A 134,519-nucleotide genomic window follows, 5' to 3' on the forward strand; every position below is an offset into this window, starting at 1 on the left:
CACCGAGGCTTCTTGGTTTCCAGAAAATACAGGTTTCGGTGGCTGGCTCAGCTATAGACACCAGGCTGCAGCTGCCCTAGAGCCACCTTGACCTACCCTCTCACATCCTTGTCTCCCGCCTACACAAGGGCTGGGGGGTTGGAATAGGGTGGAAGGTTCCTCTTCTCTTATCCCACAGCCCCCACCTGGGCAGGGGGAGCACTAGGCTCTGAGAGAAGGGAGGATCTACCTAGAGGCTACCGTGGAAGCCATGTTCCCGGTCTGCCCATGAATCCCAGCCAGCCAGAGGTGGGACACACCTAAGATCCTCTTTGGTGGCACCTCCCCAACAGGGCCTATCTCCCTGGGATCCAGGGAGTTTGAAGAAAGGATCTTGCCTTTCAAATACTAACTGGCTATGAACTGGCAGCATGTTCCAGCCCCCACCTGCCAGGCGGCCAAAGTAGACTTCTCCTTTAATGGGACCACACATCTGGCCTAAATTGTTACTCCCCCAAGACAAGTTTACTGAACAGTTAGACAATGCTTCCACGCACAGCCACTGCAGAGAAGCTTAAAATATATTTTAATACATTTAAAGCACCATCCTGGAGACCGGCTTTCTCATGATAAAGATGCGACCGAGCGACACTCATTGGGCTTTAAAATGTCAAGTTATTGCAATCCAGCAGGGAGCCTGACAAGCCATTAAATCTGAAGCTGTGTTCGGCTGATTCCTTTCCTCCCATTTCCCATTCCTCCCCCCCAAAATTGATCTGGGCTCCTGAAGCCGACATTTTGGTAGGACTTTCTGAACCGTAACAAGGTATGGTCTCTATCCCTGCTTCTTCCATGGAAATGCCCTGGGGAGTGGGGTGGGAGGGCCCAGAGAAGTTGGGAGGGGGGCAGGGAGTGAAAGAGGACACATCTCACCCTTGGTGTCCTCTAAGTGCCAAGGAGGGTGAAACTTGGAAAAGAAGTCCACGGATGGTTTCCATTAGAAGGTGACCCTGAAGTCCCCTCCACACCCCTGCAACGTTCCACCAGCTGGGCTGGAGAGGAGAGGCACGGGACAGGCAGGGGATTATCTTAGACCTGGTTCCCAAGATAGATGGTGATGGCATGGTGGCAGGCAGTCTCCCACACCACATTCGGGAGTTCTAAGCGCTGAGCCCAGCGCAACAAGTCTAAAAATATGTCCTTCCTTTGATCTGTTTAACTTTCCCAAGGTCAGAAATAGGATGCAGATGGGTTACTGAGAAACAGTAGGATAGGAAAATAAAGAGGGGGGAGCGGGGGGAAGGACCCAAATGTTAGGAAATTGGGGAGGATGGTAAAGGCCAGGAGGAAAGTAAACCCTAGGAGTGTAATTCACAAGTTGGTTTCTGCATGTGCAAATGGTTCTTCATCCTGGGGCCGGGAGGACAGGATACAAAGCAGGACAGGTGCAGCCTGAGGGGCTGGTTAGGATCTAAGAGGCTTCTTCCCCAACCCCTGAAGCTCTGGTAGGTCACCTTCTTCACTACACAGTGTACAACTCAAGCCTGTGAAGTGTATGTCAACCTGCCCTCCACAAGCATATGAATACAAATGACGGGTGTGCTGAGGTAGGTGTGGGAATATATCAGTCAATACAGATGTGTTCTGTGAACCAGTTGATGGTGCATGTTTGTACTTGAAAGCCACAAGCAAAATCCAGGCAAGAGCTAGGGGTGGTACTCTTGCACAATGTTGGTGGGGGTGTGGCTGTGGAGGTGTGATTAACAGTTTCTAGGCTGTATATAAGTGTGCGTGGATGTCTGCGTGTGTGCAAATTAAAATGGAAATGTGTGTCGGAGCATGATACAAGAGCGGGAAGGTCCGTGGGCTTTGAAGTCAGTCTGACTTGGCTTTGCATCCTGGCTCTGTCATTAATCAGGTGTGTAACCTTGGTCCAGCCACTGAGCCTCAATTTCCTCAACTCTGAAATGAGGACAATAAGTACCTTCCAAGATGGCTAGGAGTATTGGAAACAATGCCATGTGCTTTAGCCCACACATAGCAGGGCTGAAAAGAGGACAGCTGTTATCAGTGCACTGTGGATGGGCCTCTGGTCGTCACAGAGGCAAGAGGGAGCAAAATATGACCCAGGATTGTGTGTGCGAAGTCTGGGTGAGGAGATGTGTGCTAAGATTTATGGGTAAGCAAAGCTGTGTACCTGTGTGCATCCAAGGCGATTCCTTCTCCTCCAGGGAGCCCCCTTTTCTGCAAGGGTTCGGAGCAGGGCGGCGGGTGGCACAATTTCCGCAGACACCTTGGGCTTCTGGGTTCTGGGTCTGAGTGAGTTAAGAGGTTGAGAGGCCCGGTAGGAGCTGCAGGAAGCCAACCGCCAGCAGAGGCTTCCTTTTTTCCCTCCACCCAGCAACGGTTGAATACCGCCACCCACATCCACTTCCCACCTCCAACCCCCCACCCTTACTTTCCTTCCCACAAGTGACATCAAGGGCAGGGTGGAAACCCGAGAGAGGATTTCTCTCCCTCCATTTCGCCATTCCCCCTTAAGACAAACCAGGAAGCAGCTGCGGCTCCAAATCGGGCCACCTTAACAGTAGAGTAATGGTCTGGCCTCCGGCCAAGCCCCACCTCCGTTCCAGCTCTCGCTCCTCCCCCTTCTCCTCCCGCACTGCTCCGGGAGAGCTGGTGAGCCGGAGTCTGGCCCGAGTTGGCTGGAGCTGTTGCCATGACAAGCATTTTCTTAAGAAAGCTCTGCTGTTGAGACCGTCCAAAGCTGGGGGTTGAGGAGGGGAGCACGAACTTCCTGGGAAACGATCCCTCCGAAGAGAGCTAGGCCGGAGACACCCGTCCAGCTCCCCTGCACCCATTTTCTTCCAGGAACCTGAGAGGTCCTTCCCTTTGGGAGGGCTGGGGGAGGAGACCCAGCCCACTCCCCGGCCGTAGCTGGAAAGGCAAGAGAGCAAAGCCAGCATCTCTAGCGTGGTTGCCACACTGGGGAGACCGGTGGGTGGTCACCCCCACCCCACCCCGTCCATGGAAACCCGGAGGGAGAGTCCCGCTTGGAGAAGCCCGGATCTTTGCTAGAAAGAGAGGTAGGCTTGCAGAGAATGAATTGAGTCGCGATTTGCAAACTTTGTTTCTTTCTTTGCTCTCAATGGCTTCTAAAAACTCCCTGAATTTCCTCTTCCTAGGCATGTTTTTTGCGACTGGGTTTGGAGTGTGTGTGTGTGTGTGCGCGCGCGCACAGATTTGTCAAATACTGTGTTTCCTAGATTCCGTTCTGAGACACCATATAATCAAACAAGTGATTTCTTTCTCTTTTCCTAGTTTTTGTCATTCCTGGGCTGTGGGGGTAAGGAAATGGAGGGACTGTCTTTTTCACACCCAAACTGAGCTTTTGGAAAAAGCATTTATTTTCCCCCATCCGTTCCTGCCCTCCCCCTCCCCCTTGGCTTGGGAATGAGACGCAGAATGGAAAACTGTTGCAAAAATATTTTCCGCGTCTGTTCCCTTTCTCCGAAGCCCCAAAGAGAGATGGAAAAAAAAAAAAAAAAAAAAAAAAGAAAAGAAAGAACCGAGTAAGAAATCTTCAACAGGAAGGAGGGGCTGCCGTGGGGACCGGCCGAGGGGCTCACTGGGGGGTGGGCGGAGGTCCGAGAAGGAGGGGAATGGGGAAGGGGAGTGCACAAATTAAATTTCTTTAGCTTTGCAGAGAAACCTCAGCAGTTTCTCTGCCGCTTGCAAAACATCCTCAGACTTTCACGTCTATAATTAGCTGTGGAAAAAGCTGGGAGTTCCCTCGCCCCGCTGTTGTTGAGTGTGTGCCGAGCGTCAAGAACCAACTGTATGAGTGTCTCTGAGGGCACCGCCCCACACATCTCGGGTCCCGGAGGAGAGGAAAGAGCAGAGGGTGAAGTTGGAAAGTTTGCAGATCCAAGGCCGGTGCCTGTGGGGCCGGTGAGCGTTGGGCGGCTGGGGGTTGGTCACCGGCGTCCTTGGGAGGGTCCCTCAGCGTCCTGGGCCACTGCGCCCTTGCAGAAGAGCTGGAAATGAAGGCTGGGCTGGTCGTTCCTGCTCTCCTGCAACCCGCTCGCTCCCTCGCATACTTGGCTGGCTCTTGGGGTGGAGGAGGCCGGCTGGCACCCTCCCCAAGGCGAGGCCCGCCTCACCACTCCCCCAGGTCTGCGAAGGACCCACCGCTCCTCTCCAGCAGCGGGGGCGGGAGGGGGGAACGCGGGAGTGGCCTGCGCATCCTGGGAGCGAGTGGGCACTCGGCTGGCCAGAGGCGCCTCCCCCGGGCATTCCTTCCGGACTTACAACAACTTGCAGACGCGGTGTCGGCGCCGGCTGGCCTGGTAGGGGGGATGTCAGATGGAGAAATCGCGGGCACGCAACTGACGCGGCGGGGGAGGGGAAGTGAATCCCAGGCTACAGCGCCATCTCCTCCTCTGGGTGGGGTGTCTGGCAGGAGGCTGCAGATCCTCTCCCTCCTGGAGCTCCTCCTCAGAGATGCCCCTTCTCGCCCTTCCTATACCGAGCCCCGCTTCAGCCCCCTCAGCGCCGGGCCCTCTTTCTCTGGAAGAAAGGGAAGAGAGGGTCATCCAAGGCAGGGACAGGCCGTGGAGAGGGGCCTAGGGGTCCGGACGGACCGGCTGGGAGAAGGTGGAGGAGGAGCAGGACAGGAGGCGGTGGTGGCTCCGATGGCTTAGTGAGCCTGGTTCCCTGTTGGCTAGGGGTGGTGACATGGGGGGCGGGCTCCGGGAGGTGGGTCCTGGACCCCACAGATCAGTGGGGTCAGTCTGGGGTGGGGAGGGAGAGGAAGCACCTGCCCTCTGCCCCAGCTGGTTTGGTTGGAGGGGTGGTAAAGGTGGGAGCTTAGAAACTGGGAAGAAGGAAGCAAAGGACTCTTGGAGGAGAGCTTAAGTGGGGGCCCAGGAAACAACAGGAATCAATTTTCATTTTGAGGCGTTGGATGATTGATCTGACTGCACCCCAAGGGCACCCTTGTCTTCTGATCCAGAAGGGAATGAGGCCTTCCCCAGGGGCCGAGGACCCAAGACAAGATCCATGCCCTTGTTCTGTAGGCAAGGGGGGGCGGAGGAGGGGAGTCCTTTTTTTTTTTTTTTCTCCTGCTGGGGAGCCCTATCCTCCCTGCCACCATCTTGCCGAGGTACAACCTCGAAATCACCAACGCCCCCCCCCCCCCCCCCCCCGCGCGCGCGCCCTTCCATGGCGGGGGCCCATAATCCCACCCTCCCAGCAGTTGGCCTTCCTATTTTCAGTTTTCTGACTAGGGTCAGATTCTGGTGGGCTCGGGGAGGGCTTCTCGCTGAGGAGCAGGTCCCTATTTAGCGCACACCGAGGCGCCTGCCTACCCCTCCCCCCACCCGCTGTGGCCTTGAGTCGCGGGGCGGGGGCGGCTGGGGGCACCTTCTCTCCCTTCCCGCCTTGGCCGCACCAAACCCGCGGCCCCGGGGCCCGAAGCTGCCGGCGGCCCCGCCCCGTCGCGGCCCCTCCTGCAGCTCGGCCCCGCCCCCTCGGCTCCGCGCTCCGGAGAGTACTTTGCTCGGGAGGCGCTCCGAGCCGCCACGGAGCTCAGGTTTGCTGCCTCCCGGCCTCCCCGAGCCTCCGTCCCCTCCCCGTCCGGCTGCCTCCTCCGCGTCCCTGGCCGGATTCAAGGGCAAGTCGACGGAGGCACGGGCTTAGCCCCGGGGCTCCCAGCACCTAGCGCGGTGCCTGGCACGTTCTAAGGTGCTTGGGCAATGTTTGGTGAAAGAAGGAAGTGACATTTGGGGAGATCCTGGGACCGATTGCCTAGCTTGCCCTGTGGGCTTCAGTTCCCCGCCGCACGATGGAAAGCCCGCACCCACTATAATGGTGGGAGGGCGTGGCTGAGTCAGATTTGTCCGATTTCTGTGATCTTGGGTGTCTGAAGAGAAGTCAGAATGGGAACGCCCAGTTAGTTTGCCCGAGGTATGAGTGCTGGAAGACGAAAGCGGTGAGGAGGAGGGCGTGGAGGTCCCTGAGCCATGATAACTGGAGAGCTTCACTCTTCCCCAGCATCGTTGGCTGGAGGGTCTTCAGAGGAAGAGGGGCACTGGGGGCTGCTTGGCTCTGACTCAGCTGCCCCTTGTGGCAACTCAACCCTCCACGGGAAACTGCCACCCTTTAGCTTCTCCCGGTAATCCTCATGGACCCTTTTTCTCTTTTTTGCCTGTGTTCTCTGTCTTGGACCCAGCACCCAAAGACATGGATAAGCCCTGCCCTTGTGGGGCCTTCCAGATCCAGGAAGCTTTGGAAGGAGGAAAGGAAGATGTTCGTTCTGGCTCCCCAGGACCTAAGAGTCGTGTTTGGCTTAGGTTGACCCAGGTGTTCGGTTTGACCTTGAAGAAAAATGCTCTACCCTGGGCCTCATTGCCTTCGTGGAGGAATTCTTCCAGCCCTTTGATGTCTTTCCCCCAGCCTAGCCCTCAGACAGTACTCTTGCCAGCCTGGTTCCCTGCGCCTCGGACTTGCGTTCATTCCTATCATCCGCAAATGGTACTCGGTCAGACGGGGTGATATCCTTTCCCCACTCATTTCCCCTTTCTGTAGAGTGGGTCATAGAAATGAAGCAGGCCCTTGAGCTGGAGTCCCCAAGGCTTGTGTGGAATGTTTGGTGCTTCCTCTTCCAACATCCCTTTGTCTCCTCTTTCCTCTTTCCCTTGTATGAGCCAGTCTTGTTCCACTGGCTTATTTCCTCTGCACATATTAAAAGAGAAATGACAGGGACTTTTGAATTCTGCCTCCACCTGAAGCAAGTTCTCTGTGTTCAGCCCACAGGAATGTGGGTTGAAGAGGGAAACCAAGCAGGATCAAGTTAGGACCAGAGCCAAGGGCTCCCCAGGAGCAACACAGGAGGGGTTCGAACCAATTTGTGTTGGGGAGTGGTGGGTGGGATGGTGCAGAGGCCAAAGGAGAGAAAAGGGAGGTGAGGACTCAGGCGACCAAAGGCCAAGGATCCCTCCTTTCTTCTCCACTCTAGCTCCTCTCTGGCTGAAGTTTTCAGCCCCATCACTTCTCTGTGCTCTGGTTTCCCAAGTATAGAAATCTCTGGGACCATTCACATATGGGGCACCTGGGTGGCTCAGTCAGGTAAACGTCCGACTTCCGCCCAAGTCATGATCTCACTGTTAGTGGGTTCGAGGCCCACATCTGGCTCTGTGTTGACAGCTCGGAGCCTGGAGCCTGCTTTGGATTCTGTGTCTCCCTCGCTCTCCACCCCTCCTCCACTCACATTCTCTCTCTCTCTCTCTCTCTCTCTCTCTCAAAAAATAAACACTAAAAAAAAAAAAAAAGAAATCTCTGGGACCGTTCAGAATGATGAACTGGAATGGAATCAGTGAGACCCCTTTGCTCTTGCCTTTCTGCCAGGTCACTAGGACCAGAGGATCTCGAGGCAGTGTGTTTACTGGTGGGACCAAGGACTCTCAGACTCAGGGAAACTCTCAGCTCAGAACACCTCTAGCAAGATCCACCTAGGTTGCAAAATCAGTGCTCAAAGTGCAAACCGGTACAACTCCTACAGAGGGCAAGCTAGCACTATCTAACAAAACAACATATGCATTTACCCAGCCATCCTACTTCTAGGAATTTATCCAGAAAGTGCACATTCACAGATACAAAAAGACATATGCACAAGGTGATTCTTTAAGGCATATTTGCAACAGGAAAGGAAATCACTGGAAACCACCCAATGCCCGTCTTTAACAGACTGGCTGAATGAACAGGAGTACGGCCACACAGTGGAGTACTATGCAGCCAAAAAAAAGAGTAGGAGCCCTGTGAACTTACATGCTGTGATTTCTAGGATATATATATTTTTAAATATTTACTTACTTATTTTAAGAGAGAGAGGCAGAGAGAATCCCAAGCAGGCCCCACGCTGTCAGCACAGAACCTGACACAGGGCTTGAGCCCACAAACCGCGAGATCATGACCTGAGTGGAAATCAGGAGTCAGACACTTAACTGACTGAGCCGCTCAGGCATCCTGTAGGATATGTTGTTAAATGCAAAATGCAAGATGCAAAAGAGTGCGTGTATAGAGCATGGCACTCTTGTTGACAAAACAGGAGAAATCAGAATACTTTTTGCAAACACACACACACACACACACACACACACACACACACACACACACACAGGATAAACCAGAAATTAATATAAATGGTTCCCTGTAGGGTGAATAGGAACAAGATAGAGAAGATAGAGACGGCAATGAAACTTTACTAATGCTACTATTTTAGACAGTTTTGACTTCTGAACCAGGTAAATAGTTTACCTGGTTACATAGATCCAAAAGAAAGAAAAAAGCAAACCCTACAGCCAACCACAACAGAAACAATGAACCTGAGTATCAGTTTGATTCCTCTACAAAGAAAATGATTAATTCGAGTAATCTTTTTGTTTAATGCCTTGACTCTTAGTGGAATGTATATTCTCAGGGTAAAAAGCACTACCAAAAAAAAATCTTGAACTTTACTCTCTAATTGTGTTATCGGTCATGGTGTTGGCATCATAGATTGGAAACGGTTTTTTGTTTGTTGTAGGATAGATCAGATGAGTATATTGACATCTCTGGAAGTCAGGGTTTTGATCTGGAAGAAGGGAGTCAAAAATACGGAATGGGGGAAGGTGAGGCAGAACCCTGTGATTTTTTATGTATCTCCTAGGTCTGTTCGCTGGAAGGGTCTAGAAGTACTGCTACCCGGTAGCACAGAACACACCTCACGCCCAGATGTTTATTTCTAAATACCACTTGCCCCTAAGAGGAAGCAGTGCTCCATGGAGAAATGGCTGATTCTAAATCTGGGACTGAGAAAGTACACCTCAATCATGTTATGCCAGAAAGCTAGCATGTGCTCATGGCAAAAAGACTCAGGAGTTGGTTTCAAGGGGCTCCCACAGGGCAATTTTGGGACACACGGAACGTTGAAGAGAATAACAGTAATAGATTATAAGACGCTGAATAAAAGATGTCCATTCTGACAGCGAAAGTGGAGCAGGGAGGGAACACTCTTCACACAGGGATGCCAGCTAATGAAAGGTGGAGGCAATAACTTTAAATGTACTAGTTTGCAGCCCCTCATATAGTCACTGGTTCAGGCTGGGCTTGCTAATGAATGACAAAAATCATTAGATGAAAGGTTGATCTCAATGTATCACCTGGTGGATTACTTACTCCTTGCAAAAAGAAAGACCTGTCTTTGCAACGGGGACATCCGGCACTGACTGTCTTTTTTTTTTTTTTTTTTTTTAATTTTTTTTTAACCTTTATTTATTTTTGAGACAGAGAGAGACAGAGCATGAACGGGGGAGGGTCAGAGAGAGAGAGAGACACAGAATCTGAAACAGGCTCCAGGCTCTGAGCTGGCAGCACAGAGCCCAACGCGGGGCTCGAACTCACGGACCACGAGATCATGACCTGAGCTGAAGTCGGCCACTTAACCGACTGAGCCACCCAGGCGCCCGCCGGCACTGACCGTCTTAACCAAGCGACCAAACATCAGCAGTAGTGGGACCACCTGGCGTGAGTTCTTCCTGATGTGCTCTATGTGCAGCCACATCAGCTATAGTCTCGCCAAACATGTGTCTGTGGAGCCTAATGACGAGGAGACCAAAGCCAAATCTAGAATGTGAGCGATTCCACAGGACAACTGATTGAGACTTCAAAAAAGTGAAGGTCATTAAAAGAAGCCCTGAAATGATATGCTTGGGGAGAAGGGCAGGAAGACAGAAACCAGTCTAGATGTAAAGAAGCTAAAGAAACATCATAGCCAGGGGCGCCTGGGGGGCTCAGTCGGTTAGGCGTCCGACTTCGGCTCAGGTCACGATCTCGCGTTTCCTGGGTTCGGGCCCCCGCGTCGGGCTCTGTGCCGAGAGCTCGGAGCCTGGAGCCCGCTTCAGATTCTGTGTCTCCCTCTCTTTCTCTCTGCCCTCCCCTGCTCGCACTCTCTCTCTCAAAAATAATAACATTAAAAAAAAAAGAAACGTAATAGCCAATTGCAATATGTAAACTTTAACTGGACCTTGGGTTAAAAAAAAAAAAAAGACTGTAAGAGACATCCTGGGGACAATTGGACAACTTTTAATACAGATATGAGATGATATATAATTATTGTTAATTGTGGAATATGTCATAGCGGTAATGATAATGGTTTTATAGGAGCATATCCTCGTGCTTAGAGATTATGCAAAAGTATTTAGGGGCAAAGGGGTTTGCAAGTGACTCAGCTCCTCCAGCCCCACACAGCACATGGAGGGACCTTCTTTTTTTTTTTTTTTTTTTAATTTTTTTTTAACGTTTTATTTATTTTTGAGACAGAGAGAGACAGAGCATGAACGGGGGAGGGGCAGAGAGAGAGGGAGACACAGAATCGGAAGCAGGCTCCAGGCTCTGAGCTGTCAGCCCAGAGCCCGACGCGGGGCTCGAACTCACGGACCGCAAGATGGTGACCTGAGCCGAAGTCGGACGCTTAACCGACTGAGCCACCCAGGCGCCCCTGGAGGGACCTTCTTGATGACGTAGTTGCCCCTGGGAGGCTTCCTTCTCTCCCTGCTGCTGTCAGCATTGGGCTTTCCCTTTCCTGGTGGGGGCAGCTGGGGCACAATGGGTCAGCCAGCTGGACCAGGGGCAACAGGTGGGAGCAGGACTTTCCTCACCAGGCCACGGGCCAGCTGAGGAAGCCTAAGAGCTGCAGGCTTCCAGAATCACCCACCTACTTTTCGAGGGGATGCCCCGGGCTGTAAGAGGAGGAATCCACCAATCGCCCTGAGGCTGTTTCTGACCAAGCTTTCGCATCCCTTCTGAATTCTGTAATTTGGTGATTCTGAAAGAACTCGGCAGTCCCTGCCCCAAGCCTTCATGCTTGGGCTAAGCAAGGCCTTCTGGCCCCCCTTCTTGGCAAGGACCGTGTACCAGCTGTACTGTCAGTGACCCAGATCACCATACTCTCCACCCCCGCCTTTCCAGCCTGGTCCCAGCTCTGGAGAGAGATCAGGTTTACAGGACTGCCATTCTCTCTCTCTCTCTCTCTCTCTCTCTCTCTCTCTTTCTGTCTGTCTCTCTCCCCTCCCTGGAAACCCTGGCATGACTCAGGGCTCTTTTCACGCAGGAGGGGGCTATTGATACCTTCATCAATTCCCCTTCTGTCTTGCTAGGGAGCCTGTAAGAGCGCGAGACAGGAAGTTGAAAGGGGGCAGACAGGGCAGAGTTTGTTCTCATGTGCTGCCACCCCTGCCAGAAGAGCATGGGACTGGGAGTCAGAAAACTGGTGACCTGGACTCTTGCCTACTATATGACCTTGACTAAGGTGGTGATGTCTCTGGGCCTTTGTCTCCCCCACTGTAAAATGAAGCCAAGCTTGGACAAAGGCATTTCCGATTCAAGACTCCTTTCCCACAAAGGCGTAAAATTCTCAATGCTCAAACCAAACTCTTTACCTTAGAGTCTAGCACAAGGTAGTAGCCTGTGGCCAAGTTCCATCCCTCTATCCAGGATGACCAGAGGTGGGGAGTCATAAAGGAACCTGTCCTGTAGACAACCACTTTTAAGGTTTCGGAGTAGGACGGGTCCTCAGATTCCCCACCTTACCTGCCTTGGATGTTCAATTAAGAAGTTCTTGCTCAGTATCTCCCGAAGCTAAGATTCTGCTATGTCCTAGGCCAGAAACTAAGAAAGACTGGCTAGAGAGAGATACAGAGGTCCAAGCCTTCGGGGAGTTTACCATCTCCTAGAGAACATGATTTTCCCAGAGTGATTAGACTGCACCACGAACCATACGAAATTGCCAATATGCAACCACTTTTGACCTACAGATGGCTTTTCACATGGTTCAGCCTCGTATTAATATTAGGAAATACTGGAAATCAGTGACTACAGTCAGCGCCGTGGGATAGAGAGACGAGGTCTTCATCCGAACTATGGGTTGGGTTTGGAGAAATGTGGCCAGCTGCTGGGCCAGCCTGTCCTCCCTCTCCATCCAGACTTTTGGCCTTGGAGGTAGACACATTGGCCAAACCCTTGTCCAGACTCTGGGTGAGTTTCTAGCGCTAGCATTTCTGGTAACTGGCCAGGTCAGCTGCCCCTGGGGAGAGAGGAGAGTGCTGTCCATCCGTAGTGCCCTATTCCTGTGCCCTGACTGCCCTGCCTCATATTTTAAGAGCTGAGGATGGAGGGTTGTCAGAAAGGAGGAATTCAGAAATATCCACTCTATTCTTACCCCCCCCCCCCAATCTGGGGGCAGACTAGAGCAGGATGGCACACAGGAAGCCTCATCCGGCACAGGGACACATGACCTGGTGATGCTGGGGTCTGAAGGATGTGAGTAGGAATGTGGAGGCCAGAATTTGGCAGGGATCACCTGGATTTGTTCTTGGAGGAGGTGATTGCCAAACAGGATCTGAAGGAGGAGAGAGGCTAGGTGGAGGAGAGCTTGGGGGAGGGGAGGCGGGTTGGGACGAAGAGCTGAGATGCTGCATCCGGCAGACGGCAGAGGACACTGAGCGTCCTGGAGAGTCAGATGCTCTGGCAGGTGAGGGAGGCCGTCTGCTGCCCCCCACTGGAATGGCTCCGGCCTGTGTCTGAGCCAGCACCCGTGTGGCAGCAGGATGGCGTCTGGCCTCAGCAGCAGCCTGCTGCCTGCCTGCTCTCCTGGTGCTTGTGGACCATTAGGATGCTTTTTTGATGTTTCCTGCCTGCCGTCTGTACCACAGCCTTCTTTGTGGGATGCACTCAGATGACATCTGTCAGCATCTCTAGGACAGACACAGCTGGCATCCACACTTCCAGGGGCTTTCTGACCTTGGTGCAGGGGAGGTCAGTTACCAGGCTTTGGCTGGGGGGCGGGGTGGGTGTTCGTGCTATTGAGCCAGAGCATTTGAGATGGACAGAGTTGGAAAAATGGTCCAATGTATCCTCTTTGGCAAGTGAGAAACCTGAAACCCGGAGACTTACTTGCCCAAGGACGCCAGGCGAGTTTGATAGTTTGATGCTGAGCCAGCGTCAGACCCCACTTCTCCCCACTCCAAGTCAGTGGCTGAGCCTCTGACCCCATCCGTGCAGCACTCGTGACCCAGCTCAACACCCAGCCTCCCCACTGCCCAGTCTCTCTACCCAAGTAACAGGCAGAAGCACCCCAGCCGCTCCAGGGATGACGTGTGGCGTGGTGAGGTCGTGTGATAGAAGCACTTTGGAAGATGCCGGAAACCATAAAAGTGCTGTGCCACGATTGTAACTGCTGCTACCCTTCTTACCAATCTGGGTCATTAGCAGTGAGGAAAATGCAAAGGAGGAGCGCTCCTGCACCGCCCTGATCGCCGTGTAGCTCCTAATGGAGCTGGGTCTCTTCTCCTGGTACTTTCCGCAGCTCCTCCCAGAGAGTGGGCCTGGAGCTGGGAGAAGCTGGGTGATTGAGAGCGGAAGCAGAAGTCCTGGAAAGGGGTGGGCAGAACCTTCCTCCTGCCTGGGTGTCCCCGGCCCTGCCCTTTCACACAGGGTGTGACTCCTCCGAAAGGTCGGAGGAAGTTTGAATGGGAAGCGCTCTGCCCTGTACATCTTCCTCCACCTTCCTCTGGGCCGGGTTGGCTGCCGAGCTCTGATTTGGGAGCGAAGAGGCAGCATGGTGGGGCCGCTGTAATGTGACAGCACAGGCTGGTTTTATTGCTGATGTTATTGCCGGAGCCAATCTGTCATTCATTTGCTTGTTCGTGTATTCGTTTGTTCATCCAACAAACATGAAGTGAGCACAAACCGTATGCCGGGCACTGTGTGAGGATCTGGGGAGAAGTCATGTCTCCAGGATGCAGAGTGGCTAAGAATCACTCCTTTCAGCTCAAAGACAAGTGTCCTGAGCCTGGGGGCCCACGGCAAGCCCTGAATGGCACAGTGTCCCAGAGAACTTGAATCTGTGTCCTTGGAGAACAGGGAAAGGTAACTCCTGACTTTAGAGACATAAGGCCTAGACTCCATACACAATTGAGCTGAGAGGGGCCTTGGGGACCATTGTAGGGCAGCACCGTGTTACCAATGGCTCTATGGCCAGATGGTGAAGGACATGCCCTGGTCCTTTGCCAGAAGAAGCCTTCTCCTGGGCCAAGGCCTGATGCTGAAGCTGGGCAGTCATCTAGCCTGTATATCCGGTCCTTAGGCTGGCATCCCCGTGTTGTCTGACTTTGCAGTCCTCTGTTTACATCCTAGAGCCTCTGAGCCTGATGGGGCAGAGCTGTCCCATTGCTGGGATGCCCAGAAAGGATCTGAATGAAACCCTGGAATGAAAAAGCAAACCTTCCAGAGAAACTGTCCAATTTCTCCTCCCATGCTTCTTCTCATCTCAGCCCCTCCACCCTACTTTCCAGAGGCAGCCTGGTGTCACAGGATAAAAGAGTAGATTTAGAGTTGGGTGGCACATAGGACACAGATCTCTGTTGACCTTCAACTTTCCCGTCCATAACCTGTATATGTTGTCACCTGTCCTGATCTACCCGATGGAGCGTTTTGATGGGCAAACGAAATAGGGTAGGGAGAGCATTGCATCAACACTAAAGTTGCTAGGGCTACAGAAGTGCTAGGTAAGTGTAAGGCTTCTCATTCTAGGGCTTCTGCTCGTCCCCCACTGTTCCTTCTCTCTGCTGCCCAGCCCCTTGACCCCACTACGGAGCCCATCCTTCTCTGTTCTCTCACTGCCCACTCCAGAGGCTGCTCTTCCCTAGGCTCTTCCCTTGCCTAGATCAAGACCCAACACAACGCATCTTAAATAATAATGACAACAGTAGAAGTGATCGTCTGACGTACCATCCATCATGTGCTACATACTAAACTTGGATGATCGCATTTAATATTTCCAGCAGGCAATAAAGTCAACAGCGTCTTCATTTTACAGCTTAATGAAGACATTCGTATAACATAAGGCTGAGGTCCAACCCTAGGCTAGAACGTCTATAGATTTCTTCTCTCCATTGCCAAGTGACGGACTGACAAGAACACGGAGAGATTCGACAGCCTTTATTGAATGTCAACTAAATGCCAGCTGCTTTCACATTATGTCACAACAACCACCTTCTGAGACAGGTGCAGGATTCGTCTTCGACATCATCTGGTTGCAGGAGCAGAAACCCACTCAAAGCAGCAAAAAAGAGTGAAAGGGGGCCTTACTAGAAGTTGACAGAGAAATATCACAAAACTTGGTGGGGGCAAGTGTGGCCCCTGGGGGGACCGTGCTTTCTCTCCGGGGCTGCACGCATTCCCTTCTCTGCTCCCGTGTCCGTGTGCTCAGCACCCATCGTGGTTAACCCGAGCAGTGGGTTCAGCCTCCAGATCCATATGAGCTTCCCTCTTAGCTCTCCAAGTAGATTAACCCAGTCTCTCAGTCCAAAGAGACATCAGGAGATACAGATTCCAGCTTAGGTCCTGTGTGTCCACCCTTGCTCCAATTACCTGTGACCTGCTTGAGGGAAGCGGGGACTAATCAAACATGATGACCCAGGCCTCGCCCTTCCACAGGGGCTACGGGTAGGAGCAGATGTTTCTAGAGGGGACATTCCTTGACCTCAGGTGGTAGGTTCAAACCCAACTGTGCTCTTCACCAAACCAAACTGTCTCCAGGACATTGTGGAGATGATGCCCTGCTTTCGAACTCTGCGAGTTTTCCCGGAATCTGTGGGTTCAGGTGGGCCTGGAAAAATAAGATTGCCATTTGTGAACTCTGTGACGTGCCAGGCATTGAATGTACATTATTTTTAATCCTTACAGCATTACTGCAACATGTTATTGTCCCGATTTTACAGATAAGAAAGCTAACACCCAGTGAGTTAAGTAGCTTGCTCCCAGATCATCATCCAGAGATCATCCAGGCTTGGATCATCCAGGGTTGGGCTAATCTTTGACCCAGGCCTGTCAGACACCAAGACTCATGCCTTCTCTACAATGCAACCCTTACCAAGAAAAAGAACTGTTTTACTTTGATTCAGCTGGAAAGTAGACTCTAAGAGGGCAACAAGGTTCTTCATCTCTTTGTTCTCTGATGTTTCTCAAGCAGCTAGAGTAGTACCTGGCCCGTGGTAAGTTCTCAGTAAAAGATTGTTGAGTGAATTTTACCTTGGTATCTTCTATACTCCTGGGCTCCCCATGTTTAGAGGGGGAAAAAGGGCACATTCTAATCCTTGGAGAATTGTCCACTGAAACACACTGGGGTGACCAACTGAGTGTGCCTCTGATCTCCACTCAACTCTCATAGTCCGCTTCGATGGGGGACATTAGGAACAGTCCCTCGATGTGGAGGAGTCCAAAGGAAAGTATGGTCCTTGACCCATCTGTGTTTCCTGTCTGGTACATCTGACCTAAGATATTTGGTCCAGTGAGGGCAGGAGGAGATTTCCCTGACACTGGAAAATCTGTTTCCTGGGACTAGGAAATGGAATGCTAAGGTGCTCCATCGCTAGAGAAAAGAATGCTAATTTCTGTTGGGTTTTCAGCCCCAGGGGTTGGAGTTTACCAAATCCTGGATCTCTTCCCATGCCTTTCTTGGTAGCCATGCCCTGTGTCCTCAGCCATCCGGTCAGCATTCACAAGCCCAGCAGCATGGTATTCTATAAGAGTGAGGATTTGGGGGAGTCCGGTGGAACTGGATACAAGTCTGCCTGGGCAACCGTGTGACCGTGGACAAATTATTTGACTTTCTGGACTCAATTTTCTCACGTTGTACGCCCCTGACACATAGTAGGCGTTTGCTGAATTTAAATTCTTCCTCTTCCATTCCTTCATTTCTCTTTCGTCTCCGTGGATGCCGCCATGAGCCTGCCTACCTGCTCCCTGCTAACCCTTGGGCTCAGTACATTTATAAAAGGATCAGAGCCCATTATCCTCCAGTAACTGAAAGGCCCGGAGGCCCCAACCTCCCGCAACTCTCCACCAAGGGGCCCCCAGGGGCCAACTGTGGGTTCCATCATTTCCTGTGACCGGTTACCCTCTGGATGCCAGTTCCCAGATTGTGCTTCCTATTTGCGCAACAAGAGTCCTAGAAAAGAAGGCAGAATGGCAGCGACCATGTTACCTTGTTTGCTCCTGCCCTGTAGTCCTCCCCCCCGGAAGTAGGTGCTATGAGAGCCAACGCTGGGAAGTCTCTTGTTGATGGAGGGGGGCAGACTAGGCCACGATACTCTCTTTGCTTGTGGAAGCTGTGACCCGAGGATGCCATTACTCTTCAGTCACCCAGGTCAGCTGCCCACTGCCATTAGAATTGAGCAGGCCCCTTGATAAACAGGCAGGAGAGTCCCGGTCTGGGAGCTCCTCCTCTCTCCCCAGCACACACCCACACAGACACTTTAGCTGGGATGAGATATCCGCTTGGCCAAGGTAATGCATAAAGAACATACCTTCCCTGAGCCCGAAGGGGCTTGGCACTGAGTGACTGGGTTGGGTCCTGGTCCTTGCTCCTGCTGCTGCCTATGGAACCCATAAGGGCTCCAGGCCCTCTGGGAATGGGGGGACCTTCTCCAGTCCCCTCCCAGTTTCTCGAGGATGGCATCTTGTAAGAGGAGTGCTTTCAGAGGAAGTGAAGATGTGAATATTAGCTAAGAGTCGATGCGAGCGGGCCTATGACAGCATGGTTGCCAGGCTCCCATCAGTTGGCTGGTTCTGTTCAGCGTCAGCCAAGCCCACTCACAGCCTGGGAGCTACTCAGAAAGAGGGGTGCTGCCTTAGTCATCTCTGAACACCCAGTGTTTAGCACAGCCCTTGGTTCATGGAATGATCATCACTAAATGTTGGATGGATGGATGAATAACTGAATAAACAAATAGAAATTTTTCATTAGACTAGAGTCGAGATCATAGCCAAGTTTACTCTCTTCCTTCCCGGGGTCGCCATCTCTGTTCAACACTTCATCATCTCGCGCCTGAATACTTGCAAAGGCCTCCTCGTGACAAGCAGGGGCATTTAGGGGAATGAATTCTAGATTAGAAGTTGGGAGACCTGGGATTGGAACCATCAGGCCGGTCTCTTGCTTTTGGGAAATCACTGAACCTTTCCGGGCTTTGATTCGTTCGTGTGTCACATGAGCAGTTTGACCTAAAGGCACTTCAGGGACATTTCAACTCTCCAATTCTCTGTCTCCTCCTACCAAACAGCCCTGCAGATTAATTGTGATTGGTTACGAAAATTTTTAAAATCAGGAGATTTCAAGTAGAAATCCACGTTGCTTGCTTTGTCTCAAAAGTCAGAAGCGCTGACGACACTGGCCAACCTACTCCTCATGGCAACACTTAGCAGGAGCTGAGGAACTCCTGCCCCATTCAGACAAGTGTTTGCCGGTTTCCTTAACCACCACCACCACCCCCCCATCACCTAAGCCTGCTTTGCTTATTTTTATGCCTGCCTGGTCCCTTAGGCATTTGAATTTGCAAACCTAGAGTAGGAAAAATAAAGCTTCTCAGTGCGGAGGCAAGGGCACCCAGGATGGGGTGACAGCCCCAGGAAGCAGCTCGTGCTTAGCTGGGTTCAGGTGGCAGAGACTGGGGGTGGGAGCTTCCTGGGAAGCTGGGTGACTGGCGTGTGAAAAGAAACAGTAGCCAGTGCCCCAGGAGACTCTGCTTGCCCCCCCCCCCAGAATTGTTGAGCCTCGCTGTTCCCCACTCCATTACCTCTCTCCCCCTCAGACCCAGGACCCATGCCAGGAGGATAACACTGTATAACTCTATGTAACTATATGGCCATGGCTCAGAGGTGGGAGGAGGGCCGGGGCTTCATTTTAGACTCTTGACAATGGTGATAATTCCCATTCCACTCCTTTCTGCTGTCCAGCCTCCACTAGTCTCTTTGGCACAAAGCGGGGCAGGGCGCATGAGGCAGTCCGGGATGGCCAATCTATTTGGAGGGGTGGAGTGAACATTCTCACTTGTCTCCTGTACCATTTCTGTGAACAGCTGCACCTCAGAGCTCCCCGGGACTCGCCCCGTCCGTGGTCCCGAACCCAAAGTCCCATGTCTGATCGGGAGCGAACTTGTGACCCACGTGAAGTCAGGGCCATGTCCCAACTCCTTAGTCATCCTGCCCGAGCCCCAGGCAGCCCTGCCTCTCTGTTACCTTCTGCAGGGAGAACATCCCCTGCTTCCTCACTCACAGAATCTTTTCTTCAGACTTTCTAGTTTGTATGCTTTTCTTCAGCTGTTACCTTTAGTTTGATCAGTTATTCTGCGGTCTGATCTAGTCTTGTGTGTGTGTGTGTGTGTGTGTGTGTGTGTGTGTGTGTGTGTGTGTTGTTCTAAAAAAACATCTCTACTTCCTTTCCCCAGCCATGAATTACTCATCATTCCTCATTTGGCACCTTTCCCTTTTCATACGGACACGACATACCTAAACTCTGGTTTACATGGCGATTATGTTGTCACTTGCAGTGAGACTGTATGTTCTGGAAGGCTTTTGTGGTTTTCCCAATGTCCTTTAATCCAAATGGTGGATTTTGAGCAAAGTGGTTTTTTAATATTTTTACAGACTCCCCCCCCCCTTCCCGATTATAAAAGGAATGCATAAAAATCTGTAACTTTTACTGAGCATTTACTATGTCGGGCACCACACCAAATGCTGAAATCGCATGACCTCCTTCCCTCCTCAGGACAACCCTGTGAGCAGTGTGTCATTCCTATTCTCTTTTCCAAAGAAGAAACTGAGGCTCAGAGAGATAAAATAGTTTATCTGAGGTCTCACAGCTACGAAGTGGGGGATGTGGAATTGAAACCATGCTTCTGAGATTCTAGACACCTGAGCTCTGTACTGCTTCCACACAAGATCATTCTAGAAAGTTTGGAAAATTCAGAAAAGCATAAAGGAAAAAATAAGATGTCTGTAAGTCCAGAGATAGCTGTTAACATTTTGATATATTCTCTGTATTCTTTTATATATGTAGGTAAGTATATACCCTTTTAAAACTGGGGACACATTAACTATTGAAGTTTTTTTAAAGATTTTCTTTTTAAGACTTCATTTTTAAATTATTTTTTAATGTTTAGTTATTTTTGAGAGAGAGAAAGAGACAGAGCATGAGCAGGAGAGGTTCAAGAGAGAGAGACACACACACACACAGAATCTGAAGCAGGCTCCAGGCTCTAAGCTATCAGCACAGAGCCTGATGTGGGGCTCGAACTCACAAACAGTGAGATCAGACCTGAGCCGAAGTCAGACGCTTAACCAACTGAGCCACCCAGGTGCCCCATTTAAGATTTCATTTTTGAGTAATCTCTACATCCAACGTGGGGCTTGAACCCACAACCCTAAGATCGAGAGTCACATGCTCCACTGACTGAGCCAACCAGCCACCAAAAAAATTTGATTCCAATTTTTTCCTACCCAATCCTAACTGTATTGTGACCATTTTCCTACGTTATAAGGAACTGACCACAACTCAGTCTCAAATATGGTCCAGGGAATCCAATAATAGCAGGCAACGAGAAGCAAAAGGTTGGTGTGATTTTAGAAGAGAAAGAAAGATACGAATGCCTGAGGCCTTTTCCTTGAAAGTGGACAGTCTGGAGCCAGCCTGGGTGGGGCGCAGAGGTCCGAACCTGGGATGAAGAGATCAGAGAGAGGGCAGAAAGCTTACAACTCTTGAATTGCCTTTGAGAAGTTCTCTCCCTCCCTCTGTGTGTCTGGATCCCACGTGGAGGTGCGGGCCAACTTGTGTTTGAAGTGAGAGTTACAAACGCAAGGTGGCTTTTACAACAGGCTCAGCTGAGGGCCAGGCATTCTGGAAGAAGATATTGAACACCCTAATTCAAGCCCCCTATAAACCTGAGTGGAATTACTCCCTAATGGCCGAGAGGCTGGCTCCGCCTGCTGGGTTGATGCTCTCATACTGGCCTCTGGTTGGAAAGAACTGTGAGGCTTTCCTGCCTTCGTTCTCTTAAATGTGTGTGTAAAAGAGGCTGGGTAGATTTTATCTGTGGCTATATATATATAGATATATATATATCCACAGATATATAGATATATATATATCCACAGATATATAGATATATATATATCCACAGATATATAGATATATATATATATATCCATAGATATATATATATATATATATTTTTTAAAGAAACTTTATGGTTAATCATCCAAGAATAGAGAGCAGCGAGGAGCACAGAGGAAGGAGGTAAGAAGAACAGAAGGCTGCCACCAGCCTTAAGATAATTAGCAAATGCAGGGCTGGGGGCAAAGACAGCATCTAGTGTATATGGCAGGACAGAGTGACGCTTGTGGTAGGTGACTCCTCTTTGGAATGACAGCCTGGATTGTCAGCCTTTTAAAGGTTGCACCAGCTGCCTATTATGAATTCAAGAGTGACAGAGTCCTGGCGGTCTCCATGACAGATACAGTCTTAGCCAAAGAATACTGGCATGTGTTCAGTGCAGGCTCCAGGGCTGAGGTACGAAGTCTTGGGTTCATCCATGTGCCCGTACCACCTCACTGTGTGACTCTGGGGAAGGCTCCCACCACTGTGCCCCTAGTCTGTCCCCTGGCATACAGGGAGATATCTATCCATGCACCTTTCTCCCTCCTAGGCCATCTTGGGAAGATAGATGAGAAAAATGGAGGGAGATGCTTTGGGTTTCCATGATGAATGTAGAGGGATCTTCATTCTTACACTGGTTGCTCCAGAATCTTCTGCAGCAACACAGGAAGAGAACAGGGTGCTACCATGACACATGTCACTTAACTGCTAAACTTGAGCCTTTTCATTCTACTTAATGTGTCAGATAATACAGTCCTGAATACCTCATAGGGTTATTACAAGAATCACATGGGATAATGGATGTGGAAGTGCTTTGTACACCATAGAGTGCCTACAAGTATGTGGGTTACAATTTATGAAGATTCTTGAATGAGGAAGCCCCTCCTCATTCGCCTGACTCCTCTGAGGTCGGGAAGGCTGTTTCTCCAGCTCATATAAAATTTGAGCCCTCTTTCTTGGGTGCAGTGGATTCTCGCTATGCTGTAGATGGAGGGTGGGTCCCAGCAAGTATGAATGAGTCTCTCAACGTAGGTGAAAAATCTGGGGCTCTCAAGGGATTTAAAAGAGTCCCTTAGCTGAGGGGCCACCTGGGTAGCTCAGTCGGTTGAGTATCAGACTATTGGTTTCGGTTCAGGTCATGATCTCACAGCTTGTGAATTCGAGCTCCTAGTCGGGTTCTGTGCTGGCAGTGTGGGGCCTCTTGGGATTCTCTCTCTCTCTCTCTCTCTCTCTCTCTCTCTCTCTTTCTCTCTCCCTTCCTCCCTCAAAATAAACTTGAAAAAAATTTTTTTAAAGAGCCCCTTAGCTGAATTTCACTCTTGACCATGCCACCAGCCAACAGTGTGACCTTGAACAAGCCCCTTAACCTCTGAGCAGCAGTTTCCTCATTTGTTGTTGGTTTCTAATCACAAAGGACCGTTATGATAATCTAAGGGGAGAGTATGGAATCTATATACAAGTGTTTGAGAAGTTGAAAGCACTATCCACGTGTGAAAGTACACTGTTAGAGCTCAGAGGTGTTCCTGAGGATGCGGAGATAAGCCAGTATTCCATTAAGACTAGAAGTCCTAGAATCCTGCTATTACGTCAGTACTGGAAGGAGCCATAACTCGAGCCCCTCAATTATACTGACCAGAAGAAGTGAAGCCAAGGAAAGCCTGTGGTTCCCGCAAGTACCCTGACCAGGTCAGGCTCTACTCTAGGGCCCAGGCTCCCCACATGGTCAGTGGGGCACCCTCCAGTTTACCTCTCCCTCATCCTACCACCGAGGAGTGAGGACTGAGACTATTCACTCTGTATATACTGTAATATATCCTGTGTTAGAGCATCTGGGATTTACCTCTGCCTTCCCTTCAAGCGGGATGTGAACGGTGCCTTTCATGCTAACATCCCAGAATCACCCCAGTTTTTGTCCCTGCCCTCGGACATCATGCACGTCTTGATAGACAACATTTAGGACGCCTGCCTGCAGGGCAAAGTGTGGAGCTGGGTCCTGTTCCTGGCGGGCCCGTGGCAGCTCAGGAACAGGGCTCTCCCGGAGAAACCGTGCCGAATCATCGCCTGAGCCACTGAAACCACAGGGCGTTGCTCTTGGGGTGTTAGGGAGGCCAAGGGAAGGGAAGGGCGGGGTGAGAACTGGCCGGCTCCCCAGTGGCGTCCTGAGGCTGGAAGGTGGAGATTCCTCCCCGGGGTGTGGCGCGAGGGAGGACGTGGGTCCCCGAGGGAGGGAGTGGGGCTGCCCGGCCTGCGGTGAGTCACTGCCCCCCCCTGTGAGCAATCGCTAGCTGGCCGGGGCGGAGCCGCCCGCCTTCTTGGGGGGCTTTGGTGCAGAGCCAGACTTGGAAAGGGTGGAGGCGTCAGTTACCCCAGCTGCTCCCGGGGCCGGGGCCGGGGCCGGGCTGGGAGCCGCGCCGGAGCGGAGCTGGCGGACACGTCGGAACCCGCAGGCCCAGGGCGAGGGCGAGCGCGGGGCCCGGTGGCCCGGCTAGCGGAAGGGGAGGCCGCCGCGCGCACACCGGCTGCAGGGCCGCCACCCTGGGCACGCAGTTGCCGGGCTCCTCCTGCCCGCCTACCCGGCCCGAGGTCACCGCGTGGGGGGCAGACCGGGACGCGGTGCCAGGAGGAGGCTCGGCGGCTCTTCCTCCTTCCGAGCCCTGGGCCCAGAGCCCCCTGTCCGGCTGGGGTTGGCTCCAGCTTTAGGACCCAGGAAGTCTCAGCGGGAAGGGGTTTGGGCTCTTCCCTAGCTGTTTCACTTTGCATCCAAGAGGAGACGGGGCACATGGGCCTGAGCCCCCAGTTGCTAATTCCCTGAGTCTCCCTCCCTTATGAAATGATGTCTCTCTGGGCGCCTGGGGGGCTCAGTGGGTTGAGCGACCGACTTGAGCTCAGGTCATGATCTCACAGCTCTTGAGTTGGAGCCCCGTGTTGGGCTCTGTGCTGACAGCTCAGAGCCTGGAGCCTGCTTCGGATTCTGTATCTCCCTCTTTCTCTGCCCCTAACCCACTCGCATTCTGTCTTTGTCTCTTTCAAAAATAAATAAACATTAAGAACAATTTTTTTTTTTTTTTAAATGATGCCTCTCTTCCACCTCTAGCCACCACCAAAGCAGGACACCAGGTCACTGCCGCCTTCTCCCTCCCACTTTCCTTCCGTGTGGCTTCTCACTTCCGGCTCTCTGGTCCCTACAGGAATATCAGCCACTGTGCCCTGTTTCCCTTTTCTCCCACCCCCACCTGCACCCACAACCCCAGAATCAGAATTTCTAAGTTGACTGATACTGGCCTGTTAGGATAATATGGTCAAATGCAGTATACTGACTGTGTTGTTCAATGACCATTTTAGACCATGAAATTGACAATAGAAGTTCTCATCTAAAACAGGCTGTTTGTAGATCCATGACTATCTTTGATCTTGCAGATTAAAAAATGTTGCTGGCAGAAAGAGTGGAAACCTATTTTTCTTTTCCCCTCATCTCCAGCTTTCTTTATTTCTCAGATGCACAAAATTGAATGAATCAAAACCCATAGTTCATGATCCATTTTCTTCACTGGTTAATGCATGTCTCTCTTCACTACTTATTTATATAGGTTATTTACTAATAACCTAACAAAGACACCTGAAACCACCACCCAAGCCAAAAATAAGATCACTACCATAATTTGCATCCACCTATGTGCCCTTTCGATCCCATGCCCTCGCCTCCTCACCCAGTCCAACCACTATCCTGAATTTTGTGCTCATCATACTCTTGATAAATTTATGTGCACCTACGCAAATATATTACTTAGTTTTGCTTTATATTCTTTATTAAAAATATATACTATGTAGGGTCTGTTGGGGCTTGTTTATTTTCACTCAATATTAGGATACTAAGACTTATCCCTGTTGGGTGTGGCTGTAGTTTATTCATTTTCACTGCTACATAATATTCTATTGGTGAAGTTCTCACCCTGTTCCACCATTATGAATGGTACTGCCGCAAACATTCCTATTCATGTCCCCTGGTGTGTATGTGCAAATCTCTCCTGGGTATAGATCTCAGTAGGGAATTGCTAGGTCTTGGTATATGAATATTCAACCTTACAAGATAATGACAGGCTGTTTCCCAATATATTTGTAGTAGTTTTGCCCCTACCAGTGAGGTGTAAGATACTGTTGTTCCATGTCTTCTTAAGTACTGGGTACCCTCAGATTTTTAAATTTTGGCAACTGAGTGTAAATATAGTATCTCTTAATGGTCTTGATTTGCATTTCCCCGATCACCAGTGAAGCCCAGCAATGGAAATAACACTGCATAGATCAGACCTACAAAAATTGCAGATATAGGAGTTATACTGGGGCGCCTGGGTGGCTCAGTCGGTTAAGCGTCCGACTTCAGCTCAGGTCATGATCTCGCGGTCCGCGAGTTCGAGCCCTGCGTCGGGCTCTGGGCTGATGGCTCAGAGCCTGGAGCCTGCTTCCGATTCTGTGTCTCCCTCTCTCTCTGCCCCTCCCCCGTTCATGCTGTGTCTCTGTCTCAAAAATAAATAAACGTTAAAAAAAATTATATATGTATGCATACATATATACATATATATATATATATATCTTAATATGTTATAAGAAATAAGAGGGTATTGAAAGAATGATGGACAAAAAACTCAATTCAGCAGATACCCAAATGGGACTCCCAGAAATGAAAAAATATAGTAAAGGAAATTTAGATTTCAATGAATAGTTTAAAAAAGAATAGATCACAGCTGAAGATAATATTAGTGAACTGGAAGGGATTTCTTTTTTTTTTTTTTTACTGTTTATTTACTTTTGAAGGAGAGAGAGAGCGTGGGCGGGGGAGGGGCAGAGAGAGAGGGAGGCACAGAATCCAAAGCAGGCTCCAGGCTCCAAGCTGTCAGCACAGAGCCCGACGTTGGGCTCGAACTCACAGACTGCGAGATCATGACCCGAGCCGAAGTCGGACGCTCCACCAACTGAGCCACCCAGGCACCCCAGAAGATATATCTGAAGAAATTACATAGATGATGAAAAAGACGATGGAAAATGTGGAAAAGGTATAGAGGCAGGAAAATAGAGCAGGGGTTGGCAAACCTTTTCTTCAAAGGGCCAGAGAGTACATTATTCTTTACAAAAACGGGCAGCAGGCCCGGTGTGGCTCATGTGTTATGGTCCACCCATCCCCGGAGCAGACTAAAAAAGATCCCAGTATACATTTAATTAATGTTTCAGGAGGAGATAATAGAGACAATAGGAATGTGACAATATTTGAAGAAGCAATGGTCAGTAATTGACACAATACCATCGTTACATTTATGATACCTAATGAATCCCAAGAGCGATAAATAAAAATGACCCTTAGATACATCAGAATGAAACTACGGAACACCAAGGATAAATTCCTTTAGAGTAAACCCAGAAGGTAAATTCCTTTTCAGGGCCTGACATTTAGACCAACAACTGATTTCTCAACTTCAACATAAAAGCCAGAAGACAGTGGAGTAATATCTCCAAAGCACTGAGAAAAGAAGTGCTAACACGGAATTTTAGCATCAGTGACAATCTTCCAAGAATGTCTTGCAAAAGCCTTTGCAGACACACAAAAACGTGTTTCTACCAATAGGCCCTTCACTAAAGTGACTTCTGAAGAAAATAGTTCAGAAAGAAGAAAAATTACCTAAAAGGCAGTCTAAAATTCAGGAAGGATACTGAAACACCAGGAATAATGTAACTTCAAAGTAAAATTTCTAGGCTTACACTGAAAAACTAGGAATAATATAAATTCAAACTAGGGAAGTTGATGGGAAGAAAGAAAAGGAAACGTGAATGAAGACAATGGAAAATGTGGCCATTACAATCTTTTTTGTTGTTTGAGTTGTAATCTAGATAGAAAAAAGAATGACTATCGCCATTTATTGAGTGGCTACCCTGGAATCATTTTGATTTGTTAACATTCTTAATTTCACGTAATATGTGTAAGAGTGCCAGGCCAAAAGAAGGCGTAAAAATTGTAGTTTCTGTTATCACTGTATCTTTGTGCTCAGAACAAGGTCTGGAACTCAGTAGGCTCATTTACTGAAGAATGAATGAAATGGGAGTGAGTATTGATTCTATTTAAAAAATTTTTTTTTAAGTTTATTTATTTTTGAGACAGAGAGAGACAGAGCATGAACGGGGGAGGGTCAGAGAGAGGGAGACACAGAATCCGAAGTAGGCTCCAGGCTCTGAGCCGTCAGCCCAGAGCCCGACGCGGGGCTCGAACTCACGGATCGCGAGATCGTGACCTGAGCCGAAGTCGGATGCTTAACCGACTGAGCCACCCAGGCGCCCCTGATTCTATTTAAAGATGAGTCAACTGAGGTTCTGAGAAAGAGCATGGTAAGAGGAAAAGCATCAACATGAGTATGAAATTCGCCTTTCTTACTTAGGATTATGGTATTGAACATATTAATGGCCCTCAGTCGTCTTCTCTGTAAAAATAAGTCATGGAGTCCTTGACGCAAAATAATGCCCATTAAATGCTAGGTGCTCCTTTAAATGGTAGATTTGGAATTTGACCACAGCTACTTTCCCCTCTACCATGGAGTAGATGTTTTTTCTCTCTTCTCTAACGCAAAAGTATCATGTAATAGCTGAGAATATGAGCTTTGGAATCAGGCAGGCCTGTGTTCATGGCCCAGCTTGAGCGCTAGTTAACTGTAGGACTCTGGGCCTCAGTTTCTTCAACTGTTGAGAGGGGATAATAGGAGCTATCACAAAAGGAGTTGTAAGACAGAGAATGGGTGCCAACCATTGTGCTGGAGATGACAAATTAGAGCCCAATTTAATGTAAGAGGGAGTAAGAGCTAATGAGTTGGCTCCAAAGGATGAGTAGGAAGAGAATGGCCTCTAAGACCGGGCAAAAGATTAGTCCAAATGACCTTGAGTCCCTTCCAACCATCTTCCACAGTCACCTTCTGACCGGTGAGCAGGCCCTAGTGGCCCCACACCCAACAGGTCAAATGGGCTGATAGACAGCATGACATAATAACCACAATTATTGTATTTGAGGGCTCACTATGAGGCAGCACTGTGCGTCTTTATGTGGATTATTCACTTATCTCAAAATCTGGCCACCCATTTTACACCAGGTTACTATTATCCCCCATTTATCACTGCCCCAACCGAAGAACAGAGACACGAACTAACTTTCTCAAGGTCAAACAGGTAGTGACGGTGGATCTGGGATTTGGGTCAGCCTGCTCACAGAGCCTGGGCTCTTGATCGCTGCACTGTACTCTAAGAGACAACAAGCCCTCATGTCCGGAAAGCACCCTCAAGGCAATATTGTGGAAGAAGTGTAGCCTTTGCCAAACTCTGATTCTGGCTCTGCTTTATTATGTGGCCCTAGAGAAGGTACTTAGCCAGCTTTCTTCTCTGTAAAATGGGGGCCGTATTACCCACCTCCCAAGTTTGTCGGGAGGATCAAATGAGATAATATAGGAGGTCCTCGAAAAGACTGGAGATCCTGTATTTCCACTGCGAGTCAGGAAGGCCTTCGCTGTACCAGCTCTAAGCCGATGCCTGTGTGCTCTGAGCCAGTGATGGGGTGACCTTGGGAGAGTGAGTAGGTGAAAGCTGACATTTTCCCTTCTGCTTGGAAAAAGAACTGGTCCATGGCCCTGAACACCCTTCCACCACCACCTGTACCCACCCCGCCACACACATACACACAGAGCCTCGTCTATTTCCCCTCCCCTTGGCCTTGACCCTCTGCCTTGCCACGCCACCTGTTCAGTGATGTGATGTTGTTCCAGGCCCTCCGTGGGCTGCCAGCCCTGGATGCGTCAGAGGCCGCTGTCTGGACTAACTGACCGCTGTGCCACTCGGCCCCCACCTCCGTTACCAAGGTGGGGCTGAGCTCCTGATGGCAGCAGCAACTGGGCTCCACGGTCCTGAGCCTCCCTCTGTTCTTGCCTTCTGCCTGTCTCACCTGTCTGCACCAGCACTGTGCCATTGGCTTTCCTGTCTTCCTTAAAAAACAAACAAACAGGGGCGCCTGGGTGGCTCAGTCGGTTAAACGTCTGACTTCGGCTCAGGTCACGATCTCGCGGTCCGTGAGTTTGAGCCCCGCGTCGGGCTCTGGGCTGACGGCTCAGAGCCTGGAGCCTGTTTCGGATTCTGTGTCTCCCTCTCTCTGCCCCTCCCCCACTTGCACTCTGTCTCTCCGTGTCTCAAAAATAAATAAAAAACATTAAAAAAAAAAAAAACCCAAAACAAACAAACAAAAACTGCGGTAAAATAGAACACAAAATTTAACCTTTTAACCAATTTGGAGTGTACTGTTCAGTGGCGTTAATTACGCACACACTGTTGTGCAGCTGTCACCACCATCCATCTCCAGACTTTGTCATCATCCCAGACAGAAACTCTGTATCCGGTAAACAATAGCACCCCACCTTCTTCCCCTGGCCCCCGGCCCCCTCTGCTCTACTTCCTGCCTCTGAATTTGGGCCTAGAGTAGACACTTCATCTAAGCAGAATCATACAGTATTTGTCCTTTCGGGTCTGGCTTCTGTCACTGAGCGTAATATCCTCAGGGTCCAGGAATGTTGTGGCAGGTATCAGAATTTCGTTCCTCTTTAAGGCTGAATAATGGTCCCTTGTATGGATAGACCACATTTTGTTCATCCATCCATCCATCTGTTGGTGGATGCTCTCTTTAATCAAACTCCCTTGGGTCTATCATAATTTGCAGTAATATGGAGAGAACAGTCTCTTTCCTGGCAGCAGGAAACTGAGGGGGGTCAGTGTCCCAGGCGGTGGGGGAGGGTGCAGCCCAGGGTGCTGGGTTTTTTTTATTTTATTTTTTTTTAACGTTTTTTTTTTTTAATTTATTTTTGAGACAGGGAGAGACAGAGCATGAACAGGGGAGGGTCAGAGAGAGGGAGACACAGAATCTGAAACAGGCTCCAGGCTCTGAGCTGTCAGCACAGAGCCCGACGCGGGCTCGAACTCACGGACCGCGAGATCATGACCTGAGCCGAAGTCGGCCGCTTAACTGACAGAGCCACCCAGGCGTCCCCCAGGGTGCTGTTTGTAAACTCTGCTGTGGAGCCTCTTCTGAGGTTTCGCCCTTCTAGAGGTCTCTCTTCTGAACAGATACTTGACGTGAGCAACAAACCCCGGAACCTAGATGTGCTGGTTGGAAAGGAGAGCAGGGATTATCTGGGGCCACAACCTTGCCTTATCCTGCAGACCCAGCCTGCTGTGGCCCCAGGCGTGCTCCGTTGCCAGTACTGGAGACAAAGGGGCTGGGGGCTCCGGAACAACTTTTGTTTAACGTGCATATGTTTTTGAGGTTTTTGTTTTTGTTTTGTGGATTTCTTCTCATCCATCTCTGTCATTTCTGGTCTTCTGCTTGGCTCGATGCACTTGGGGATTTCTGTGTGCTCTGTGCTAGAAGTCGGGGGCTTCTTCTTTTTTTTTTTTTTTAACATTAATTTATTTTTTTGAAAGAGAGAGACAGAGTGCAAGTGGGGGAGGGGCTGAGAGAGAGGGAGACACAGAATCCGAAGCAGGCTCCAGGCTCTGAGCTGTCAGCACAGAGCCCGACGCGGGGCTCGAACTCACGGACCGTGAGATCGTGACTTGAGCCGAAGCCGGACACTTAACTGACGGAGCCACCCAGGCGCCCCTGGGGGCTTCTTGATACAGGCATGTCTGTCTTTATTTAGGCTTCTCTGGGAGTTTCCCTCAGGAAGGGCCCCCTTCCTTCCTTTCCCTGAATCTTCCTCGCCCTTTTCTGTTCTCCTTTCTCTGTTTCTCTCCCTCCTACACCCCTTCAGTGCACCAGCAGCTGCGCTGTCTCTGTCTGGACCACAATCTGTACCCTCAAGGTGTCCACAGGCTAAGAGGGTGACACATACCGACATCACACCTACCCTCAGCATGTCTCACAGGTACCTCTGGGAGGAAGTGGGAGAGCCTATATTAATCCTCTGAGGTCATCAGGACAGGAATCCCCAGCTCCAGAGTCCTGGGTGGGGCCTAACAATGATCGGACTGTTTTATATGGGCTCCTCTCTTGGTCCCTTTTCCTGTCTCGCCACCTGCCTTATAGGACCTGGTAGCATGTGGTGTGCCTCAGCTTCTTGCTGGCTCTTCCTGCGGTTGCCTGGCCTTCACTGAGTCATGTACCTTTCAGATCATGTTTTATAAAATTGGTAGAAGGAGGGGCGCCTGGGTGGCTCAGTCGGTTGAGCGTCCGACTTCAGCTCAGGGCACGATCTCGCGGTCCGTGAGTTCGAGCCCCGCGTCAGGCTCTGGGCTGATGGCTCGGAGCCTGGAGCCTGTTTCCGATTCTGTGTCTCCCTCTCTCTCTGCCCCTCCCCCGTTCATGCTCTGTCTCTCTCTGTCCCAAAAATAAATAAACGTTAAAAAAAAAAATTTTTTTTTAAATTGGTAGAAGGAGTATTATCATCAGTCCTGTCTACCTTAAAAGCCCGTCCCTAAGATCACACATCAGAGTGCTTTGAAATGGTGAGGCATTGCCCGGATGTGAGTTCTTACCACAATCTTCTTTGATTCTCATGAACTTTACTGCCTTTCTGCTCAGTCTTGCTGATACCACTTACAAGGAACTTCGGGCAGGCCGTTCCCCGGATACAGCTTGCAAACGTTGGAGATTCTAGAGAAGTCCGTGAATGGGGAGTACCACTATCTTCCTGGTACATAGAGCCAGGGCCCAGGGCTAGGAAGCATGGGAACAAGGTGGCCGGAGGCACTGGGGGCCTCTGACAGAGAAGCAGCCTCGTCACTTTGTTTTCATTGTTGAGTAGCTTCTTTTTTTTTTTTTTTTTAATATTTATTATTTTTGAGAGAGAGAGACAGAGCACAAGCGGGGAAGGGGCAGAGAGAGAGAGGGAGACACAGAATCCCAAGCAGGTTCCAGGATCTGAGCTGTCAGCACAGAGCCCAACGCAAGGCTCGAACTCACGAGCTGTGAGCTCATGACCTGAGCCGAAGTCGGATGCTTAACAGACTGAGCCACCCAGGCGCCCCTGTTCGATAGTAAGGCAATTCATCTACATCCAAGAGCGGTGGGCCTTTGTACTCTAAAGAAGTGATGATCCTCTCAACTTCTGTCTGAGGTTGGCTATTCTCATTATCTCTACTTTTCAGATGAGGATACGAAGGCCCAGGAAGAATGGATTTGGAGGAAGGGTGTGCTGAGGCAGAGGCAAGCCTAGGGCTGCTTGGGAAGAGCTGTCACGGGAGAGCCTGTGGGCTGAGAGGGGCAGGAGCCTGGCCGACTCAGGGCTCGAACTCACGAACTATGAGATCATGACTTGAGCCGAAGTCGGACACTTAACCGACAGAGCCACCCAGGCGCCCCAGGCAGAGCTCCAGGAGGGACGGGCCCCGTGAGACTGGCTGCCGTGGTGCCCTGAGCCCTTCTGGTCAAACTGGATTCCCTTCTGGGTTTCTTAGATATTTCTTAGGGCCTAGTGACCCGGGGCCATGTGCCAGGCTGACAGCTAAGTGCCCATAAGCCACCTTTATGAAGATGTTCGACACATGCCCCCTTCGGATGAATACGGCCCGTGGGCGCATGACCTACCCAGCAAAACTTAGGGTGTTTCATGTCCCAACCACCTTTTCACTTGATACCCATGTTTAGGGGCAGCTCTGGAAAGCCTCGAGAAAGCTCCCCTCCCCTCATGGTGTGGGCCGAGCCCAGCAGGGAAAGGCCAGGCTGTGAGGGAGCTCTCCCTGGCGGCAGCTGGCAAGCCGGCCTGCAGGGCGGATCCTGGCGGTGTGGGATACACACAGGCGAACAGGTAAAGGAGGTATTTCCACCCTTCATTGGACACCGAATACGGATTTCTTTGTATCGTGTGCCTCTCCCTGTACCCTGCTTTTCCGCCGAGACTGCATAGCCTTTTTGTCCCAGGGCCCAGCCCCGTGTTTGACTCAGACGTGCTTCACTGTAAAATGAAGGGGTTTGTCTTATATTGTCCCTCAAGTTCCCTTCACGACTGTGATTCTGGAATTCTGTGAGATGTCTGATACAGTTGGTAGGAAAAGCGGAGGGTCTCCTCCCCGAAAAGGCCGGGAAATTGGCTAGTGCGGTTGCCAGGGATGATGAAATTGGGATTGGGTCCGGCCCGCCTCCCAGCTTGTGATCAGTCAGGACCTGGCCCCGCGCGGCTCTGAGAAGGTAGCAGGGCGTACATGGGACTTACCTACAGAGGTGCAGTCATTGCCGCTTCTGGGTGTAGCAGAGTCCTGTGCGGCTCTGTCTCCTTTCCGTCTCTCCAGTGTGAGCCACGCTGGCACCAGCTCTGGAGGAGGCATCCAAGGGGGTTCTCACACGATGCAGAGAGCTGCCCATGAGTCTGAAAGGGAATTCCTTGGCCAGGTGGCCCTGTTCAGCAGACAGCTCCTGCTAGGAGGACGTGGCAGGATTTTGGCACTTGGCAGTCCTCTGCCCCATCTGGCTCCTTTGGAAAGAGTCCTGACCCGGGGGCCTGGGAAGGCGGTGCGCTAATGTTGGCATTGAGGGTGGGCAGGGGGGTGGGCCTCAGTCCTGGGGAGCAGCCCCTCTACATATCACTGCGGGGGCCTAGTCCTCTCCCTGCCCTCCTTGCAAAGCAAAACTCAGAGTCTTTGGAAGTCTTCGCCCTTCCCAAAGCAGCTCAACTTCTGCTGTGTTCTCCCTGCCTCCTACGGTTGGGTTGGCTGGGCATTTTATCTTCCGATTTCCTTCCTAGGTTTGGCTCACCGCCTGAGCAGTGTCTTATCATCCTATTAGTGGGGCCTTCCACCCTAGTCTCCCCGGGAAGAATGGGGACCGTCAAGATTGTCCATTGTCGGGGCGCCTGGGTGGCTCAGTCAGTTGAGCGTCTGACTGCGGCTCAGGTCACGATCTCGCTGTTCGTGGGTTCGAGCCCCGCATCGGGCTCCATGCCGACAGCTCAGAGCCTGGAGCCTGTTTCGGATTCCGTGTCTCCCTCTCTCTCTGCCCCACCCTCCCTCGCTCACGCCGTCTCTCTCTGTCTCAAAAATAAATAAACATTAAAAAAAAAATTAGAAAAAAAAAAAAAGACTGTCCATTGTCTGTCCCCTAGAACCTTTCTGTAACCGTCTCGGTGTGTTTCACCATATGCCCCTCCTGCCTTAGCCCTTGAAACTATTCCCATGGGGAGAAAAAGGCAGTTCACCCTCCTACCCCTCTGTAGAGCCAAACCTCTGTTTGTTCTCATGGAAACCATGGCAACCTGGCCAAGAGGCCACTTCGTCAATCTTGGAAATTCATGTCCCAAAGCCTTGCACTCACACCTGTGAGCCCTCTGGCTCTCTTTTTTCCAAAGGGGGACAAGAGCCTCCGATTTTTCAGATCTGCTAAGAGGAGAAAGTTTCAAACCAACCAAGCCCTAGGTGATCGTTGCACAAGCAGGTTAGGGTCTGGAGTGCGAAAAAAGGCAACATGAGCTGGGAACCCTGAAGAGTGTTCTGGGGTGTGGTCGACACTTCTTTTCCTTCTGCTCTTTTCTTCTCCCCCCCACCCCCCACACGTACTCAGTCACTCAGAAGACGAACGTCGGAGGCGGTTATCTGTGAGCTGCCACCAACTGCTGTTTTTTCTTTTTCTTCTCCTCAACATGTTTGGCCTTCTCGCTCTGGTGCTACCTTTTAAAGCCCAAATCGGGAATCCAGGGAGCCATAGTGATGAACTGCAGGAGCCCGGTAGGAGAATTCCACAGCCTTAGACGGCAAAGTTTCCAGGCCTCACCGCCCTGGGACTTCCCCCACGGAGGAGTTCTCTTTCTGGCCCTGCCTGTTGGAGGAGGTGGGGGGAGGGAGAGCCTTGGCGGTATGTCCTCAGCTTCTCTTTCTCGACTTGGCTGCCTGCAGAGGGAGGGTTCAGTGGCTGAGACCCTGAAGGGAGAGCATGGACCCCTCCCTCCAACCTTCCAACCGAAGAGGATTGTTCTCTGGTGATGGAGAGCTTACAGATTTGGAACAGCTGGCCAGGGTGTGTGAGCCTTGGGGGGGGGGGGGGGGGGTGGACAAGGGGACTTTTGCAGAAGCAAGTGTTGGGCAAATAGTGTGAGACTGCCTGCAGAGGTCTGGCTCTGCTGGGCCTGGGTCCCTCTGTGAATCCTCGAAACCTCGCACAGTGGCGGGGCAGAAGGCAGCCATGTGGCCAAGAAGCTGGACTCCAGCCTCTACTCCCTACCCACGTTCTCTAGGCTCAGAGTGGAGGCGAGGTGGGACAGTGGAATATCTTGCAGCTTGTGGTTGGGTAGGACTAGCTTATTGTGTTCAGTTCTGGACTTTTCCGTTTCTGTGGACCCTTTGAAAGGAGCCAGAGTCAGACTGTAGTCCTGGGTGCCTTTCAGTCTGTCCAGGCTCCCAGCCCCTTCCTCCATCGGGCCGCTCCCTTATTTGTGCCACATTGGGAACTTGGCTGAGCGTACCAAATCCCGACTCTAGCTTTTAGTCCGTGGAATAGTCTCCTATCCTTTCTCTTCCCCCATCTCGTTAGAGCTCCTCACTTCTGGGGCCTTGGTGTTAGCCCTTTGCCTATACCTCAGGCACAGTTAGATGCTACATATTTGGCTTGGCCGGGCAAGCTCCAGAAGGCTGTGGGAGGGGGCAGGTAGACTCACAGAGTTCATCCTGTGTGCCCTCGGTCCACCATCTGTGACCCCAGTGACATGGATTGGCGCTGTGTTGGTGGTCGCCGTGAGAGCCCCGGAAGTGCCCAGCCTGCTTCTCAGCACATCTGTACCTGCCCCTGCTTGAGCCAGTGGGCGCTGGACAGGGCTGATGGGTTCCAGAAACTACTACATAAAGAGAATGGAACTCCATCCAATCAGGCTGTTGCTAAAGTTGTGAAAAAGAGAAGGAGAGGGATTTTGAGATTGAGACAGATAGATGAGGGGGGCGGTGCTAGGGGGGGTGATAGAGAAGGAGAGAGCGAAGGAAGGAGGGAGACAGGGAGACAGGGAGAGATGGGGAAAGTGATATACACAGATAGAAAAAAAAAATAAAGTGAGAACCTTGGAAATGAGGTATAGGGAAGAAAATGAGATGGAAAGAGTTTGGAACGAGGTATTTTTCCTATGATTTCTGGCAGCACAGTGCCTCAGATAGAATCCAGAAAGAAGCCTTTTTTGTCACTTCCTCCAGGCCTCCCCCCTACCACCGTCACCATATTCTCCCAGACTTTTCCTTGGAGGTACTGCAGTGGTGTTTAAAATGCTGTGTGTGGGAGTTTGGGATCGAATGGGTGTTGGGAGAACTGAAATTCTTTGTGTTTACCTTTGCCTCCTCCCTAGAGAGTGGGGGACCCCTGCAATGACGGCTGGTCTCCCTCTACCTGCACCAGAAGAGCCCTGGGATGGTGTCCTGGAGAACAAGTGAGATGTGCCAATCCGTTCGGTCTACCAGGGCCCCAGGAGGGAGGAGGGGGAGATGAGACAAATGGCGAAGGAGTGGTTCTTGGGACTTACAGGTACCTGGTTCTCTCTGGAGATTGGGTCCCCTTCTGGGAATCCCGTGCTTCTCCTTCCCTTGGAAATGGAAGCACAGTGGAACAGAGAAGGGTGATTCATTCATCAAGTCCACATGTTAGGTCAGGCACTAGGGCAGGGGTTGGGATAGAGAGATGAGACAACCTTTCTGCTCACTTGGAGGAAGAATACGCCGTACCCTCCACTCTCTCTCCTCTTCCAGCTACAGTGACCAGCTGAGGCTGAATCACCTCTTCGCCTGCCCTTTGTCTCTTTCAACAATGGGCCCTGTGTCCATCACCACGGATCTGAGCTCTCTTGAACAGATGTTCTTTCTAGTCCATGACTTTTGGGAAGCTTCCTCTACCTTGGGGGTGTCTGCTTCTCTTTGACTTTCTGTGTATTCCTAAGTAATGGCCACTCTGCTTGAATTAATACCCTGAGACTTAGGAACAGAGACGCTAACGTCTGGGACACCAGCCTTCCCCTCAGCCTACTCTCAACCGTCCGGGATAGTGCCCCATACTGGACCCTTTCCTCACCTCCTCCCTCCTCCCTTTGTACCCTACAGGAACAATGGGATGCTGATGACAGTTGCTTTGACAGGCTTAGCAACCATGACTACTCTGCTCTTTTGACCCCAAGGTATTGCCAGGACTGATTTCCGTCCCAGGTTCTGATTTTCCCAGCAAGACTTTGTCGGCTAACCCAGGCTGTCAGTTAGGCCTTCGACCTCTCCTGGGGCAGCCGAGGATGCTTCCCTGGTGGAAAAGCTGCAGCTGCCCCCTTCTGCCCTCTGTCCTCCTCATGGGGTTGTTTTCCTCAATACCCTTTCAGAGCTATGGTGGCAGCTGGAAACATTCAGTTATAATCTGAGATGGAAGAAATGGGAACAGTTCGTGGGATTTGCTCTTAGCACTGCCCCAACTTCACTTTTATCTGATTCACACGCCCATCAGCGGGAAGGTTTTTTTTTTTGTTTTTTTTTTTTTCCCTCCTCCTAAGGATATACCAAATCCGAAAGGAGCTGGAATAAGGTGGAAAAAGAGGGCTGATAAAATTCTACAGCATCATTTGTATTCCAACCAGCTGTTTCTGGAAGGTGACTCTCTTACTTAGATGCTATTTAGTAATTGTCAACCTATTGCTTGTTTATCAAAATTGGTACACATTTTGTGTGTGTGTGTGTGTGTGTGTGTGTGTGTGAGAGAGAGAGAGAGAGAGAGAGAGAGAGAGAGGGGGGAGATTACCACATGGGCTAGTTCCTTCCACTCTCTTGCCCTTCTTGAGATGCCTATGACCCACAGCCCATTTCGTTTTTCTTTTTTGTTACTTTATTTGGGGTTGGACGAGTGGAGAAGGCAGGGGGCAATAGTGCCCCATCTAGGGGCTCATCTCTGGTCACTCCCTACCTCTTCTGCCAAAAACCTTTCTTCCCCATGTGCCTGGCGCCTTGAAGACATGGGTGTCCAAGGAGGAATCAATCTGACTCCTAATCATCCTTCAGCATCTGAGCCTTCATTGCCAACTCCTTGGTGCCAGCTCGGGGCCCTCGCCACGTTGACTACAACTCTAAATCTTGTGCAGGATACCCCTTCACCCCAGAGCTCCCTGAGGGGTGAGAATTGGATGAAAGTTCTCTGTGTAAATGGGGAAACACGGGTCCCCTTCAGAGGTACCTCTAGAGGCCATTCCCTGCAGACCTGCAGCCAGGGGGACGCCGTGGGGCTGGGCTCCATTCCCGTGACTCCTGGTGGAATCTCCCGTGTCCTCGCCCTGATGACATTGGTGGCCAATGGGGGCCGATGGCGGGGGGGGGCGGGGGGTGCGAGGGGGATGTGAGGAACGTTGCTGGCTGGAGCCTGCCTTTGAAAGGAAGCTAGAAGATGAAGTGGCTTTGCCTCCGCTTAATAATGTAAGTGGTACAGAGGTGGGGGACACCGAGTTTGGCCTTTGTCCTTGCGGGGCTGGGGTGCCTACACACCTGGATGAGCAGGAAGCCACACATTCCCTTCTTGAAAGGAACGGGCCATATCCCCCACTTCAGGTTTCCCTTTCCTGGCTCAAGTCCCAAGCAAGCTCTGTTTTACAGCTGCACACTCTTTTTGTTCCTGAGAAAGTCGCGGTGGCTCTTTTTGTTGTGTTTTTTTTTTTTTTAAGCCATACTAGGGGGTTGGGAAAGGAAAGCTTGAAAAGTAAAATAATAAAAAACAGACCACTCTGCCGTTACAGGCACATAAATAGCTTCACTGTAGCCAGGCTGCACCCTCGTTTCGCCATAGCAACCTGGAGCGGGTGTTTATAGCAGCGTGTCACCCCGACTGGAAAGCAGCTGCTGCCCCCGCCCCCCCGCCAGCCGCACCCCAGAGCAGCGGGCAGGTGCCCCCGAGGGGGTGCGGGGGGTGGCGGGGGAAGGCAGCCTGGGGTCCGGATGGGCCAGCGGCGGGAACGCTGGGGGAGCCCAAGGCGAGGGTTGGGTGTCCTTGGTTCCCAGGCTTCCCGTCACCTGCAGGCGGCCCCCTCTGTCTCTCACCTGGGGTCAGTCATAGGAAACAGGAGCGCAGAGGGCACTTAGCTCCAGCTGGACCCAGGAGAGGCCTGGGTGTCCTCTCGAGCTGACGAGGTGGCTTGTTTCAACTTACCGAATAAACCTTGGCTCCTGTGGCAAGTTCTGGGGAGTCCTCTCGAGTCCGTTTTCTCAAGGACTGACAGGAGAGGGGTTTCCCTGGGGAAGATCACGGGTGTCTGGGAAAGGGGGTGCCCTGAGATGCACGGAAGCAGAGATCAGCACCCTGGGAGAGGGAAAGGCAGGAAGGGATGTGTGACGTGACCCTCCTGTGCCTGCCCTGTCAGCCTAGGTCAGCGAGCACCTTCCAGACCGGGCCCCTATTCGAGGCCCCCAAAGTGCATTAACCTGGGATTGTGAGAGGGGTTCCTGACGTTCCTTGCAGAGATGCCTCGTAACCTGTGCGGTGTCCTCTATGTGGGCCCCAGACCCGCAGCTGCGGCACCCTTGTTAGGGAGCGTGTTAGATATGCACATTCCCAGGCCTCCCCTCCCCCCTCCGGAATCAGAAACTCTGGCCACAGCAGCAGCAGGGCCCAGCCATAGGTTGTCATCAGCCCTCCCGGGGCTCCTGATGCCCACTTGAGTTTGAGAACCACTGCTCCAGACCGGGCTGCGAGGGCAGAGGAGAATGGCCAGTTCGCTTTCTACGGCCGGGGGTTGCCGTGGTGGCCGCTGTGTGTGCAGTTTGTGGACAAGGACGGACAAAGCCGGGCGAATGGGACGACATGTTATCAGGGAGTGCCCCGGCCCTCTTTCCTGATGCACGTCATCTTCTCAGCGTGGGGTCCTTGCCTGGGACTTCCAGGAAACAGCTGGGCTGGGAGAAGGGCTGGGGGGTGGAGGGCATTCTCTGTGCTCTGTCCAGGGGACGCTGTCATGGAGCGGAGGGAGGAGATGGGACGGTCTTCCAGGCACGATGTCCAGCATACTCTGACTAGGGTCACACAGGAATGTTACGGGGGACAGAGCAGCTCTGTGACACTCCCTTCTGGTGGCTGAGCTGTGGCCTTCTCAGGCCGAGGCCAGGGCCTTCCCCCCTCCCCTCTGGGGGCCCCCGCCAGAATCTGAGGCCTAGGAGCTAGCTACGAGGTCCTGCTCCAGCAGCCAAGGGAGACTGACCCTCCTCTCCCTCTCCACCAGCCTGGCATGACTCTGCTGAAATTCGTTTCTAAAAATAACCCAAGATCCAATCCAGCTGCTAAAAAGCCCCTTTGTTCCCTTGGAACCAAAATGTGGAAAAACCACGGAAAGCAGCCCCAAGAAAGGCAATGTGTGTTGTCCGAGAGAGTATACATACTGGACATTTGCGTGTGACCGGCCAAGGTCTGCGTCCTGTCCCAGTTCTGAAGAGCTGCTCCCTGCTTAGGAGTGAGAAGCAGACACCCTCGCTGCCCCATATCCTGAGCATTTCCCATGAGCAAGTGGGAGGGCCTGGGGGAGGCTGCCAGCTCCCCTTCCATTAAACAACAGGCCTTCTTCCACGCGGCACCGTCACTCCCGCCTGCAATCGGCTCTCGTCGTCCTTAGTCGACTGAAGGGAATGGTCAGCGTTGTTTCGTCCTCCACATTGTTTTGAGCTCTGGCTTGCTGCGAACACTCCCCCACAGCCCTTGGGTCACAGGAGGCCACGGAGGTGACCTGGGCCAGTATGACTCAGATTATGTGGAAGCGGGTACATTCCCCATGGCTCCGAGCCTGAGGGACTGCCCTTTTTCATCCTGATCTATTGATGCTATTTTAGGAGAATACCGGAGGGGTGACATTGCCCTCTCAGGCACAGTCTGCTTTAGTGTCCCGACCCAGGCCACGAAGCCTCCTGTCTCCATCTTGATGGTTCCTGGAGTCTCTGACGTGAGCTGACTCTCAACAAGCCAGATGATTAGGAACGGGCTACCAACCGTGGGTCAATTCTTGGTATCGCTGTGTAGAGGAAGTTTGTGCTGTCGATGGGCCCTACCTTTTCCTGCGCCCTGAAGGCATCAGGCCCGAACCGATAAGTTTGGTCACCGTTGCCTTAGTGTCTCTTAGACAGTATAGCCCCTCGAGGACTGCACGGTCTCAGGATCACCATGTGTTTTGGTTTTATTTGTTAGGGCGTCAGGTGCAGAGTATGATTTTATCACTGGTCCATGAGGGGCCCTTTGTGTGTTCACCGTTACCCCATATTCCACCTCTATCCCTGTCCTCACCCATTTCAATGGACTAATATGTATCTTTTGTTTAAATATGTCCCTTAAAGGGGCGCCTGGGTGGCTCAGTCAGTTAAGCATCTGACTTTGGCTCAGGTCATGATCTCACGTGAGATATAAGCCCTAAATCAGGTGAGCTCGAGCCCCGCTTTGGGCTCTGCATTGACAGTGCGGAAGCTGCAGGGGATTCTCTCTCTCCCTCTCTCTGCCCCTCCCTCACTCGTGCTCTCTCCCTCTCTCTCTCTCAAAAAGAGACTTAATAAAAAAAGACTTTGCAAACTCTTCATCAAAAAATAAATATGTCCCTTAAAATATAGAGCATTGCTTTAGATGATGTGTTTTCAATTTGTGTAAAAACTATTAAAGCATTTTCCCCACCCCCCAACACTGTTTCTAAGATCACAAGTGTCCTTGCGTGTATATCTGATCTGTGCCTCACTGTTGGATTATATCCCCTGTTGTCTAGCACACGTATTTTGCCTGTCCATCATTGGGACAGGGAATCCCAGGTTGCCTACCACTTCCTGTCACCACCAGTAATGTCCCTGTGAACATCTTCACTCATGCCGCCTCCTGAACCTATATGATTATTTCTTTGGGAGATGCACCCAGTAGTACATGACTAGGCCCAGGGTATACATAGACTCAGTTGGTTTGTTTGTTTTTTTAATGAAGTCCCGAGTTTCATTTATTTATTTTTTAAGGTTATTTACTTATTTTGAGGGAGCACGCATGCGCGCACACACGAGAGAGAAAGAGAGAGAGAGAGAGAGTGAGCAGGGGAGGGGCAGAAAGAGAGGAAGAGAGAGAGAGAGAGTCCCAAGCAGGCTCTGCACTGTCAGCGTGTAGCCCCACACAGAGCCCAAACTCACAAACCATGAGATCCTGACCTGAGCTGAAATCAAGGGTCAGATACTTAACCAACTGAGACACCCAGGCACGCTGCATAGACTTAGCTTTGACTTAGAAGTACCAGGCGACCGTGGAAAAGAAGGAAGAATTCTGGATTCCTGAGGCTTAGGGGTCAAAGGTGACGTATTTTCTCCAGAAAGATCCTTTGATGCTAGCACTGCGTTTCTGCTACTGAATTGAAGACTCCTCAGCGTGGCCAACTTGGGGAGGAAAAGGGCGGGCACGAGAGCCTCATGTGTCCCTGCTTCCTCACCGGGAAGTGATGCTGTCTCTTCAGGAAGGGCGTAGCCTCTAGAACCCTGGTCCTAGTAGCTGGCTGAGAATTAGCATCAGGTTCCAGGACCTCGACCAGGACCACGGGTCACATTGTGCCATCCTGTGGTCAGTGCGGAGGCCTGGTTTTGGTTCCCCAGCCCTCACTTGGCTTCCTGGCATGGGCACGGCTGTTGGGTGACGGTGACAGGTGGTGATCCCCACCACCTGAACTTTAGCCAATGTACTTTCTTCCCACATGCCTCCAAAGGGCCTTAGTAGACGGAAGGAGGGTGTGTGCCCAGGTCTGCTTCTGCAAGCCAGGAGGCACTGGAGAAGCAATAGGGCAGGGCAGGCATGGCGGGGGTGGGGAGGAATAGCCTGGCACCATGATGGGCATGGCTGCCAGACCCAAGAGGCAAGAACTGGCAAGAGTGAGCTAGGATCTGGGTCATGGAAATAAGGGACCTGTAATGAGGAGGGAGCAGAGAGACCTCTGTGTGGGGTTTAGACCTTCAGAGAGAAGGGCCAGCCAGGGATGTTTCACACCAGCCAGGCAGCCTGCCATGTTCAAGCGCTTGCCAGCTTCCTTGACAGGGCATGGCCCTCTTAGAAGCATGGGAAATGCCTGAGAGAAGAAGTCAAACCTCAGAAACTGTGGGTGATGGCAAAGGAAGTGCCCCTGCCGGAGACAGCAGAGAAGAGAATGTCGAGCAGGACCTCTCGGTCTCATCACTACTGAGGAGGTGTTCCCCTGACCTGTTTCGGAGCCTTTAGGGCTCGTGGGCAAGGGACAGAAAGGTTCACGTGGACCTTCTCATCAGGCTTTAGGAAGTAAAGCCACGGTTGGTTTTTTGGGGTTTTTTTTTTTGTTTGTTTTTTCCATTTTGTAACAGCAATGTCCTTGTACTTGAGACAAGGTGGCTTGAATTCAACTAGAGCACAAACCCTAGCTCTCTGAATCTTGATTTCCCTGCTATAAAATGCTGGTGCCCTCCCCGTGGGACAGTTGGTGAGGATTCAGTGAGACAATGTACGTAGCGATGACCAGCCGGTCCGTATCAGCCGCCACCTAGGCACTAAATATCGTACGTGTGTGATGTCTCTCTCATTTCCCCACGAAGTGCCTCCTAAGGTACCCGGCAAACCTTCTTTCCCTCCCTTCCAACCCCTCTCCCTCACTCCATCCCTCCCCTTGCAGATAGGGTGAAAAATAGAGCCTCACTTGGGAGAGGGAGCCTCCGGATCAGAGAGAAGGGCACAGGTTTGGGGAGAAGAGGCGACTGGAGCAGGTTTCGTATCTCAGTTTGGTGCTTCCTGAGGAGGACCGGCCTGTCCCTCCACCCCCCTCGAAGTCTTCCCTCTTTCACGCCTTATGTCCTGCGTGGCAGTGACGCTGACACTCCAACCACAGCATCTCTGAGTGCTCCCGACTCGCTCCCGAGCAGAGGCTCTCAGCCTGGTGAAGAGGTCAACCCAGGGTAGAGCAGGGAACCAGAGGCGGCTCTACGAGGCAGCCCTCGCTTGCAGCCTGGAGGCCAGAGCTGAGCGTAGCCCTTATTATTCTAGGCAGGTCCGGCTGCAGTGCTGAGCCAGCCTGGTTCCCTGGGCCCTGGCCCCTCCTGTTCCCTTTCTCCTGTTTCCATTCATACTTCATTTCCCATGCATCGTGCCAGATTCAATAGGAGCTTCTGGCAGGGAAGAGTCAGGGTGTGGGCTCACTTTCAGGTCCTCAAAAGACCCTACTCTATCCCTACACGGGAGCTGCCCTTTCTCCTCGTAGCCTGGGGATGTATCGCTTCTTTAGCGCCCGGGAAGGTTTCCAAGAGTAAGGGATTCCGTGGACAAAATTGGAGGAAACAGAATGTCTGACTATTGTTTATGGTTTGGTGGCTTAGGGCATGAGGTCCTTGTCTCTGGCAGCTGCCTGTTTCAGAACTTCCTAGCAAGTCTCGCTGCAGACTGAGTTATCTGGAAGCGTGGGGTGGTTTGTTTGTTTCTCAGGTATGTACAGGAGCAGGAAAAGGTCTGTTTCAGCCCCTGTGATGTGATGTAGTTGTGATGCGATGTGGTTGATTGTGAAGGAGAAAGAGCTGGTGAAGAGTCAACCTTTCCTCTAAGTGGAAATGGTTGTTTTCTCCACTCCAGAGATTCCTGCATTTCTGATGTGTGTCAGAAAATAAGGAAGTCCAGGGGTGCCCGGGAGGCTCAGTCAGTTGAGCAATTGACTTGATTATGGCTCCGGTCAGGATCCCAAGGTCGTGGGATCAAGCCCCAAGTCTGGCTCCGCACTCAGCATGGAGCCTGCTTGAGATTGTCCCTCTCCCTCTCTCTCTGCTCCTCCCCTGTTCATGCATGCTCTCTCTCTCTCTGTAAAATAAAAGATGAAAAGGGGTGCCTGGGTGGCTCAGTCAGTTGAGCGATTGACTCTTGATTTCACCTCAGGTCATGATCTCACGGGTCTTGAGCTCGAGCCCCATGTAAGGCTCTGCACTGCCAGTGCAGAGCCTGCTTCGGATTCTCTCTCTCTCTCTCTCTCTCTCTCTCTCTCTCTCTACGCCCCTCCCCCGCTTGCTCTCCCTCTCTCTCTCTCTCAAAATAAATAAATAAACTTTAAAAAGGGGGCACCTGGGTGGCTCAGTCAGTTAAGCATCTGACTTTGGCTCAGGTCATGATCTCGCGTTCCGTGAGTTCGAGCCCCACGTCGGGCTTTGTGCTGACAGCTCGGAGCCTGGAGCCTGCTTCAGATTCTGTGTCTCCCTCTCTCTCTTGCCCCTCCCCTGTTTGCGCTCTGTCTCTCTCTCTCTCAAAAATAAGTAAATATTAAAAATTTTTAAATAAGTAAATGAAATTAAATATAAAAAAGAAGAAGGAGGAGGAGGAGAAGGAGGAAGAAAATGAGGAGGTCCAGACTCGAGGGAGGGAGTAAGGTATAACAAAAGGAGCACCAGATGGTCAAGGGTGCTGACTTGCCAAAGACTAAATCACTTTTTTTCTCATTGGACCTCAGTGGCTTCATCTGTAAAGGGGGGGGGGGGGGGGTGGGGGTCAAAGCTGTCGTACGTAGAGTTGATCAAAGACAAAGTTTTCACCGTCATTACCAATTGTACAATGGATGTTACAAGACTTTGGGCCGAAGAACATTGAAATGGTTCAATGATCATGTACAATAATAGGATTTCTTGCCCCTGTAGGAAGTGATGGTAGTGTTTGCTTTTCCGTCCTATCGTCCTTTAAGTTGGCAAAATGCTAGAAACTGGGAGTGAGCACATACCTTACCCAGAATGCCCCAGGCTGCGTGACTAATCCTGACCTGACAAGAGGTGGTACCTCCCAGGCGTCTGAGCATTGCGTCTGAGGCTGAGGCTGTGGCCGAGGGGGGTGTGAGAGCACTTACAGATTATTCTTTGCCAGTTGCCTAATAAGGGTAGGGGCTAGGCAGACTCAGCAGCTGTGGAACGCTCACATTCTGAGAGCTCAGAGAGGCGTATGGGTGCCTGCTAGGCCTCCGAATTCCGGAAGAACGTCCTTAGAGATCCCACCTTAAGCTGGGGCCCCCAGCTGCCAACTGCCCCCTTGACTCCGTGTCAACGGCTTAGTGCGTGACCTCCTCTGTAAGCGTCTCTAGAGCAACCCGAAGCAGACAGACCTCATTCTCTGCCACATGGCCCCACGTGCTCTAATCTCAAGTGACCTTTTCTCACTGGTCGCCTCCGTGAGTGAAAAATTTCTCCCCTTTCATACCTTGAGGAGAGGTTCAAAGTAAGGAACTCTGACTCAGACGGTCCCTTCTTCTTTTCTAGAAATCGAAGGCTGCATAGCCTAGTGGTGTTGCCAGTGGTTATAACGTAGCTAATGGCTATTGCTAATGGAGCTGCCTTGGAATTTTCCATTCTTTCTGAGGGCTGGGCATTCCCTTTGGCAAGGAGAGATGGAGGGGGACGTGGAGCTTATTGTCCTTCTGCTTAAAGGGCTAGATACCAAAAGTTCATTAAGATCAAATTAAGCCTTCTCCCATCACTTGAGAGTGGACATACTGGACACTGGTCATCTTTCATCTAAGATTTCCAAGCACTAGGGGCTCAGCCAGTTAAGTATCCGACTTCGGCTCAGGTCATGATCTTGCGGTCCGTGAGTTCGAGCCCCGTGTTGGGCTCTGTGCCGACAGCTCAGAGCCTGGAGCCTGCTTCGTTTTCTGTGTCTCCCTCTCTCTCTCTCTGCCCCTCCCCTGCTCTCACTCTGTCTCTCTCTCTCTCTCTCTCTCAAAAATAAACATTAGAAAAAAAAAAAAAAAGGTTTCCAGCACTATTTCTATCTCTTATTCTAGTCCTTTGTCACTTTCTTGAGATGGTGTGAAGAGGTAGGGCTGATTTTTTTCCCCCAGGTGAAGGTGGGAGGAACTGAGCCCTAAGAAGGCCAAGTGACATGCCCAAGGGTGCCTGGGAAGATGGTAAATTGGTTCTGAATCTGCTACCAGTTATTCAACAACAACAACCACGACAACAAAATGAGCTGAATGCCCATGTGTTCAGGCGCCCTTATGGCACTGGGGATAAAGCCGTGAACGCGACAAGTGCAAAGCTTAGCCTTCATGGGACAGACACTATAGTGGGTGGAGATAGAAAAAGTAAAGTCTGATTTCCAGTTTAGCACTCTGTCAGCACTGTTGTCAACATCCTCTTGAAAGGTTAAGGAGCTCTACTTAAGGGTCAAGATGGGCTCCTTACTGCTGTAGCCCTTCCCACTGCTTCCAGGCTTCGACGAGAAGCTGAACTGGAGGGAAATTCTGTCGTACGTACCGCCTATCATTGGGCCAGTCTGAACGAAGGGAGTTTGACACGCCGCCTCAGGTTCTCTCCAGACCTCTGTTCCCCAGGCTACTCTGATGACATCTAAAAAAGAAAAAAAGGAGGGGGCGCCTGGGGGGCTCAGTCGGTTAAGCGTCCAACTCTTGGTTTCGGCTCAGGTCATGATCTCACGGTTTCGGGAGTTCGAGCCTCGCATCGGGATCTGTGCTGACAGCATGGAGCCTGCTGGGGATTCTCTCTCTCCCTCCCTCTCTCTGCCCCTCCCTCCTCTCTCTCTCTCTCTCCCTCTCTCTCAGATAAATAAATAAACTTTAAAAAAATTCTTTAAAAGAGAAAAAGCAAAAGGCAGTGTGATGTTTGAAAAACAATAGCAACAATAAAGCAAAGCCATGCTTGCTTAGCCCTCTGTAGGTCAGAGTAGTTCTAAAAATCTCTGATAAAAGGAGGAGACAGAGTGAACACTGGGGGAGGGAGGAGTACCCAACTCCATCCCAGGGGACCCGCCGGGAACAGGATTGGTAGGAAACTTTGGCCACACATGATTTGGGGAAAAGTAACCGGTAAAAGAGCCCAGCCCTTTTCTGATGGTTCTTGTGCCTCTTTGCTCGCCTTCTACAAGTGAGGATGTCATCTATGTATTAGAGGGGGGCTGTCCCGAGATCCTTGCCACTCCCTGGTTACTGAACTCCAGTCACTGGGGACTGTTTAACCAGGGCTGGGCCCCCATGTTCTGGTGCCGTGTTCAGAAAGAGCCGCTTCACATTTAAACGGCTGCTGTGTGACGATGGGTCCCCCACGACACACGGGAGCTGCTCTCTAAAGCTAAGAACAGGGCCGGGGTGGGGGGCAGGGGGAGCCTGGCCACCTTCAGCCCTTTAGATCCTCACCTGCACGTAGCTCCGCCCTTCCTCCCACTCAGAGGGGGCGCACATGCCTTTCTGAGGGGAGAAATGCTGACCTGAGACCCTCCGATGCGGACTCACACGCGTGCTAACCCTGCTTTCCTGCTGACCTTGCCATGGCCCTGGGCTCTATCTGAACTGATAGCTGCCTTATCCCCGCCACCCCAAGTAACGCTGAAACCATACGCTGCAAACCTCCTTCTCCGATGTCCTTCTGTCCCGTTTACGTAGAAAGGCTGCACCCTGGATTGCCAACTGCCAGAGCATTTTACTCTCCCCTTTTGGAGACGGCGAAAGCTTTTTGGAGGGATGGGGCTTATTAGCTCCAAGACCTGAACGTAGTCCCCAACCTGCTCACAGCTGCAGCGGGCTAGAGGCTGAGTATTCGGAGGGGCCCCGGAGCATCTGGGCATCTTCTATCAGGTTGCCCTCCTGGTTTGTCAATGTGGGTGTTGGGTACAGGGCGCAGGGTTCAGGGGCGCGGGGGGCAGACTGGCAGGCCACCCTCCAGGCCACTCTGGTCTGGACTCCTCTTCTGACCTCTTCTCCCCAGTTAGAGTTAAGATCAGACTAAAGGAGTTCATAGTGGGGCCCTCATGTGGATAGACGTGGAGAGCGTGAGAGCCATTAGGGGTTACAAACCTTTTATTTCCAAGTTCCTGAAGTCGCCAGATTGTCACTTGGCTTGAGAATGGTGTGATGTGAAGACTGGGGTATATCGGAAATTACTCCTCTCCATGGGGGTGTACAGGCTGCTGGGGCCTCCTAGGGAGAGGCGGGCCCCTCCTGAGTCCGAGCCCTCAGCTCAGGCCTCGGCGATCGGTTCACCTGAGGCACCCGCTGTCATCTAAGCCCTAAAATGAGTACCTCTTGCCTCGCAGGTGCCGGATCCTCATGGCTGCTCTAATTGTTTTTGTCTGTCTTCGAATCTTTATTCCAGAGATCCAGTTGTCAGCGGTATCCAGGGAGCCCTCCTCTTCCTCCTCCTCCTCCTGCCGCCTCTCTACCACCGCAGTTGCCGGTTGTTGCTAAGGTAGCCTCCATGGTAACATGCACATCCTGTTTACACCTCCATCTGGGCAAGCTGGTCTAAGCTAGGAACCTACCTACCCTGGACAACGGCTTCCATTACCACCTGGGGACACCAATCGTCGTGACACGTGGTCCGGCTTCCACTCGGCTCCCCCATCCCCTTCCTCCCCTCGCTGCCGAGCTTCATACACAAAAAAGGATCTGGGCTAGAGGCTGCTACCCTGAAGCTCACTGCACAGGATATAGCCCAACTATTTCCTACCCAGGCTCCCAGAGAAGCAAGAAGTAAGAAGTGAGGCAGAAGGGCAGGAGTTCCTGACCAGTTGAAGGGAAGCCACATTTTCTCTGGTTGAGGGGCTTGGTAACAGCAGGCAGAATGACGAACCCAACAGAACGTACCTTGCCGGCCAACTCGATGGTTGAGAGCCACGAGCGGGAGTTTGGCTGCACAGTAATGGACCTGCGGAAGCTCATGGAGCTACGTTCGACCGACGCAATCAACCAGATCAACGTCCACTACGGGGGTGTAACGAATCTCTGCAGTAGACTGAAAACCAACCCCGTGGAAGGTAAAAACCACACCAGGGGTGGGGAATCAGAGGAAGGTGGCTAGTGTTCAAAACTATGGTTTCCCGGCTTCTCGAGAGGGCAGTAAGAGACCTCACTGGTGTATCGGGGTCGTTTGAGAAAAACATGGCCTCTGAAAGGAGGTGAGACCACGGAGAGCCATCTCTTTCCCAGCGACGGTGTTCGCTGACGGTCGGACTTTCTTCCTTTTTCTGTGTCAGTGTACAGCAAGGAGAGGATTTGGCTCTGCTTTACAAGTGTTTGTGTTAGAGACGCTTTTATCAGTAAGTGATCAAGTCTCTTATTCAATATCGGTCTTTGATTACAGAAGAACTTAACTACAGTTCTGCCCCACACCGATCTCACAGTGTAACTGGGGAGAACGGGCACAAAAAAAGTGACCCAGTGCATCCGCCCAACGTGGCATCTCTCTATCGTGTACAGTTAGAAATAGGGGGGGCAAATCACAGGGGAGTACCTACCGTACCTTTGGATTATTCACTTTGCTTCGTGTCAGGGAATTATTGATGACTTTTTTCAACCCTGCCTGGCACACTTTAATATAGTTCTTCTTAATGTGCTTTTAAAAGAGAACGGAAAACCTGGCTTCGTGCTTGCCTGGCTCACTTCAGTTGCCCAATAAGCCATGGTAATATAAAATTTTGCCTCATCAGAATGGAGACAGAATCAAAGGAACCTTCCTTTCTCACTTATGCAGGGTTATAGCATCTGTGTTACGGGGTCTTACTTGGCCCCATCAGTGAGGCAGGACATGGCTGAGTAGCATTAGGTAAATCAAAAATCTTGTCCTTCAGAGCGCCTGGGTGGCTCAGTCGGTTGAGCATCCGACTGGTTGAGCATCCGACTTTGGCCCAGGTCGTGATCTCGCGGTTCCTGAGTTTGAGCCCCGTGTCGGGCTCTGTGCTAACAGCTTGGAGCCTGGAGCCTGCTTCGGATTCTGTGTCTCCCTCCCTCTCTGCCCCTCTCCCACTCGCAGTCTGTCTCTGTCTCTGTCTCCCTCTCTCTCAAAAATAAAAATAAATATTAAAAAAATATTAAGAAAAAAAAAAAGATCTTGTCCTTCAGATGCCTTTAGCCTCTTGAAATAGACTATTTCTAGCCTTCCTTGGAACCTACATCATATTTTTTGCCAAGTCTAAGAAGTTTTGACCCCCAGCCAGTGCTGTAAGTTTGGACTTGGACTTGGACAAGAGTCCAAGTCTCTCTTCCAGACTCTTTAGGATTGAGAGAGAGCAAGAGCGAACGAGCGAGAGATTTTTATCTAGATATCTGTACATTAACATGTCTTGTTTTCTTCGCAATCTGAGGGAGCTTCCTTCCGTGTTCTCTTGACTGCTAGAATCCAGTTTCCTACCTCGCATGAGTTCAAACACTAGCTCCCCCATTTACTGAGTATCATTGAACAGTTTACTTAACCGCCCTGAGTCTCTTCCTTCTTTGAAAATGATGTTAATACCTAGCCCATTCAGTTATCGGGATTAAAATATTGGGATTCCACGTACATATCATGTGCATCCAGCGCTCAAGCTTATGATGGGTATTCAATTAATGAGCTGTCTCAGATTAAAATGGAGCCCACATGTCTGAAGGTATCTGCCAGAGTATGAGCGCCCGTGGAGTGCGATGTATTATTTCCTCTGGAGAGGTTCCTGCTTGTATGACTGCAACCAATGGCCATTGCGTCCTTTCACCTCTGGATGTCAAAGAGATCTGGTTCAGAAGGCAGGGCTTGGTCGCTCTCCCACGGCTCAGTCTTTGCCCTCTGGCTAGAATCTAACGACTGCCCTTTGGGCACTGCTTCTTGTCAGCTAGATTTCTTTATTCTGCCACTTTCGTAGTAGTGTTGACCTTAAACAGAGGCTATTCGCATTCTATTTTCACTGAGCAATGCAGGCGTTTAGAGACACCCATCAGAATGCAGGCAGGATCTTCCTTTTTCCCCTTCCTATACCACTCTTGATGGCTTTGGCCAGTCGTTTCTCTCACAAAGCAAAGCTCAGGAGTCCAAATCAGTTGGAACCTGGGACGCTCCTGATAGAAGGATCCAGACTCTCCTCCCAGTTTTCCTAATCCATTTCTCATAGCTGCTACTGTCTCCTCCCTGATTCCCAGACAGCTTCGATTCCCAAAGGCCATCATATATGCCACTTTAATCTCACCATCAGACAGCAAATGTTGTCGATGTAACTAATGCCCTTAGATTCCTCCCAACTCCTAGTTTCCGACCTGTGGTGGAAAGCCATGGCTTCTGATGGCAGGTGCTTCTGTTGCTACGGGCCCCGGCCATGCCCCAACGCCAGTCCCCCTACCAGTGGGGCGGCTGTCTGCTGCCATTCTCCTGCTTCCTTAGATCACAAGTCTGTATCCTGATTTGTTTCCGTGTAAGACTTAATCATAGGGCCGGTCCTGGAGCTGTGGAGGCAGGGAGTCCGAAAACAACTTTTCCATGAGTAATGTTTATTCCCCCGTGCCAACAATGACCTCCTCGCGTGTGCGAGGAATACGAGCATAGAAAAGGAGGCACAGAGGAGCTGTGACACAGAAGTCTCTCCCCAGACAAAGGCGATGCTGAGCTGTTTTGTGCGGCAGGGCCGAGAAAAGAGCTTCACTCTCCAGGTGCCTCAAAGAGCTGATGCTGTAAAAAGCCAGCCTGGTCACAAGAGACCGCACTGAGGTGCCTGACAACCTACTGTAGTCCTGTCCCCTGTGGGAGGCCCCTGCAGACTAAGAAAAAAGAGGGGTGCCAGGGTGGCTCAGTCGGTTAAGCGTCCAACTTCGGCTCAGGTCGTGATCTCACGGTTCGTGGGTTCAAGCCCCGCATCGGGCTCTGTGCTGACAGCTCAGAGCCTGGAGGCTGCTTCGGATTCTGTGTCTCCCTCTCTACCCCTCCCCCACTTGCCCTCAGCGTCTTTCTCTCTCTCTCTCAAAAATCAATAAACATTAAAAAAAAAAAAGAATAAAGAAATTCACCTGGTACTTGAATTCTGGTAGTTGGTAACCTGGTGAAGTAAGGCTGGGGAAATTGGTTCCTAGAGTATGACCCTTCCTTTTTATTATCTGTTGGGTTGATAGCATCACCTATATAGATCTGACAGATTTTTTTTTTTTAAACCATAGCTTTAAGGGGCCTTATGGAACTGGGAGTTTATAATATTTATGACACGAGCATGGTTTTATTATACTGGATTTACACAATTCTAGAGGCAGGTGGGATTTAATTTTATTCATCCCCCTCCCCTCCTTCCAGGTCCAAAGGCTTAAATGCCTCCCCTAAATTCTTACGACTGGGTAGAACAGAATAGACTATTCTTAGGCTAGAGCAGGAACACAGAGAGTCTCAGAAGCACAGGTAATTCAAAACTTTGCTCTGTATTTCAATGCCTGATAGAATGTCTAATTGTGACCCAGTGCTAACATTAAACCGTGGCTTCTGCCCCGTCAGTGGGCGTGGCTAGTTGGGAGCATGGACCGCTGTACCTCTGATTGCCTGGGGAAGCTGAGGCCTGGCGGTGCTCGATGGCAGCTGCTAGCACTCGCGGAATGTTCCTGACAGAAAATGGCGGCATCTTCGCCCTGCATAGTTACTGGACAGCCACTAAGTTTGGGAAGCTGAGATTCTTTGGGGAGTAAAAAGCAAGAGGGGAAAGAATCTGTTTTAAGACAGTCCCGCCTGAATTACCATCCTGGTTCATTAACGGCAACGTTTAGGGTAATATTTCCTGCCATGTTAAGATCTCTGGGGTTTAACTGTGTTCCTGTCCCCAAGCCTTCTGAGGTCAGTGGCGTGTCCCACCAAGCATCGTCCATTTTCCACGAGCTGGGACACGCTAGGATGGGCTCTTCCTCCATGTGCAGACTGAAATTTCCAGTAGCATTTTCTCTGTTTGCTTTTTTTATTTGAGAGGGAGAGCGAGTTGGAGAGAGGGGCAGAGAGAGAGAGAGAGAGAGAGAGAGAGAATCTTAAGCAGACTCCACAGTCAACACAGAGCCCCATGCGGGGCTTGATCTCATGACCCTGGGGTCATGACCTGAGCCGAAATCAAAAGTCGGACACTCAACTGACTGAGCCACCCAGGCGCCCTTCCGGTAGCATTTTCAATCTGGAAAAAAGCTGAGGACATGATAAATAATACATGCTTACCCACAACTCTACTATATTACTATTAATGCTTCTAACACTAGTATTATTTACATCGTAAGAGATGCAAGAAATCGAAGTGGATGAAGTCATATAAAAAGTTCTGGTGCTTCTCCCACGCTCCAGCAGATGGTTCGTGCCCCCTACTTAGAGGCCGCTGCTTTAGAGAATGTTAGCGGAGGGCTGGGGAGGGGTACAGAACCAGGGGAGTGGATATGAGATACAACGGACGTAAGAGGAAGACGGTAACTGGCCTCTGATATCTTCCTCCCTGTCTTTAGGGCGGATCTCGTGTTTTCGGAGTACCTGCTTCTAGGGCACCTGAGTGGCCCAATCGGCTAATTGGCCGACTCTTGGTGTCAGCTCAAGTCACGGTCTCACGGTTTGTGAGTTCGAGCCCCCTGTTGGGCTCTGCACTGACAGTGCAGGGCCCGCTGGGGATTCTCTCTCTCCCTCTCTCTCTGCCCCCTCCCTGCTCTCTCTGACTCCCCCCTCAAAATAAACTAAAAAAAAAAAAAAAAAAAAAAAAAAAGACCACCTGTTCTTAGGAGCTCGTCAATTCCAGAAGAGAAGCATAGCCGAGCCACCTCTCTTTCCTCTGGCCCTCTGCCCCACAGCCATCACCTTCAACTCTTGTCCAGACACTCAACCGACTGGCTACCAAAGAGGCCAGATAAGTGATCCTGAAAGCAATGCACGTGGGCACGGCTGCAGAGGCTGACAGTCTGGCCCTCTCTGCCCATCGTGCTTCGGGGACATCTATTAGCGCTACTTTAAGATGTGAGAGAGGGGGCGCCTGGGTGGCTCAGTCGGTTAAGCGTCCGACTTCAGCTCAGGTCACTATCTCGCGGTCCGTGAGTTCGAGCCCCGCATCGGGCTCTGGGCTGACGGCTCAGAGCCTGGAGCCTGCTTCCGATTCTGTGTCTCCCTCTCTCTCTGCCCCTCCCCCGTTCATGCTCTGTCTCTCTCTGTCTCAAAAATAAATAAACATTAAAAAAAAAAAAATTTAATAAAAAAAAAAAAAAGATGTGAGAGAGACTCAAGCCGGAAGAACATCTTGGAGGGAAGGGAAGAGAAGGTGGGCAGGCCAGCGCAAACAGCCAGAAAGCAGCTATGCTGTGATGTGAGAAGCTGAGGCAAGTCTAGTAACTTCTTCAAAGAAATACTGAGTAGTTTACGGAGGGGTGGGAAAGGTTTCCAGCAAACCCCAGGGGAAGCAGTCTCAACAGCTGGAATGAGGAAAATAGGTGATTGAGAAAGAGAGTGAAAGCGCCCTCCCTCGGAGCCTCCCCCCCTCCTCCACCCCCTGCAGGGGATTCCATGTTGCATCCTGGGAGTCCCCTGTGTGATTTGTGCGCCCAGGGCTGAGTGAGGCCAACAGTGCGTGACAGCTTTGGACCTTCCCTCCCCAGCCCAACCCCAGGCTCTGTGAATTCTTTTCTGTTCAGCGCCTCCTTGCCCAGAGCTGGGCTTCTGGGATGGCTGGCATAATGCTGCCAGGCAGGGGACAGGGCAGTCTTGATGGGGAGAGGGGATGAGTCTTCCTGAGCCTGAGAACCACCCCCTCCCCCCACTGCTTTGCCCCCCCTTCCAGGCCGGGAACCCTTTGTGCCGCATTCCTTTCGCAGCTCAGCAGAAAAGCTTGCAAGTTCTGTTTCGTTCTGGACCTTCTTGTTGCCTTGCATGGAACATCAGCTAGGGGCGGGGGGAGAGAGATAGCACTCCCTCCTGGGCCGAGGCAGATGTCGCATCCACCCTTGGAAGTAGGGCTTTCACTCTTTTTATTTAGCTCTGACGTGCGAGCACCGGGGAGCGTGACACTGGAGGGAAGCACACGCGTGCGGTGTGGGAGCAGGTGGCCGAGCAGAGGGCTGCGGAGGGCAGACCAGGGAGCTTTCTTGCTCTGCGCCAGCTTTGGGGTGTTCAGAAAAGGCGTGGAGAGGAGGGCCAGACGCTGCTGACGCTGCCAGGCTGTGTGCACTGAGCATCAGGAAGGGGCCATTCTTCCCCAAGTCTGGCATCCTCTTGCGGTGACCCTGAGGCGATGGCTTTATCTCTAGGGGCTGGAAGTCCAGCAGCCAGAGAGCACATCTCCGAGCTGTGGGTGTGCTAAGCTGGAGATGCTGAGGTCGTGGCATTTGCCGAAAGCCTGCGGTCCCTGTGCTGATGTCAAGCTCCCCCTCCCCTCAGCCCCCCCAACGCAAGGTTTTTTTTTTTTTTTTTCAACTTTTTTTTTTTTTTATTTTTTTTTTTTTATTTATTTTTGGGACAGAGAGAGACAGAGCATGAACGGGGGAGGGGCAGAGAGAGAGGGAGACACAGAATCGGAAACAGGCTCCAGGCTCCGAGCCATCAGCCCAGAGCCTGACGCGGGGCTCGAACTCACGGACCGCGAGATCGTGACCTGGCTGAAGTCGGACGCTTAACCGACTGCGCCACCCAGGCGCCCCTCGCAAGGTTTTTAAGGTAGGGCTTGAAAGGTATTCTGCTGCCTGTTCTCCTGTACCAAAGAGGGCTGCCTTCCACCCCACCCAGGGCAACCTGTCCCTGGTACTATGTGTGTGGGAGATGAGTCTGCTTCTCCTTGGCAAGGTGTCATAACTCAGCCAGCTGGGAAGTCCCTCGTGATGTCTGACCCAGCCCCACCCTTTCTGGGGCTGAGCTGGTTCTCGTGAGGGGTGCCGCTGCCGACAGCGCTTGGCATCCCAGGGAGGCTGGCCCTGGCCCTTCCCTGCTGGAGCCAGGCCACTGAGGGCCGGGCTGCCGCCTCTCCTCCCAAGCCCTGGTTCCCCGCACAGACCCACAGCAGACACAGATTTTCCACTGCTGCATATTCCGTCTCCTGCCAGCCTGGGCAGGGGCCATGAAACTCCCCAACACAGGGTAGGGGCGATGACTTCAGAGCCTGACATTCTTTGTCGCCTCTCCCAGCTCATGTGTTCAGTCTGGTTCTTAGAGCCAAAAGCACTCCTGATTTGGGTGGGGCTTTCTCTCTCCCATGTTCTTGGGGACAAAGATTCCTCTCTCTCTCTCTCTTTTTTTTTTTTGATGTATTTCTAAGGGAAATCCTTTTCCTGTGTTTCCAGCATTCTCTCCCTGCCAAGCTTCTCTCCAGGAAGCTGCATATTTGAGAAGCCACTGCAGAGATCAGGGTCTAATACCCTGTCCTCGGCTAGACAAGGATTTATGCGAAGTTACCTCTGTGGAGAGCAGGGCCTGAGAGCCTCTGGGGGCAGGAAGAATGGAATGAAAAGCCCAAAATTGGGGATTGGCTGAGCTCCCAGGCCCGCAGGCTTTCCCGTGCCCTGCCACAAGTCGGAGTGAGGATTCCCAAGGCTACTTTGCTAACAGTCCCCACAGGCCCCTCCCTGCCTCAGGGCACACTGGGAACTGGGACGGCCACTTGACTTCTTAAGATAGCTACTGCAACAGCTTAGGGTGACTTAAGGTGGAGCAGAGAGATGAGAGAAAATGGCAAACAGGAAGTTCGTGTGTGACTTCGAGGCCATCGAGGCAAGAGCAAGGCCTGACCTTTCTGTTTTCCGTAATGTGTGTCGTTTGGTTTGCTTGGATCCAAAAAAGGCCATAATGAACCTTGTATCGAGTGCGAGATTCATAGGTTGGACTCTGATAGACCTGGTGGCACCATCCCTGAGGACAGGAAGGAGACACTAACTCGGCCCGGTTGTAAACCGTGGGATCAGGGCTGATTGGCGTAGAGGCGCAGAGAAAAGCGGCACGCGGGCCACCAGCCATGGGACCCAGGGGGTGCCGGGTGGTTTCCAGGAGGTGGGAGCTTCGGGACCCAAACCTGGGAAGTCCCGGGCCAAGCGGGACCAGTTAGTCACCCTGGAACAAAGCCGCTTCCACACCCCAGCCCCCTCTGCGTGTAGGTGGGCGTGCAGCTGCTTCCTGGGGAGTGGAATAGACTGTGTCACGTACGAGCCCGAGTAGTTACATAACCTCTCCAGGCCTCAGTCTGCTGATATGTAAAATGGGGTTAACAGTAACTGTCTCATAGGGGTTTGCGGCGTCTGAACGAGAAGGCACCAATGTGCCTCGTGAAGCATCTGGCACCTAGTAATCACTTAAACGTTAGCAACCTGATTTATTACTCATCCATTCAGTTCATTCAGCACATTTGTATGCGTACAATGCTGGGCACTGTTGTAGACCTAAGGAAGAAAGACAAAGCTCCCGCCCTCGTGGAGGGGGGCGGGGTGGACGGACATAATGAATACATCATATAACATATTAGGGGAGAAGACCTGTGGAAGGAAACAGTGACACAGGATAAGGGGATCGAGAGTGCGGGAGCGGAGAAGCCATGTTATTAAATCAGTGAGGTCAGGGTCGGTGTACAAACACCGGAAAGAGGTAAGAGAATGAGCTAGTGAACAGCAAGCTGAGCCAAGGAGGAGCTACTGCAGGGCTGAAATAGAAGCTTCTCGAACGCGTTCAGGGCACGGCAGGAAGGCTCGCTGGGCAAGGAGCAAATAGTAGGAGTTGAGGGGTGGGAGGCCGGGGGCTCTTGAGGGGCCTTACGGGCCATCATAAAGGCCCCGGTGCCCGCTTTCACTCCAAGTAAAAGCCACCAGTAGGTGAGTGCCAGGGGTTGGGTTTGAAAAAGATCGTTCTGGCTACTGTGTTGGGAGGAGACGGGGCACGGGACAGCAGGGGTGGGAGCAAGGTTACCAGTTAGAGGACAGTCGTCATCACCCAGGCAAGAGAGGGTGCCAGCTCACACCAGGATGGTGACAGTGGAAAGTGAGAAGGGAATAGACCTTGGGTATATTTTGAAGATAAAGCTGCCAGGATGTGCTGGCTGAATGGATAGAGCACAAGAGAGAGAGGGAGGTCACAGGGTATTAATCTGAGAACAGAGAGGGCAGGATGACCTCAGATGGGTGCTTTCAGCTAGATTGTTGTTGCTGCTGTGGCTTTGGCCTCCGTTGGGGTCTTGGGATGTCCCTTAAGATGACCTCTAGTATCTGATATCTGGTTTGCCCTCACAGTCATCTACTCACCTTGGTAAGGGGGCAGTGGCATCTCCTCGCTGCTTCCTTGAGAAACGTCGCCGGGGAGATGAACAAATGATCAGAACTCCTGTTTCCCTCGAGCAAACCTGGCCCTCCAGTAGAGCGGTCCCAAACTGGCACAGCCTCGCTCTCTCAGGTCCTCGGGGAGAAAGAACCGGCCAGGATCCGCCGACTGCTCCGCCTCTGCCTGCCTGGGGGTCACGATGCCCTGCCCAGAAACACTCCTTTCCCAGGCCCTTGCTTTCCCTTCCCACTGGGAACCCGACTTTGCAGTGCGGTGGAGGCAGGGAGCCTCTGGGAAGCAGCCCAACTTGCTTCTAGTGCTTTGGCCAAACCCACTCCCCCACAGAGTTGGCTACGCCACTCAGCCAGAGGCCAGGGTGGCATATCTGGGCACTGGGAGGCAGGAGGCCCTGGATTAGAATATGGGCACCGCTTCCCTGACCGGCTCCCCATTTCCCTCTCACACTGAGCGCTGGCAGGTGAGAGTGGTCCCTATTCCCCAACTCCACCAGTGTGGAAGCCAGTTCACCACCACCGCCCCCCGACCCCGCGCGCGCGCGCGCACACACACACACACACACACACACACACACAGACTTTCCCTCCACTCAGGGTCCTTCGTCTACCCTCCCAGACAGGGGAGTATCTTGAGTACCCCTCCTGATGGTTTTTGTCTTCTGGATGCAGAAATGGAGGCCATCTCAGACCCTACAAGCAACACCCCTTCGGGTTTCCCCTTTCCCAAGTCTTTTTCTGTCCGAGTACCTTCCCGAGGTCTGACCCAAATCTCTCCTCTTGCCACTTAAGATACCACTCTTGGGTCCTGTTGAGCGGAGACGGAGAGTAGAGGTCTGCCTTCACGCCACGCCCCCCTCCCCACCGGGGGAATAGCCCTTCCTGTTAACCAAAGTGTGAAGCAGCCCTCTGGCATCAGCATCTCCAATTCTCCTTGCAGCTTCCTGTCCCCTGCTCTCCCTCGGGAGGCTTCGTGGAGTGTCCCTGCCCTCTGATTCTAACTCTCCTCTGCTAGGACCTTCTTTTCCCCAGACAAAGCTCGCCCCACCCTGCCTGTGGGTGGGAACCCATGGAACAGTGCAGCTCCACGTGCCAAGCCCAGGGCTTATCTGCTGCTCTGGGTAAACAACTTGAGAAATGCCACCTGGCATCCGTTGAAGTTTTAGGATTTCCCTCCTTCCCCTACAGTATAACCCCCTCCTGGGGCCCAGCAGAGGAGCCTAACTATAAGGCCTGGGGGCCCCTGGGTGGCTCAGTCTGTTAAGCGTCCGACTTTGGCTCAGGTCACGATCTCACAGTTCATGAGTTCAGGCCCCGCGTCGGGCTCTGTGCTGACAGCTCGGAGCCTGGAGCCTGCTTCGGATTCTGTGTCTCCCACTCTCGCTCTGCCCCTCCTCCCCCTCTCTCTCTCTCTCTTTCAAAAATAAATAGACATAAAAAAAAAAAAAAAGTCCTGAAATAAAGGCGGCACTGAGAATAGGGAATAATTCTGCCTATCCCTTTTCTCTCTGGAACATGTCTGGAATATGGGTGCACACTCGTACAGGTTTATAAGCATATGTGCTAGAGGGGAGCATGCTGGTAATCAAGGACTGCATACCGTCTGACTTTGCCACTTCGCTTTTGTGTTCTCTTTTCAATCAATGTGAATAATAGTGCTTCTCTTAATACCTAATACTTAGTCTAAGTAGTACTTCTCTAAGTCCACAGTACTTACTAGAATGGTAGCACCTCTTAGCGGTGTGTGTCTGTGTCTGTGGGGGAGGTGACAAAACGGGGGAACATGTGCCTCAAGGGGATGGCCACAGATGGGAGTCCAAAAGCCTCTCCTGTTCTCCTAAAGCCCCTGGAACTTCCAATCGGGACAACTGGTCCGGCTGTCTCCTAGCTTCCTAGCGTGACCTTGAGCAGAGAGCTTATTCTTCCGGGCCTTTGTGTGTGAGCCAGTGGATGGACGCTAACTCTGTTTTAGAATCATCACCAGTAGTTACATGTTAATGTGAGAGGAAAGTTCTGTCAGCCCCAGGGACCGTTTGAATGTCTGTGTTCTCAGAGCTGGAGCCTGCAGCATCCTTGGGAGGAGGCGGTGAGGTGTTAGATCTAGGTTAGCTTACCCTGGGGACAGAGCAGCAGCCAGTGGCCGCCTGTGACCACCTTGTCCTGGTTTGCCCGTTTTGAGACTGAAGGTATCACACACACACACCCCCTCCCCCCCGCGTCCTGGGCAAAGTGGGGAGATTGGTCACCCTGGCTGGATCTCATACTTGGGCAGAACAGGAAGCGGAGGGTCTTTATTTAGGTCTTTCAACTGCCTTCTTCTGTCCCTCACTTCTTCCCCTTTTTGCTCACCTGCTCATCCTACTCGTATCTCCTTCCCAGGTCTGTCTGGGAACCCTGCGGACCTGGAGAAACGTAAGCACGTGTTCGGACAGAACTTTATCCCCCCCAAAAAGCCCAAGACCTTCTTAGAACTAGTGTGGGAAGCCCTTCAAGATGTCACACTCATCATCCTGGAGATTGCAGCCATCATCTCCCTCGTCCTGTCCTTCTATCGGCCCCCCGGTGAAGAAAATGAACGTGAGTGTCCACAGCAGCCCAGCGCGGCTCTGATCGGCGTTCTTTCCAGCACCTCCAATAAGCACTGGTCTTAGCAGTTGGCAGGGTGTAGCTTAAAAGTTCGGGGGGCGGGGGGGGGGGCAGGGCTCTCCAAAGAAAACCAGCAAGTAGCTAGTAAGCTGTTCGTCCAACCCATCCTGATTCCAGGGTCTCCCTCCCCTTCTCCTATCAAATCCTCATGCAGAGTATCAGGAGTCCTCTACCCTCACCCAACCAACAAAACCTGCTTCTCCCAGTGCCTCCCGCCAGCTATTTGGCATCATGGGAAAGAGCAGCGACCTGGAGCCTGACCACGTTAGGAATCATAAGTTCTGCACATGCGACTGGCCAGTCATTGGCAATGACATGTTTCGTGCTATCTAGCACGCAAATAATTCTATTGGCAACGAGACGGTGCCCAATCGTGCCATCCTCCAGTACCCTCAGAGGATGGCTCTACTACCCAAGGGTTTTATTTTCTATTATTCTCCTTCCCTGACTTGCCGTTCTGGGGATTGTGGAGACACTACTTCCGTTTTGAATGTTAACAAAAGGCCCCCAGCTGACCCTTCCACTCTCTCCTTTCCCTGGGCTAGAGTGTGGTCTACCCGTAAGTAGCCCGGAAGACGAAGGAGAGGCAGAAGCCGGCTGGATTGAGGGGGCAGCCATCCTGTTCTCCGTGATCATCGTGGTGCTGGTGACTGCCTTCAATGATTGGAGCAAAGAGAAGCAATTCCGGGGGCTGCAGAACCGCATCGAAAAGGAACAGAAATTCTCCGTGATCCGAAATGGTCACATCATCCAGCTCCCAGTGGCTGAGATCGTGGTGGGTGACATCGCCCAAATCAAATACGGTGAGAACTCGTGCTTCTTGTACCTGTGGCACCCTCCCTATCTGAGGGCTAGGGCCTTTGGCATAGGGGGCTGGGAATCACCGAAGACCCAAATAGATAAGACCGCAATCGTGTTAGCTTCTAGGTCAGGGGAAGGAGGTTGTGGAGAAGGATCTAAAGAAAGAAGAAACTCTCCCCAAAAAGTGTCAGACTTGTACCCTGTGTGTCTTAGGGTTAAAAATACATAATGTTGAGGCCATGAGAAGTAACTGTTAATTCATAAGGAGTTGACAGGTTGTCAGAGATGAAGTCATCTTTCAGAGGCTCTCCAGGTACCCCCCTGGGCCATTGCCCTATGGGCAGGGCCCGTGGAAGCAGCCCTGAAATGGGGTTGGATGGTTCCTACCCTCTGCCAAGCTCTTTCCTCCCCTCTTTCCCTGTTGCCCTTTCCCCTCTGTGCACTAGGTGACCTACTGCCCGCAGATGGGATCCTGATCCAGGGGAACGATCTCAAGATTGACGAGAGCTCTCTGACTGGGGAATCAGACCATGTCAAGAAGTCTGTGGAAAGGGACCCAATGCTGCTCTCAGGTATGGCCTCTGGCTGCTTCGGCCCCCATTCTACTTCCCATTCTACCTCCCCCAGCCAGCCAGGCTACGGAGACCTGCTCCAGGCCTCGCTCTCTCTTCTGGCCCTACCCCCTCTCCTTCCCCTAGCTTCATCTGGGGCAGCAGCATATCGGTGGGTTGAATACAGGGTTATCGGGCAACCTAAAAGAGGTTCTCTACAGCAAGTGCTCTAGGAGCCTTGGTAGGGCGCTGCTGGTGGGGGTGGGGGTGGGGGAAGGAGTCTTACCCTAAAGCAGTTAGACTCACTTTTCTCCTTACCCCCCAATCTGCTTGGTCTATTTGATTTGATTTGATTATTCTTTTTTAACTGTACATATATTTATTGAAAAGAATCCATGTGCAGTTGAAACCCGTGTTGTTCAAGGGCCAACCATATTAGCTAAAGCTGGGAGCAACAGTACTTGGGTGAGTAAAGATAACCAGCGTTCTAGAACAGTGATTCTCAACCTTGGCTACCCATTGGAATCAGCTGGAGTGCTTGGTCTATTTTAAATGGGCCCAGCTCTTGACCTTTTCCCACTATCTGCCGAGCGGATCATTATCCATGGGGAAGGAAGGAAGAGGGACTGTTGTTTTCTAAGTTTGCGTTCCACACCAAAGCCTGGCTAGGTATAAAAAACAACACTCCTCCCACCTTCTCCTTTGTCACATAGGGACCCATGTCATGGAAGGTTCTGGCCGGATGGTAGTGACGGCTGTGGGTATCAACTCTCAGACTGGAATCATCTTTACCCTTTTGGGAGCCAGCGAGGGAGAAGAGGAGGAGAAGAAGAAAAAAGGTAAGGGGCATTTGAGATGAGATTCTGTTCCCACCCGTGCCCGTGGACAAAGCGGGAGGCAAGAGAACAGACCCGGATGGAACATCTGCGTGGAAGAAGCTGCTGGATGAAGAGCACAGATATCTGAACGTCTTGCCGAGATGAAGATGTCAAGCCTGGCTCCCCAGGGTGCTCTGATGAAAACCAAGTCAGGTCACCTCTGAGGCTCAACTCCCGTGTCTGTTAATGGCTGTGCAGGGGCAAGATGTAAAGCTTGCCCCACGGGAGCTGGCTAGGTGCTCCGGCCCCAGATGCCCTCCGTGCAACCCCCCAACCCTTCTTCCACAAACGTGGGGGATTAAATGACCCGTCAAGGCTGAGGGTAAACTGCCAAAACCGTGGGCTGTCAGGGGAAGAGAGACCCAGCTAGGAGAGTGGGAACAGAGAGGTAATGTCTCCCCCCAGAGTTAGTCCTGTCTCTGCCATTCACGTGCTCCTGAAGGGAGGAAACACAGAGGGTGAATGAAGAAGAGATACTAAAAAGAAGTCTTCCCCTTTCCCTAGGCATTCCTTCTTTCCTTGGAGGAGGGAAGGATTTCTGTCCCTTGGCTAGAGGACCATCTCAGGCTGTTTCGTGGAGGGCGGGTTATCAAAAGGAAATGAAACACGTTCCCCCAGGAGCTAGACTAGTGGTTTTTGCAGCTACCTGCAAATGAGTAAGGAGGAAGCTTGCCTGGTGCCGGTGAATTGACACGGAGACCCCTTTCAGAGCCTTCGCCATTAGGCAGAAACCGTTCCAGCCTCTCACTTTCTCACCCCCACCCCATTTCTCCCAGCGATGTGACTCAGGCCGGGAGCAGCCTCCCAGCAGCGGCCTGGGCTCCGCGAGAACGCAGCTCAGGTGTGGGTGTGCACTCACCTGCACGAGTGGCTGGTCTGCACCCCCAGGATTCAGGAGAGCCCCTCGTGAGCATGGATGTGAGCAGAGACGTGAACTTCCTTTATAGTCCCTTCCCTGCCGCTCAGCCCCTTTGCTGTCGCCCTTTTGGGCTCTGAGCAGGACCAACAGATTGGATATCTGATCTCTTGATAGTCGCTCTGGGTCTCCACCCCACTTTTTTCTTTCTTGTTCAAACAGGTAAAAAACAAGGAGTCCCTGAAAATCGCAACAAAGGTAACCTCGCCACCCACTCATTTACCATCTCTACCTGCCCACACTCAAATCAGACCTTTCCAGGCCATCTGCCTTCTCCCTTTGTCCTCTCCATAAATCTGTTATCTGCTGCTGTGGCCTGGATGCCTCATCCTGAGGAAGGTGCAGAGATTTGGGGGCGGTCTCAGGAGGGGGTTCCCAATCCCAATCCAAAATGGGACAACAGCACCCTCTGCTGTTTTCTCATGGAATCTCCTGTCAAGGTTTCTCTTGGGGAGCGTGTGGGATGGATCAGCTCTTCTCTGGGCGCTGAACGCATTGCTTCATTGCCCTCGGCCAGATTTAAACGCCAAAGGTCATCGGTTTCTGGGCTGGAAGACTTCAGGGTCCTCACGGTGGAGGGAGATAGGGTGGGCAGTCCCTGCACCCTCCTCTTGCTAGCTGCCTCATCGGTGTCCTCTTCTGGTCTGGTCTTCTCTTCTAGTCTTCTCAGGGGTGCTTGGACAGAGCCTTTCTCTGTACCTCTCCCCACCTCTTTCTTTGTTCTCCCCTCAGTCTGTTTTCTTCCTCCCGATCTGGTGTGTGTTTCTTTTTTGGTGGCTGTGTCTACATCCCGTCTCTGTCTTGTTTGTGAGTCTGACAACAGAGACAGTATCTCAGGAAGGGCATCCTAAGCAAAAGGGCTGAGCTCCAACGGGGGTGAAGCTGGAGGGGTGCTGGGACCCAGCGAGAATGGCTCTCTTGAGACAGCCACTAGTGATTATTTTGCTCTTTGGACCCGTGTCATAGGAGTCTTCAGGAATAAAGTCATCCCATCGGAGAACCAGGGCTCCACAGAAATAATTCTTTAATTTTAGGTCTCTTTAACTCTTCTTTCGAAAGCAAAATGGGTTTATATGTCTGTCTTTATCCCTCTCATTCCAGAGGGTCCCTCATACCAGCTTCTTCCCTCTCCCCCCCAAAAGACTTACCCCTGTACCTCCCCACTCTGTGCCTCCCCACCTTCGTCAGACAGGGGAGAAAGGGCATTTCCTTCCGCTGTCATTCGACTGATATGAGGAGGAACTGGAAAACATCTTGTATTGGGGGGGGGGGGGGGGTCTGTGTTTCTCCCCTGACGGTCTATAGGAAGAGAGAGATGAACCATTTAACAGAGCAGACCGGGAGGGCCCTTACGCTCTAGAAACGTCTTCCAGCCTTCCCCGTCGGCCCCTTCCTGCAGTGAAGATTCACCATTCTAAGCACTGAATTCCGGGAGGGATGGTTGTTGGTAATAGCGCTTAGCGGCATGACTAATCCTCTTGCTGGAATAAGCCTGGCTTGGGGCTCTGAGGTGGTGCCAGGAAGCTGCCACTGAAGAGGAAACCCGTACCCCGAAAACACTCCTATTTCATCTCCAGTTGTCAGAGTATCATTCCAAAGGCCCCAGTGGAGGGTGCAAGGCAAGTGCCCCGTCTGGCACGGGGTGAGAGTGGTCAGAATTGACATCGGGGGTCCGAGGTGGATTCCAGGAAGAAGACAGAGGAGTTGGGGTTCTCACGTGCTTGCCACTCGCTGCCGTCACCTTGCGCGCTCACCTGTCCTCTCTGTTGTGCGCACCCTAGCAAAAACTCAGGATGGGGTGGCCCTGGAAATCCAGCCACTCAACAGCCAGGAGGGGACCGACAACGAGGAGAAGGAGAAGAAGGCGGCCAAGCTGCCCAAAAAGGAGAAGTCGGTGCTGCAGGGCAAGCTGACGCGCTTGGCTGTTCAGATCGGGAAAGCTGGTGAGTAGGGCGGCGGCTTCTTGTTGTTCGTTAGTGCTGTTCTGGATCCTGGCCTCCCTGTCTCCCTTCTGTACCAACCGGGCCGGCAGAAAGAAGCCGAAACTTCCAAGGGGCTCGTGCAGCCCAGGGTGTAGGCCCCCTCTCCCTGCCACCCTCCGGCCACTCCCTGGGCCTTTTCAGGGAGAAGCGTGCGAGGGTTAAAGGCCCCGTGGTCTCTTGCCGCCAAGTGGGAAATAAAGAACTTCTGTCACACAGGGGAGATTTACTTCAGGGAGACAGAAGACTGGTAACCACCCACCTGTTTCGTGTATTGACTTATACATTCCTTAAGGGCAGAGAAGGCTCCTGTTTCCTGGAGGCAGTTCCCGAGTGTGGTCCTAGCATCTGGCCAGGGACAGGACAGTAAATTCAGAGTAAGGACTGGAGGAAAAGGAAGCCTGTGGTTGGAGAGGCTCTTTCCAGACTGCCTCTACATTCTCCCTCTACCTTCTGTTGGGGGTTAAGGGGGGGGGGGCGGGGCTGGAGGAGGAAACAGAAGGAATATTGCGCCTTCAGTGGGCAGAGCCCTCCAGGTACTGTCTTGTCCCACTGTTTAATTATCTTCTGACCCCACCCCTCTCTTTACCACAATCAGAGGCTAGACCAGTACGTTCTGTGTGGACAATTCACCCGGAACCTGGTTAAATCGTAGATTCTGAGTCAGGAGGTCGGGGCCTGAGAGTCTGCATCTCTGACAAGCCCCCAGGCGATGCCAGTGCCGCCGATGGGCTGACCACACACTGGGGAGCCAGAAGCTTTGCGGTCCGCTACCGGAGCCATTAACCCTGTGTGGTTGTTCCCGCTTACATCGACCGACAATCAAATACAGTTAAACATTCGGTTCCTCGGTCACATCAGCCTGAGTTCAGTTGGTCAATGTCCACACTCAGGTCGTGGCTACCTTATGGGACAGCGCACGCAGTGAACGTTTGAAGCATCGCAGAGAGTTCTGCTGGACCGCATTAGTCTAGCCCTATTCTTTCAGTTCTAGTACCCGGCTGATTTTGACCGCTGTGACATCTCTCGCGTATAAACTGTACACGGATGAGATGAATTGCGGGTGTGGAATCACGTTCCTGAGCCTGGCGCATAGGTGTGAAACATTAAAAAGACCCCGCCTAACCCCTTCTATTGTCCTCCGGATCCCTGCCCTGCTCTTTAGGGAGTGCGAGCTACCTGGTGGGCTGGCCACCGGGTCTCCTCTCTTGTTTTAGTTTACGTATCAAGCTAGGCCGGGAGTCGGGCGAGGCAATGTGCCACCCTGGGAGGGAGCACTTCCTTAAATTTTGGGCCCTACGCACCCAGGTTGCCTCACATCAGCCCCGACCCTGCTGAAGCAAAGCTCAAAAGAATATGCTTTTATTGGTATAATCACCTCTGGCCTTGCTCTGATTGTCTTGAATCATTAGGCCCTCAGGAAAAGCAAAGACCCAAACTAGACTGGGGTTTGAAGCAAAGCTCTTCCCAGATATTTTGCCACAGAGAGGTGCAGGGTGCCCGGATAGTGATTCCCTCAGCCTTCAGAGTGGCCAGACAGCACCCGGGCCAGGTGCTTTCTGACCTTGAAAAGATTCTTCCGTTTACATCAGTGTTGTAGGATGACCAGCTGTCCCCGTTGGCTTGGGACTGTCTTGATTTTAGCTCTGAAAGTCCCACATCCCAGGGAACTGCACAGCCTCAGGCAAACCAGAATAGTTGGTCCCCCAGCCAGTGTCCATTCCAGAAAACTCTCTGTGGGGAAGGGGGTGAGGGGATAGGTGAAATAGGTGATGGGGATTAAAGAGTACACTTATCATGAACGAAATAAATAAATAAATAAAATTTAAAGATCATAATTTTGTTTTGATCTTCTTTAAAAAAAAAAAAAAAAACACCTCTCTGTGCCTTGATTTCCCCATGAAAGGGGATGATCATAGTAACTTACCTCACAGGGGTTTCGTGAGGATTAAATGGGTCAGTATACGTGAGGTGCTTACCTGGCCTATAGCAAGCACTATAGAAATATTTGCTTGTTGTAAACATACAAATTATTGTCATCTCCTATCTATGCCGTGTCAAGAGAAAGGTCAGGAAACACTGTTCTGAAAGTTAGTCATGCAGGTGACCTTAGGGACATCGCTGTGAACGAGTCATGAATTGATAGGGGAGAAACCCAAATTGATAAACTACTAGGAAGTAGGCAGATACAGTCACTACGTTATGAATTGTGGAAAGAGGGTAGGTCTGAGATAGAGTCATAAAATGCTGGGTTTTTGTTTTTTGGGGTTTTTTTTTGCGTGTGTGTGTGTGTGTGTTTTGAGAGAGGGAGAGAGAGAAAGCACATGTGCACGCACATGGGAGGGGCAGAGAAAGAGGGAGAGAATCCTAAGCAGGCCCTTCACTCGGCGCAGAGCCCGACGTGGGGCTCGATCCCATGACCCTTGGATTATGACCTGAGCCAAAATCAAGAGTCAAACCCTCAACTGACTGAGCCACTCAGGCACCCCAATAAAATGCTGTTTTAGAAAACTAGACCTGCAACTATATGGATGGAACTGGAGGGTATTATGCTAAGTGAAATTAGTCAGAGAAAGACAAAGATGATATGACTTCACTCATATGAGGACTTAAAGAGACAAAACAGATGAACGTAAGGGAAGGGAAACAAAAATAATATAAAAACAGGGAGGGGGGGACAAAACGGAAGAGACTCATACATATGGAGAACAAACTGAGGGTTGCTGGAGGGGTTGTGGGAGGGGGGATGGGCTAAATGGGGGAGGGGCCCTAAGGAATCTACTCGCGAAATCAGTGCTGCACTCTCTGCTAACTAATTTGGATGTAGATTTTAAAAAATATAAATATAAATAAAAAACAGAAAGTATTAGATGACCTTGCCCAAAAGAAAAAAGAAAGCTAGACCAACTCCTTGTTTATGAATGAGGAAACAGGCCCAGAGAGGGACAAAGCCACGAGTCCGGTTAGCGCAGGGCCGAGACTAGAGCCTGTGTCCGTGGGAGACAAAACCAGCGTCTTTTCCCCTGCACAGTAATGTATAAGCAACAGAGAATGGATAGGGGATCTGGGTACGACTCCCTAGAGGGAGTGGTTCTAAACACTGGTAGCAAAGCCTCTAACTTCTGCCAGCTCACCTCTGGCTAGGGCCCCGGGAAGGCCCTGGAGCCTGGGTTCATGTGACTTGTTTCCCGGACAGGCCTCATCATGTCTGCCTTCACGGTTCTCATCCTGATCCTGTACTTTGTGATTGACAACTTCGTGATCCACCGCAGAGCGTGGCTGCCCGAGTGCACTCCCATCTACATCCAGTACTTTGTCAAGTTCTTCATCATCGGCATCACTGTGCTGGTGGTGGCTGTGCCAGAGGGGCTGCCGCTGGCTGTCACCATTTCCCTGGCCTACTCCGTGAAGGTGAGACGGGAACGAGGCTGGCTCTTCTTTCAGGACGGAGATGGGAAGGGAGGGCGCCGTGTAGCGTGGGGTGAAAGGCCGGGCCATCTCCACAGACCCTGCGTGGCACCTGGCAGGGGCAGAGGTCGCTGGCACTGCTCACAGGTGAAAGACCCTCTTGATCAGCCGCATCAGTGTTTCGGGAAGCCAGTGGAATCTAAAGAGGATTCGCAACAATGGTATCCTGCGTTTTTGTGCCAACAAGAGGATGAGAGGTGGAGACATGTTGGCTGAAACATGGCCTTTGACCTGTATTCGGTCCCCTCTCAAGTCTGCTCTCATCTCCTTTGTAGAAAATGATGAAAGACAATAACCTGGTGCGGCACCTGGATGCTTGTGAGACAATGGGCAACGCCACAGCCATTTGCTCTGATAAGACCGGCACGTTGACCATGAACCGCATGACCGTGGTACAGGCTTATATTGGAGACACCCATTACCATCAGATCCCGAGCCCTGATGTCCTCCTGCCCAAGGTCCTGGACCTTATTGTCAATGCCATTTCTATCAACAGTGCCTATACCTCCAAGATTCTGGTAAGCTCTCCCTTTGCCTGGACACTTCGAACGGGGTGGTCGGAAGGGACCGTCAATCTTCTCTGGACAGAGCAATTTTCTCTTGTTTGTTCTGCCTGAATTGCCATCCCCCGTCACGTTTCCTACTCCTCACTGAACGTGTTTGGCGTGACTAGGGAATGATCCGTGGGAGGAGAGCGGAGGTGGGGAGGCAGGTAGAAATCTACGGCCATGAAGCGCCCACCAGGCACCATCTGAGGGCGGAATCTCTGGAAGAGACCTCGTGCTGGTAGCGGAATTGGGCTTACCAGGAGGAAAGTACACATTGCCCAGAAACTCAGAGAGGGGGTTAGAATGAGACCCGCACAGGGTGAGATACCAGCACCGCCCCCAGGGTACACTGAGCCCCGGATGGCCCAGCGACCACAGTCGCCACTGCCCACCGCCCACTTACCCTTGGGAAGAAAACGCATGAAAGTTTTGTCCTTTCCTTCCTCAGCTCTCTCCCTAGTCGAGGCCCGTTACTCAAATGCCACGTATGATTTTTCTCTCAGCCTCCGGAGAAGGAGGGAGGTCTGCCGCGGCAGGTGGGCAGCAAGACCGAATGTGCTCTGCTGGGCTTTGTCACAGACCTGAAGCAGGATTACCATGCGGTGCGCAATGAGGTGCCCGAGGAGAAGCTCTACAAGGTGTATACCTTCAACTCGGTGCGCAAATCCATGAGCACGGTCATCGAGAAGCCCAGCGGGGGCTACCGCATGTACAGCAAGGGCGCCTCGGAGATCATCTTGCGCAAGTGAGCACTTCCTTCCCCCGCTTCTCCTTCCCTGCGAAATCCCTCCCCCCCCCCCCCCCCAGGAAGGTCCGGGCAACCCGCGCCGTGCTGAGCCCCGCCGAATGATACGTGAGCCCCGCTTCGGGGCGGTGACCGCAGAACCCATATCTGAGCGCTTGCTCGGGCCACGCAGTTTTCACGTGCCTTCGGGTGGCCTGTTGCGTTTAGTCTTCACAGCTCAGTGCAGCAGATACTGTTGTTATCCCCCCTTTACGGATGAGAAAACAGAGGTCCCGGGAGGTGAAGTAACTTGCTCAAGGTGATAACAGCTAAGAGTGGCACAGCCAGGATTCAGACCGCAATGATCCAAGCTCTCGTTTGCTAGCCTGAAAACAGAGATTAATGCCCATGGGGTTCCTATGATTAAATGGTTCAGTGTAACTTTGGCCTACGTCAGAGACCTTGCGAGTTCGGATCTAGATCGCCACAACAGAGTGAGGCAAATGGATCTTTTTGATTCCCCAGGGCATTTACAGCTCATGCTTACACTAGACTGGAGTCTATTGAGGGTGCCATAGCATGATGTATATATATAAAAAAAAATAATAACATACTTTATTTTATAAATACTTTATTGCTAAAAAAATGCTAACCATCATCTGAGCTTTAGTGATCATAATCTTTTTTTTTAAATTTTTTTTCACGTTTATTGATTTATTTTGAGACAGAGAGAGTGTGTGTGCACGCATGCATGAGTCAGGGAGGGGCAGAGAGAGAGGGAGAGAAAAAATCCCAAGCGGGCTCTGCGCAGAGCCTGACGCAGGACTCAATCCCATGAACCGTGAGCTCATGACCTGAGCCGAAATTAAGAGTCAGATGCTTAACTGACTGAGCCACCCAGGCGCCCCTAGTGATCATGTTTCTGCTGGTGGAGGGTCTTTCCTCGATGTTGATGACTGCTGACTGATCAGGGCGGTGGGTGCTGAAGGTTGGGGCGGCTGTGGCAGTTTCTTAAAATAAGACAGTGAAGTGTGCCGCATAGATTGGCTCTTTTCATGAACAATTTCTCTATAGCATGAGATGCTAGATAGAGATGCTATTTGATAGCATTTTACCCACAGTAAAACTTCTTTCAGAATTAGAGTTACTTCCCCTCAAACCCTGCCACTGCTTTATCAACTAAGCTTATGTACTATTCTGAATCCTTTATTGTCATTCAACGATCTTCACGGCATCTTCATCAAGAGTAGGTTCCATCTCAAGAAATTTTCTTTGCTCATCCGCTACAAGCAACTCCTCATCTGTCCGTGTTTGATCGCGAGATCACAGTCATTCAGTCCCATCTTCAGGCTCCACTGCTCCTTCCATTTCTCTTGCTCTTTCCACCACATCGGCAATGAATTCCTCCCCTAAAGTCTCGAACCCTGAGGGTCAAAGTCATCCATGAGGGTTGGAATCAATTGCTTCCAAACTGCTGTTCATGTTGATATGCAGGCCTCTTCCCATAAATCATGAATGTTCTTAATGGCATTTGGACGGAGGTTTCCATTTACTTTGCCCAGATCCACCAGAGGAATCTCTATCGATAACATTACAGGATGTGTTTCTTAAATAATAAGCCTTGAAAGTCGAAATTACTCCTTGATTCATGGGCTGCAGAATGGATGTTGTGTTAGCAGGCATGAAAACAACATTAATCTCGTTGGACATCCCCATCAGAGTTCCTGGGTGACCAGGTGTATTGTCAATGAGCAGTCATATTTTCAAAGGAGTCTTTTTCTGGGCAGCAGCTCTCAACGGTGGACTTAAAATATTCAGTAAGCCTTGTCATAAACAGATGTGCTGCCATCCAAGCTTTGTTGTTCCGTTTAGAGAGCACAGACAGAGTAGATTTAGCATAATTCTTCAGGGCCCTGGGATTTTCAGAATGGTAAGCGAGCATTGGCCTCAATGTAAAGTCACCAGCTGCATTAGCCACTAACGAGCAAGTAAAGCTGTCCTTTGAAACTTTGGAACCCAGGCACTGACTTCTCTCTAGCTGTGAAAGTCCTGGAATGCATCTTCTTACAGTATGAGGCTGTTGCGTCTACAAGGAAAAGCTGCTGTTCAGCGTAGCCACCTTCGTTAACCATCTGAGCTAGTCCTTCTGGAGAACTCGCTGCATGTGGCTATCTAGTTTTCCCAACACCGTTAGTCTACATCAGCACTTCCATTTTTATATCATGGAGATCTCCGCTTTCCTTAGACCTCATGACCCAACCTCTGCTATCTTCAGATTTTCTTCTGCAGCTTTTTCTCCTCTCTTAGCCTTGATAAAATTTAAGAGAGTTAGGGCCTTGCTCTGGATTCGGCTTTGGTTTATGGGGCCGTTGTGGCTGGTTTCGTCTTCTATCCAGACCGTTCAAACTTGCTCCATATCAGCAACAAGGCTGTTTCACGCGCGTACCACTTGGGTTTCGCGGAAACGGTACTTTTCGTTTCTTCTGAGAACCTTTCCTTTGCATTCACAGCTTGGCTATTTGGCACAAGAGGCCTAACATTCAGCCTCTCTCGGCTTTCCACCTGCCTTCCTCATCAAGCCTAATCATTTCTAGGTTCTGATTTAAAGTGAGAGATGTGCACCCCTCCCTTTCACTTGAGCACTTAGAGGCCACTGTAGAGTTATCAGTGGCCTAATTTCAATATTGTTGTCTCTCAGGGGATAGGGAGAGAGAAGGGGAAAGAGCTGGGCAGTGGAGTCAGAACACACACAACATTATCGATTAAATTTGCTGTCTTACATGCGCGCGACTCTTGATGTCCCAAAACAATTACAACAGTAACATCAAAGCTCACTGGTCACAGATCACCATAGCAAATATAATAATAACGAAAAGGTTTAAAGCATTGTGAAACTTACCCAAACGTAACTCAGAGACAGGAAGTGGGCAAATGCCGTTAGAAAATTGGTGCCAACAGTCTTGCTGGATGCAGGGTTGCTACAAACCTTCAGTTTGTAAAAAACAAACAATGAGCACATTCCCGTGGAACACGCCCTATGCACTGAGTACTATCCTAGGTCACGGGAATTAAAACTGTCTCTCCACCTTTGAGAAGTTCAAAAGAGCAGGTGATCCCCAAAAGACTTCACATATAAGTAGGGACAGATGGTAGCGGGGAACCGCACCTTCCGCTTACGTGGACCTTATCCACCTACACACCTCCCCACCTTGGAAGAAGGGACTCAGCTGGGGGAGAGGGATGAGAGATTTCTGGCCTCAGAACGGTGTCTGGCCTCAGAACAGTTGCCAGAATGTCTGCAGGTGACCGTAGAGACATATTGGGTGAGACGGGGCGCCGCTTCCTGACCGTGTGCCTCCCCAGGTGCAACCGAATCCTGGACAAGAAAGGGGAAGTGGTGCCATTCAAGAGCAAGGACCGAGATGAGATAGTGCGCACTGTCATCGAGCCCATGGCCTGCGAGGGCCTCCGAACTATCTGCATAGCTTACCGGGATTTCAATGACGGAGAGCCCCCGTGGGACAACGAGAGTGAGATCCTCACCGAACTGACCTGCGTCGCGGTGGTGGGCATTGAGGACCCCGTGCGCCCAGAGGTGAGGCTTTGGCTTGGCCAAAGGGTAAGAAAACGTGAACGGAAGTCTTCCAACAGCCCCTGGCGCGTGTGCAAGCTGAGCATGGTCCAACGGGAAGCCACCCAGGAGTCACAGGAACTGGGGTACTGGTTCCATTTCTAGCTGTGACCCCAGGCGTGTTACCTAACAGCTTCTCACTTGCAGGGATAGATGTTCCCAGGCTTCCAGCTTCACAAAACTGCTTTAGAGTGCTGAACTGCTAGAAGGTGCCATTCTGATGGTTAATGCCGTCTGAGGGGTGAGAAGTATAGGTTTCATTGAGCTTATGATTTGATACCTAGAACAGCCAGGAGGCTGAGTTGTTAACTGGGACACCATCCCCGCCTCCAGCCGCCTTCTTTCAAGCAACACATTCTTGTTGAGCGCCCCTAGGGTAGCTGAACACTATTCTAGACGCTAAGGCATCGGAAAAAGTCTCTGCTCGAAAGAAATTCAGACAGATGGACTGTTAGTTGTCAAGGCCCCCAGGCAGGAGAGGGCAGCATGCATTGGGGAAACTGCAAAGAACTGATATGGTTGGAGTATGGGCCAGGGGGGTGGAGAATGGCAAAAAACGTCTGCTGGGGAGGAAGACAGTGGCCAGATCTCAAAGGGCTGTGTATATGCCCTGCTAAGGAGTCTAGATCGCGGGGAGAGTAAGCTTTCACACCCAGCTCCTGAAGCAAATTTCCTCTTCAACTCAAGTTACACTAAAAGGCAAATCCAAATGTAGTACCGTGGGTAGGACAGAAGTGAGGTGACACCGGACAATATAAAAATGACCGGACGTAGCCAGTGCCCCGTGGCACTGCTCCTGGGGTACCTGTCTCCTGTGTACAGTGAAGGGACCCTGAACGGGGACAGCCTAGCAGGCCTCACCACCCCACCTCCTCCTTTCCCCTTGCCTTACTCTCCATAGGTCCCAGACGCTATCGCCAAATGCAAACAAGCTGGCATCACTGTCAGAATGGTGACCGGTGACAACATCAACACAGCCCGGGCCATCGCCACCAAATGTGGCATTGTCACACCTGGGGATGACTTCTTGTGCTTAGAAGGCAAAGAGTTCAACCGACTTATCCGCAACGAGAAGGGCGAGGTGGGTCGCGGCCGGGGAGCCTGGGTCTCGTGTGGCGCAGCTGGGACGCGCGGGAGAAAGCGGCTGGCTTTTGTTGTGGTGGTCGTGTGTTTGTTTTTGTTTGGTTTTTGTTTTTTGGAAGATCTAATCGGCTTTATTAAATGGTTTCATGAATCGGGCAGCAGCCCATAGAGGAGGGAGGGGAAGCTGTGAGGAGTTGTACCGCCAAGTGGGTGGTTTTTAAACTAAAATCTATTCATAGCGAGACGTTCCTTCTACCAAAGCTGCTCAGGGGGTAAAACTGCGAGTTTCCTGTCTCCTCGTTATCTTCATTCATAAGCTAACTTTTGAGACAGCCTCGCTAACTTTTCGCGTCTTCCCGATTTTTTTCAGTCAAGGAGTGATTTTGTACTGATTTCCCTCCATCCTCACCCTCCTGTGTCACCACCCCGTGACTAATGCTGGCACAGGTTTGTAAGAGGATGTGGTCTGGGTGTGAAGCAGACCAGAGCTTCCTGGTCTACATAGAAACCACACCTAAGACCTTAGAAGCACTTTAGCCCCTGGAGCCAACAGCTAACCCCTGCCCACCTCCTGTCAAGGCTCCAAGAAGTAGGGGATTGGCTCCCCAGTAGGGAACCGGGAGGAAAAAAGAGACACGCGGAGCCTGAATGGTCACCATCAATGAATCTGCCCTTGGAGACTCAGCCGGATGTCTCATGTCCCGTGGAGGCCACGGTAGCAGCCGCCATGGGCCGTGGAATGCCAGCTCCCCCAGAATCTCAGAGCGTGGGGAGAAGTAAGCTTCTTCTGGATGACTATTCTGGGCTTGCCTGACCTGGTGTGGTCTCACGTTGGCAGGTAGAGCAAGAGAAGCTGGACAAGATCTGGCCTAAGCTTCGAGTCTTGGCGCGATCGTCCCCCACTGACAAGCACACCCTGGTAAAAGGTAAGCTTGGCTGCTGGCCAGGTACCTGGGGCAGAAGACGGCAGTCTGGGGCAGGGCAGACGAGGACCGTTGGCCAAAGCAACTCTCCCGTCCTGAACAGGAAGGTCCCAGGAGCGCTCTCCAGCTCGTGGGGGGAACAGACAGCTCAGCCAACATCTGTAGTCAACACATATAATAAAGTTGTTTTTAAACATCATGTCTTGGGGCGCCTGGGTGGCTCAGTCGGTTAAGCGTCCGACTTCGGCTCCGGTCACGATCTCGCGGTTCGTGGGTTCGAGCCCCGCGTTGGGCTCTGTGCTGACAGCTCAGAGCCTGGAGCCTCCTGCTTCGGGTTCTGTGTCTCCCTCTCTCTCTCTGCCCCTCCCTCACGGTGCTCTGTCTCTCTCTCACCGGTGAATAAATGTTAAAAAAAAATTTTTTTTTAAATAAATAAATAAATAAATAAAATAGACACCATACCTTATTCGACCAGGGCAGGTTAAATGATTCCCATTTTGCACATAAGGAAGTTCGAGGCTGGGAAGATGAGTAGCTTACCCAAACTGGCCAACTGGTAAATGCAAGTGGTACAGTTCAACCCCCAGGTCTCTGTCCTTAATTCAACCGGTGGCTTCTCCACCAAACACCAGCTGCCTTAGGGCCCTTGGGCTGCCACAGGCTACCTGATAAAGACAGACTCGTAGGTCAAGGTGCCACCTGTGAAACAATCACAGCCCTGGGGTGATGCTGTAGAACCTCCAGCATAGAGAAGAAAGAAGGAAAGAACAAAGTAGAAAGGGAGTTGGTCACACACACACACACACACACACACACACACACACACACACTCGCACTTGGGCACCAGCCTGGACGCCAGAGAAAAGGCATCCAGGTATCACGTATGTGCATGTAGATGTGTGCACGTGTGTGCATGCTGGTGTCCCAACTCTGACCTCCCGATCTTTCTCCTGTCTTCTCCTTGGCCGGAAGAAGCCAACCTCCTGGGAAGTATCGTTTTCTGCTTTAACTCTTCCCTCCCGTTGTTCTGCTTCCTCTTCCTGCTCAGGAAGCACATGGCCCTCGCTGGCTGAGATGGAATGGAAGGACGGCTGGGCTTCCCCAGCTGGCTTCGGGACCCTGCAAGGCGTTTCCTCTCTCTGGGTTTCAGTTTTCTCCTCTGGAGGGTGATGGGAGTGGCGTAGATGATCTGGATCCTCTCCAGCCTTCTGAGTCTATACCACCTGTGGCTTCAGGCTGGCTGTCACTGTGCCCTTTGCTCCTCCCTCTTCAAAGTGCTTTGCCTCGTGGCCTTGGAGGCTGAGACACTGCTCTCCTCCGACCACCAGAGGGCAGGAGTGCACTGTCTGCTCTCGTTGCCAGAGTGGCTGCCCAAGACCGGATCAGTCCACCTCACCTGGTCTTCACCCCTTCCTGTGGTTGTTTTCAGCTAGTAGCTGCACTTCTATTTGTAAATTACCTGTGTTTACATGCCTGCTGCCACATCGAAGGCTGGACAAGGTGCTCCTCTAGCCTTTCCTTACCTCAGATGCCTGCACAGAACAAGGCAAAGCAGTAGCAGCTTCTCAGGAACTGACAGATCTGTCAGGGCTCAGAAGGATGGTTACACTTTCAACATGCTATCAAGTGAGCTTGTAACCCACAACGTAAAGAAGAAAGGAAAGAAAGGGAGGTGGTAGCAGGGACCAGGGAGGAAAACCCCAAAAGCACCTTCGAGGGGAGCAGAGGACTGAGATGGCCCGTGTGGACTCACCGGGGTGTGTCTGTTTCTCCCAGGCATCATCGACAGCACTATTGGGGAACAGCGACAGGTGGTGGCTGTCACTGGCGACGGCACGAATGATGGGCCGGCCCTGAAGAAAGCAGATGTTGGCTTTGCCATGGTAAGCAGCTCAGTACACCGTCTGTCCGCCTGCAAGCTGCCTTCTCCATCAGGAAGCCAGGACAGGCTTCTTTAGCCTGCCGCTTCCTGTGCCTCCACGTCCCACACTGCGCTCTTTTTTCTGACTCTGTCTGTCCTAACGACCCAGCCAGTGAGAGTATGTGTAGTGGGAGAGCCATCAAGTGTGAAGACTAGACGACACAGGCAGGGAAACCACGACGTATCAAGCACGTATTCCTTCGCCAGCACTGTTCATCACTCTGCTTTACGCTCGTGAGGCCAAGCGCATCAGAAGCACTTGGAGAGTTTATTTAAAATCGCATATCCCAAGGTTCCACATTTGGGTATCTTGATTCAGTAGCACATGGGTGGGTCCCAGAAATGTTTGGCTTTTCCTAGCAGGCACACTGGTTCATTCTGACATTCCAGCAAATGTAGAAACCCCCGGATTGCAAATGTCATTCTCACACTCAAGTAGCTTATGATTGTAAGCCTCCCATATGTATTGCACTATTGGTGATTTTTTTAAGCCGTGGAAGGATATTCAAGAATAATCTATGTTTGGGGTGCTCTCTTTAAAAGCAACCAAAAGGGACACCCGCGTGGCTCAGTCGGTTAAGCATCCGCCATCGGCTCGGGTCATGATCTCACGGTCCGTGGGTTCGAGCCCCGCGTCGGGCTCTGTGCTGACAGCTCAGGGCCTGGAGCCTGCTTTGGATTTTATGTCTCCCTCTCTCTGTGCCCCTCCCCTGTTTACTCACTCTCTCTCTCTCTCTCTCTCTCTCTCAAAAATAAGCATTAAAAAAAAACCACTTAACTATTTTTTTAATACCATTATGAACTCATGGACTTAAGTATACTTGATGTGTTTTGATCCATTGCCCTTGTTGTTATTTTGACATTCACATTGACCCATCATTAGCCTCATGAATATTGCTGGGTCTTTAGATACAACGGCAATTGTCTTTAATACCTTACTTGGTTTCTGGCATGATAAAAGTTTCCAGAATCATCATGCGTATTTCTCGTCCTGCCTGGAATCATCCATTTCTCAAAGGAGTCCTGCTTTTTGGTGAGAAATGGTATTTAGAGAACACAGTCTGCATGTCAGGGTGTTCCTGACTACTGAGTAATTCTTTGTTTCTAGATCTTTTCAATGGGCGAAGCGAGGAAATATATCTTTTATGCCTCTTTTTTTGTTTTTGTGTTTCTTTGTTTTAAAGTAAAATACTTCATGAATCCATATTCGTATTTCCAATGCAAATTTAGAATTATAGAACTCTAACTTGCTAATTTTATTTAACTTCCTTGATTTTATATTTATATCTCTTAAGCTGAAAATTCTGATCCTAATGTCATTAACATAATCATAATTTGCTTTACCCTAAAATATAGGTGATAGTCTCAAAAGAGCAATAATAATACAATTACTCTACTACAAACAGTTCAAGATCTTTCTTACAGTTCTTTTTTTATCCTGGAGGTATATCCTACCAGGTTCTGCCATCAAGGGACTATGTCTTTCAAACTGTCGTTTGGAACTTTTTTTTAAATTTTTTTTTAATGTTTATCTATTTTTGAGAGACAGAGAAAGACAGTGTGAGTGGGGGAGGGGCAGAGAGAGAGAGAAAGACACAGAATCTGAAGAGGCTCCAGGCTCTGAGCTGTCAGCACAGAGCCCGACGCGGGGCTCGAACCCACGGACCGCGAGATCATGACCTGAGCCGAAGTCGGACGCTTAACCGACTGAGCCACCCAGGCGCCCCTGGAACATTTTTCCTTTGTGTAGTTGTGCTACCAACTGGTTATACCAGTTCATTTATATCGTGTTGCTTTGCCTTTTGGAAATTGCTTTTTAAACTTAATTTCGTTTTATACTCATATAAAGTAGTTCTCTAGTTCTCAGGTCAAATATACAAAACAAGGTCTACACCAAGAAATCCAGCTTCTGCTCACCTCCACCCCGTTTCCTCCCCTCTTAACCCTAAGTAACTTACTTCTCTTGTTTTTGGTGTATCCTTTGTTTGCTCCTTTAAAACATAATCAAACACGTAATATGTTTGTATCCCATTCTCTTAGCTGAGTGATATTATCTATACTACTATCTATGCTTATCTATTTACACACCATACACTCTTTCTTCCGCATTGCTTTTTCACTTCATGTAACCTGGAGATTATTCCATAGTAGTAAGTACATAGAGTCCTCCTTCCTTTTTCTCCCCCTTTTTACAGCACATGTTATGGCATTGTGTGGATTTATTAGAGAACTTTTTGATGGGGAAACCGACTGGTATAGTCTATGACAGGTATTTGTTTATTGCAATCCAAAAGGGAATATATTATTACCTGGTAAAGAGAACAAAATCATCTACTACTGGAAGCCCAATTAATGAATACACTCCTCTGTGGATTGTAGGATTTGCAAGACTTGAGATAGAAGTATGGGCCGGTGGTGTTAGGGATGGTTTTGCAAAGCAAGTAGGGTTTAATTGCAAGGACCATTGACAACCGATGAGATTTAAATGGATGAGGAAGGAGGATGTTCCAGGTTTAAGGAAATGGTGTAAGTAGAAGTCTATATTCAAGAAGTGAATAAGAGATTCAGAGAACTGTGAATAAACCAGCGGGTTTTGAGCAGAAAGATTAGATAGGAGTAGGCTGGAGAATGAATCCATCCGAGTTCACCTGTTGAGGGCTTTGACCGTCAGTCTAGAAGAGTTACTGTTTCTAAAGCACAGCTTTCAACCATTGATAATGTCTCTTCAGAAACCTTTAGTGGTTCCCCAGGAACAGAATTTTGAACAAGGATAGGACATCTGAACTGTGCTGCCAGACTACTCCTCCTGGAAAAAAAAGTAAGGTGACTTAGAGGTGGGGGGGGGGGGGGGCGGGGAGGGACAAGGACTTGAGTGAGATACTAGCAGCGGGAAAAGAAGTATAAGGATTTAGGGGCACCTGGCTGGCTCAGTCAGTGGAGCTTGCGACTCTTAATCTCAAGGTTGTGAGTTCGAGCCCCACGTTGAGGGTAGCGATGACCTAAAAATAAAATCTTAAATAAAAAAAAAAAAAAAGAAAGAAAGAAATGTATGAATTTGGAGGTAGAATAGATAGGACGTGTTCCCTATCCTTTCCTTCATTTCTAAGGTGGGGGAGTAGGAGAGAAGGGAGAAAGGAATATCAAAAGATAACTGTCATTTCCAGCCTGGGTTCAGGAGTAACACGGTGGCATCCGACCCCAGCCCTGTTTTCTGTGGACTGACAACGTCACATTTTCCCTTGATCTTTGGAAGCGAGAACTCAAAATACGCCGGCTTGGTTTTTAGCAAGGCAAGTGCGCCCTCTGGCGTTTCTGCCTGGTCCAGAAGCTTCTTGGAGGTCAGGAACTGCAGCCCTGGTCCAGAGCGTAGATAAGCTCTGCTTTAGCCAGTTTCTCACCGTTCTCCTTCCCTTTCTTACTCAGGGTATTGCAGGCACGGATGTGGCAAAGGAGGCATCAGACATCATCCTAACAGACGACAACTTCACCAGCATTGTGAAGGCAGTGATGTGGGGGCGAAACGTCTATGACAGCATCTCCAAGTTTCTGCAGTTCCAGCTCACTGTCAACGTGGTGGCCGTGATTGTGGCCTTCACCGGAGCCTGTATCACTCAGGTGAAAGGAGCGGAGTGCGGGGTGGGCGAGATGGGAGAGGTGAGGCGGGGGCTAGGGAACGTAGGAGGCGGGGTACTGTCTACTGAGGATTACGGGCAAGAGTTTCCCCGGTGGCGTTGGGGCAGAAGTTAGCTCTGCTGAGTCTCCATCTGCCCGTGTGGACGGATGGTAACTCATCTACCATTAATTAGCACATCCGTGTCAGCCGCTGTGATGGGTACTCCTATGGGTTATCTCTCTTCTTCAAAAGCAGTCTTGGAGAGTGGGTATTCTCTCCATTTTACAGGTGAGGAAACCAAGGCTCAAAGAGGTTAAGTAACTTTCTCGAGGTCACTCAGCTGAGAAATGGCCAGATCCAAAGTCCGGGTGGATGGTGGGAGCTAGGCCATTGCAGGGGCAAAGGTGAGGCTGAGGAGGGAGGTAGGGGGTGTTTTCCAAGGAAAGCTAAAAGGACTGGTTCTTCTTCCCACCAGGATTCCCCACTGAAAGCCGTGCAGATGTTGTGGGTTAACCTAATCATGGACACTTTTGCCTCCTTGGCCCTGGCCACCGAGCCTCCTACGGAGTCTCTGTTGAAGCGTCGCCCCTATGGCCGCAATAAGCCTCTGATCTCACGTACTATGATGAAGAACATCTTGGGCCACGCAGTCTATCAGCTCACTGTCATCTTTTTCCTTGTCTTTGCCGGTGAGCCGAGGGTGAGGCTGGGGCTGGGGGAAGGGTCGGAGGGCTAAATGGAGATGGGGGCAGAGAATGGCCCGGGGAAAGAAGGTAGCAGTGGGGCACACTGAGCACCAGACTGGGAGTGATAACAGCTGCGTTTACTGAGTGTGTCCTCTCTTCCCACTACCTGGCACATTATGCTATTTGATGTACCCCTCTCAAGAATTTCACAAGGGTGGGGGTGCCTGGGGGGCTCAGTCGGTTGAGCGCCTGACTTCGGCTCAGGTCATGATCTCGCGGTGTGTGAGTTCGAGCCCCGCGTCAGGCTCTGCGCTGACAGCTCGGAGCCTGGAGCCCGCTTCAGGCTCTGTGTCCCCTCTTCTCTCTGCCCCTCTCCTGCTCGTGCTCTGTCTCTCTCTGTCCCTCAATAATAAATAAATGTTAAAAAAAAAATTTAAAAAAAAGAAAAAGAATTTCACAAGGGTGGCTTTCTATAGCTTTTTTTTTTTTTTTTTAATAGATTATAAAAACCGAAGCTCAGGTCACATAATGAATAAATAATGGTACTAAGGTCAAACCTGTGTCTGCCCTGACCCCGGTCCACAGTTTTACCACCACGCTGCACTACAAGAAGTCGAAATCAATGGAGCAAACTGAGAAAGAGGGTCAGATGCGTTGAGATGAGAACTAACACTTAGAAGTATTTGATAACTAGTGTAGCTCAGATACTAACCTATTAGAACGGACACCGGCCGTCAGCAAGCAGTTTGGCCATGCCAGCGTGTTCTGACTCAACCTGAGCCCTCGTGGAGCTCATACTTCACCCACTAACGAACGCTTCCTTCTTCCCCACTAGGTGAGAAATTCTTTGACATCGATAGCGGGAGGAAGGCGCCTCTACATTCCCCACCCAGCCAACACTACACCATTATTTTCAACACCTTTGTGCTGATGCAGCTCTTCAACGAAATCAACTCTCGCAAGATCCACGGAGAGAGGAATGTCTTTGCAGGCATCTTCCGCAACCTCATCTTCTGCTGTGTGGTCTTGGGCACGTTCATCAGCCAGGTGAGCCTCCAGCTGGAGTTGGGGTAGGAGGTCTGGGATGGCAAAGGCCAGAAGCTGGGAACAGGATTCCCTAGGTACGCAGGAGAAGACATGAGGGAATGATGGGCACTCGGGCTGTAGATTGAACACTTTCGGATTCCCAGGTGGCTTCCATTTGCACGTGGCTCTAGAACTGGAGCCTGCTGGGTCAGGTGCTCCAGGGCAAGGCAACGTGTCGGTAGCCAATCAAATAAGACTTGTGGGATCCTTTGCTTATCTTTCTAAAACACAGAAATTTCACGAAGTGACCAAAGAGAGGGCCACTCTCCTAGGTCCTTTCCATGCCTCCTGCTAGCACACGTGAAAGGTGCAAATACGTGCTGTACGGGGTCTCCCCTTGTCCCTGCCCCTTTGTTCACGAGGGGCTCGTGGCAGAAAATGCTGTGCACTTCACAGAGAAAGAGAAGTACGTGGTTCACATGCGGTTGACAATAAGCCTGACTTAGGCTCCTCTTGTAGAACTGGGGTCAAGGGCACAGTTGCCCTGATGGTAAAAGGATTGGGTTCCTTCCTCCTTGCCCTAGTCAGAGGTAGACTAAAACATCTGCAGATACAGGAAACTATGAGCTGGCCCTATGACAAAGGGCTCCTGAGTCTCTCCCAGCAGGTATCTCCCTTATTTACCCCCCTCCTCAATTCCCCCTCTCCATCCCTTCGCCTTCTCTTTGTCACCCACCGGCTTTAGTCACAAGAAGCCTCCAGCCCCCCTGGATCGCCAGCTCGTCCCTTAATAATAGTCATAGTAACGATATCTGTCCCTCCATCAGGGTCTCTATAAAGACTGTGTCTCTCTTCCCTTCTCCCCTTCTGGTTTCCTTCCTTCTCCTTCTCCAACAAGCCGATCAGGGCTTGCACCACAGGGATCACGGGGCAGGGGTTGATGTGGCCATGACGGCCTTGGCTGGACAGCTAGCTACCTGTTACCCATCAACCTGACGGTAGGCTGCCTCTTTCTCGGTTCTAGATTCTCATTGTGGAATTCGGGGGTAAACCCTTCAGTTGCACGAAGCTCACCCTGTCTCAGTGGTTTTGGTGTCTCTTCATTGGCATCGGAGAACTGCTGTGGGGCCAGGTGAGTACCGGCAGGGTCGCCGTGTGGGTCCACACAGCCGGCGACACCCCTTCCTCTAGAGGAGATGGAACACGCACCGCGGGGACTCCCAGATCGTCCCGTCATCTTCTCCTTCCCACCCCTTCCTACCCACAGCTTTCAAGATCTTCCCATCTTACAGGATCCCAGAGGGGACTGATCAGTGTCCACCCCTTCAGAGGCTTCGGATCTCTTCTCTAACCATGCCTAGAGACAGGCACGTCCCTTAGCTTCTCTGAGATGGGAGTGGAAATTGTCAATGGGATTTTGCTAAGAAGAAAAAAAAGAAATTGAGGGTCTTAGAAGCAGAAGAGTTTACCAAGCAGAAGTCTTTATTCTGATGAAGCCACAGTCTGGCTGTGAGCTGCTGTGCTGACAAAGTTTTTGTCTGGTTGTTGTTGTTGTTGTTGTTGTCGTTGTTTTTAATGTTTATTTTTGAGAGAGACAGGGTGTGAGTGGGGGAGGAGCAGAGAGAAAGAGGGAGACACCGAATCTGAAACAGGCTCCAGCTCTGAGCTGTCAGCACAGAGCCCGACACGGGGCTTGAACCCACGAACTGTTGAGATCATGACCTGAGCCAAAGTCGGACGCTTAACTGACTGAGCCACCCAGGCGCCCCACTGTGCGGCCATAGTTAAGGGCTCCCCAGCATCCTGTTTTTCACCCCGACCTCATCTGGGTTGCATGCCTGACCCTCATCTAAGATATATCCAGACTCGCAAGGTCTCTAGAGAAGCAGATCACACAGTTCAGAGCATAGATTCTGGTACCGGCCACCTGGGTTTGAATCCCCATCTCCCTTCTACAAACTGAATCACTTCGAGCAAGTGTCTTACCCACTCTGTGCCTCAGTTTCCTCAACTTAAGATAATAGGATCATTGTTCATCGTTGTTGATCAGCCAATGACTTACAACAATGTCCAGGACCCATAAGTACCCAGTAAGAGTGAGCTGTTAATATCATAACAATATCATCACGTCTGGTTAAGTTTTGTTCCTTCCCTATGACCACCGTGTGTATCCCCCTCATCCCCGTCTCTGACCCGGGCTAAGCTCTGCTTTGCAGACCCCCACTCTCTACTGACTGGCATCTGGCCCCCTGGGTGGCTTTGCTCTAAGTGGCCCCAGAGATCCTTCCCTGGGACCGCAGGCCTTTCCCCCATAAACCTGCTAGTTGCTTCTTTCATATCCCCGAGGTGCCTCCCTGATTAATTGCTATCCCAGTTCCTAACACAAGTCCTTCCGCCCCGTCTGTCTGCCGGTGTTTATGGATCAGGGGGTCCCTTTTATACTTGGGTGAAGCCCGTTTGTTTCACTATCTGAAACTCCCGTCTGCGTCTGGTCTCACGTGTGGCCACATAGCCTTGGTGCCGGATAATGGCCTCCCTTCTGTACCACGGAGCTCCTTCCAGTCATCCAAAAGTTGCACTTTGACATTCTTCCTATTTCAAAATACTTGACTCTGCATCGGAACGCTCATACAGTCCCCGTCTCCTCCGAACCCTGTCTGCTCCTCGTCTGTCTGTGGAGGAGAAGTGATTGAGCTTCCTGTGTGGTTTATTTTGAATTGCAAGCCCAACCCACTGCCCCATGTCTTCTGGTAATACTCCTCTGTCCCTCCCTCCTGGGCCTGTCCCAGCCACTCCCTCATCCCAAGCCCAAGAAAACCTCTAGTAGCCTTTCACCCCCGTGTCATACACAGGAATTACTTTGCCCGTGGTAACTAGAAGAGGGTCATTCCCTTCCTGCACTCTTCTCTTCGCCCATACACACGCAGTGTGACCGTCCCGTCCCCAGACTTGTCTTCCCCCTGGTCTGGTCTCTGTCCCTTGCTACTCTGTATCACGCATTACAGTTCTACTTCCCTTAAAAGATCCATGGCAAAATGGAAAGGAAGAACTGAGACAGAAGGAGAATGAAGTCTACAACTAGCCAGGCAGCTGGCTGGTCAGATACCCGAATGGAAGTCCTCCTTTGTATGTCCACAAATACAGAAGGCCTTCGTGATGGTCCGCCAGTTGGTAGGCACCGCCTACCTCCCCACCATGGGTGATAGGGTGAAGACTGACCTACCCGGGGGCCTGACCGTGCAAGCTGAGTGACAGCTCTCCCGCCCTGATTCTGGTGTCTCCCCTTTTGCTGCCCCTGTTCTCAGATAATCTCCTCGATACCTACGCAATCCCTGAAGTTCCTGAAGGAGGCCGGGCATGGCACCACGAAAGAGGAGATCACCAAGGACGCGGAGGGGCTGGATGAGATTGACCACGCGGAGATGGAGCTGCGCCGAGGCCAGATCCTCTGGTTCCGGGGCCTGAACCGCATCCAGACTCAGGTACTCTTCCTAGTGGCCTGTCCTCCCTCCGGGAGAAGAAATGTCTCCAGGTTGGGAGGTGTTGGGAGGGCAGCAGCTGTTCTTGGTGGCCGACGTCTCTTCCCTCCCTAAGGCTCACTGCTGCTGGACAGCCCGGGCTCCCTTGCTTCAGGACAGATCGGGCAGCAGCTGCTGCGGGGGCTCCATAGTCAGAGGGCCTAGAGCACGGGGCACCAACTGGTAGCATAGTCCTTTAGCTTCAGGTTGGCTCTAAACCCCACTTTGCCACCCTCCCGTTGGGCCGGCAAGCTTCCCGTGTAAGGTCTCTTGCAAGCACCAGACCTCACTTCAAGGTGGGAGACGTTCAGGGTCCTTCCCCACCCTTGAGGAGGAAGGAGTTAGACAATAGCTCTCAGCCAGCACCTCCAGCATACGCTGCACGCCCATCCTCGAGCTGCTGTTAGGATAACGTAGCTGTTCTCCAGAGGGATCCTGGCCAAAGAAACTCATCCTCTTCCCCACTCAAACTTTAAGGCCATGGTGGGGAATCTGGTGGCTAAGTGTGTATAAATGACAACAGTCTTTCGCTGCCTAAGCATCTTTTGCAGGCTTCAGACTTGCTTCCCAAGAAGGAAGAAGCTATCATTTCCCCAAACCTTTTCCCTTCTCGAAATTTGTAAAATGGCCTCGATGCTGCTTGAGCCCCCCGCCTATGAAGCCCTACAGCAACTTTTTGTTCCCTCCCTTTCCACGCAGCAACGGTAACCCACCTTCTCCTGGGTGGGCGAGCTGGTCTAGGCCGGTCATCCTATCTCTCGCCCTGTCCTTGCTCCATATGCCTCTATTGTCCTAGTCCTGAGATTTCCCACCCCCAGAGAGCAGGCCTGTTCCTCTCTGCTGGTTGGCCGGAGAGCCCAGAAACAAGTTCACTCTCTAAAATTAGCCTTGCAGATGGTTTAGAAAGTTCCCTAGTCAAGCCCACCTCCTTAGTGCATAGGGAAGAGCGATCAAATGAACCTTCACAACTGAATATGCTGGGAACTTGTCTCCCACAGACGAGACAGTGATGGAGATGGGAAGGAAGGGAAGGAAGGGCTAGGTAGGGAAACATGGGGGCTCCTCCCTCGCGCTCCTCCTCCCAGAGAGGGAAATTCCCACGGGACCTGCAAAAACCGAGCCCCCCCCCCCCCCGCCCCCGCCCTTCCAGGCCACTGGCTCCTGTCTCTAAGGCCCGGTGCTTTCCTTCAGGTCTGCTCCTTTCAAAATAACCTGTCTGCTTTTCTCTCCTTCAGGGTCACTGCCTCCTCCTATGTGATTTTTTTTTTCTTAGCCAGGATTCCCTCGTTCCAGCGTCTCCTGGCCCCTTGCCAGTCTTCTGTCCTGGGGGGCTGAGAATCATGGATCTTCCTTCCCCTCCACTACCGATTTCCATTCCCTCAACTCTATACCTCTCGGTTCCCTGCCTGCATAGCTTTTAGGAAACAGCCTTTCCCTGTGGGGGCCTGAGGCAGCTGGGCCAGAATGGCATGAAAGCCTAGGCAGCAGAGGCAACCCTCGAAGATGCCACCATGACCAAATCCCTGCCATTGGCGGTGTGCACCTGACCCCATAAGCAAATGGGCCTGGCTGTGCTCACCTGAGTCACAGACACCTGACGCTCTCTCCTGGCATCAGCCCGTCGGCCTCAGCAGGGCTCTAGCGAAACGCCCGCCATCTGATTGTTGGTCCTCATTGTCATTCTCATCGGCACACTTGGGGGGTGACAGGTGTTGCCCAGCTGTTGTCCCATCCTGGTCCCTTTAGTTTAGGGAGACCCAAAAGCACTGGAGAGCCGAAGCTTGGGAAACGTAAGGGCTAGACTCTCGGGAAGGTAACCCTGGGATCCACTTTCACTGTGGAGGTTGGGACTTTGTAACACTAACAGGCACTAAGGAAGGAGTGTGCACCGTAGCTCTGTCCTCCCCACGTGCAAACCCTTTCCTACCACGGGATTGGGCTCCTCAGTCCCCTGGAACTAAAAACTATATAACGTGATGAAGGGGTGATAGTTTAGCTCAAACTTTGGTCTGAATCCAGAAACGCGCCCTAACCATTTCACGGCTTCTCGGGAAGCTTTAAAAATAAGAAGAACGGTCTGACTCATAAGGTGCCTGCCCTCCCACCTTCCCACCTGGGGAAATGAAGTCACATAAATGGAACCAGCCCTTGGTATTAAGCCTGTGGGCATTTTTGAGATGATTCAACCAGATCCTGAAGGAGAAAGGAATTCTTTTTGATTTGTTCCTTGTCACCTCGGGGTCAGGGGTAAGGACGGGAGGTCTGCCCCAGGCCCCAGACCAAGACCGTGGCTGGAAACCAAATGGCATGAATTCACCTCTGTCTCTGAGAAGTAGCACTCAGAACACCAGAGGCCACTTGTGTGGGTTAGACTTGTAGCCACTAACCACCACCGGCCAGCTTCCTCCCCCTCCCTGGATCTGGCTACTGAGTCATTGTCAGACATCTGTCAGACATTTATCTCCAGCGTGTGACCGCAGCTAGTAACATTCTCACTCAAGAGCCTGGCCGCTGGATTCCTCAGCTCCCTTCTCAGGGGCTCTGTCCGTTTCAGCCCCGGGAGAGGGTGTCCCAGAGAAGAAACCCAGAAGCAGGTGAGCCCAGCCGTCGTGGCCTGGGAGGCTTTCCACCCCGGCCCTCTGTGTGTGGGCTACTCCATGCCTCTGTTTTTGCTTTAAACACAGGAGTTAGATTCCTGCAAAACCTGCAAAAACAGGTCGTCGATTTCATTGATTCAGAGGTTCCAGAGCCTCAAAATTCAGTAATCTATACTTTGCCTCGTGTCTTAAATTCCGTGCCTTATTTTTTCAGAGGACAGGTCAGCACAGTGAATAAGCTGTCACTATCTGCCAGGAGTCATGGGGTGGAGAAGTACCTTTACATTTTAGATACATTTGGACACCCACACACCTAAAATGCCCTTCATAGGCTAAAAGGGAAGAGAAGACTGGATTCTGGCTGGGTATTTGGACTCCACGGCAAATTGTTCCTTAAATGAAGTATAATATGCAAATAACGGTTTTCCCCCTTCTCCTCACTCTTGCTTTGTGTCTGAGGGAATGTCGCTCTTTTTCCCCGGCTCCTGTCCCCCTTTCCCAGCACTTTCCACCCCCCTTCCCTGACCCTCCAGGACCCCCGCCCCCTGCCTCTTTCTTCACCCCTCTCTGACTGTGGAGCAAAGCTGTCTCACTCTCTGATTCTTTGCAGATCGACGTAATTAACACATTCCAGACGGGAGCCTCTTTTAAGGGAGTCCTAAAGCGACAGACCATGGGTCAACACCTTGATGTAAAACATGTTCCTAGCTCATCCTATGTAACAGTTGCGCCAGTCAGATCTCCCCCCACCACTTCTGTTCCTGCTGCTGTTCCACCTCCTACTCTGGGCAGTGAGTGACAGTCTATTATGATGCATGATTTGCTAAAATGACCACAAGAGAGCACGTGGCATCCACTTTAACCAACCGTGGCATCCACTTTAACCAACCGTGGTTATCTTTTCCTTTTGGTTTTTCCCTTTGATCTTTGACTTAAGGGAAGAAAAATGGGACAGAAATCACACTCCCAAACCAGCCTGTGTGCCCTTTTATTTATTTACTTTTTTTTAGTGTTGAAAAACTATTAAACCATAGGCATTTTAAAGGCAATAATCCTGTTTTCTGATTGTTCCTCTGCATTGCTCGTTTCTTCCTGGAGTTTTGTGTTGGTTTGTTTTGCTTTACTTTAGTTTTTTGTTTGTTTGTTCTGCTTTGTTTGGATATGTTGTTCCTCTCCTCTCCTCCTGCTCCTTGGAATCTAAACCTTATCTCCTAAGGTTAGATGTGAGCTTAGGCCAATGAAAACCCTGCACTCGCCTCATTTGGGGGCAAGTTTCAGATCTCCTGAAAATGAGTATGAAGAGAGCTACATTCCCATGGGGTTTTCTTACCAGTAGATCTGTCATAATTGAGCCAGTGTTGAAGTCGGTCCCTTAGGCTACCTCTCTGTCGTGAGCTGGTCATACTGGCATAGAGTAGCTGAGTGTGAAGAAAAGAAGGTGTTCAGTTCACGTGCACAGGGCTGAGTGTCCCTAAGGTTTCACTTTTCAGGGACTTTAAACCAAACTTTTCAGGGACTTTAAACCAATTGAATTCACATGTGGGCAAGAGAAATGTATAGGCAAAGGTCAACATAACATGTTTTTCTTCACTCCAACCTTTTTTTTTTTTTAAGGAATCTCTGAAGAGCAGCTTTTGCTTTGTTTTGTTTTTATTCGCTTTTCCTTTCCTCTAGTTTGATTGTGTCGGCCGTAGCCAGCCCTCCGCGTTTTATTGTGCGTATAAGGTTTTAGGAACCCCTTTCGCAGCCAGACTGTCAATTGGAATGCTGCCAGTGTTTAACCTAAGATCTGGTGTTCCCTTCGGTAGATTACTGGATTCTTGCTAATGCTTTTGCCTTCCTGTTCCTGGTCACTTTACCTTCCCCCGATGGGACACAGAGAGGTGAGAGAAGGCTCTTTGCTGATAGTGCAAGGGACTTGGTGGGGAAGGAGTCTCTGTGTATGAAGTTTATTGTGAGCTTCAGATAGTTGAGTGTTTCATTTATCTCTTTCTCCCCCACTTCCAACCTCCCCCCCCCCCCACCCAAACCCTGGAACAGGGAGGTAAAGAAAGAACAGTTGCATTGTCTATGGTTCACGTGGTTGTGACCTGTGCAGGTTGACCAGACTTAGATTATTTGTTGTCTTTTCAGCCAACTCTAAGGGTTGTGGGGTGACATATAGGAGGGGGTTTTCTACAGATACATATTTCTATAGATACATATTTCCTAGGCCCCAAAGCAGTCAAAGAACAAAATAAGTCCTACCCTTCTCTCTCTGGTCCTTCCATATTCCTCTCTTATTTCCTTTTTTCATCTAGTTTTTCCCTGTCCTTCTAACTAGCATCTGTTCTTTTTTAATTATGCCCTTCTTTTAGGAAGGGTTAGTGGCAGACGTCCCCGCGATGTGAAGGTAGAAAGAGACTAAGCAGAAGACAGAGCCCATTGGACTCTTAGGGAGTTGCCGGTAGAAGGTGTGGTCCACACCCTCAAAGATAGAAAATCAGTCAAGAGACACAGCCACGCCTGCTCTTTCTCCAGCTGTGCCTTCTTACTTAGCCGTCCTAGAAGAAATAGTCACGCATTTGAAGACCCCCTTCCCCACTCCAGATCTCTAAGTGAATTCAGTTATTTATCTAACTTTCTGTAGATAAATCTTTAAGATTTCCCTCTATAGGAAAGCCCTACTCCCTTCTCTTCCCCTGGTTTCTGAAAAGAGAACAGAAAACTGTAGAATATAGCTGAAGAAACGGAGTCTTCACCTGCCCCTTCATAGAGCTCCAGAGAGTGGCCCTGAACCCTCACACCTAATGGAAAGTCCAGCCTGGTTGGGACTCCTAAGACATGAGAAAGAGTTACCGTTCAATCCGTGACTCCACCCATAGGACAGGGGCCACAGAAGTGTCATTTCCCAGCCGTTTTGAGAGACGAAAACTGGGGAAGGAAGGGCTGATTGGCCGAGGGGAGAGTGTCAATGGCTTTCACAGCACCCTCTTCACCAGCTATGTCTTGTTCCCCATACACGGCTCACGCACCAGACATCAAGAAAGGAGGATCCCACCTCTGCTTGGGGTGGATTGGTGACGATGTATCTGTGTGATTGTGTTACATACTCTCTGAGGCCAGTGCTGGAGCGGAGGAGCATTCTGGCACCCTTCTCCCTTCTCTCTGCCACCAGGCCACTAGATGGTGCCACCTAGCTCCCTGACCCCTCTTCCTTTGAGCTCTTTATGCAGGATGCTGGTTTCCCTTTAGATTCTAGAAGCCCTGCAGTCTAGCCGGATGACTGTTCCTTGCTCCCCCAAAGAAAAAATCATCCCTATTTTTCCATCTACCCATTCCAATTCACTTTTATTTCCCTTACGGTTTACCTGTAACAATGTTATTGATCACCCCAACAGGTGAGAGGAAAAGCCAGAAAACAGGGCTCCAGACCCTGACTCCAACCCCCGTTTTTAAAAATCTCTTTTCTGTATTGGACTTCACACAGAGTTGTTTTCATTAAGTATTCAGTGGCTTCAAAAAAAAAAATAGAGGGGCGCCTGGGTGGCGCAGTCGGTTAAGCGTCCGACTTCAGCCAGGTCACGATCTCGCGGTCCGTGAGTTCGAGCCCCGCGTCAGGCTCTGGGCTGATGGCTCGGAGCCTGGAGCCTGTTTCCGATTCTGTGTCTCCCTCTCTCTCTGCCCCTCCCCCGTTCATGCTCTGTCTCTCTCTGTCCCAAAAATAAATAAAAACGTTGAAAAAAAAAAAAAATTAAAAAAAAAAAAAATAGAAGCAGGAAGTTTGAAAATCACTGATACTGAAGAGAAGCAACTGTTGGCATAAAGGTCCCTGTTCTTCAGCAGCACTTGTTAAACACTTTGAAATCTCAAGAGCAGGTGGAAAGCGTGGGCCATGCCATCACTCCTACAGGGGGGTGACATGGCTTTGAACCCACCTCTTGAGCCTCTGTTCCATCCGATCTGACCTAGATCTGGAGCAAAGAGCACATGACAGGTAAAATTCACCCATCAGATGGTCACTAAAAGTCCTAGCAGGGTGGAAAAGTAGGTCCTTACTTTCCGTTCAGCATGGTGAACGTGTGCCCAGGTTCCTTGCTTCTTCTTGGCGGAAGCGTTGAGCTGATCCGACCCAGTGGCAGAGAGTCCTTTGCCTTCTAAGCTCTGAGCACCCTCAGTCCCGGGTGGGTCCTGCCATGCTCTTCTGGGTTGGAGGAAAGCCTCGGCTGGTAAAGACACAACTTTAGTGGATCCTCCTGGCGCATTAGTCTTAAAGGTTCTGTACAATGACCGAAAGCACGGCCTGACTCTTTGTGTCTCTGCTGTGTGCACATTCTTGCCTCTTCTCCAGGGACACATTCTCTGCTACAACAGCAGAGGGGTGGAAGAGGTGCCTTACGCCGACATTCATCATTCCTCGCCCTGCCCCTCCCCCACACAGCAGTTTCTCCCGCGTTGCCCCCATTTCTTTTCTGATGAAACCATTTTTGGACGAGACTAGAATCAGCCACCTCCCAACAACTAAAACTGCCCTACCACCACCGTCTCTTCCCCCCAGCCTCTCCCTCCAACCTCTCGGGATCCAACCTCCTGCCCCTACCCCGATTCTACTAACCCAGGTTCTAAACCATATTTGCGAGAGGCCTACGGTTCAGAAAAGCAGGCCGCCAAAAGAGCTAGTGCCTGTGGACAAGGCGCCAGGTGGTCATGGGAATCGGTTGTTTATTTTTCTCTCTTCTCTAAGTTGACTGAATCCCTTCCCTTTTTGTGCAGTAGAAAAAAAAGACCTTGACACTTCTAGGACAGTGCGGTTCCCTCTGCCCGTTAAAACTACAAATTGTCTGTAGCACGGCCTCCCGGGTTGGGTGCCTTCTCTCCGGGTCCGATCCTCTCCCTTCTCCGCCTAAGATCGTGCTCCTCTTCCAACTTACAAACAGCTGGACAGAGCCACAAGGCCCGGCACAGGTGCTGTGCATCAGAGACACGACATGCGTTTGAATCATGCAGGCCACCTCTTCTGTCAGTAGTCAGAAGGAAGGCATCTTCCGATACCTGCATTTCCTCCCCATCTGCCAGGGGAGGGCCTGAACGGTGGAGCTCTGCTCTCTTTCGGGGAAGGGGACATGGTTGAGGTGGCAGGATGTAAGCGTATGCATGTTCCCTGACTGAAAGAGCAACCATTCAGCTGGACAGTCTCAATTTCTTGCATGCTGCCAACACAAACGAAGATTGTTTTGTCTGCCTTGCTGCACGGTATCCATGGTCACTTATCACCCAAAGTATATCCTGTATGTGTTTGGCTCTTTAAGGGGTTTAAACAGATAACTAAACATCGGTGTGTGAGTTTTCCGTCCCACATTCGCAAAATGTTTGGCCTCAACACAGAAAGCCACGTGTCTGAATCATCTTTTAAGTTTGGCTATTAATTTGCACCTGGTTCCAATGCCCTTGCCTTCCATCCAGAAGAACTAATGAATCTTTGTTTTCTGTTTCGTTTTAAGAATGGATTGTTTGGGAACGCTAACTTTGCTTTGGGTTCTCTACCTTTTTTTTTTCTTTCTTTCTTTCTTTCTTTTTTTTTTTTTTAATGCAGCTTTTGAAATATTCAGTTGTTTGCCATTACTCACCCCACCCCAACCCCGTGCTTGGAAGTTGATGTTCCTGGTGTTCCGTGATTTCTTATGTGTTTGATTTTGATTGTTGAGCAGTAGTTTCTTGTAGTTTGGGTTTTGTTTCTCTCCTCCAACCACCAGTTCTTTGTTCTACTGGCCAATTCTCACCTTCGTGTTTTCTCGTCCTCCTTTTCCTTCCCCTGGTATAGATCAAAGTGGTCAAAGCGTTCCATAGTTCCCTCCACGAAAGCATTCAGAAACCCAAGAACCAAAACTCCATCCACAACTTCATGACCCACCCTGAATTCGCCATAGATGAGGAGGTGCCACGAACACCACTCCTGGATGAGCATGAGGAGGAAGATCTCGAACAGGCTCCTAAGGCTGGGACTGGGGTGCTCCTGTTGGATGGTGAGGTCACCCCATATGCCAACAAGAACAACAATGCGGTGGACTGCAGCCAAGTGCACATCGTTGCCTCCCATGCGGACAGCCCTCTACACAGCCTGGAGACATCAGTTTGAACTTCATTCTCTGGCTCCCGTCCCCGCTTTCCCCATTTCCTTTCTCATCTGTCCCATCTCTAAGGTGACGATGGGACTTTTCACTGTCATGTCAGCTGCTCCCAAGTATGTGTGAACCCCCACCTGACCATGAAGAGGCAAGAGTACAGACCAACAAGGATTTCAACTTAAACTTGAGTTGGGGTTTGTAGCAGGACCCAGTCAAACCCCAGGCAGGTAATGAATGGTAGAATCTACCCCTTGGGTGTATCAGTTGTATTTTTAAAGAAATGATGACAATCCTCTTGGCATCTACCCCAACCCAGACTCTTCCCGGTATGTATACATATGTCATCAACTCCTGACTTCTGGATTTTACCCTATGAGTCTGTGCCACTTATAAGCGAGGTTGAGGGTTCAGAGAGAGAAAATATCCCCAAACGAAATGTGTTGAGATAGGAATGGAATGTATAGAATCATCTTATAGAGTGGTTGTTTTTAAAATGACTTTCCCATTTTCAAACCTTACACCTAAAGCCCTCTAGCTCTTTCTGCCCTTCTAGTCAAACCTCCCCAAGGTTCTTTTGGTCTTTTGTGACCATTGTCTTCCTTACTTTCACTCTTTCTTTTTTTTCCCCCTTTTTTTCTTTTTCTTTTTCTTTTCTCTTTTCTTTTTCTTTTTTCTTTCTTTTTTTTTTTTTTGTCATGATGATTGAGAAATTGGAAAGGACATGGCTGAATTGAGTCAACTTTGGCCATTCTCCCTTCTGGCCCCAGTGGAACCCTTGGTTTAGTCTTAGAGGAGGAAAGGTTTCTCTGCTAATAAGATCCTTTTGAAGCAATTGAGAGCTGGTAAGAATGTGTTTCTGTTGTTGTCAGGTTACCTTCCACTTCTAAACTGCCATCTTGTCAGGTGTGTATCATTTCTAAGTGCCAGGGAGCTCAGCCTTGACCATGAAGCTTTCATATGTTTGGTATGCAATTTTTACCATAAGCCTGATTGTTCTCCTATTCCCAAAGTGGTAGCAAAGGAATTAATTGAGACCGGCCCTGCCTCCTAAGTGGACTTGGATATTGAGGACCAACAGCTGGCAGTTCTAGGACAAGACAGACCATGAAAGCCAACTCTTGTGCAATCCTCCTTGGGTTGACCACTACCGTTTTCAAGGCCTTCTGCCAAGGCTCTTGTAGGACAGGACCTGATTGTTGGGGAAGTGAGTACTGAGAAGCCTTGGGAGAGGCCAAAGGGCCATCCTAACAGGATCAGAGAAACCCTTCGTCCGAGAAAAACAGACACTCTGAGGTTAGGTGCCCAAGTACCAGCTTTGACCTATCCTTCAACTTTCTTGTTCTGCTCTTTCGTGGCCCCTAACTCGTCTGGTCTCTGAACAGGTCCCAACCTTTCTCAAATATTCTGCTTTTGAAAATACACATCCCAAGTGGACTCCAGTGACATTTTGCTGACTTAAAGGAGCAAAAGACCCACCCTGAAAGTCTCTCCTTCCTCTCTCCCTTTCTCCCACATGACCCACTCAAGGCCTCCCCAGAATGTGCTCGACTGTAAAGCCCTGTGCCTTCTCTCCCCGAACACTGCCCAAAGCATCCCCTTCCTCCCTGCCTCTCAGGAGTTGGGGACTTTGCCAGGAGATTTTTTTTTTTTAAGTGTTCCTTAAAGGGACAAGGTAGAGCCACGTCTGCAGGAGCTTCATTTTTATCCCTGCTGATGTGGACGTCAGCTCTTCTGTGCAGGGATTATTAGCTCATGTCTACCGGTTCCCATTAAATAAATGAGGCCTGTCCCCCTCTTTCAAGAGTGATGGGAGTAGGGAGTAGGGCTCGAGGCTCTTATGAACTGCCAAATGTCCACTTGTGACGGTAAGGTGGCCTGAACCTGTGCTCTCTGGCCTTCTCTTCTAGATCCCTCCTCCCTTACCCCTTCCATCTGAGCTGTCCGAGGTAGAAAGAGCAAGGAAACAATACCCCCTACCCATCCCCATTCCTACGCAACCCACCAAATTTGATTTGGGTTTTTATAAGGGTCACGTGCTTCAGCAATCTTTTCTCTGTCTTAAATACTCCTGTGGGGACAAAACAGCTCACCCAAGGTGTTAGGTGTGCACATACATATTTATTAAGTACATGGGAAGATTTAGTTCTGTCAAGTCTCTTATTACCTCAGATCAGTTTGAAAAACAAGCCAATAACAAACTTTGGAGGCTATTTTACCATTCCTGCTCCCGAAAGACTCTCATGGTGCCTGACAGGTTACTCTTGAGAGCTTGCGTCTACTTGTTTAAGCTCAATGGTTTTTGTGGTTTTCCGTGGTAGGAGAGAAAAAAAAAAAAAAAAATAGAGAAATATTATGCAAAAAATATAGTTTTCTTTAGATCAGAAACTGATATTTTTGAGTCAGCCATATGTATTTTGTTTAAAGGATTCGAAATTAAGTGCTGTCATGTTACCCTGTGGAAGGAGCATATAACCAGCTGTTTGACATGACAGGTGACTTAGTATATTTGTAATTGGTTTTAAAACCAATGCACCGTACTTCCTTTCTCCAAACAGCCATCTTTATACTTAGGGGAAAAAAATTTGTTGGGTTCTAGACTTTTTTAATATAAATTTTGTTGATATGGAATTGAGTAAGTTTAAGTGTTTATGTGCATATGTTTTTTATATAAGTTTTTTTTCTATTCAGTTTTAGTGATCCAACTGGCAGTGAGTCAATATGGCACAAGTTACTAAAGCTTTCCCCCAATATGGTGCTTTAGATCTGAAAAGGGTCTGATGGGGAGAAGGGGAAATTACTATCCTAGATGAACCTAGAAAAATGGGGCAATAGACTGTGAATGGGAAGGAAAGCATCCAGCAAGAAGGGGTAGCCAGCAGAAAATGAGGGTATGTCCCCCATGGAGATGGGTGCCAGGCTTTTTAGTGACTGGTGAATTAAGATCAGGGGCCTTGGTTGGATTTTGTTTCTTGATGAGTAGCTGGCAGAGTGGTACCCACAACACGAATATCTCTCGGGCTGCAAGGATGCTCTGATTTGGGGGTTGCATTTTTTATGGTTCTTTCACCTCCTGTTGTCCCAGGAGTTTTCCCTTAATGAGTCTTTGTGCAAGGATCTGATTCGGGACTTCCCCTCCCCTAGAAATGTTGTGTGCAATATATTAGATGGGGGATAGATTTCTGTGGAAAAAACAAAGGCTGGTTCTAACCCCGGGTGGTAATCTTGGGGCTAGGTCCTTCCCATAGGTGCCCTCTGAAGTGACTCCCCCATCCCTAAAGGTGTTAGACCACCGAGCAATCCTTCTGACACTTGTGGGTTCTTTAGGGTCTAGGTTTCTTCTTCCACTTGAGCGTCAGAGGGGAGAGTTTGCACCGTTATATCTGAGCGTTGACCTCGCTGCCGAAAACCCGGGGTGGGGGGGGGGGGTGGCAAGCTCGCATGTGTCCTGCAACCTCTAAATGCCTCACCTCCTTTCTTTCCTGCTTTCTTTTGCCTAACGATTGAAGCAGCCTGGGAATACCATCACAAAGTGCACACTTCCTCACTTTCCGTATCTAGGGACCACCCGCTGCAGCGGTGGGGATGAGGCGCTTGTAAATGCCTGCTATTCTGAAGCCATTCCAGCCTTTTCCTCAGAATAGACCAGACGCCCTTCCATTTAGCTCAGTGCCAGTGCTCTGCCTTCCCAGCCCTGCTGTTAGGCCTGCTGTCCCCTTTCCTCTTGACGAGGAGAGACGGAGGGAAGTGAGCTCCCCGTGACCGAACTGGCCTTTGGTTCAGATTTGCTCCCCATATGTATCTATGCCGTATGTGAATATGCCATATATATGTGCCAACAAATCTATCTACGTTGTTCTTTTCCGATCAGCACGCAGGTAGGAACTTTGAGTTTCTTCTTCTCTTTTTTTTTTTTTTTTTTGTTCTTCTTCTTTTTTTCAGTAATTAGTATAACAAGCACTGGTATTTTTGTATAAAAAAGAAAAACAAACAAAACAAAAGATTGACTAGTGTGGTCTGCATGCCGTCAACAAACATGGCGACAGCCAAGCAGCAGTGTGCGCCCCAGTGTGTGTTACCATAATTCGCAGTTCAGCCGAACAGTGCACCCGATCTGTATCTGCGTTCCGATATTATTGAAGCTCTCTGTACAACGTTTTGCATGTATTTATATGGTTCTTAAAGGAAAAAAAAAAATGCCGTAAACCGGCAAATCTGAAATTCAAATACGCTGTCCACTGAGACGGGAAGAAGAGGAGTTTTAAAAGACGGGGGAGAAAAAGGGATATATATATATATATTTTTTGGAACCAATAAAGCTTGTTGCTGATGAGAATCAGTACTGCCGTGCACTGAAAATAAAAACCCATGCCCACCTGTAACTGTGCTGTCCTCAATGTGTCTCCGCTGGGGGGGTCGTGTCACCGGGGGTCCGTGGGAAGGGGAACCTGCCACCGTCACATCGGGAACCCCATCCGTGCAAGCCCGGAGCTCAGCTTGTCACTGGACCCTGACATGCTTCTCTGCCAGCACGTCCCTCTGGTGACTCGTGGCCCCGCTTGCCAGGCCCCTGCGCCGAAGTTACGAGCTTTGCTCCCCTTGCTTCAGGCAGAATCCACAGTTGGTGGCGCTGCAAAGCTACAGCTTTTGAGAAAGGAGATTTGGAAGGATTAAGAGTCCGACCTGGCAGTCCTTTCTTTTTTTCTTTGCCTTTATCCTTTTTTTTTTTTTTTTTTTTTTTTTTTTTAATGAAATGCCCTTTGGAAAAATTCATTCCCCTGATATTAGCACTTTTTTACCTACCTTGCCTCTGGGGTTCTCCAGTCCCTCCCTTCCCAAGGTTTCTGTTCTGTTCTGCTAATTGTCCCGTTCCTTTGGGTGAGTCTCTAGCATGACTGATTAGGCCCCACGTTTGGGCCAAAACAGCTCCCTGGCAGCTCACTTGGGCTCTGAGCTTCAGTATTTCAGAACTCCTAACTCCCTGCGCCTTTCATCCAGGCGCCCAATCAAGTTCCACAGCTCTCTCTGGAAACATCAAAGGGAGGAAAGGACTTTGTCGGCTCCCCAGGGTCCTTTAGGGAAAGTATGATAGGGAAGGACAGCCCAAACTCTCCTGGCTGTTTGAACAGGCTGCTTCTGAAAGGAGGAGCCAGCCCTGAATGAAGCCGGCTTCTGTAATGAGAAGTCTTGTCCCTACTTCTCTGCCTGTCCCCGGTTGCCCTCCACAGGCACAGGTGCCCTGCCTGTTTCGGGTCTTTAAAACGGGCTAGAGAAGAAAAAAAAAAAACGAGTAATAACTAACAGGGGGCTAGGCCTTGTCTGATAACAGAAATCATTCGCAAAACAACCGTTTCTTTTTTTCCCTTTACAGATTCCCTCCCCATTCATTACCTTTGCTAGAAAGGGATGCAAAACACACAGACAGGTATACACACACCTTGAGTCTTTTCTAAGGCTCGGCCCTGTGTCTCCCCTCACTCTCACCTTGTCTCGGCTGGACCTGAGATCTGTGCCTCTGCTGTGCCAAACTGGGTCCTTCTCATTTTCACCTCCTAACCCCAGCGTGTGGTAAGGCCTGGAGAGGCATGAGCTTCAAAGCAGCTCTCTGGCACAGACGAACAACCCCGAGGTATTGTTTTAATAGAGAATAAAACCAGCTCAGCTCCTTGGGCCTGAGTTACTATACAAAAGAAAAAGAGTTTGCTCTTTTCTTCCATTTTTCCCCACCCCCAGTTCTAGAAAAGCACAATTTCTCTGCCTTTATATATGGTTTACGGCCTTATATGTGGTATATGGTCTTTAATAATGGTTTGCGAGCCTTTCTCAGCCCACCATATGCTCTCCCTGTGGTCACTGGCTTTGTTGGAAGCTCTCCACCAAGACTCACTGGTCCCCTCCCAGGTACACACACACAGCTGGGCAACCCCCTGACTTGATCTGTGGCAAATCCAAAGATCAGTCATTGGGGACCAGCGAACTCGTTACCAGCCCCTGACCTGGCTCCGTTAGGGCATGGCCCTCATGTTACTGCGGGCCCGAAGGAAGGTGGAAATGGCACGTCCTTTACCGGCAGATAAATCCGGAAACCCGGACGTAAACAAAACACGTCAACATGTTCCTATGTTTGCGGTGCCATTTCTGTTCATTTGTCGCCAACATGAACCTAAGCCATGAGCGATAACAACCTGCTAGACCCTTGGACTGTAAGACTTTTCGCCGTGAAAGGGAGTGGCTTCTGCGTCCGGGGCTTGCCCGTATGCTGACGTGGGATTAATCCTTGTCCTCAGAAGACGCACACATAGAAGGGAGTGGCCTCTTCGGAATGGCCTGCCTCTGCCATCTCCTCAGAGGCTGGTGTCAAAACCAGAAGGCCACCGGACGCCTCCAGTGAGAATTTAAGTGGTCCGCATATTGGAAAAGCCAAATTGCCATCAGAAGCTTGGCTTCTGCTCACACAGTCTGAACAAGGGGAGCCCCATGAACCGTCCGAGTAGTCGGAGCCTTCATACTCAGACCCAGGTGTATCCGTCTCTGCTCTTGGACAGACCTGGTCCCTGAGTTCAGGGTCGGCCAACATTTGGTTTCTCTGATATCCCCTGTAACAGAGGCCGTCCTCTATTACGTGCACCATCCTCCAGACATGGCACACGCGTTGGGTGATGGTTTTTTTTGCGTGCTGGACCCAGGAACGCTACCGTGAATGACTGATCTGCGTCTTAGAACCCGAGATCCTCATGGCTGGGCCTGATTGAAAGCAAATACACATGAAAACTGACTTGAAAGAGGAAGTGAGCCCGAGGAAGGCAGGGCTGGGGACCCACAGTTGCCTTCAGCACCTGTGACAGGGAGAACAAATACACCTGTGGTCATCCAAAGCCCTTCGTCTGCGTCAAGAATCCCCACGTCTTCCTGCCGAACCTTTGAACTGAAACTGCTGCTCTTCAGGTAGGAGAGAGAAGGGGTTGGAATCTTGTCTGCTCACCCTCTGGCGGAGAATCTGAAACAGAGAAATTCGAGAGGTGGAGTCGGATCCTGACGTGCGGGCAGCCCAGAAGGCAAGAGACTGGCGCCCCACACTCCGCTGCTTGAGGGGCTTGATTCCCCACCTCAACAAGGGGACAGTTGAGCTACATCAATGATTTTCAGGTTACCCTTTGAAGATCCGAAAGGGATTCCTCAGAGATAATTCAGAGCCCACAGGTGTTCAACACAAGTACCCTTTTTTTTTTTTTTAAGGTATTTGGCTTCTAGGTCAGTGGTAGTTTTAAAAAATTGCCCTAAGTGGGGGAGGGGGGAGGGCACCTGGGTGGCTCAGTCGGTTAAGCGTCTGACTCCAGCTCAGGTCACGGTCTCGAGGTCCATGAGTTCAAGCCCCGTGTCAGGCTCTGTGCTGACAGCTCGGAGCCTGGAGCCTGCTTCGGATTCTGTGTCTCCCTCTCTCTCTCTGCACCGCCCCCCCCACCCATGGTCTGTCTCGCCCTGTCTCTCACAAATAAATAAATGTTAAAAAAATATTGTTTAGGGGCACCTGGGTGGCGCAGTCGGTTAAGCGTCCGACTTCGACTCAGGTCACGATCTCGCGGTCCGTGAGTTCGAGCCCCGCGTCAGGCTCTGGGCTGATGGCTCGGAGCCTGGAGCCTGTTTCCGATTCTGTGTCTCCCTCTCTCTCTGCCCCTCCCCCGTTCATGCTCTGTCTCTCTCTGTCCCAAAAATAAATAAAAAACGTTGAAAAAAAAAATTTTTTTTTAAAAAAAAATATTGTTTAAAAAAATTGCCCCAAGGGTACTGTGGACCAGTCCTCTCTGAGGCCCCCCACTAGCACACTGAAACAATGCAAACACGGGGGACACAAGTTTTGTGTGATTAAACACACCAGCAAGCCTAATTTGCATGCTGTCTTCATTGGCTCCCGTTACAGTTACCAACATCAACACACATGCATTAGAGTAAAACTTACTGATTGTGGTCCATCCTGCTGAGATTGTGACCTCGCTGATTCACCCTTGGAATTTGTTGTGGAAACAGCAGTAGTCTGGGGATGCAGAGATCTAACCCAGCGGAATGGCATAAAGTTACAAGCTGTCTCTTTGAAGCCACGGTGGCGAGGGCCGGCCGGGGAATGGGAAGGCCTAGGATATAACCCTGACTCTGCTACTAATTTGTTGCGTGACCTGAGGGTCTCCTCAACTCCGACACTCTTTTCCATGTTCAGGCCAGTGTCAAAAATTGCGATTAATAGCCATTGGAGAAGGCCTAAGAGGCATTTCTGTTTCATTGCTTGATCTCCCCTGGAATGGAGCATTATCGTGCATGCATTGGACGTTGGTGCATACCGGGACGTGCACGGGCAGGCTTCACCCGGGGCTCAGCCACTTATACCTACAACAAAGACAAATTGCTCCGCAGCCCTTAAAGTACAGGAAATCTGTTTCTTTTCTTAATTAAATAAAGCCTAGCACCAAACTAGCTAAGATCGGCAAGAGGCCTTTCATTTTTTTTTTTTTAATTTTTTTTTTCAACGTTTTTTTATTTTTATTTTTGGGACAGAGAGAGACAGAGCATGAACGGGGGAGGGGCAGAGAGAGAGGGAGACACAGAATCGGAAACAGGCTCCAGGCTCCGAGCCATCAGCCCAGAGCCTGACGCGGGGCTCGAACTCACGGACCGCGAGATCGTGACCTGGCTGAAGTCGGACGCTTAACCGACTGCGCCACCCAGGCGCCCCAGAGGCCTTTCATTTTTTTAATGGTCTCGTCTCCTCCCCAGCCTTGGATGCCGGTCCGCTCATTCATTCAACAAGTATACACTGTGCCAGGCACCGTTGTAGGCACCGGGGATACGACAGGGAAGGAAACAAAGTCCCTGCTCTCTGAATTTTGTCTCACAGAGGGGAGACAAAGAAGCAAATGCATAGCACGTCACATGGTGACAAGGACCAGGGAGGAGGGTGAAGTGTAAGGGAAATGGGGAGCGCATGGGGCATGAGGGTGGCCCTTCTGTGGAGTGGACGTTTGTGAAGATGTGAAGGCAGTCAGAGAGTGAGTTAGGGCGATACGAGGAGGAAAGAGATTCCTGGCAAAGGGCCCAGCAAGTGCAAAGGCCCTGACGCAGGAGATCGTGATGTGTTTGAGGACACACAAGGAAGGCAAGAGTTAGAACTGAGTGGCTGAGGGGGGAGTGGAGGAGAGAAGTGCAGGCAGGAGCTGGGAGCAGGGCAGAGCCTGGAGGCCAGCCTAAGGTTGGCGTCCAGGAAGTGGGAAACCATCGGAAGGTTTGAACTGAGGACGGCAATGATGATCTTACAGTTCAAGGGGATCACGCCAGCTGTCGTGAGGCTGCAGTCTAGAACAAGGCAGATCTGGCCAGCTCGCGTGCCACCGGCGGGCCCAGCCTAATACTGAGGCACACAGGTAAATCCCAGCCCTCCGTCCCGCTGTTGTCCTAGGACACACAGAAGAGTGAAAAGAAAACGCTTGTTCAAAAACAATTGAGACCTATCGTTTGCCACCCTAGTTCATTCGCGCCCTGGTTAGTGATCGAAATGACATTCTCCTCCCTCACGCAAGGAGGGAACAAAGGAGACCATCTTGACTTGTGCCCTCCCTGTCCCAGCCTCCCACTCCCATCACCGCGCTGGCTGCCTGGTCCCCAGGGGCGGGCCTCCTCTGAGCCCTGCTGAGGAGTTGCCTCCTTCCTGCCCGGGGCCCCGGGGGGGTCAGAACCTCTCTGTGTGGGCTGCCTGGGGCTGAGGGGAGACTTGGGGTGGTCAGCAGACATTTGCTCATCAGAGATAACACCTCACAGTTATCTCTGCTTCGTGGCTCTGCAGCCGCTAGGGCTCCAGGGGAAGCTACCAAACACAGAACTCCAGAGGGACCAAGAAGGCAGACGTCTGCCCGCCAGACTTAAGGAGAGTGCTCTCTTGCCCATCACCAAGCCACCTTTTCCAGGAAGGCCTAGCCTCACTGGGGGACAACCCTCTTGCTTCCAAATTCTCCTCTCTCTCCTCAAGGGCCTTGGGCAGAGCGGGGGGCGGGGGAGCAGAGAACTATTTCCATACTTTCTAAATCTATTTATCCTAACCCTGCTCTCTCTCAAGTTTAACTTAAAAGGAAAGTATTTGCTGCCTTTGTTCTGGGTTTCAGACTTGCCTGGACTGGAGAAGGCCTCCAGCGCAGAAACAAGCGAACAGGAGGGGAGGGTGGTTAAGGCTCCAGCGGCACCCTGCTGTGGTTGTGGTTGCTGCGGGCCCCCAAACCTTCCCAAACAAAGCCTGGCTGGAGTTGTCTTTCACACAGGGCAACGTGGGCTTGTGTGTGTTTGTTTGTGTGTTTGTTTGGTTTTGTTTTTGGCCCAGAAATACAAAAGCTACTGTGGGGCGCCTGGGTGGCTCAGTTGGTCGAGCGCCCCACTCTGGCTCAGGTCATGATCTCACAGTTCGCTAGTTCAAGCCCTGCCTGGGGCTCTCTGCAGCCAGCATGGGGCCAGCTTCAAATCCTGTCTCTGGCTCTCTGCCCCTCCCCCCACCCCGGCTCAAAAAATAAGCATTAAAAAAAGAAGAAGAGGAAAAAGAAATACAAACGCCACTGTTAACCCCTTCCTAGGGCAAAAGAGACCCAACACGGGAGCTGGGTCCCCCTTCCTACAAGGGGCAGTGAGGACAGTGAAGGGCTTGCCTCTTTCTTTTGGCTGGATGAGCACACGGCGGGAGAAAATGCTGGACACCGATTTCTTTCCCAATATCTCACCCCGTTACACACTTAGGTCATAAACTCACAGCAACAATAAGCACCTGAGAGAACTTCTCAGAGGACCCACCGCATTCTGATGATGGTCAGGCACCGTGCCAAATGCCAGAGATGCAATAAATAAAACAAAGTCCCTGCCCTGAAGGGGTTCAAAGGCTACTCGAGGAGACAGGCATTTGAGCAACTAATCCCAACAATCGAGGGCCGGTGCCATGGGAACGCAGAAGAGCAAACCCAGGTCCAGAAGGGGAAGTCTTCACAGAGGTGGTGACAAGACATATTGTTTTAAAAAATAACTCTATTTCTTTATAAAAATGACACTTGCTTTATATAATAATGCAAGCGATAAAAATCCCGAGAAGGAAGTAACAAAACGCCTCAAGGCCCACAACCTAGAAATAACCAGTATAAAACTCTTCAAATGGATTTTATTGGAATTTTACGAGACAGAGAGGAGTCTGTCCGTCACAGTGGAGGAACCAACGCAAGGGCCAAGGACGTGGAAGTGACCAGAGCCAGGGCTGCGTGGAGTGCAGAGTGCCCACACAGGGGTGCCAGCTGAGGCTGAGCGCGGTGTGCTAAGCATCTAGAGCCACGTGGTGGGAGACTTCCCATAAATATGCATGGCACCCGGGGGGCTCAGTCAGCTGAGCACCTGACTCTTGGCTTCAGCTCAGGTCACGATCGCATGGTTTCGTGGGTTTGAGCCCCACGTTGGGCTCTGTGCCGGCAGCATGAAGCCTGCTTGGGATTCTCTCTCTCCGGTGCTCGCTGCTCCTCTCCCACACGTGCTGTCTCTCTCTCTCTCTCAAAATAAATAAATAAAATTTTAAAAATATTAAAAAAAAAAAAAGAAAGTGACACACGGCAGGTAGGCAGGCTAAACGTCAAGAGAGGGAGAGAGAAAGACCAAAGGGGGCAGTCCATTGAAGTATAAAGAAATGAGCCTAATGCATAATGAGATAATCATACAATAGTGGCCCCCATTTAATGAGCTCCTACATATGCCAAGTCCTAAGCTAAGCATGTTTCATGGTTAGCCCGATTCATTTTCACAACAGCATTACCTAAGTAGTATTATACTGTCAATTTACACCCAAGGAAACACCCAGAAAGATTAGAGGACCTGCCCAAGATCACCCAAGTAGGTCATTTAGGATCTGAACTTGAACTGATACTCTTAACGCAGTGCTTCTGTCTTGCCTGAGGACTCTGAAAGGTTTCAGGTATTAGCGAGATCCGCTGAGTTAGCACAGAGCCTCTCCCCGTCAACGGGTTTTGCTCACTTGGATGCGTAAGTTCCGTCTGTTTAAAACCAATCTCAATACTTCAGAATCCTGTGTCACGTTCAACCCCGAAATCTTGGAAAGCCGTTAGAGGGAAACACCAGAGCAATCAGATTTAAACCATATACCCTATTTCCCAGGAGTGAGTCGTTTTCTTCCATTATTGTGATGCATAATTTCACACACCTATTTTGTGTTCTCATTTGTTGGTTTGATTGGTTTGTTGCACGACGGGGAGGGAAAGGAGAACGGGGCGACAGGGCGCAGCTGGGTCTGAAAACCTGGAGCTTGTCTGCAAAGCCTCCTTTCAGAAGGTTGTTTCCCTCAAGCTGGGGGGGGGGGGGGGGGGGGGGAGGGGGAGGGGGGAGACGAGAGAGTCAGGAGACCCGGAGGGAAGATCAGTCTGACTCAAGCATTCTGGGTAGATAAGAGAACCAAGGTCTTAAGATGATCACGCAAGAGAATTTCTTTAAAAAAAAAAAAAAAAATTTTTTTTTTGAAAGTAGCTGTTCTGAGGTTTGGTTCCATTGGCCCTTCTCTTGGACCGCCTTCCAAGCTCCCAGTTTGCACACAGCCTTCTGGCACCAGAGGCTCAGGACAGGCCTGGGGAGCCTAGCTTCTCTCTTCCACCAGTCCCAGCCACCAGGGCCATGGAGCAATGGATCTTCTCCTGAGGAGTCCTAGCTCTACGCAGACCCCATCCGAAGGACAAGCAGGCAGACACCCAGCTTCCGGCTCTCGAACCAGCGGCCTCTGAGCCACCTCTGCTTCCTACCGGGTAAGGCTGCGTGGAGGGAGGGCAGCGGGCACCTGGAAAGGCAGAGCTCTGGGGACAGCCGGCCAGGACCCACCAGCGGCCCCCCTGCCCTGAGGGCCTTGTGAGAGCCTGGCCGTGCAAAGCAGGGGAGAGCAGCCCCGGGAGGCCATGGGCCTCAGGGTCCACTGGGAAGAGGCAGAAGAGACATGGTGCTGAGGCACTGTCTGTATTCCGTGCTGTCCCTCTGGGAGTCCATTGCCTTCTGGAAAGCCAAGTCAAAGGCCCTTCTTTCTTTGCTTTTTTTTTAACGTTAAATTATTTTTGAGAGACAGAACGTGAGTGGGGCAGGGGGAGGGCAGAGAGAGAGGGAGACACAGAATCTGAAGCAGGCTCCGGGCTCTGAGCTGTCGGCACAGAGCCTGACGTGGGGCTCGAACTCACAGACTACTCCCGGAGCATGACCTGAGCTGAAGTCGCATGCTTAACGGACTGAGCCACCCAGGCGCCCCTCAGAAGCCCTTCTTCACATCCTCATAAGAGTCTTAGTGGCCCCTTCTTTTTGGACTCTCCCGAGATGCAAAGAGAGTTTTAGGAGATGGAAAAAGGAAAGAGGAGAAGGGAGCTAGAAACACATATTGAACAGCTGTGTAAGTTTGGGACACTTTGGGTAGACACGGGGTATGGGGTCTCTGGCCTCTGAGATAGCCACACAACAAGCAGGACTGTGACAGATCTCCAGAAGAGTCCTGTGAGGGAGACAGCCAGCAGACAGGGGCCACAGAGGGCAGGGCTTCAGGAGGGAATGGCCTCCAGGGGCCCTGCTGACCCAGCATTGGCTCCATCCTTAGGGTAATACCCAGAGAGTCTCAGAACGTGAAACACAGACCAGCTTTGTCAAAATCACTCAGGGAAGTGTCTATGAAAATAGCCTGCCTCCCTGCCTCAGAACCCAAAGGAACAGTCATGAATCTCCCTCCACCTTGTCCCATCTTTAGCCACACTCCCCACAGACCACAGCGCACCCGGCCAACCCAGGGAACAGGGGTGAAGACATGGTTTCTGCTATCTTATTGTAGCTGAGCAGCGTTTCCTGTGCCCCAAGCTTCATTAGCACATTGGTGGTGTCATTTCCTGTGACGACTCTCTGTTTCCATTCTGGCAAAATGTTTGCTCTTTTCTGTCTGCTTTGAGGGTTGGGGGAGGATGGGCTTCTCACAGAGCCTCTCTCTCGGGCCTCTTGGCAGTTCCCCCCTCCTTGCCCCTCATACTTCCACCAGAAGGCAGAGAGCGTAGCGTCTCCCTGAGCCACGTCGCTTGGGGGACACCATACCCGGCTGAGGTCTCGCCTCCGGCACTGTAGCCACATCCAGGTAGAAGCGAACCTGTTGTTTTTGTATTTGGGGTCAACGCAGCCTGACAGTTGCAAGGTAGATGCAAGGTAGAAAGTTGGCGGGGGGAAAGAAAGTTCTAGAAAGATTGGAAAACATGGGGATGGGGAGGGTGTCCATCGTTCTTATCTACTTAAAAAAGTGGTCATGATGATATGTAAAACACAAACCAATTTTGCCTTTTCTCCGGGGGGTCGACAACTTGGGAAGATCCAGGAGAAGTGGCCACATGCACTAGCTGATGAGAATTAAGAGAAGGCTTAGAAGAAGCTGAAGCCAGAGAGGTTCCCATGGCAATGGATATGATCACCCCAACCCTTTCAGAAATCAGAGGGGGGACTTCGGAGGCCAGGACACTGCAGGAAACTGGTGGCAGCCTGGACAGGTGAGTGACTCCACCCTCCCCAGATTTAGACAGACATCCCTGGTGGACCCTGGGGGGGGGGGGCTCTACCCCAGCAGTGCTCCTAGCCCTCACAGCCAGGCTCAGGTCCACTGAGACCACCAAACTCCAGGCTTAGAGAAGTTTTCTCAGGGCTGCTGGGAGGAAAGGAATTGGTGTTGATGAGAAAAAAGGAGTCGCAGGGGGTGGCTGTGATAACACAGGATTTCCCTAGAGCTCGCTGCCTGGCCTGGTTGGATTTCTGACCTCCCAGAGACCCAGTCCATCACTGTCCCCAATCTTTCCTGTCTCAGGTCTCAACCACCAGTCCCCCACCACAAAAAACACACAAAAAACTAGGCCCTCCCATAATGGAAACAAAAGGCCTACTTTTTTCAATGATGTGTTTTTAGGTCCTAAAAACTTTCCATGAATGAAAAATGCAATCATAGATGTGATAAAGCTATATCTTTAGCATATAAAATCTCACAGAACTAATCGTGGATATAAATTTTACTGCTAAAACTTTCAGTATCATACTCACAATAAAAAAAAAAAAAAACCCATCAGCAGTTGAAGCTTTAGCAACACTGGTGGGTATAAATCTCAGTGCTGCAATAACAAACACATTTTTTTAATATTTCCCTTTATTTTCGAGAGCAAGGGAGAGACAGAGTGTGAATGGGGGAGGGGCAGAGAGACAGACAGACAGACAGAATCCAAAGCAGCCTCCAGGCTCCAAGCTGTGGGGCTCTAACTCACGAATCACGAGATCATGACCTGAGCTGAAATCAGATGCTTAACCAACTGAGCCACCCAGGCGCCCCAAAAATGATCAATTTAAAATCGCTGTCGTTCAGGGAAATAAATGTTATTACCATGACAAACAAATATATGTCACCTGCAGGTGAATAGGAGCATTGATGGGGAATGAATTCATAAAGTTGTCAGAACTCGGAATCCCCCCAGAAATCATCACTTCTACATTCCTTCGTGTTTATTAATTTATGCACTCATTCAACAAATATTCATCATGCCCTTAGTAAGTATCAGGCACTGTTCCAGGCACCAGATAAACAGGATAGACAAGTCCATGGCCTCCTGGAGCTTACAGTCAAGTGGAAAAGTCAGATCTTAACAGATAAACAAATCGATATATAATATAATGCCAGTCAGCCTTAAGTCTGAAAAACGAGAGCAGAGTTAAGGGGACCGAGAGTAATAGAGTGTGGACTGGGAGGGCCTGTCTGAACAGGTGACATTTCAGAAGAGACCTGAGTGAAATGATGGACCGAGCTACGCAGACACCTGGGAGAGGGCCCTGTAGGTCGGAGGCAGGACTATGCTTTGCACGGACAAAGAAGAGCCTCGAATCCTAGCTGTCAAAGTCAGATGGAAAGTGGTAGGAGACGAGGTCAGAAGACAGACAGAGGCCAGCACATAAGGTGCCGGGGCGTCTTCACTGGGTAGGGACTGTGGCTGTCTTCCCAAGTGTGATGCAGGTCACAAGAATATGGGGGACGTGACCTGGTTTACTGTCAGGAGGACCACACTGGCTCGTGCGTGAAGATAATAGGCCGGGGTCAAGAGGGAAAGCCAGGCGTCGCATGCGGGAGGGTGCTGCAAACCTCCACATGGACCGAGTGTTGGCAGTGGAGGAGCAAGAGGTGACTGGGTTCGGGAAAGATGCCCAGGATGGAGCAGACGGAATCTGCCGCTTGACCGGAAGTGAGGTGTGAACAAAAAGGAGCGCTCAAGGACGGCTCCAAGGTTTCTGACTGAGCCACTAGATGACGGGAGACACCACAGGAGAAGCAGGCTTATGAGAGAAGAACAGGCATTCCGTCTGAGGCCTATCTGGCTGGAGACGTCCACCGGGGAGCCTGGCGGAAACGTCCAGTGTAAATTGGGTAAACAAGCCTAGGCCTCGGGAGGACAAAACCCTTCCCTGGTAGCTGATCGGGTTTCTGATATTTGGAGGTAGCAGGTCCCCTGGCGATTCCCGCCGTAACCTCTGTTGGCTCTTGTTACAGTGGCAGCAGCCCCAGTCCTGTCAGGGAATCGCCAGCAGCACAAACCGGCTCCTGCCTTTGCACCGGTTACACCCCACGAAACAGCAAATGTTGCTTGGCGGCCAGCTCCACACGTTGGTGCATGGGGGTGGCTCAAGTGCCTGCAGGCTGGACTCTGGCACAGAGAGCTCCCTCACTGTGCGTGGGGTAACCCCTCTTCCCCACAAGACAGGAAGCCCAGGAGTAGGGGATAAGGGGAAGTCAGGGCAGAGGAGCATGGTTTTGCAAACTCAGAGGATAATGTAGTGCGGTAGAAAGAGCACGATCGTTGGGTCCAAACAGACCTCAACTCGCATTCTATCCCTGCCCCTTCCTACCCGTGGGATCTCTGATACATTACTCTGCCTTTCTGAGTCTAGAATCCGGCATTCAGAAGGGACAGTTCCCTTCTCCTGTGTCCAGTGTCCCTCTGTCCATAGAGAAGACCCTCTCTTCAGCCAAACAGCCTACCCACCTCCGCTTTCCGGCACTCAGCTCCCATTCCAAGTCCTCGGGCTCCAATTCCTGTTGAAAGCACCCTCTCCAACCTCCTCGGCCTCCTACAGCTGCCCCTTGGTTTTCCTCACAGACATAAAGACCACAGCAGTGCCATCTTCTCTGGGTTCGCGGGCTTCCTCGCCATCCTCCTGACCACCATGATTTTCTACGGCCTGTGGAACTGGAATAAATTGAAGAAGCGTGAGTCCCTTGTTCGCCCAGAGTTGAGACCCACCCCCCCCCCCACCCCCGCAGGGTCGATAATCTAGCCTGGCGTTTAAAGCCCAGTTTATTCTCCAGGGATAAACTATCACACTGCGGAATCCTCTATTCTTCTCTGACACGTTGGTCCTTGTCTCACTCGAGAGTCTACGCTGTGTCTCCATTTTGAAAGCCGTTGCCCTGGGACTTTTGTGTCCCAACCCTCGCCCCCGGCCCCCCCCGTTTCTTCCTCCTGCTTCTGTCTACCAAGTCTTCTAGCTCAAATGGAATTGGGCAGCCGTGAAAATGTATATTTTATGATACATAGTGAGGGTGGAGAATATTTTCAGGGACCACCTCATCCCCAACGGTCCCCACGTTCTGTGCCACTGGCCTCTGCCACGATCTCCATCTCTGTCATTGCCTTGCAGGACAAGTTCCTTACTTCCGAGTTACCGTCATGCCCTTACTGACGCTGTCTCGACCCAGACAAGGAGCCAAAAATATTTATGACTCCTTGCCCCAGAGGCAAGAAGACCTGGGTAGGTTTTTCTTTCTAATCCACGGACTGCAGACGTTACTGACCTTCTACGCCCAGAATGTACCTCTCACCGCCCAGAGGCAGCATTCTTTAAATTTTCAGACGTTGTGCCCTTCAGGGAGCATGGAAGAGGAGGGGATAGGAGGAAACACTGGGGGCCTAGAAAGCTCTAAAAAGGGAGGTAGGGGGCTCTACAAAGGTTGGGGGGTTTGGTTCGCCTTGATGTGAGGTTAGCAAAGGACAGGTGAGTGTGTCTAGGGATGGGGAAGACAGAGAGGAGAACATGGCCTCCGGCATTACAGGCAGGGAAGGTTCGCCCCAGGAGCCAACTTCCCAGCCTCCCCAGCCTCTGTGCTAGTTAGTGTCCTCCTGTCCTCTGCTAGAAGCTGAGGGCAGTTCCCGGGCTCAGAGCACATCATGCCCGTAGCTCTGACTCTCTTACCAAAGAACACCAGGCCCCAACTACCAGACGCCATATAAACCCACTTCACCCACGACGCAGGGACTGCTCAGGCTGGAGCGCTCAGGGCACCGGCCAGCCATCCTCAGGGTTTGTCCTCTGTCCTTTCAGGGAGACGTCAGTCAAGGAGTAACCGTATTTTCAGTACCGAGAGCCTCCTCTCCAGACATTCTGAGACCCCTCCTTCTGAGCATGTGGTAAGAGTCAAGGGGAAGGACAAGTCCCTTGGGAGAAAGGATGTGTCTCTGGCAGAAGAATTGGGGGAAAGGAGTTCAGGCCACAGAGCAAACCACATGTCCTTTGGCAGTCACCCTGTGACCCTATTAATACATTGGGAAGACTAGCCTGGGGACCTCCCTACTGCCCAGGGAGAGAAATGAAGAAAGATAGGCACAAGTGTTTGTGATGTTAAGCAAGGCACCAGGGCACATATATTCAAGGACTGAAATGGATTGTTTTCACCAAGACAGGTAACCCTTTATCCAAAGGAGTCCTGTCCCCTTCCAAGTAATCACCTCAGGAGGGCACACAAGCATTCCAACAAGGCTGTCGGTGCTCAAAACACCCTAAAAGCCCTGCCGTGGTAATAACTTCTGGGGCCTGTGCCAAACTATTTCAATTATCCTCCAGGGCAGGTATATTTGTAGGTCACTGAGCCCCGTAGCTGGCGTCAAAAGTGTTTGACCAAACGTGGGATTTTTTTTTTAATTTTTCTTTTAATGTTTATATTTTTGAGAGAGAAAGACAGAGTGCACGTGGGGGAGGGGCAGAGAGAGAGAGGGAGACACAGAATCCGAAGCAGGCTCCAGGCTCTGAGCTGTCAGCACAGAGCCCCACGTGGGGCTCGAACTCACGGAGTGTGAGATCATGACCTGAGTTGAAGTTGGACGCTTAACGGACTGAGCCACCCAGGCGCCCCAAATGTGGGATCGTTTTTGAGGTGACCAGGGGAGTAGTATAACGAGTACCGATAAGTCCACGTGTCCTGTGATCAGGCTCGGAAGGCAGCCCCCAGGGAGGACTCCCACAACACTGTGGCACCCGACACGGTAAAGGGAGGACTTTGAAACTCAGGGGGCTCATTTCCATAGATAAGTCCTTGTTTGCTTGTCAAAGAATCGGTTTGTGATCATCTCAAGTGAACACAGTCCCGCTGCTGCTGACCCCCTGCTCTCCAGCCTACCCAAAACCCAAAGATTTAGGGTTCGAATACGATGCGACCATCTTCCCGCCATCCTCCCCTATACCCCATCCTTGGGCTCTGCTCCCACCTCTAAGACTTCCTGGGGGAGCAAGCCTGCGTGGCCGATGAAGGGCAGGAAAGAGGAAACTCCGCTGCCAAAGTGAGTTCCAGCCCTTGGGGGTGGGGGCGAGGCGGGGTGGGGAATCCTGAGGGGATTTTGCATTCAGAGTGCCAAACCCAGGTAAGGCCACAACGTGTCTGGCTTGGGCTCTGTAGTGTGTGACGAACATTTTGAACCAATTGCCAACAGGTAAAAATCTAAAAGGTTTCGCATTCAAGTCTGGAGGCTTTTCTTGAAAAGTCAGAAGCTCTGGAAATTTCAGACCGGCATCCCTAAATAGCCAGAATCACCTGAGCCTTTAGGTCAGCCGCCCCTTTAATAATAATGGCAAGCATTTGTTAGTGTTTTTGACGTGGCAGGAACTATTCCAAACACTTGGCACATGGTCATACACTTACTCCTCACAAACACCTGTATTATATAGGTATTATGATTCTCCTCATTTCCCATGCTGGAAAGTAAGGCCACGGAGAGATTAAGCAATTTGCGCAAACCCAGCACGGAGTAGCGAGGCTGGGATTTGCACCCTGGGTCCGGGGCTGAGTCGCTACTTTTAGCTACATTGTCTCAGTGGGTTCTGAGGCAGCAGGTTGTGTCCAGTTTATCACACTCCCCCCACCCCCCAACACACACACTCCCCGGTGAACACTCATGCTGTGGCCAAAAACTAGCAGCAATTTACACATCTACACTGTTGCTAAACTTACACTTACTCTGTGTTGTTACACGTACACGGTTGCTCTCCGCTTCTCTCATACCTGCCTAGCATCTAAAGCCTTGCAGTCCGGGGGGCGCCTGCGTGGCTCAGTCGGTTGAGCGTCCGATTTCGGCACCGGTCACGATCTCTCGGTCTGTGAGTTCGAGCCCCGCGTCGGGCTCTGTGCTGACTGCTCAGACCCTGGAGCCTGCTTCGGATTCTGTGTATATCTTTCTCTCTGCCCCTCCCCTGCTCTGCTCATGCTCTGTCTCTCTCTGTGTCAAGAATAAACGAACATTAAAAAAAAAAAAAAAAAATTAGGGGCGCCTGGGTGGCTCAGTCGGTTGGGCGGCCGACTTCGGCTCAGGTCATGATCTCGCGGTCCGTGGGTTCGAGCCCCGCGTTGGGCTCTGTGCTGACAGCTCAGAGCCTGGAGCCTGTTTCGGATTCTGTGTCTCCCTCTCTCTGACCCTCCCCTGTTCATGCTCTGTCTCTCCCTGTCTCAAAAATAAATAAAACGTTAAAAAAAAATTAAAAAAAAAATTAAAGCCTTGCAGTCGATTTAGAGATTTAGAGATTTTTTCCCCCAAGGGGAAGAAACAAGTAAAAGAAATATCAGACAGTAGTACTGGCTGGGGAAGTAGAAAGGCTTTGCCCATATTTCCGCTTCCATATCCTATCACTACCCTTCTCTTCTTGTTCATAGCCCTCCCAAGCAGGCAATGTCCTCTGGGTGCACAGAGACCATTACCCTGCCAACGGCTATGCAGTGGGCATCTATGACAATGCCACAGGGCTCCAGATGCGTGGGGACCTCACTCCCTCAGCACACTATGTCAATGTCACAGCAGCCAGAGACTGCCTGAGCATTTCTTCAGAGGATTCCAGAGATTACATCAATGTCCCCACGGCGGAACAGATTGCTGAGACTCTTCTGGCGTCTGCCAACGCCACCCCCACGAACAGTTTTGCCCCCCCAAATGCTCAGAAGCTGGAGCTTACTGAGGAAAGAGAGCAGGGCTGTGGGAATGCCAGTGACCACACCAGTTTTTGGTCTCCAAGGTCTGAGAGCGATGATCCGCTCAGCGACGAGGAAAGTTCTTCTGAGACCTCAAATGACTATGTCAACATGGCAGGGTTGAACCTTGAGGCCATCCACGGGAAGCAGCCCTGGATGGTTTCTCAGTGCTACAGAGATTATGAAAATGTCCCATCGGCACATGCCAGTGGAAACCAGCAGCAGGCGGAGGAAGAAGGGACATCCTCAAACACAGACCATGTAGAAGGCAGGACAGATGGTCCAGGGACCCACGTCCAATTTGTCATGCAGTCAGGGAGGTTCCTGGCTCTAGGGGATTATGTGACCTCTCTGCCATCTGCACAGAAGGAGACTAGTCAGATGAAACATGGAGAAGAGATGCCAAATGAGGCCTCTGATGACTACGAGAATGTGTTAGCTGCCAACTTCGGAGACGTGGACCCCAAGGGGCCAGACGCATAGCTCCTTCCTGAAGAATTAGGCCCCAGGCACCCAGCTGGAGAGCTATGGGGAGTAGTCTATCCTGCCAGATCCACAGCCACCACAGGGTCTGGTAAAGACCCTTGAACATCCTTGTATTTCAGTGGGTTCTCTCAGGTGGAGTAGTACAAAGAGGTCGAGATACACAGGAGTTAAGGAAGTCACAAAAGCCAAGGTCTGGGAAAGCCAGAAAGGAATTCTTCTGAAGCAGGGTGCTGTTATCTCTCATACCAACCTAAGAATGTTTGCTGAAACCGCCTTATAGGATGGTTAGCAGATTAAAAAATGCGATAGTACTTTAGTGCACAGTGGAAACGTGAAGTAGCCTAAAAGCATTACCTTCACAGATACCAGCAGGCTGCAAAGCAAGAATGCAGATTCGTCTGTAATCCAGGCAGAGGCCAAAAAGAAGGGACAAGTCAGAGCTGGGGTGGGGCAGCAGCTGCCACTTGAAAAAGAGTGTGGACAACCAAATGCTAGAGAAAGATGTGGAACGCCAGGAATTGTCATTCATTGCAAAGTATAGTATCCACTTTGGAAAGCTATTTGATAGTTTCTTAAAAGCACGCGTGTATTATACAACCCAGCCATTCCAGTACTAGGTGTTTACCCAAGAGAATTGAAAATTTGTGTTCATGCAATAGCCCATACGTGACTATAGCAGCTTTATTCATAATGCCAAAACTAGAAATAACTCAGATGCCCTTCAACAGGTAAATGGAAAAACAAACTGTGGTATATCCACACAACGAGGTTGTCTATACTCAACAGGAAAAAGGAATGAACTATTGGTTCATGTGACCACAAGGACAAATCGTAAGTGCATTTGGCTAAGTGAAAGATGCTAGACCTAAAAATCTACGTATTGTATGATTCCATTTCTATGACCTTCTGGAAAAGGCAAAACTATATGGAAGGAAAACAGGTCAGTAGTTGTCAGGTTTGGGGAAAGGAGAGAAGTTTACTATAAAGGAATTTTTAGGGTGATGGGGCTATTCTGTATTGGTACTGTGGTGATGGATACATGACTCTATAAATTTGTCAAAACACAAAAAAACTATACAGCCCAACGAGTGACTTTTATTGTATGTAATTTTTTTGTAATTAACCATGCTGTCAGGGGAAGCCATGATGGAATGCAGATTAAGACAAATAAAACCTAACTGTCTTACGAATGTATGATATAGCCTCACTGAAGGTGGGGCCGAGGGGGAAGGAGCTGACTAATTAACTTTGGAAAATAATGTTTTCACTTGAAACTGTAAGATAAAGACACACACACACACAAAAAAAACCTGTACATAACACTGTACTCTAGTTGGTAAGTTTGTATCTCAGAGGAGGACAGGTTAGCGATTCTGAAACTCTTTAAACGTATACTAAGTTTGAACAAATAAGTAAATATAGATAAGGAGAAGCAGAGTTCTTACTATCAGAAAAAGAGGTGACAAGTACAATAAACTCTGTGGTGTTGATGAACTAGAGTTGGAGGCATAGTTTGAACTCTTGTTTATTTTGATATAGGTATGAATAGATACAGAAATAAATATAGATATGTATAGAAATAGGCTAGTATACATATATTTCTCAGCTCTGTCCACTGGGACATCTAGAAGCAATGACACCCCGGAAAGCAATGGACACACTGAGCACTCAGCTCTTGGTTTCTAAATATCATTCTCAATAAAAGGAAACAGAGCTCCTTGGAAAAGTGGCTAGTTCTAGAGCTGGGACTGGGAAAACACATGGGGAGCTTGACCTTCTTGTAGATGAAAGAAAGAGAAAGAAAGAAAGAAAGAAAGAAAAGAAAGGAAAGAAAGGAAAGAAAAGGAAGGAAGGAAGGAAGAAAAAGAAAGAAGGGGGGAAGAAAAGACAAGAAAAGATGAAGGCATGTCAAAAGGAGTCAACCAGGGGCGCCTGGGTGGCTCAGTCGGTTAAGCGGCCGACTTCGGCTCAGGTCATGATCTCGCGGTCCGTGAGTTCAAGCCCCGCGTCGGGCTCTGTGCTGACAGCCCAGAGCCTGGAGCCTGTTTCAGATTCTGTGTCTCCCTCTCTCTGACCCTCCCCCATTCATGCTGTCTCTTTCTGTCTCAAAAATAAAATAAATGTTAAAAAAAAAATTTAAAAAAAAAAAAAAAAGGAGTCAACTAAAAGAATGCCCAGGGGCAAAGTAATGAAAACAAGTAATTATGATACAAATCTATAGCTCAACAAAATATTCTTGAGTCCATACCAATAAATGAATAAAATGGAAGAAAGGAATAAACTGTCTTTCCAGATGAATTCTGAACAATAAGTATAGGAGAAATGAGGGGAAAAGAAAATCACTATTGAGACACCACAGAGCTGTATGTTGACAATGCTGGAATTAAAAGATAAAAAAAAAAAAAAAAAAAGATACCACAGAATAATTGCTGTGAGCAAGACCTAATGAATGCTAAAATTAGTGGATGACACTTTTTTTTTTTACTTTATTAATGTTTTTCAACTTTTGAGAGGGAAACGGAGACAGAGTACAAGTGGGGGAGGGGCAGAGAGAGAGAGGGAGACACAGAATCCCAAGCACGCTCCAGGCTCTGAGCTGTCAGCACAGAGGCGGACGCGGGGCTCGAACTCACAAGCCACGAGATCATGACCTGAGCTGAAGTCAGACACTTAACCAACTGAGCCACTCAGGCACCCCTAGTAGATGACACTTTAAAGAGAAGTAAGACAGTTTTTTTTAAGTTTATTTATTTTGAGAGAGAGAGTGTGTGTGTGTGTGTGTGTGTGTGTGTGTGTGCAAGCAGGGGAGGGACAGAGAGAGAGGGAGAGAGAGAGAAGATCCCAAGCAAGCTCCACACTGTCCGTGCAGAGCCCGATAGAGGGCTCGAACTCTCACAGAACCATGAGATCATGACCTGAGTTGAAATCAAGAGCTGGATGCTTAACCAACTGAGCCACCCAGGTAGTCCCCTGACTGGGACTCTTAAAAGTATTAAAAGTCATTAAAAACAAGGAAAGACTAAGAAACTGTTGCAGATTGGAGGGTGTTAAAGAGATATGTTGAGTAGATACAAAATGGTACCTCATATTGGGTCCTGGTAGAAGAAAAGGACATTAGTGGGGAAAAATGATTACATTCGAAAAATCCATATTTTAGTTAATAGTATTACATTAATGTTAGTTTCTTAGTTTTGATCATTGTACCATGGCTATGTAAGATGTTAACATTAGGGGAAGCTGGGTGAAGGGTATACAGAAATTCTTTGTACTATTTTTGCAGCTCTTCTGTAAATTATTTCAAAATAAAAAAAAAATAATTAAAAAAATTTTTAATGTTTATTTTATTTTTGGGAGACAGAGAGACAAAGCGCAAGCAGGAGAGGGGGAGAGAGAGAGAGGGAAACACAGAATCGGAAGCAGGATCTAGGCTCCGAGCTGTCAGCACAGAGCCCGATGTGGGGCTCGAACCCACCAACCGTGAGGTCATGACCTGAGCCAAAGCCAGACACTTAACTGACTGAGCCACCCAGGTGCCCCTAAAAAAATAATTTTAAAGCGTGAATAAAGCTGGGAGCGAAGACATCTAGTCTCATCCCATTTAAATAAATATGCCTTCGTTCCTTCTTCTGCAAAACGGATATGACATTAAAGCGTAAGCTAGTGTCATTGTTCTGGGTATTTTTTTTTTCTGCATTGTTTGGTTGATGTATATGATCAGCCTCCCTATTAATCTGTATCGTTTTGCCTGCAGGAAAATATACTGGAGCCCTTTGTATTCACTGTGGATCTTAGCACACTGCCCAAGATAAAAGCAAGTTATTGATGATTGATGATGTGGTTTCAGCGCTTGTACTCATACCATAAAATGTTGAGGGAGGTTTTTTCTGTTGTTCAGAAATCCGCGCGAGAGCCTCAAGCTTGGTATAAAACACCTCACATTCTGAATTTAGCATACTCTGGGCTGTCAGCGGTCAGCCTACCCCTCTCAGGGCTTACTGAGAGCAGGAAAATCAGTCCTACCAAGTGCCGCTCTCCACCACGCCTTGTTCCTGCTCCGAGGTCAAGGACTAACATGTTGGAGGCTGGCCTTTGAGGAGTATGAGGTTCAGGAAGAGAGGTTCTTTCCTCCTTCGCTGTCCCCATCCCTGGGTGAGTGGTAACCACCTCTTTCTGCAGAGTGCCTCATACCCTAGGAAAAGGAGGAAGAAGGGAGTGGTGTCAGAACTGAGAGAGAGAGGGATGTGAAGCCGCTAACCCCCCACTGTTGGGCCTCACAACCATGAGTGTCGCCAGGGAAAGATGACTGGGCCTGCGCCACTCAACAGGGTGCCAGGTAAGGGGCCTCTGGGATGCATCTGTCGGGTGTAGACCATCTGAAGGTGGCCTCACAAGCACTCGAATGGGTGCTGTAGACTGAACATTTGCGCGCCCCCCAAATTCGTATGTTGAAACCCCCAATGTGATGGTATTAGGAGGTGGGGCCTTCGGGAGATGATTAGATCGAAAGGGTGGAGCCCTCAGGAATGGGACTAGTAGTCTTATAAATAAAGAACCCAGAGAGCTCCTCTGTCCCTTCTGCCACATGAGGACACATGGAGATGAAGGCCATCTGTGAACCGAGAAGCAGGCCTCACTGGACACCAAATCTGATGGTACCTTGATCTTGGACTTCCTCACCTCCAGAACTGTGAGAAATTGTTGTTTAAGCCAGCCAGTCTATGGTATTTTTTGTTAGAGCCTGAACAGACTCAGACAGTGGGATCAAGGCAGATTGTTCCAGGATCTAATTCTCCCATACCTGGGGATGGTATTGTGGGCAGAATTCTGCAGGGTGTTCAGATTCACCCCACAAGCGACGAGTGTTTAAATTCCTGCCACCCAGGAGGCACCACGTCTGGTACTGACGGCCAGCCAGGGCTAGCCAGGGAAACAATGACAAGCACAGAGAGGGTGGCAACCTCACGTGGTCAGGTAAGAAGATGTGAGTGTCCAAGGTGAAAATGAAGGTTCGAGCAGATCTTAAATACCAGCATGAAAGAATTCCGGCAACCAGAAAGAGAATGAAAAACTAAGAGATCAAAATGAGAATTTGTAAAGAGAGGTACCACCGAGTATGAAAGGGGGGGGGGGGTTCAACCAACCACAGTCAGGGGACAGGCCCTGGAAAAAATAAAGCCAACTCATGTCTATACCTCAATAAGCCAGTTATACTTACAGACATTCTCCCAAATTGGGAAAATGAGGAATAAATTGTAGACTGTCCCATACCGAAGAGTAACATTTCTGTTTTTCTTGTTCTGAGAATTTTTACAAATGAGTGAATGAAAGACTGTTTATTACATTACAATTCTTTCTTTCCCTGCATAGTTTTTTTTTCTCATATTAGTTGCCAGGAAATTTTGCGTTAAGCTGAACGCCCAAATTGCAATAACCATCTCATCTCAATAAGCTGACAATGCTAAGTATGAGGGAAATTTTTTCGAGATCAGGATGAGGAAGTAGATATCAAGATAACTAATCATCATGATTCCCTAGTTAGTTAAATACAGTAAATTAATCATTCACGTTTGTATTATGTTGATTGCGACCTCGCTCGGAACACTGTTTAGTATGAAATACAGAGGTCGCTAAGCCCCCTTCCCTCTTTATGATTCACCCTTTAATGGTGAGCAGAAGACAGGATTTTGCTGTCCCTCTGTCATGCCCCCTCCCTGAGGACTCCCTTAGTGTCACGGTGCTTTATCATCACTGCTGGTTTCCCTGTGGGCTGAGGGCCTATACTGACTTGGAAATACTTCCAGAAACTCTAACTCAAACCATTTGGGAAGCTGGTATTACAGAAAGAAGGCACAAATGACCTATCATATCCTTTTTTACTTCCATTATCTTTATATTAGCTTTAACCACTTATGCTGAAAATGACATAGCAAGAAAGGGGAAAATAAGGTAATCCATAGGGCTTTTTTTTCCTTCGGTCTTTCCCTTCCTCATCGATAAGTTAAAGGCAGAAAGTATTGGTAGAATGTGGTAAGTCAAGAAATGAAATTAACTATGCAGACTCTTGTCTCCCTCTTCTAAGGATCCTTGTGATTATATCGGGCCCTCTCAGATCATCTGGGATAATCTCCCCATCTCAAAATCTTTGACTTACACCGTAAAGTTCTTTTTATGAAGGTGACATAGTCACAGGTTCCAGGGATTAAGACATGAACATCTTTGTGAGGGGAGCATTATTTTGTCCACCACAACTACATAACAGATGAATATCTCTGGTGAGACATGATCCTGAAACTATCTGAAGCCATGTTATAAGATTCAAAGATATGTGCACACACACGCACACACATACACATCCAGGTTTCAAAAGATGAGAGAGTAAGAAGAAGGCTGTTGGGCCTGTACATTTGCTGATTTCTTGATAAACTGATTTAGCTCATACCCCAGATGTGGTATTAATTTACAGGAGGTGCCTCCTTTCCTGGAAGTCACAGAAAACATCAAAGAAGAAGGCAGACCTAGGGCCACCAGTGCCCTGGGAGATACCAAGCAGACAATCAGAGGAGGTCTCCAGTTGGCTGAACTTATACAAGGTTCCTAGGTAACTTGCACTCAGATGCCGAGACTCTGACAGAAGCTCAGGTTTGTCTCAGGTGTCCTGGAGAACTCTGAGTCTCTATAAGAGAGGAAATCCATTCTTTTTTTTCTTTCTTTTTTTTTTTTTTTGAGTAATTTATTTTTTAATTTACATCCAAGTTAGCATATAGTGCAACAATGATTTCAGGAGTAGATTCCTTAGTACCTGTTACCCATTTGGCCCATTCCCCCCTCCCTCAACCCCTCCAGCAACCCTCAGTTTGTTCTCCATATTTCTGAGTCTCTTCTGTTTTGTCCCCCTCCCTGTTTTTATATTATTTTTGTTTCCCTTCCCTTATGTTCATCTGTTTTGTCTGTGAAAGTCCTCAGATGAGTGAAGTCATACGGTATTTGTCTTTCTGTGACTAATTTCACTTAGCATAATACCCTCTAGTTGCCTGCACGTAGTTGCAAATGGCAAGATTTCATTCTTTTTGATTGCCGAGTAATACTCCATTGTATCTATATACCACATCTTCTTTATCTGTTCATCCATCGATGGACATTTGGGCTCTTTCCATACTTTGGCTTTTGTCGATAGTGCTGCTATAAACATGGGGGTGCATGTGCCCCTTCCAAACAGCACGCCTTTATGAGAGGAAATGCATTCTTGATAATCCCAGATCAAGACATAATTCTTCAAGGGTATTCTAATTTTGGAGAATCTTAAATGAAAAGAATGTGTGTTCAGCTGCCATTGAATGGAATGCTCTGAATACGCCAGTTAGGTCAAGTTGATGGACAGTGTGGTTCAGGTCATCTATATCCTTACTGATTTTCCTTCTGCTGGTTCAAGCAATTACTCAGACAAGAGTGCTGTCGTGTTCAAATATAAATGTTGACTTACCCTTTCAGTTGTACTCATTTTGTCTTCATGTATCTTGAAGTTCTCTTGTCAGTTGCATGTACATTTAGGATTGTTATGTCTTCTTGGTGAATTGACTTCCGTTGTTACATAATGACCCTCTTTATCACTGATAATATTCTTTGTGCTGAAGTTTACTTTATCTGACATTAAATAGCCACTACCCCTTCCTTCCTTCTTTCCTTGCACTTAAAAAAGTTAAACCCTTTTTATTTTGAAATAATTTACAACTTTCCAAAAAGCTCCAAAAATAAGGCGCCAATTCCCCACATACACTCCTCCAAACACTCCCTAATGTTAACACCTTACATAAATAAGTGATAGGATGATGGAAACGGAGCGACTAACATTGGTACAGTGTTATTAACCAACTTATACACGTTACTGGGATTTCATCAGCTTGTACCAATGTCTTTTCTCTGTTCCAGGATCCATCCCAGGACCCCATAGAACATGTAATTCTACAACTTCTTCACCTCCTCCAGTCAGTGGCAGTGTCTCCTTTTTGCCTGTCTTTTCTGACCTACTATTTCTTCTAACATTTTTCTGCATCAGTCTGTCTCTTCTCTTCTTTGGAACTCCAACGACATGCACATTAGAACTTTTTTTTTTTAAGATGTTATTAATTTTTCTTTTCTTTTAGAATTTTTTTTTTAGAGAGAGAGTGCGAGTGGCGGGCGGGGTGGTGGGCACCTGGGTGGCTCAGCTAATTAAGCATCCGACTCTTGATTTCGGCTCAGGTCGTGATCCCAGGCTCATGGGATCAAGCCCCATGCGGGGCTCTGCACTGAACCTGGATTCTGCTTAGGATTCTCTCTCTTCTTCTATCCCCTGTTTTCTGTGTCTTAAGGCCGATTAAGTTGCACGGTCTGTGTGCCTGGGACCACTGGGACCACCAAGCAATTCACTAGGCACTCAGTTTCTTTTCCTGGCTTTTCATCTCTCCGACTTTCAGATGTTGGCACCCCAGGGCTGGGACCTGCATCTTTTCCTCTGCTCCTTTTTGGTACGTTCTCTGTACAACGGCTTTTATTTTTATTTTTTAAATGCTTATTTATCTATTTTTTAATGTTTATTTCTTTTTGGAAGACAGAGAAACAGAGTGAGAGTGGAGGAGGGGCAGACAGAGAGAGGGAGACAGAGAACCCGAAGCAGGCTCCAGGCTCCGAACTGTCAGCACAGAGCCCAATGTGGGGCTCGAACTCGCAGACCTGACCTGAGCTCGAACATGCGAATCAAGACCTGAGCCGAAGTTGGACACTTAATCGACTGAGTCACCCAGGTGCCCCTATTTATTTATTTTCTTGAGAGAGAGACTGAGTGAGCAGGGAAGGGGCAGAGAGAGAGGGAGAGAGAGAATTCCAAGCAGGCTCCACACTCTGTGTGGGTCTCGACCCCATGAACCGTGAGATCATGACATGGGTTGAAACTAAGAGTCAGACGCCTAACCGACTGAGCCACCCAGGTGCCCCTGTACAGCAGCTTTTAAAGCAGAAATCACATCACTCTCCTGCTTACAACCCTTAAGTGGCTTCCTTTGGCAACTAGAATAAAACCTAAACCCAGATGTCTTTTTGTAGTCTAAAAGGTGCCACGTGCCCTGGCCCTGTCTCCATCCTCCTTTCTCACCGTTCTCCCGTGTGCCCTGGGAAGAAGACCAGGAGAGTCTGCTGTCACAGAAGCCATGTGGAGAGAGTGTTTCCAAGAAGGACTGGTCACTGCAGCCAGTGAGGCTGAGAGGCTGAGTGAGAAGGGACATACACACGGTCTCTGGATTTGCCCACGCGGGGGAGGTAGTGAATTCACTTGCTCCCCTAGCAAAGTGGGTTGTTCTGGGGAGTACAGATTATGGAGAGACTGTATCCAAGACATCATTAGTCTGAATGTAACTAATTCTACTTTTGTAGTGATATTCTATTATTAAAATACAGGTTTTCTGATTCATTAGGATTGAGAATTTGCATTCCTAACAACATTCCGGGGATCGCCGAGCCTCAAGCTGTTGGACAAACAGGAAGTTAACAGTCTTTTCCAGGAATTACCTTCTGCTCTTTTTTTTTTTTTTTTTTTTTAGAATCCCCATGGTGCCTGTGTGTCCACGAATAGCCTGGTCACTGCTCGCTACTTCAGTGCCCTGGTGAAAAGGAGACCAGAGTACCCTTTGAGCTAGGCTCTGCAATTCCTGGTCCCTGATCGCTCCTTGGAGATGCCACTCTGACCAAGTCACCCGTGCCTGCTGGCCTCTGCCCAGCTGTGGGCAGCCAAGCACCTGCTGCCGCTGCTAATAATGGAACCACAGATCCACCACTCAGGAGAACTAGAACTCTGTTAATGTCACTGGTGTCAGTTTCTTGGCTTAAATCCCAGGAGTCCTGAAGGAATAAAACTCCAGTTTTCTGACTCCTGCAGGCCTTACTATAGGCATCTGTAGGTTTCCCTGGACAGTAAACTCTGGTGCCATGGGAAGGAACATGCTCTGTCTCCTGTAAACCCAGTCAAAGCCATCCCACTGCAGAGCTTCCCGGCTTTCCGGGGTGTGAGCTCACTCAGTTCACACACATACACTACTCTAGGGTCACCTCCCTCTACCTCCAGCTGAAATCACTCTTAGGGCACACAATATACACTCTTAAAGAGGCTATCCCAGGGGCGCCTGGGTGGCTCAGTCGGTTAAGCGTCCGACTTCAGCTCAGGTCAGGATCTCACATTTCATGAGTTTAAGCCCCGTGTCAGGCTCTGTGCTGACAGCTCAGAGTCTGGAGCCTGCTTCGGATTCTGTGTCTCCCCCTCTCTGCCCCTCCCCTGCTCGTGCTCTCACTCTCTCTCAAAAAATGAATAAACATTAAAAAATTAAAAAAAAAAAAAAAAAAAAGGCTGTCCCATAGGGCATTGAGTTGAGTCTGGGTCACTGGCCCCAAATCCATTTTCCCTCATAGGGATTTTTTTTTCTTGAGAAACTGACCCTCCTTTCCTGAAGTCTGACTTCGGTCGGGCCTTCCCCACCCATCAGTCATGTCTTTGTAGCCTTAAATCTCGGCTGGGGGGGGTGGGTGTCAATGTTCCTGGTCCCTGTCTTTTGTGGGATGGGTTAGTTTCTGTATAAATTTGTGGCTGCTGAAAGGCACAAGGGATTGCACCACAATTCACTGATGACAGCAAAGAAGCCCCCAGAGCAAACAGACACAGCAGAGGCAGGGCACAAAGTCCACCTAGAACATTCATCCTTCTCCCCAACCCAGTTTCCCCCCAGGTTTCCCCGCCCATCCCAGGGCCACAACCTTGATCTCCGTCTCATTTCTTCACACCTGGATTGTGCCCAACACTTGACTACCTAATCTCTGTCCCTCCAGCATCTCTCTCCCCAAGTCCATTTTGTCCTGCCCTTCCCTTACACAAGAAACAACCCGTCCCTATTTGTCATCATCCAAACTCCTCTCCCTGACCTTCAAACTCTGCTCCCTTAACTCTCCAGTCTTAGCATGTGTTCCCCCAAACTCATCCAAACACATATCAAATGCCTTCACGCACTGCAACTATAAGCCCTTCTCTTGATTTTTTAAATGTTTATTTATTCTTGAGAGACAGACAGAGAGACAGAGCGCAAGTAGGGGAGGGGCAGAGAGAAAGGGAGACACAGAATCCAAAGCAGGCTCCAGGCTCTGAGCCGTCAGCACAAAGCTAGACTTGTGTCTCTAACTCATGAGCTGTGAGATCATGACCTGAGCCGAAGTCGGAAGCTCAACTGACTGAGCCACCCAGGCACCCTTAATCTTTTTTTTTTTTAATGTTTATTTATTTATTTTGAGAGAGAGTGGGAGAGCGCACACAGGCGCACCTGCGGGGGAGGGACAGAAAGAGAGGGAGAGAGAAAGAATCCCAAGGAGGCTCAGCTCTAACAGCCCGGAGCCTGTCTTGGGCTCTATCTCAAGAACCTCGAGATCATGACCTGAGCTGAAATCAAGAGTCGGACGCTTAACCGACTGAGCCACCTAGGCACCCTGTAAATTTTAATCTTAATATACAGGTTTGGAATTGTTCTGATTCACAGGTAAGTCCAAATTAAGGGACATGTTTAAAATGTGTTCTAGGGGCGCCTGGGTGGCTCAGTCGGTTAAGCGTCTGACTTCGGCTCAGGTCATGATCTCACGGTTCGTGGGTTTGAGCTCCCCATCGGGCTCTGTGCTGACAGCTCAGAGCCTGGAGCCTGTTTCAGATTCTGTGTCTCCCTCTCTCTCCGCCCCTCCCCCACTTGCGCTCTGTCTCAAAAATAAATAAAAACAAAAAAAATGTGTTTTAAAGATCTTATAATATAGAGACATCATGTGTTTATGAACATGGAAGAAAAGCTAAGAGGAGTGACCAGTATAGTTTCAAATATACCCTATGTATCAGGCTCTGTCCTACATAAAACAATAGTTAGGCAGTTCATCGGGGAATGCAAGAAAGTCATTACTTGTATAGTCTCTCTTCATTTTGCATAATACTGTATATCTACAAAGAATCAGTACTAATTCATTCATCACAGTGATGGACAAGCTTGAAAAGCATTATGGCTTCCAGTCAGTGTAGGACAATACGAGTAAACTCTGCCTCCTCTCATGAGATGGATTATATTACCTATTCAAATTATACGCATTGAAAAAAATGAGTAGAGTAGTTCGTAAACGCAGTATAAAATTCGAACACTAAAAGCCAGCGAAAAGTAAGTTTCTTCCCATACCTGTTCCCTTGACCCTCCCCAAAGCAACTACTCTTCTTTTTTTGTTGTTGTTGTTTATTTTTGAGAGAGAAAGAGAAAGTGTGTGTGTGAGCAGGGGAGGGGCGGGGGGCACAGAGGATCCAAAGCAGGTTCTGCACTGCCAGTACAGAGCCCAACTCAGGGCTCGAACTCACGAACCGTGAGATCATGAGCTGAGCCAAAGTTGGATGTTTAACCGACTGAGCCACCCAGACGCCCCAGAAGCAGCTACTCTTAGAAACCCTTCCATGGGGCGCCTGGGTGGCGCAGTCGGTTAAGCGTCCGACTTCAGCCAGGTCACGATCTCGCGGTCCGTGAGTTCGAGCCCCGCGTCAGGCTCTGGGCTGATGGCTCGGAGCCTGGAGCCTGTTTCCGATTCTGTGTCTCCCTCTCTCTCTGCCCCTCCCCCGTTCATGCTCTGTCTCTCTCTGTCCCAAAAATAAATAAAAAACGTTGAAAAAAAAATTTTTAAAAAAAAAAAAAATAAAAAAAAAGAAACCCTTCCAAAGACCATTGTATATATACAAATGGTAACATTAAATAATGCTCTTTTGCATGCCTATACACATTAATACACAGTATAAAGTACATAGTATAAAGCACATCATTGTTCTTCATGACAGCATAGAACTGCATTATAGAGCTGTACTACTCTAAATTTAGCCATTATCATATTTATAGGTAGGTGAAGTCATATCCATGTACATATGTCATTTTCACGTGTAAGTACAAGTATGGGATAAACTTCTAGATGTAGAATTGCTGGGTCAAAGTATAGAGGTGTCTTTTTTGAAGCTAGTTTTTATAACAAAAGTAACATATATATATATATATATATATATATATATATATACACACACATATATATATACACATATATACACACACACACACACATATATATATATATATATATATACAAAATTCTAACTAGTACCATTTTGTCTCTCCCTCTAGCTGACCCTCCACAACATCAGGGCAGAGCCAGATGCTGGGCTTGAACTCATGAACTGTGAGATCAACAATCGGATGCTTAACTGCGCCAGCCAGGTGCCCCTAGTGTTTATTATTGAGAGAGACAGACAGACAGAGCACGAGTGGGGGAGGGACAGTGAGAGAGGAAGACACAGAATCTGAAGGAGGCTCCAGGCTCCCAGCTGTCAGTGCAGAGACAGAACTCACAAGCTGCAAGATCATGACCTGAGCCAAAGTTGGATGCATAACCGACTGAGCCACCCAGGGGCCCCATAATTTTATTTGTTTATTTCAAGTGATCTCTCCACCCAACATGGGGCATGAACTCGCAACCCCGAGATCAAGAGTCGCACGGTCTTCTGACTGAGCCAGTCCGGTGCCCCTATACTTGCATTTTAGAAGAGAATTCTGTGGTTGTTTAGAAGGGAGACATGAGAGGGCAAGATGAGAAGGCAGTAAAACCAACGAAGAGGTGTGGCAGCGATCTGGAAAAGAAGCAACAAGCGATAAAAGCCTCAACTAAGCAGAGGCAGTGGGAACGGAAAAGAAAAATGCAGATTCGAGAGATAGCAGGAGGTAAAGCCAATAGGATTGCTAAGTATTTGGATATGGGAGGCGAGGAAAAGGGAAGAGTCCTCGTTAACTCCCAGATCCCTGAGCTCAGTAACTGGGCGGATGGCGGGTGATGCCATCTGGTAAGAGAAAGACCTCCGGAAGAGGAAGAGACGTTGGAGAGGTGATGATTTCGTTTTGGTATGCTGAATTTCAAGGGACTCAGGAACATCCAAATGAAGATTCCTGTAGGCAGTTGGACAGAGATCTGGGTCAGAGATACAGATCTGAGAGTCGCAACATAGATCTAATTCCTAGTTGAAACCAAGGAAATGGAGGGATAACCCAGAGAGAATGCAGAGTGGGAAAAGATGAGGCCACAGGACTGAATCCCAGGGACCATCAATGATTAAGTGAGGGATAGAGAAAGAAGGAAATGCGACAAAACTAGACCACAGGCAGCCAGAGAATTTGGAAGGAAACCGATAGGATTTTGTCCTTTAAACCATGGGAGGGGGAGTTTCAAGAGAGAAAATTGGCGAACGAAGGTCAAATGATTGTGTAATGATTTGGAGTTGGACAGATGTGGGTGTGGTTAGTATTGCCACATACCAGCAATGACCCCTTGGACTCATCAGTCAAACTTTATAAATGTTTGTAAAAAAAAAAAAAAAAAAAAAAAAAAAAAAAAAAGGTAAATAATATTACTTAACCGGGGCTCCTGGGTGGTGGCTCAATTAAGCGTCCAACTTCAGCTCAGGTCATGATCTCATGGTTTGTGAACTGAAGCCCTGCATTGGGCTCCGTGCTCACACTGTGGAGCCTGCTTAGGATTCTCTTTCTCTCCCTCTTTCTCTCTCTGCCCCTCCCCCACTTGCTCACTCTCTCTCAAAAGAAACAAACTTAAAAAAAATAGTATTACTCAAGTAATAGTGATGAGATAATAACAGTAATCCCACAGAGTTATTTTGAGTATTAAATTGGAGGATGTATATAAAACCATTAGCATAGTGCCTGGCAAATAATAATGACAATAATAATAATAGTCTACTAATAATATAAGTTGGTTGCAAAGAAGAAGAAGGAAAAGAAGCACTGAAAAAGAGCCATTCAATTGAAGACAAATGAACCCACTGCAGCAATTTCAGAGAAGCCGTGAGGATATAAATCTAAATGAAATACATTGAAGAGTGTATGTGAGGTGAAAAAATAGCCAAGGAACTTGGCAATAAAGATAAGGTGAGAAATCAGGTGTGCCAGAGGAAAATAAGGAATTGAGCATAAAACTTCCTCACCACCCTTTCTTCCCTTTTTCCTTTCCTTTCCTTTCCTTTCCTTTCCTTTCCTTTCCTTTCCTTTCCTTTCCTTTTCTTTTTTTTAAATAGAAGGGAGAGGGGCACCTGGGTGGCTCAGTCGGTTAAGCGTCCGACTTCGGCTCAGGTCATGATCTCACGGTTCGTGAGTTCAAGCCCTGCGTCGGGCTCTGTGCTGACAGCTCAGAGCCTGGAGCCTGTTTCAGATTCTGTGTCTCCCTCTCTCTCTCTGACTCTCCCCCGTTCATGCTCTCTATCTCAAAAATAAATAAATGTTAAAAAAAAAAAAATTAAAAATAAATAAATAAATAAATAAAAATAAATAGAAGGGAGAGTCTTATATGTTACTAGGCTTTGGAGAACAACTATGGAAAGACAGGTTTAAAATACAAGAGACCGAGTCTCACCACTATTACAGCCTTTCTGACACAATTTTGCAAACTTCCTACCTTTCTACAAACTTTCTACCTTTTTGTTCCTGTTCCAAAGCTTTCAAGGAATCCCTACTATGTAGGCAATAGTATTCAAATACCTTCCCAACATTCAGGGTCTTCTAGAATCTTGCTCCAACCTAGTTTTGCGGGGTTTTCTCTTTCTATAACCTGGAGACTCCTCCAGCTGATTTTCTCTCCTCCCCCCTTGAGGGGTTTTCCCTTGTCTTCACTTACCTCTCGCCTCTGGCCTCTTTTCCATTCACTCAAGTCTCACTCCCTCCAGAAAGCATTTCCTGAGAGACCGCCCTCTCAATGGCCACCTCTGCCTTTCTAACCCTCCTAGAACGAAAGTAGAAGGTGCAGACCGGCCCACAAAGTGGTTGTTTGTTGTTGTTGCATTGGAATTAGCTTCCCAATTGACAAATCAGAAATTTTCACATAACACCCTAAATTTCTAGTTTCTCTTAAAAAATCAGAAGATGTGGTGACACTGTGTCTGCATCCCCTCCTGGCAAGAATGGGCGGGAGCTGAGTGGTAAGAGCTGGCCCTATTGCTAAGGCGTGCATTCTCAAGTTTTATCCTTACAGCCACTCGCCCTACTCACATACACATGCGCCTGGCTCGTGTAAGTATT

At 50.0% G+C, this 134,519-nt stretch overlaps 2 protein-coding genes across 10 annotated transcripts; both read left to right on the top strand.

Moving 5' to 3' along the window:
• Window positions 1-2,567: 2,567 nt before the first annotated feature.
• On the top strand, window positions 2,568-100,939 carry ATP2B4 (ATPase plasma membrane Ca2+ transporting 4). 7 transcript variants are annotated; one of them, XM_042926241.1, is made up of 22 exons: window positions 2,568-3,065; window positions 49,073-49,733; window positions 61,327-61,524; window positions 62,139-62,396; window positions 62,841-62,966; window positions 63,659-63,784; window positions 64,902-64,937; window positions 66,521-66,682; window positions 69,915-70,129; window positions 70,462-70,704; window positions 71,238-71,479; window positions 74,822-75,053; window positions 75,991-76,170; window positions 77,011-77,098; window positions 78,872-78,978; window positions 82,440-82,631; window positions 83,105-83,318; window positions 84,151-84,362; window positions 85,366-85,473; window positions 87,647-87,823; window positions 91,067-91,247; window positions 96,257-96,379. In XM_042926241.1, exons 2-22 carry the CDS (start codon window positions 49,541-49,543, stop codon window positions 96,280-96,282), a joined length of 3,516 nt encoding a protein of 1,171 aa, XP_042782175.1. In that variant the 5' UTR covers window positions 2,568-3,065; window positions 49,073-49,540; the 3' UTR covers window positions 96,283-96,379. The 7 variants fall into 7 exon arrangements, with proteins under 7 accessions (XP_042782175.1, XP_042782177.1, XP_042782176.1 ...); XM_042926243.1 differs by having other exon boundaries at window positions 2,569-3,065; window positions 91,067-91,174; window positions 96,257-100,939; XM_042926242.1 differs by lacking the exon at window positions 64,902-64,937 and having other exon boundaries at window positions 2,569-3,065.
• Window positions 100,940-109,141: 8,202 nt separating this feature from the next.
• LAX1 (lymphocyte transmembrane adaptor 1) lies at window positions 109,142-119,560 on the top strand. Of its 3 annotated transcripts, none has more exons than XM_042925785.1 (6): window positions 109,142-109,369; window positions 110,947-111,121; window positions 113,759-113,868; window positions 114,300-114,410; window positions 114,981-115,066; window positions 117,577-119,560. In XM_042925785.1, exons 2-6 carry the CDS (start codon window positions 111,027-111,029, stop codon window positions 118,369-118,371), a joined length of 1,197 nt encoding a protein of 398 aa, XP_042781719.1. In that variant the 5' UTR covers window positions 109,142-109,369; window positions 110,947-111,026; the 3' UTR covers window positions 118,372-119,560. The 3 variants fall into 3 exon arrangements, with proteins under 3 accessions (XP_042781719.1, XP_042781718.1, XP_042781720.1); XM_042925784.1 differs by lacking the exon at window positions 109,142-109,369 and adding an exon at window positions 109,901-110,718; XM_042925786.1 differs by lacking the exon at window positions 109,142-109,369 and adding an exon at window positions 109,901-110,718 and having other exon boundaries at window positions 110,953-111,121.
• Window positions 119,561-134,519: the final 14,959 nt, after the last annotated feature.

This window comes from Panthera leo, chromosome F3, assembly GCF_018350215.1.
Source record: "Panthera leo isolate Ple1 chromosome F3, P.leo_Ple1_pat1.1, whole genome shotgun sequence".
In the NCBI taxonomy this organism is placed as follows: Eukaryota; Metazoa; Chordata; class Mammalia; order Carnivora; family Felidae; genus Panthera; species Panthera leo.

Coding starts and splice junctions, on each gene's coding strand:
- ATP2B4 (XM_042926243.1), top strand. CDS start 49,541: ATGACGAACCCAACAGAACGTACCTTGCCGGCCAACTCGATGGTTGAG. Junction 70,130..70,461: donor CCCTGGCCTACTCCGTGAAG/GTGAGACGGGAA, acceptor TCTCCTTTGTAG/AAAATGATGAAAGACAATAA. Junction 76,171..77,010: donor TCCGCAACGAGAAGGGCGAG/GTGGGTCGCGGC, acceptor TCACGTTGGCAG/GTAGAGCAAGAGAAGCTGGA.
- LAX1 (XM_042925785.1), top strand. CDS start 111,027: ATGGCAATGGATATGATCACCCCAACCCTTTCAGAAATCAGAGGGGGG. Junction 113,869..114,299: donor CTGGAATAAATTGAAGAAGC/GTGAGTCCCTTG, acceptor ATTGCCTTGCAG/GACAAGTTCCTTACTTCCGA. Junction 115,067..117,576: donor CCCCTCCTTCTGAGCATGTG/GTAAGAGTCAAG, acceptor TCTTGTTCATAG/CCCTCCCAAGCAGGCAATGT.